We start from the raw sequence: 144179 nt of genomic DNA, 5'->3' as shown, positions 1-144179 counted from the left end.
ACCTTAACTACAAGTTATTTTCATCATCATCGCCCTTCGGGCACATTGCGAGCGGGGCCGGAAGAAGCAGGGCGGTGGTACGCGGGGAAGGGGACGTTAGCGATCGGGAGAGTCACAGCTGCCACGCTACACGAGTCCGCGAGAACGGGCGAGAATCGTCCGGGAGTGCGCTGGTCATGATCCTCGTGACCGGGGGCCCAACCACGAAGAAGTTATTCGCAATGTTCTTATTATTCTATACCCGTATAATTTATAATTATTCCTTTTAATTTTCTTATTTTTCCCCGCAAAATTTGTTAATACGGTTCTAAACGGGCAAAGCCTAAGAATTCAAAGTAAATTCGTTGGTTCTATAACTGTTGTTGTAAATTGAAATAGAATGTCGAGGATTACCGACCCATTCCGGAATAAATAAGATATTCATGTTTAGTCATTTCACACTGAGAACTTTCTCACCAATGTGAATTAATAAATGACAAATTAAATCCTCTTTTTTGGAAAACGTGTCTCCACAATCTGAGCATGACTATGGTTTCTTGCCGGTGTGAGTAAACATGTGAGATTTCAAATGATTCTTTTGTAAACATTTATATTCGCACTCTAAGCATGAAAATGGTTTCTCACCGGCATGAGTTAACATGTGTGATTTTAAAAGACTCTTTTGTGAACAATTAAATTGGCACGCCGAACACGAGAATGGTTTCATGCCGGTATGAGTTAAAATGTGCTTCTTCAAATTTTGTTTTTGTATACTTTTAAATGGGCACTCCGAGCACGAGAATGGTTTCTCGCCTGTATGAGTGAACATGTGTGTTTCCAAATTACGTTTTTGTGAACATTTAAATTGGCAAGCTGAGCGTGAGAATAATTTCTCGCCGGTATGAATTAACATGTGTGATTTCAAATGATATTTTTGAGAACATTTAAATTGGCAATCTGAGCATGAGAATGGTTTCTCGCCGGTATGGGTTAAAAAGTGCGTTCTCAAACTACGTTTTTGCGAACATTCGTATTGACACTCCGAGCATAAGTATGCTAAGAGACTCGTCCGGGAGCGCAGTGGTCATGATTTTCGTAACTGAGAGACCAACCACGAAGAAGTTATTCTCAATATTCTTACTTTTATTGATTTTGTTTGTAAATTAACTTACTTATATAACAAAATAAATATACCTTACTTAAATGAATCTTCAATTTCACATAATATAAATAACTCATCCCTTATATCCAAAATGCATTTCATTTATTTATTTATTTTTATTTGGGGAAAAAAACAACAGTTTTTAACATATATTGTATACAGAAAATAATAATATATATAAACAAAAATTGTAAAAACAGTCAATATAAATTTTCCACAGCGGTGTAAGCTATTGATTAAGTACATTATCGGTATCAAAATAAAAGCGATTTCACAATTAAAATGTAAGGTACTTAAAAATAAAAATACAAATATTTATATACAGTCATAAAAATAAAGTATATATAAATAAGATAAATTTAAATTTGAAGAATAAGAAAAGAAAAAAGTTATTTAAAAAATCATGTAAAAGGTACAAAATATAATAATGAACATACGAGTACATACATAATTACTGAGATCGTATAACTAAACGGGTGTACTGTCTATAAGGAATCTTCTATATTTCATATAGGAGAGATGAAAAATGTCTGCGTTAAGTATTAAAATAATGACATGCTCTGAAGAAAAAGTCGTTTTTCCTTGAGTTAGTCCTAGGTACTGGTAAATTAAATGTAGTATGGAGTCTTGTTCTGTTGGGTACAAGGTATTCTAAAGAACTTGTAAGTAAAGGGCAGTCTACGACGTTGTTTACTAGTTTAAACAGGAATATTTGATCTACAATCACTCTTCTATACTCCAGAGTTTGAATTGAATTTGGTGTACGGTGAAATTTATATTTTATTAAATTTATAAATTTCTTCTGTATCTTTTCTAGGTTGTTTATGTATATTTTATTTGCTCAAAAGGTGGAGACGCTTCTTTATATGTAATTATTCCTTTTAATTTTCCCGATGTTTATAATAACGGTTTAAAACGGACACAGCTAGAAAGTTCGTTAGATCTTGAACTGTTGATGAGCTCTGAGAAAATAAAATATATTATAAAGGATGACTGGCCCGTTTCAGGTTTAATGAGATGTTCACTTTTAGTATTTTCACGTTAAGAACATTCTCCTCACCCATGCGAATTAATTAATGACCAATTAAATCCTCTTATTTGGAAAATGTTTTTCCACAGTCTGAGCATGAGGATGGTTACTTACCGGTAAGTACCGGCATGAGTTGACATGTGAGATTTTAAAGAACGCTTTTGTGAACATTTATATTGACACTCCGCGCATGAGTATAGTTTCTCACCGGTATGACTAAAAATGTGTATTTTCAAATTATATTTTTGTGAACTTTTAAATTGGCACTCTGAGCAAGAGAATGGTTTCTCGCCGGTATGAGTTGTAAGGTGTCTGTTCAAATAATGTTTTTGTGAACATTTGAATTGGCACTCCGAGCATGAGAATAATTTCTCGCTGTTATGAGTTGACATGTGATGTTTTAAATAACTAATTTTTGAACATTTATATTGGCACTCTGAGCAGGAGAATGGTTTCTCGCCGGTGTGAGTTAACATGTGCGATTTCAAATAACTAATTTGTGCACATTTATATTGACACTCTGAACAGGAAAATGGTTTCTCACCAGTATGAGTTAACATATGATATTTTAAATAATTCTTTTGTGAACATTTGTATTGACAATCCGAGCATGAGTATGGTTTTTCGCCGGCGTGAGTTAAAATGTGTAGTTTTAAGTTATATTTTTGTGAAAATTTTAATTGGCACTCTGGGCATGAGAATGGTTTCTCACCGGTATGACTTAAGACATGTCTTCTAAAATTTCTTCCAATTGAACATTTAAATTGGCACTCTGAGCATGAAAATGGTTTCTCGCCGGTATGGGTTAACATGTGATATTTTAAATAACTCTTTTGTGAACATTTATATTGGCACTCCGGGCATGAGTAAGGTTTCTCACCGGTATGAGTTAACATGTGTGATTTCAAAGAATCCTTTCGTGAACATTTATATTGGCACTCCGAGCATGAGAATGGTTTCTCACCCGTATGAGTTAACATGTGGGTTGTGAATTTGCTCTTCGCTGCACATTTATACGGACACTCTGAGCAGGTGAAATAATTCCGTATCACTTGTAAATCTGAAATAAAAACAAAAATAATGTAATGTTTATCTAGAACGCTTAAAACTAACGAAAAAAAAAAGAAAAAATGTTTGATTATTGCAAAAATAAAATGAGCATTATTTTTAATAATATAACCGCGCATTTAAATAGGCGCAAAGGGTTACACCGTCACTGTTACCAATATGTTTCTTTAAACATTAACAAAGACGGCGGGCTTAACTTTAACTCGACATGGTTCCCAGCACTACGTACCACAAAAACCAAAACAAATGTGCCGTCTGCCAACTGCGACACGGTAAAAATTACTTAATACGTCAGAGTAATAACTACGTATTATCCCAAACTCTATGAGGCCAAGAGCCGTGTTGATCACTTAAATTCATCATTCATAAGATTAATTGATAATCAATAACTGAACGAGAAATACTTACTCCTAATTTTAAATTCGCTAGCGCTCGTTCACAAACTTAATTTCGAGTGCTATAATAGCAAATTTGTTGGTTTTCGCAGATAATGACAGCGTACTAATAAGAAAGAGAAAGGTATACTAATATATTACACACGTCTCGGCTGTCCGCTTTGGTAGGATTGTATGCGGGAAAATAAGATAAGTAATTTTTTGTTTTGTAGACCATTTTGTGAAAACGACCTGAATTGTATTTCTATGGTATTTGTTACAATCAATATAGTGTTAAGTTTCCGCAAACTAAGTTTTGTAAAATTTCCATTAAAAATCAACGTAAAATAGGCATTTTTCAATAAAGAATTATAAAAGCGCCATATATGAATGATTAGTTTCATATTTTCGTTTAAAATTACCTTAAACGGTACTGTCTATGTATTCCTACAGCAAAGGCAAGCATTCAAGAAGCAAGCGGTGTTGTCACTCCTGACTCGCGATGACACACCTGCCATGTCCGCCTAGATTATGCCATTAATAATAAATACCGTTTGTATATTTTAATAGAGTTTAAGATTGTTTTAAGTGTTATTATATTATATAACATACTCATTATTGCCAATCTGTTAGGGCTTCCATAAACCTGTTGATTGGCTTGAAAAAAATACACTGTACCACTCAAAAAATAAACGTATTGTTAACTAAGTATTTAGTTTGTGTAAATTTACTGACGTCGGGCTCGTTGTGTAGCAGTCAGTGCGTTTGCCCACCTTGCAAAAAGTCTCAGGTTTGACTCTCGCCGTGGTTGGCATACAACATTTGTTTTAAAAAAGGTATTTTTGCACTAAGATATTTTCCCTGTCCTGTTCCCAAGTCCCTGGAATGGCACCTGAAGCGTAAGACTGATCATCTAACCTTAATGTTATCAAAAAAATATCGAGATACGCTGCGACTGGTGTACCAATGCAGTGCCCTATGCACCATAAAAGGAAAGATGATGAGAATTACTTCAATAAATTTACTATACCAACCGGTTTCAGAACACGACTGTTCCTTTCTCAAGACTTGAATATAAACTAACAGAAAATATTACCAAATAACAGGTAGATACCTAAAACACATCTGCTAACAAGTTTAACGTCCTGAATCGGAATTCTAAAAAGGAATATAGGCCAGGTAGGAGGGGAGGTATCAGATTGGATGATAATTCTAAATATTAAACATTTCTGACAAACAACAGCTATGTTCTTAAACCGGTCGACACGAATCGAACAAATTTATTTTAGTGATTGTACACGAACTTAAAACGAAGTTAGATCGAAAATCATAAAAAAAGTGCTTCAAATATTGAATTTTTTTCATTATTCATTAAAATTAAAATCGTGTTTTTGACGTTTATTTATTAAACATATTACAACAGAGATGGACGACGTTTAAGAGAAGGAATATGGAAGTATAAGCATTTACAGGGCTTACGGCCTGCCAATGATTGGTTGAAGTAGCCTCATCGCACACTGTGTTTTTTCATAAACATCCCCCATCTCTGTTGTAATACGTAAACCTTAAGCAGTCTTCATGAGGTGAAATCTGGAACTTGTCAACAAAAATTAGGACAAACTCGAAATACAGTTGATTTATTGGATTATTTTTTGTTATTTTCCAAGTTTTGTTTTTGCGATTATTATATAATGTTCCCTCACTGGGGTGTCCCGCGCAGGGGGAAAAATTAAACAAACACTGAATAACAGAACTCCTAAAGCACCGAGCTGTAAGTTTTATATGAAGAATAAAAAAAGGTATTTGTTATTTGCATAGAAAATCTTGTTTTTATAAGTTGAGATCAGATCAATATTATTAAAACGTAGTTTCTTAGCAGGAAATAATTCGAGAAATTTTCAATACAGAATTTAAGTTACATTGAAAATTTCTCTGTTTGGACAATTTAAAATACTATTAAACAAAGTTTTAACATCAAATTTAGTGTTACAAATATACAGCGAATTTGAAACTCAAACAATAACAAAATCAACAACCATCAAATAATATACAACGTAAAGTAATCAATTCCATATTTGACGTGAAAACCAGACAAATCGATTGGATGTCCAAGCTTCGACTTATAATTGCAATGTACCTCCTCAAATAAAAATTACCTGCAAATGGGTTTTCCAATCAAACGTGCATTTTATATTTCCCGATTTAAAGGCTACTGCCTTAATTTTATCAACAATCCGCGAACCATCATCCACAGTCCAAAGACAAAATCTCCGAGTGGGTAAACAAGTATTACTTACTTGAAGCAATTTCATGCTTGCGAGAGGAATCCAAACATTCTTGTTTAATGTCGGGATAATCCACATCAATCTCTGTGAAGATCATCATTTCGCTGGTTATCCTAGGCCGGCCAGCACTGGTCCCCGGTTCAGCCTTCACGGCAGCGACACCCGGCTCCTCGCTGCTGCGGGGCCGTGGCGCCCCTTCCCCAGCCTGGAGAATATCTCCTTCTACATCGCCAGTCCCCGGTTCAGCCTTAACATTCACTGAAGGGAATTCCATACTTTTTTATAATTAAAGCTGAAAATAAAGATCCTGGAAATTATAATTATAATTTATATAAGCAATTAAGTCACAATTTCTAAAGCAAGAATCAAATATGCTTACGAAACTTTCAAAATAATAAAGTAACCCATATGATGTTATACGATTTTGGAATAAAAGAAGGTCATTTTAACGTCCTACAATGACACTACCCACAGTTTAATTTTCTCCGTAAGAAAACTAATGTAGGTAATTTACATATTTTTAACAAAGACGAAGCTTTTGTAAATATGCAAGTCTCGGCATGTATAGAGCTTATGATCTGTCATTAGCTGTGTCAAGTGTTCACCTTTGTGTGTTGAGTATTTACCAGTATGCCTTATATTTGACTCCGAATGAACATTTAATGAAATAAGTTTACCAATCTGTTTGGTTTATAAGTTTTTGTACATAGATTTAAGAATAGTCCAGAAGGAGCGAATAATCATATTTGAATACATCGGAATGAGTCCAATAACCCCCCTACTATGCCCCACTTTTGCTACGCGCATTCGTGATGTCACCGCGTAATGTTGCACGATGGGAAAAAATATAATTAAAACACAAACGTAAGGTAAAAAAAAGCAATCTGTTAATTTCTCTAAAATTTTATTGTGACACAACAGAGAAGATAAATAAAGGGCCATTTAATAAGAGTAATTGAATTAATGAACTTTAAACTTAAAATATAAAAAATAAAACATATTTTTCATAAAACGGATATTTTGATATCGTGTTAAATAATATTTGATGTTTTGAAGATAATGTCGGTCAAATGTCCACCACAGAGTTGTTCACTCCGAGGTCCAATTTTCATTAGTTCTCTTATTAGATAAGCAAAGTAGTAATAATTTACTACCCTAGCAACACTCACAAAATGTTTATTTTGTTTCTTCGACAATCTGACAGATGGAAAAATAATTCATTTGCTACTTACACATTCGTTTGCTAATTACGTATGAAATGTGATCCCATCTTGTTTCTTTAAGATCCTGCAGTACTTCTACACTTCAAAAGGACACAACACGGCATATATGAATTCAAAACAGGAGTTGCGTACTGAGCGACGTCTACAAAGAAACTAATGGGTCAAAACGTAAACCTAATCATTTATGAGTAGTTTAGTCGCCTTCTGTTTGATGGGCGTATGCGGTTTCTGGACTATTCTTAACTCTATGTTTTTGTATTAAACATTTTTTCTACGAATATGATATGTAAGCAAGTAAATATTTTTGCTAATAAATATTTCTGAAATAACGAACATCTTCATTGACGACAAGATATATTAAGTGTCAAATATTTCGATTGTTTTAAACTTTCAACAGTTTTGTGGGAAAATATATTACCTAATTGTATGTACACACCTAAGACCTGTTCATTAGTATTTTTGACTTATAATATTGAATAAACAATTGAGCCTTAGTTGCATCATCTTCTGGCTTTATTTGATCTGGTTCTAAAATTGGTAAAAAATAATAAATTTAATAAATGATGCATTTTGTGTGCTAAAACTAATAATCATCATCATCATCATCATACTTCGATCTGCGCCCGATGGTGCACAGGGAACTGCAATGGCAAACTAGATGCGGCGCATATCGATCATCCGTTACGTGAGATCACATATGACTATTCTCAAGCCTGACGGTAATTAACCACTGCAATTCGAACTTCCGACCTGCTGCGGTGCTTGCGACAAACCAAATATACATTTGATACTTACTTTTTACGGTGATTTGTATGTAAAACCTTCGTTTACTTGTGCAATAATAGTGTAATTTATGTATTTTTGTCCACCGGATAGAGACGCGCACCGCTAAGCGCTTGACAGAATAACCACAGACAAAATGTAATGAGATGAACATCCACAAACAAACATAGAAATTTTGGCTTTTTTTTTCAAAATTTTAAGTCCTTGACTAGGTAATTTGTTATATTCCGTTAAAATTTGTTTGCTTGTTATGCCATTTATTTATCGTAAATGGCTCGTTACAGATTAAGGTACATATAAATCAAGGATGGGTTTGAAAACTAGGAGTATAAAATGATGACGGGAACTATCTAATTATTGCTTTATTGCTTTTTACACAATAAAAGGCAAACGCGCTGACCACGACACCACGAGGCAGAAATGTTTCAATAGCATCCTATTAATGATATCTTACAATTGCGACTTTTCTCTACTTTAAAATAAGGTTATTTTTTCCCCATTAACTATTGAAAATGAAAACATGAAATATATAGTCGTGCGCAAATGAACAATATTAGGAATGCCTTCATACAATTTAACAATTAAAAACAGATATGATTGGACGTATATAAAAAGAAAACTATCGGGTATTTTTTTTTCTATTCAAAAATCCGATGTTTTCCAATAAAATAATACCATCAAACTTTTTTCTTTAATGAAGGAGTTGAAAATTGTTTGCCTTGCTTATTATGTACAAGGTTAATATTAACTGCAAAAGGTATGTTCCTTTTAATTTTTGACTATAGTGTGAGGATCTGGTGGTGGAAACTCATACAGGAGAAGCCGGACTATTGACAGGCATAAGCAGATCTTCCATTCCACTTTGAGAGCGTTCGGCATTTTGTGTCCTATTTATTTCAACAATCACCTGTACCATTTTCACATGTATGATATTACCTCACGCGATAAGTCCATATGACTTATTACTGTTACGATATTTTCTAGGTCCTCATCCAGACTTTTGCATCGCGCCTCCAGCTGCATTTGCTCTAAGCTGAAAATGGGACAATGCATCAACATTTTTTTTATTTTGCTTTTCAAAATCCGATTTTTTCCAATAAAATGATACCGTCAAACTGCCGTTCTATCAAAATAACGTTCAGTGTTAGATTACGATCCAGTCCAATAGAAAGATAAGCTTTTTCCTTATAATTATGAAGGTTTAAGAACGTGGAGTTACGTTTGATTGTTACATCCGACACCTGACACTTTTGACGCCACCTTCCACCAATCTCATCGGAGAAAATAAACCTTTTCCTCTATATTTTAGTCCAATGTTTTGCTTAGCACGCATTTTTTCCGTCAGAGGTGGTGTTTTTGCAGGCCTTTTGGCCAAAAGCCTAATTTATTTATTTGACACTTTATATACATATACAATATATAGACATATAAGGGCGGGCGTATTGCCTTAAGGCAATTTCTTCCTACCTACCGAAACCGTTCTGTTTGAGAAAATTATAAATACATGGACATATTGAATCTTACAATTTTATACAAAATTAAAAACAAAGATAAGCAAAATAAAAATATATAAAAAATTAACACTATACTATAAGAGAGGAGAGGGAATGGGAAGAAAAAAGAAGGATAAAGGAACAATTTAAATATTTAGATTGTGACATTTCAATCTTGACTTAATTGTAAATAAAGAAGGGGCGTCTCTAACATTAGTAGGTAGATTATTCCACAATCGAGCGGCTACTACTGTGAAAGAGGAGGCAAGAAAATTAGAGCAACGACAGGGTATTAAAAGGGTTCTCTCGTTACTAGAACGAAGAGAAAGTCCGTGTTGTGGAAGAGGGCCGATGAGCTCTCTCAGATAAACAAGCGAAATGGGATTATTCAAAATATTGTGAAGAAGTGATAGAATGTGAATGTTTCTTCTATGCCTCATTGTATAATGTATTAACTCGTCGACATGCACAATAAATTAAAACGTTTTAAAGAGATATCACCTCACACGGGTATTAAAAATAATGGTGGGTATTTAAAACCGGTATACAATTATTAGAAATTACATATTCCCACAGTTACTATACTAAATGACTGAAAATAATCATCGTTACGGTGTTTATAAATATAATTGTTATTTACATAACAACAATATTAAATTAAATCAAAATGAAAAAAAAAAACAAAATTAAATAAGACCAAATTATATGAAGCGGTGTTTAAGGGTTTGTTAGGCGTCAGCTATTCGTTTGTAAATAACAACATTTAATTTTACATTCGGTTTGATTAAAATAAAATCGTTTTCAATTATTCAATAGGCAAAACAATTTTAATCAACGTCGAGACGATTCGAGATTTTGGGATACTTTTTGATAACAAACTTGAATTCAACCATCACATTTCCAAGAAAGCGTCCAAAATTTGTGGACTTATTTTGCGAATATCTAAGCCATTCAAAAGCCCAAAAATTGCATTAACATTGTATAAATGAGTTTTTCGTAGCTTGCTTGAGTTTAATTCTATAATATGGTCTCCTAATTAAAGCATTCGTATGACGCGGATTGAATCGGTGCAACGTAAACTTTTAAAATCGTTCATATTTAGAATTGAATCAAATACTTTCATAATTAACTATTATGATCTTCAGAGTACTTTCATATCTTCAGTTTAGAATTCATAAGGATTTTGGCTGGTTTGATATTCTTGCCGAATTGATATCTAACTGTATAGATGCCCATGATATTCTTGCTCAGATTAACCTCAATGTACCTCACCGTAACTTGCGTATCAACGCTGTCTTTGCTGTGGAAAATTATAAAACCAACATCGGATTCTTTTCCCCTCTGCCGAGGATCCTCGGAACAGTGAACAAAATCTCATTAAACGGTACTGTCGATTTGTTCCAACAGCAAAGGTCAGCATTCAATAAGCAAGGGGTGTTGTCACTCCTGACTCGCGATGATACACTTGCCATGTCCGCCTAGATTATCCATAATTATACATGTGTAAATTTAAATAGACTTTGTGATTGTTTAGATTAAGTGTTATTTTATAATACATGGTCAATAATGCCAATCTGTTGGGGTTTTCATAAGCCTGTTGATTGGCTTAAAAAAGGTGGGGGAGTTTAATTAATAAGATAAATAAGTTGTGACTCGATAAGCTTTATTCAAAATATACTGATACATCCATAAAACAGTGGCTAACCTGTCAGAGGTCGGTAATGACCGTTCTATTTGTATTTTGCCTGCTTTTGAAAAAAGCCCGAAAAACATATTGCATTAAAACTAAAAATACATGATTTAAAATTTTGAATCTTACATTCAAATCAGTACGGATTCCAAAAGAAAAAAGTTCCGAACTACCATTACAGGATTTTGCTAATTGCATTAATAATGACCCTAATAATAAAAAACATATACTTGTACTGTTTATAGATAATTCTAATGTTTTTGACGCAATAAATCATTGCGAACTAATTGAAGCTAATATTTCTTTAAGTCATATCTCAGTGAAGAGAAACAGTTTGTAAGGGTAAATAATTCCATCTCAAACGGCATTAATGTACCACAGGGTGCTCACCTTGCTCCTTTGCTATTCAATCTGTTCATCAATGATATAAAAAATGCTTTTCTTACTTCATCAGTTTGGCTGTTTGCTGATGACACTAAAATTCTCGAACAGATTGACAGCCCTTCCGATTGTTCACTATTACATTATGATTTATTGTCTTTTAGCACCCGATGCTCATCCAACAATCTACATCTCACTTTGAGTAAATGCAAGGTTTTAAGTAAATGCTTTTTATTCCACAGTAATAAGAGCTTTTATATAATATAGAATTGAAGAGATAAGATTATGTAGATATATATATATATATGAACTTAACTATAAGCACCTGCTGACGAACTGCATTTTATGCAGTTCAGTAGGAATTGATAATTTGTATTCAAATTTCTATATGTTTTTTTATTAATAAAATAAAATAAACAAACAAAGAATTAGACTTAAACCACATACTTCAAATAAAGTCGCAGCCTTTGCAGTCAACCTCCCACCATTATCTATAGACCCTTATAATAATATTATTAGCTGATTATGGAAATAAAATTTAAATCTAGATTCATAATTAACTCTTCCATAAAAAAGTAATTTTACTATTGAGGTATTCGACGATACATTCAATAATTACATAATATACCTATGGTATATTGATTGATTTGGTGTTTATTTTGTAGAACTCCATATTTAAACTTGTAATTAGAAATCAAACAATGATTTGAGTCTACTGAACACTTTATTTTATTTTTACAAATATAAACATAAAAAAATAAAAACTTCGTGACAATTGTTTCGCCTTATTAGGGTATTTTCAAACGGATGACATTTCAAACGAATGACTCAAATCAGTGTTTGATTTCTAATTATAAGTTTTTATACCTATAGTCCTTAAAATGTAACATGATTAGAGTGATAGTTGTCAGAAAAAGTGACGGCATAACTTTGTAGCAACGTCAAAGGAGTTATTTATATTGACACACGAAAAATAATTTGTATCTGGCGTGTAAATTTATTTTTTCAATACAATTCTTGAAACATAAATCAACAATACATAAAATAAGCTTTAAAACTAAAAAAAAAAAAAAACCTGATTATTAACGACGTTTTTACAAGGTTACATTATTTTACAAAAACGTTAGAGATGGGACAAATTGATCAATGTAAATTGATCGTATAAAAAAATAATTCATTTGATGTTGTTGATGAAAAAAGTATAAATGTCTAATTTTTTATGAATAATATCACTATCACTAATGAAATTAGTTTGGTAGCAGTCATTCTAATCAAGCTATACTTTAAGGAATAAAATATTAATTATTTACTTATTAATTGGAAATACATTTCTTTATCTTACAAAGTTAAAAAAAGTTCATTAGTTATATAACTGTTGATAAACTCAGCGAAAAAAAATTAAGTTGAAATCATGAAATTATAAGCGAGATATTACTACGTTCATTTTTCATAAATGAGATAAGGTTTTGAAGCTCGCCACTGTGTGTCCTCCTTCACTATTCAATACAACGATCACATCGTCGAGCGTTCGCCGCGGTCAACAAAACAGCGCACGTCTGACCGCAGACACAACAACTAGTAAGGTAATTCAGCAGCAAAGTTTCTTAGGAACGTATGCGCTAGAATATGCAAAGAAGAATAATTTTAGCAGTTATTTCTGCCAAAGGTGGAAGGAAGCTCTAAATACATAGAATGAGAATAGTCCAGAAACCGCATACGTGCATCAAAGTACTCACAAATGAGTAGTTTTACGTTTCGGCTATAAGGTACTCTAATTGTACAGAAAAATCAAATAAATCTAGATTTAAATTAACTCTATCATAAAAAAAGGAATTTTTATATTGAGGTCTTCAGCGATACTTTTAATAATAACAGAAGTCCCTAATATAAATTATTTATGTATTAATGGTAAATACATTTCTATAAATAAAGTTCTATAACTGTTAATAAGCTCAGCAAAAATAGATTATTAAGTATTACCGACTGATTCCAAGTTTATCGAGGTATTCATTTTTAGTAATTTCACAGTAAGAACTTTCTCACCAATGTGAATTAATGAATGATAAATTAAATCCCTTTTTTTGGAAAACGTGTTTCTACAATCTGAGCATGAGAATGGTTTCTCGTAGGTATGAGTTAAGAGGTGAGATTTCAAAAACCGCTTTTGAGAACATTTATATTGACACTCCGCGCATGAGTATGGTTTCTTACCGGTATGAATTAAAATGTGCGTTTTCAAATTATGTTTTTGAGAACATTTAAATTGGCACTCTGAGCACGAGAATGGTTTCTCGCCAGTATGAGTTAACACGTGCCTTTGGAAATTATTTCTTATTGAACATTTAAATTGGCAATCCGAGCATGAGAATTGTTTCTTCCTGGTGTGAGTTAACATGTGATTTTTTAAAGAACTCTTTCGAGAACATTTATATCGACACTTTGAGCAAGAATAAGGTTTCTCTCCGGAATGAGTTAACATATGTCTTTTAAAATTATGTCCCAGTGAACATTTAAATTTGCACTCTGAGCATGAGAATGGTTTCTCACCAGTATGAGTTAACATGTGAGATTTTAAATAACTCTTATCTGAACATTTATACTGACAATCCGAGCATGAGTATGGTTTTTCGCCGGAGTGAGTTAAAATGTGTGATTTCAAATGACATTTTTGTGAAAATTTTAATCGGCACTCTGAGCATGAGAATGGTTTCTCACCGCCGTGAGTTAACATGTGCGTTGTCAATTTACTCTTCTGTGGACATTTATATTGACACTCTGAACAGGTGAAATATTTCCGTCTCACTTGTAAACCTAAAATAAAAACAAAATAATGTATTGTAAATTTTACGAAAACAAAGCGAAAAAAGGTTTGTGTATTGCTAGAGTAAAACGAATTTGATTGAAAAATGGACGGAAAGGAATTTCCTTAGTTAAAATTACTTAGTCGGCCTCATGGTGAAGAGATTAGCGAGTTTGCCTACCATGCAGGGGTTTGAGTTCCAACATGGATTGTTTAAAATATTCCTTTTTAAAATTGTGTTTTTACACTACAACATTTTACAGTCCCTGTACCAGTTGCCAGCAACTGAGACGTAAGACATTTTTGACAAACAACAGCTATGTTCTTAAATCGGTCAGCATATTAAATTTATTGTATTCATTTTACACGAACATAAAACAATCAGATCAAAACTATAAATATGTAGTTTCTTAGCAGGAAAGAGTTTTAGAAATTTTCTATACAAGATTTAAGTTACATTAACAATTTAACAGTTAGGACAAGCACTTCAAATACAATTAAACAAAATTATTTTGCTACGTTTTTTCACTACATTTTTACTATGTTTTTACTACATTTTTATTATGTTTTTACTACATATTTACTATGTTTTTACTACAATTTTACTATGTTTTTATTACATTTTACTATGTTTTTACTATGTTTTTACTGCATTTTTACTTTGTTTTTACTACTATGTTTTTACTACATTTTTTACCATGATTTACTTAATTTTTTACTTTGTTTTTCACTTTGTCCTGTATTTTTATAACTGCTTCTATAAATTGATTACTGTTTTTTTTTTTTTTTTTTACTGTCAGAACGGAGTAAATAACCCTTAGTCAAAGCAACTTTACATAAATTATAATTTTGTGTATGTAATATAATGATAATAAATAAATAATCAAATAAAATAAAATAAAAATATACATCGAATATGAAACTTTACTCAAAATACATTCCTAAATAATAAATTAATATTGTATAACTGTATAGTAAATTAACTAGTAGGCAGTAATGTTATTGTTCATTTTTGCATAAAAATGTCTGCCTTAAAACAGGTTGTACCTAGTTAGGCAGACTAGACATGATCCAGAAAAATCTATTACCTAAGTGCAGTAGATAAAGTAATTGTTATTTTTGTTAATAAATCATGATTATTATCATATAAATCTTGTCAAAAACAAACGAAAAAATATTATGTACAAGCATTATCGACAAAATGAAGGAAGAAGTTTGGCGTTGATATGAACATGTAGACTGAATGGACAGCGTAAAAACGGCTAAAAAGATTTACGGTGCTAATGTTGATGGATGCAGATATCCAGGAAGACCGAGAAAGACATGGAACGACTAAATTTAGCAAAAGCTTGAAGAAGGACATGACGAAAGTCGGAATAATCGGCGCGCGTGCATGCGAAGATGAATGAGTGTAGAGTATGCGAATCTGTATGCAAATACAGAGTTAAATCCTCCCTGCCGACCATTACGGGGAAACAGCGGCTTGCTTGTCATAGAACCTGTATAGGTTAGTCATAATTTATGACCGCGTGCCTATTACAAATCCACGGTTGTGACTTCCAAAAACTTCCATTCGAACAATTTATGCATAAAGAGTTAAATTCCTCTGCGAACCATCGTCCACAGTCAAAAGTATTACTTACTTGAAGCAATTTCCCGTTTGCGAGAGGAATCCAAACATTCTTGTTTAATGTCAGGATAATCCACATCAATCTCTGTGAAGATCATTATATCGCTGGTTATCCTAGGCCAGCCAGCACTGGTCCCCGGTTCAGCCTTCACGACAGTAACACCCGGCTCCTCGCTGCTGCGGGGCCGTGGCGCCCCTTCCCCGGCCTGGAGAATATCTCCTTCTACATCGCCAGTCCCCGGTTCAGCCTTAACATTCACCGAAGGGAATTCCATACTTTTTTATAACTAAACCTGAAATGAAGATCCTGGAAATTACGAAAATTATTTATAAAATCAATAAAATCATAATTTCTAGAGCGAGATTATATATACGTAACTTTTGAAATAATAAAGTTGCACATAAATAAGATGTTATATGATTCTATAATTAAAAAAGGTCGTTTCAACATCTTACGATGACACTTTACCCACAGTTTAACTTTTATCCACAAGGAAACTTATGAAGGTTATTTATGTTTTAAAAAGAGACAAAGCTTTTGTAAATACGGAAGTCTCAGCATGTATAGAGCTTATGATCTGTCATAAGCTGTATCCAGTGTTCACTTATGTTTGTTTAGTCGTTACCATTATGCCAAGATATTTTATCCAAATGAACATTCAATGGAATTCAAGTTTATCAATCTGCTAGATTTATAAGATTTTGTTCTATGAATTTAAAAGGTTAACACAGTAGAAATATAGGATTTCCTGTTGTTTTATTTAATTCTAAAGTTTATCTTTATTAGTAAAAGAATTTGGTTAAAATTAATCGGATTGCCTTGTAATATTATGTTGAGAGGAACGGGTGTATAATAATGAAAAAGTACTTGATTAAAATTTCCATGTATGTTTTATAGTTTTTAACAAATAAAGGATAACAATCCTTATAATTAAACAAATATTAAACCTATGTCTAAAATTCATTCTTAAGATTACGGACTTATAACTAAACTAAATACTACCCAAAACGATCTGGAGGCAGCAGCTTCCAGCTGCAAGGTGTAGCGTGGGTAGCTAAGGCGGCAGCATTCAGCTGCGGCGAGGGCGCACGGTTAGCGAGTAGGCGGACGTCTTGTCGACGACGCGCGAGGCTGCGTGTTGCAGGCGGAGTTGTTGTTTTGGGCGGCAGCGTCCAGCTGCGGCGAGGGCGCACGGTTAGTGCGTAGGCGGACATCTTGTCGACGACGCGTGAGGCTGCGTGTTGCAGGCGGAGTTGTTGTTTGCGGCGGCAGCGTCCAGTTGCGGCGAGGACGCCCGGTTAGCGCGTAGGCGGACATCTTGTCGACGACGCGTGAGGCTGCGTATTGAAGGCGGAGTTGTTGTTTGCGGCGGCAGCGTCCAGTTGCGGCGAGGACGAACGGTTAGCGCGTTGGCGGACGTCTTGTCGACAACGCGTGAGGCTTCGTGTTGCAGGTGGAGTTGTTGTTTGCGGCGGCAGCGTCCAGCAGCTGTGGCGAGGGCCCAGTTAACGTCGCAGTTAACGCGTGGGTGACATCGTGTTTGTCGGCACAACGTAGGCGGACGTCTGGGGACGACGCGTGGGGTACATCATCATGATGTGCGCTGATGAAGCGGCGTTCTTGAGGGGCGGCTAGGGGCGCGGAGATGGTTCTTTCGCTGGCGGTAGGCGGACGCCTTGGACATGGCTGCAGGCAGCCACGTGGTGAAAGGTGGCAGAATGGGCCAGGGAACTTCAAAGGTCCGGAGTTTGGAGATCAAACGAAGGGCTGGGACAAGTCCGAGTACTTGTCCCGCGACGAGTTTCGCGACTTTCTTCTCTGTGTGTTGACACCCGACTGATCACCGACTGATACTCAACAAAAAACTTCCCTCAACTAAAAAAACTTTGGAGGTCCGGAGACCTGCCACTCAACTAAAAAAACTTAAGGGCTGTGGTCCTTTTTATAGAACCACCCGATCGTGTCTGTCTCCTTTCCTCCTCACACATATAGCACAATAAGAATGTTGTATTTTTTCAACCCTTATTACTACACAAATCTTACATCTAAACTTACATATATCGAACAAAACTATGATAATAATTATAATTACCTTACACTAACTTAATTAAATCAACTTAAATACAAACATGGAGATTAAAATATAATTTATTTATAATTTCGCCTCGTGGTTGGTGGTTGATAGAGGTTCCTGGACCGGAACCTGAAGCGTAAAGCTGATCGCCTTACCTTCAATGTAACAAGGGAATCACTTAACGAACTGATTCAGTGCTATATGTATCACCAAGTGCGGATAGAGAAATAAGGAAGAAAAAAGACATACATGTCGAATAGAACGTCGGGTTCGATTCCCGGCAAGGAAGATGTGAAATACTGATTTGTAAATTTAATTCTACGCTGCAATGTTTTTATAGTTCCTTGATTGGAACCTGAAGCGTAAAACTGACCATCTTGCCTCCACACATATGAGTGACCGGAATATGTGTCGACCGCGTTAGTGCCCTATGCAGATAATCCGGGTAAAGTTTCTCACATTCCGGAGATGGGAAGTTTTACATTTTATGATGGGGTAGAATTAAGTCCGGGCCCTTGGAACAATTTCGGGGTTTACTTCATTGTACGGAGTCGTGTTTTATTATGACCTCCGTTATATGTGCAAAAACCCAATTATTTAACCGTGGCGAGTTGCAAGGAATTTGCTTAAGCTTTCAAAATTTACCAAAACGCACGTGTATGATTATTATCATTGTCGGCATCCTAAGTTTAAAACCCAATTTTATTAGTTACTTATTTTTGCCAATGGTTTTATTCGTAAACTCCGCTTTGGTGTTTTTCCATACCTCAAGAGAAGCAAGGCATTATTTTGGTTTTGGTATTACGAACATCTTCATCTTCATTGACGACACGAAATACCAAGTGTCATATATTTCGATTGCTTTAAATTTTCAATAGTTTAGAGAGCACAATAATTAAATATGTTAAATAAGGGAATATGGAAGTCAAGGCATTTACAGGGCTTAGGGCTTATTAAACCAGCCAATGACAGGTCATAGGCCTGTAAATGCCCTGACTTCCATATTCCCTTATTTAAGGTATTCTCCATCCCTGTTGTAATTTGTTAATCTTAATGACCCCCGAGGGGGTGAAATCCAGTCTTTTGTCTATGAACATTTGGACAAACTCAAATATTGTAATTAAATATTTTTTTTCTCAAGCCTGACTGCAATTAGAACTCCTGGCCTATTGCGGTGCTTGCTACAAACCAAATATACATTTGTTACTTACTTTTTGCGGTGATTTGTATTTTAAATCTTCGTTCGCTCGTCTAATAATATTGTAATTTGTGTATTTATTGTTCACTGGATAGAGACGCGTACCAGTTAGCGCTTGACGGAAGAACCACAGATAAAATGTAAAGTGATGGACAATCCACGAACTAACATAGAAATTTTGGCTACAGGTTAATTATTGGTATTTGACTAGGTAATCAGGTTTTTTCGTCCTATCGGAAACTAACCAGTTTCTGTTACTATTTTGTTTAGCAATTTATTTATGGCAAAATGGCTCATGATAGATTACTATACACATAAATCAGGGATGGGTTTAAAAACTAGAAGTATTTATTTTATTTTATTTGGGAAATCAACAGTTCTACATCCATATTTATAGTAAACAAACAGATATAGTGTATACACTCAGAACTAATAACAGATTTCCACAAAGTATACAAAGTTAGTAAAGAACATATATTACATTTCAAATAAATACATATAAGTTTATACATATAAAAAAAATATTTTCATGTACTCGTAAATATTTTTCAATAATCAAAGATTTTTTAAATATTTTTTTTAAGTACAATAAATTAAAATGAATATGGGACTAACCTAATTGTTTTGAAATTTTACAGCCACATTTTTGTTTTATTTATTTTTAAACTATTCAAATAGATAAACAAATCCACAAGTACGTAAAAGGTTTATTGTTTAAACGTTGGAAGGCATACAACGTAATCAGTGACAGAAAAAAAAAAATACAAATCAAGTTCATTAAAATTTTAATTACTTAATCCTAATTTTAACTAAGACTTTACATTTTTTTTATACGCCTCCACTCGTTTGCGAGTGATTTTGGCTCTTAGAAACAAGAATAAGATATTTAAAGAATATACGCTTCAGTGAACGACAAAAAAAAACCCATACCCACAAAAAAATATAATATAATGTGAGGTAGTTAAAATCAGTATGAAAGAGTTATGTGACAATAAAATATTATTACCGTCTAAATTAAACGAAAACATAACATGAAATTTTGGGCCAAAAGTAAAGAGGGACATTCAATTATACTTATTATTTAAATTTGGCAAATAATATTTAACAAATTCAAATATTTTTATTATTTGTCCTTAAGAATTTAATCAAAAGTAAATAAGTATCGAAATCATTCTGGGCGCGTAAAAAATTTACGTTAAGAGGGAGCGTATTATATTCTTCACAAATATTTTGAAGGCATTCGCTTTTTTCGTAGAGGGGACAGTCAAAAAACAGATGATCTAAATGGCAATTATATAAGTTACCCATAATAATAAGAATACTGCCCTTCTTTGAGTATTGCCACTTTCGTTTAAAAGTCATTTTCCTTCTTGTAGACATTTTAAAACGGCTTGACAAATGTTCAAACTTTTATCGCGCCACCCTCAGCGCAGACTGTAGACTCAGCTCTGATTGTGTCTTGATAGTCGTAAGTCGAGGAATACCTGTAATTTTGTAGGCTCATATTTTTATAATTTAAGTATGAATAAAATAAATACGCAGTAGTTGTTAAATATCGAGACAATCCGTTAGGTCACTTAATAATTTTATACTCTATGATATTTTGACTGAGTGAACCATTTTGCCTAGTCTGTGATTTTATCTGTGGTGTTCATGTAGAGCACTAAGTGGCACGCGTCCATTATCCAGTGGACAATAAATACATAAATTACAATATTGTCGGAAGAATAAACTAAGATTTTACATACAAATATTTGCATAAAGTAAGTACCAAATATACGTTTGCTTTGTAGCGAGCTCCACAACAGATCGGGAGTTCCAATTACAGAGGTTAATTACCGCCAGGCTTGAGAAAAGTCATATTTAGCCCATGTGATCTCACCGGGAATCGAACCCGGAACTCCCGTGCGTGAGGCCGTCGAGACGTGCCAGCTAGAGGTGGTAGTGGTTCATGAGCAGATGAGATGACAACCACCTTAGTCAGCGTTGCCAAACTTCGTCGGCTAAAACCGGTCGATTCGTTATCAGCCAGAAAGTTTCAAAAAAATCAATTTTGCCACTCTGTAGCTAAATCGCAAATAACTATTGACGCGATAATAATTTCTCACCATGGTTGTTTATCGTATTCGCGATCACAATGTACAACACCTAATATTAAATGTCAAAATATTTACGTTTCGCGACGTTTAATCCTGCTGCGCAATCACATATTTGAATTTCGCCGGTGTAAATATGGAAAATATTTCAAAACTGCTATTTTCATTTATTTATTTATTATTTTCTACGCTATTTATTGCATTCAACCGGTGGTTGGCCAGCCAAATGTCAAGAAAAGCAGTCGCCATAGTAATTGTAATTTAACTTTCACTTTCTTGTATTAGATACTCCTTACTACTTTGCAAATGCAATATATTGTATTCTTTTTTTGGATAAACGCCGATTTTTCGCCAGTGAACTGTATTTGTTTACGAGCAAAACAAAAAACAAACCGACACTAGCGTTGGCTTATGACTGCGATAACTTAGGCATGTTCATTATTGTTCATTGTGATCGTTCAAATGCTTAGCAATTTTTTCAAGCACGTCGATAGTTATCTGTGATTGAGCTACTGCTCTAAAAACTGTTTTTTTTTCGAAAGTTTTGCATGTCACAAACAGTTCAAAAGCCGTCATGCCCGAGCAATCGGGAAAGTGACATAAAAACAGCTAATTTTTCCGAATGTTTATAAACCTGTAGAATTACCATCAAATTCGGTAGATCGATAGATTACTCCCAAAATCGGTAGAGTCGGCAAGGCAATAAAAGTTACATCTTATTATTACTATTGTAGGGTCCATAGTCCATAGTCGATGACACACACGTGTTAAATTAGTTCACCTAAAAGAGACTAATGACCGACGATGCAATGTCATCATTTTCAATCGAATCCCATATATTCGTAAAATGCAACTCTGAGTATTTCACATGAAATCGGAGGGCACCGTTCTACAGTACATTCACACCGTCCCTACCATGAAGAAATATACTACAAAGGAACATCGTCTATAAAGAGACCACAGGACGCAGCCAAAATCAGTCAGTCAGCTCGTTCAGCCTGCCCAACAAAGTCAGTCAGTCAGTTCAGTTCACGTCAGACCAGCTCGACGACATCACACAGTTCAAGTGCAGTCTATTCAACTCATCATCTCCATTACTCACGCGTTCCTCAAAAAAAATTTGTCGTATCTTATTCGCCATGTAATAAATACGCATTAAGCACCAACCTCGTGTCTTCTCTGTCAATCTCTAACTGGGGTAGGAACTCCAACCAAACCCCCAGCGACATTTATCCTACACTATTTAGGAATAAAGCTTTCAAGTGATATTATTCGAGAAATAAATATAAGCTGCATAGGATTCCTTAATAAATTACCTTATGATATTCAGGCCTCGTTAACTACGGAATGGAAGAATATTGTCAAGCACAGACTGCGGTGCCAAAGGAGGTTATTATAGAGTGCCAGACAATACAGCTCGGCAGTAGATTCGCGGTTTCGTATTTCGTTTAATTTGACGATGAGTATTGTATTTTATTTATTAATTGTTGTTTGAATTTACTGATTGATGAATTGGATTAAAAAAAAACTAAGATATTGACGTTTCCGGAAGATTGAAGGAATCGTATGTAAATAAAAAAAAATACAGAAAATTATTTGAAATCGCTGTGGTGGTTGACATAATATTAAACAAACACAAACAAACCATCAAGCCGTTTAAATTACATAAATAATGTTGAAAGAGTCCAACGAAAATTTTTAAGATTCATTAATTTTAAACTGCATATTCATATAGATAAATAAACTACATGCTTTGTTAAAATTTTGAATTTACCTGCTCTGGAGGATTGCAGGAAAATAACTGACCTAATATTTTAAAATAAAATCATTAATTCTTAATTCGATTTTGTGAACTCCTGGATTAAATATTAATATACCAATACGTAGAACTAGACAAAACAGTGTATATTATTGTCACCCTTCTCAAACTAACCATCTTTGTCACTCACCTATACCGCGTATACACAGACATTTTTAACTCGAGTTTCTGTGAATTCAAATCATCTCTTTGTAAATATTTGCTGATGTTCTATAGTAACGATTAACGATTTATTTGCAAAAGCTACTTATTTCAATGATCTGGTGCTTATTAATTTTATATTTTCTATATCTTTTGTATGCTGACAAACATACATGTATATATATATACACATATTTCTTGTTATTTTTCTTTTTCTTTTTATACCTATGTTTTAATATTGTTTTTTATTTTTTATTTTTTTAATTTTTAATTTTTGTATATCTAGTTAACTCATTATATTATTATATTTTATATTGTAAAAGGCGCTTGTGCCGTATTATAAATAAATAAGTAAATAAAATAAATAAGTATTTAAATAAAATAAATAAGTGTTTATTTTTTTACAAAAGATGACGTCACATTATTTCTTTATTTTGTAATTTGTGATTTAATTTTTTATGTTCATAATTCGAATAATTTTCAGAATATCGAACTGCAGAATCAATGAACAAAATTATGAAAATCGCTTCAGTAAATATTAAGGCTGAACCGGGGACTAGCAACATAGAAGGAGATTTTCACTATATTGGGGAAGCGTTATTACCTTGCAAAATCGAAGAACCGGCTATTGCTACCGTGAAGGATGAACCGGAGACTAGCGATATAGGAGATATTCTCCATATTAAAGAGGAGGTGTCATGGCCTTGCAAAACTGAGGAGCCAGGTGTCGCTACCGTGAAAGCTGAACCGGGAACTAGCGATATTGGAGGAAATGGTCTCCATACTGAAGAAGAGGCGTCATTGCCTTGCAGAAGCGACAAACCAGGAGTCGCTATCGTAAAGGCTGAACCGGGGACCAGCACTGACCGGCCTAGGATAACCAGTGATATAATAATTTTCACAGAGATAGATGTCGACTACCCTGACATCAAACAAGAATGTTTGGATTCCGCTCGTCACGATGAAATCGCATCAAGTAAGTGATACTCCCTTCCACGTTTTCTGCTCTGAGATTCCGTCTGTGAACTTTGAAATTGTTTGATTGTTGACAATATAAAAATAAAATAAATAATTTAATAAAATATTGCATCGTTGGAAGTTTCCGGAAGTCACAGCCTTGGATTTTCATGAGCTATGACATATCTATAAGACTGACAATATGCGTTCTATTATTTATTTATTTAACATTTTATATACAATATACACGACATACTTTTTGAAAAACTTTGGAGTATTGGAATCCTTAATAAGGAATTGGAACTGTTTCAAAGTTACATGAAAAACAGAAAGCAAATAATAAAGATTAGTAACAAATCTAGCGACGAAACCAAAATTTCATTTGGCGTCCCTCAAGGAACATACTTGGACCAATCCCGTTTCTTATCTATATAAATTATACTAAATGTTATTAAATATTTGTATTTAACCACTAACCGACCTTTCTTTGTCTACCGATTTCGAGACGTACCCGTCTCTTCGTCAGGACACCAATTGAACCAACATGCAAACTAACATGCAAAACCACTATACACCTTCACCATAGTTTTTTCACAAAAATATAAAACCAACACGACATGCATTTTAATAAGCACATGCACTGATTAGGACAAACATGCACTAATTAAATTATAAAAATATTGTGTTGTTTGAGAATGAATGAAAATAGTAGAGGAGATGGAGGGAGGGGTAAGCTTAATAGGTATAATAGGGTGACCATTACAGTGGAACATCGTATAAATGACTACATTGGAAGTTTGTTTGATTATTGATCAAAGGAACATTCTTTTTTACAGCTTTCCTAATGTAAAATATTTCCATATTATTTACTTTTAATCCTTCATTATTTGTATGTAAGATTTTAACTCCTGTGTTTTTATTAAAGTCATGATTTAAATTGATTAGGTGATTTGCGAATTCAAATAAATTATCTTATAAAAAAATATATTACGCAATAAGTCAATCAGTTTTGGAATAATTGGATGAGGATGTGCAAATGATACATTGCTCAAACAAATAATCATTGCACAAAAAGCTTTAATAAAAATTATCTTAAGAGTACCAATTAGAACTAGCTCTCTCGGTATATTCGGAAGACTTAATGTTACATATGTAAAAAGACTTGATGTAAAAGCTCTGTTACTTTATTAACGAATGCGATTTTCAACAATGTATAAAATGTCAGTTAACATTATTTTAGCAATTCCGAAAATACTAAAAAAAAATGTGAAGAAAGTCTCCTAATTGTTTAGTATATGCATTTTCGTCGAATGCAATCCTGATGATGGATAAAACATTTACCCTCCTAACTTGTTTCCTGCATATTTAATTGAATTAGTTATAAACCTGCTCCTGGCAAAGATGTACATTTCGCTGAAAACCAAACGTAAATCGGTCCAGTAGTTATTCAGTCCTTCGAGGACACAAATGCGAACATTGCCTTTTATATTTATAGACAGACGATATTGAAATACTGTGTCTCTGGCGGTATTCATATTTATGTAGTCTCAATTTGATCATTGAATTTTGCAAAGTGTAAAAAAAAATCAATATTAGTTTCACTTCATAACCCCCAGGAAGTTGTAGCGTATCGTATAATTGATTTCATGAGAAATAGGGATTGCCCTGAACTATTATCTGTCATCAACTTCAGGGTGCCTGGAAGAATGACTAGACAGGTGCCACCGTTTTGTAGCAACAATTCACGGACAGTGTATACTTGTAATGCCGTATTAAACAGACTTCACGAACTCGGCAATAGTTATTCCCACGTATCGGATATATTTAGTGCAGGGTATTGTTCCCGTAGAACAAACCTTTTGAACTTTTTCAAAGATGGTGAGTGGTAATTATATTTATTTATTTATACATTACATAATATATACATTTTTTTGTTAACTTTGCCCAGCTGTATGAAACAGTACTCATGATTTTCTTGTTATATTACTTTAAAATATTTTATTATTTAATTTGTTTTTTACATTTATTCTTGAATTGTTTATACCTTCTACTATGTTGTATAATTTTTAAGTTATTTTTTTTTAATAAATCTTGTATAATTTTTAGGTTTAATTGTTTTTATAAATCTTGGGTAAAATGAAATTTATAATTTAAAAAAAATATATATCTAACTAAATATGTTAGTGTTATAATTTTTTGTAAAAGGCAGATTTGCTGTTTATATTAATAAAATAAAATAGATAAATAGTTTGTAAAGCATAAATTTATAATAGAAATATTGATATTATTAGCTTATTATAATACTCAAATAACATTAAACTTAATTTTGTTTCAGGTATACAAGCAAGACAGAAATATAGAGAGTGTCAATATAAATATCCAAATAATAGCACAGCAACAACGCGTGTGTTAACTTATACTGGTGAGAAACGATTCTCATGCTCAGAGTGTCATTTTAGATTTTCATATAAATGTTATTTGAAAAAACACATGCGTACTCATACAAGAGAGAAACCAGTCCAATGCTCAGAGTGCCTATTCAAATGTTCGCGAAAGAGTCGTTTGAAATTACACATGTTAACTCATACCGGCGAAAAACTATTCTCATGCTCAGTGTGCCAATTTAAATGTTCTCACAAATATACTTTTGAATCGCACTTGTTAACTCATACCGGTGAGAAACCATTTTCATGCCCCGAGTGCCAATATAAATGTATTAGAAAAAGTCAGTTGAGGACACACATTAGAACTCATACCGGTGAGAAACCGTACGCATGCTCAGAGTGCCAATTTAAAAGTTCATACAAGAATGCTTTAAAATACCATGTGTCAACTCATTCCGGGGAGAAATTATTATCATGCTCGGTGTGCCAATTTAAATGTTCTCATAAAAATTCTTTAAAATCGCACTTCTTAACTCATGCCGATGAGAAACCATTTTCATGCTCAGAGTGCCAGTATAAATCTTCAAGAAAAAGTCAGTTGAGGGCACACATAAGAACTCATACCGGTGAGAAACCATTCCCATGCTCAGAGTGCCAATTTAAAAGTGCGCATAAACAAACTTTAAAATATCACATGCTTACTCATTCCGGCGAGCAACCATTCTCATGCTCGGTGTGCCAGTTAAAGTGTTCTCATAAGGCTATTTTAAAATCACATATGTTAATTCATACCGGTGAGAAACCATTTTCATGCTCAGAGTGCCAATATAAATGTTTAAGAAAAAGCCATTTGCAGTCACACTTGTTAACTCATACCGGTGAGAAACTATTTTCATGCTCAGAGTGCCAATATAAATGTTTACGAAAGAGTCAGTTGAAGTCACACATGCTAACTCATACCGTTTAGAAACCGTTCTCATGCTTATTTTGCATTTCATTATTTACAAATAATGAAATACCGGAATTGCTGAGCACAGATTTTCTAATTGATACACAAAATATATATTTTTAAAACATGTTATTCTACAAGCGTTTAGTTTAAGTTTCAGATAAGAATAAGTATTAGTGTAGCATAAGAATAAGTGAAGTGTCAGTGTAGCATAAATATTAATGTAGTGTAAGTGTAGCATTAGTACTAGTGCACCAAAAGTATTAGTGTTGTGTAAGTGGTAATATTGCATATATTAATGATGAAAAAAATGTGAGAAAGTGGGAACATGTGAATGCATATCCCCATCCTCAAATATAGATATGGTCGTCCTATATAAGAAAATACTAGTCATTCATACTTTTAATTGCATTAGCACTATTATGACAAACAAGCATATCCCATCCGTGCATCGTCAGCTTCTCTAGAAATGGATATGGTCTTCATACTTAAATACTAATCTATTTTATGTACTAGGCGGGCAAAATTACCTCCATGTTCGTACATGTTTGCCCGCAACCATTATTTGTTGAACTGTAGCTCATATGGCGTTTTTGTTTTAAAACTACTGTGTTGAATTATTGATTCTAGGGCAAAATTGTCGTTTTCAGTGGCTAACTAATAAAATATTCCTCCAAAAACAATTTGGCAAATTTATCCGCCAACTCTATTTGTTTTCATACAAGCAATTTATCGGCCTTAGAGTTGTCAAAATCTGGTTGATAACTTAAAAAAAATTGATAAATCCTGTTTATTTAAAGAAATGTTTTTTTTAAGTACACATACCATTAATCCTAGTCTTAATTACCTAAATGACAATTTTTAATATTAGGTAGGTACACACCTTTTTCGAAATGGCAAATACTTATACCTTTGTTGTGAGAAATAATAACTGTTTCAGGCATATATTAAATGAACAACTGAGAAGGTTAAAACCAGACATCAATTTTTTTTTAAATTATATAAATTATTTCGGAATCTAAGTCCATAGCTACGAAATTGAAAAGATATCGTTTGAGGGTGGATAATAATGAAGGCTGGCTAACTCCCGATGTAATGGAAATGATCAAAGATAGAAACAAATTGTATACCAATATAAGGAATATAAAAACACATTATCAAATGAATTAAGGCAAAGAAGAATTAAATTTAATTATCCACAATTATGATGATACCTCTAAAAATCTAAAATACCTAATGCGTACAAAACCTTCACACTAGTTTTAATTTAATTTAAACTAATTATGAAAATAAGAAAGTCCTAACACATTTTTTCGTTTAAGCATAAATGACAACCCAGAGGCTCGACTTATGCGGGTTTATTTGCCCATCGTTGTAATTCTTGATTTGAGCTACTGACAGCATATAATATAAAAAGGAAATGATCTAAAAATCTTTGTCTATATCATCAAAACCTCCTTTAGTGGGGGTTTTGATATCATCAACAAGAAAAACTTGCCCTTGTCTTTGCCATCGAGCAGTATATCAAAAAACACCGAGTCGTAATTGGCCCGCAACAAATTACACGCGCTTTTTGACAGGTTCTGACAAGCCACTGAGTAAAAGTTAGTGACAAAAGCTTCTGAGTGGAGTTAGTGACATAAATCTACTTTCCTCCTTAATGTAACAAATTTACCGAATTCAAATGGAAATATACTTTTTTAAAGGTTGAGCATAGATTAGACTCTTTGGGCAAAATATCCATTAAGGGCAAAATTGGATGGTTTCGCGGTAGTTAGCATGCATTGGTTTAAAATCAGTATTGCATAATCTCCTGACTGTCAAACCAAATCATCGAAAGGATCGAGAGTTTCAAATACCAGAGATTATAGGTGATAGAAAATAGCAGCTTTCAAAGAGAACCGGCTTGGGGTTGTAGGTGCCACATTCAACAGTATGAAGGCTGTCTGAAGATCGGATATATACTCAGTGAAAACCAAATACCACCTTTATCCTAACCTATATATAACACCTATTCTCCTCTACGGATGCTAACCGTGGCACCTCACCAGGGCCCGAAACGGCATAATTTGAGTTTTGAGAATAGATGTCTCAGAAGAATATCAAGTGTGCGGTACTTTGACTTTGTGAGGAATGAAATAATAAGAGAACGGATGCAGACAACTCCGGTGACAGCTGCCATCAAGCAGAGGTAATGCGGTTGGCTGGGCCATATACTTCGGATGCCTCCTGAGAGCCTTAACCACGCTCGCCTACTTTATGAGGCATCAGGTTCTCAACGTCCTGGACGTCCACTGCTGGCTGTTCGTCGGCAGTTTCTGTCAGAACTTCGGGACGAGAACCTGACTTTGGGAGGACGTAGAGGAGGTGGCAGCTGATAGAGATGCATAGAGGCTCTTTGTAGACACCATATTTTCCAACTAGGGAGTGGAATAACTGATCTATAAATATACATATTATATATTCTAATAAAAAATTGAGTGTATGAGGTTACTTTAAAATATGCTTTTTATTGTATCTAAAATTTATAAATAAAAGAAAAAATGTTAACGCCGAAATCATTCATTCAGTTGAAATCATCCTTAAATAAAATATTATTGTAGGAAGGTATTGTAAATAATATTGTCTAGCACCGAAAAACCTCAATAAATAATATTATGTATGCTATTAGGCTAATTAGTTCAATAAGTAGCTTTATATTAATTCATATGAAGAAATGATGGAATTGTTTTATATTGTATGAAGTGTATAAATAGTCATGCCTAAGGGAAAAGTGGAAGGTACGCACATCACGACGAGTAGCAAGGACTGAAGAAAAGTTAGAGAAAGGAGAAACCACTAGAAAACCTAACTAGAAAAGGTGTTGGTCCAACATGATTTAACCGACGATGATTGGAAGATCCCATCAGTAAGGGAGGCCCAGAGTCCAGCAGAGAGAGTGTGGAAGAATTTCGGATAAAATACGCTACATCAGTGTTTACAGATATTCACGATGTAAGATTCAAAGGGGTCGCGACGTTAGATATATTCGAAATGTAATCTCTCAATTCGCCAGTTTGAGTCGTAGGTCACGAGTAAAACTCGCTAAATTCGCCAACCGCGATCAATCACACTAAGTCCGCTAGCTCAGAGCGGCACACTGCCGTACGCCACGGTACACCACCGTAATTCCAACCCACTCAAGCCGCGAGTAAACACCTGCCCGATTAACCATAATAATAACTAAAATTCACGCCGCGTTCGAAAACGTTTAAGAAGATCTTCCAGGACCACGTCGAGTCCTTCAGCCGCCGCTCTTTGTTCCCGAAGTCTCGGATCAGCTGCAGCTTCGGGGTCCAGTCGACAGAGCCTGTCGAAGACGCATCGAGCTGCTACACGTCGCAGCGCCGCGACGCTCACCTCCGTCACACACTCTTCGTCAAGTTATTTTAAAGTTTATCTTTAAGATTATTTCTACCTTTCTTTTCATTACTATTTGTATAAGTTCCAAATTTCTAGCCCACGTTCAAATTCAAATTACGAGCAACTTGTAACTCTTTTTTATTTTAATTCTCTGATAAAACGCCGCATTGTTTTCAATATAAAATTTCTGTATAAAATATTAAACTACAAAGTAAATACCAACCTCCTAAATAAAATACAAATAAATGCGGGATTGAGAATACTCAGACATCGGGAAATATTTAAACTGCCTTTGTTTTCAAATAATGCTACATACCACACACCTATGGCCCGCATGTGTCGGGAATATAATATATACTGCCGAAACAATAAAATTGTAATTTTTCATAATACTCTCTCAGCTTTTGCGAATAATCTCTTGGGAATAAATTTTATTTAATAAGTACACACGTACAACATATTTTTTATTTCATTGTATCCTGTATAAAAAAAATATTCAAAAATATGTATTAAATCTTAATATATAAATCTATTTTGTGTAATTCTATAATTGAATATATATATGCATGTAAAATTGTATCGACGAATGCTTTTAAATTGTATGTTTTCTGGTATGTATCTTTGTTGAATTACCTAATAAAATAAAATGAAATAAATAAAATAAGTTAATTAAGTTTTATGTATTCTAATATATTTTATTCTTTCACGAAGCCAGAAGTTAATTCTTTACCCCTCCCCCCCTTGTAGTAAATTGACTGACAAAAGACAAAAAGCAAAGTAACATGTTAATTTTTGTATTTTATTTTTAAAAAAATATTTATTTATTGTACAAAGTGAGTACAAAGTAATCTTTTGTCAAGTTTTATCACCGTTTTCGTTTTGTGCCGTTGCATTATGTGCACTTGCTAAACTTACTACTGCAATGCTTACGAACTTACTAATTAAACTTACAAACTATAATATAAACAAATGTTTCAAATACTTAAAAATGGACATTTCAAGAGTAGGAATAATCGACGTGCGACCATGAGAAGATGTATAAATGTAAAGAAGGCGATGTCTGTTTAAAAAAAATTAGTATTGTGGCATTTTATCCTCTCTGCCAACCCCTACGGGGTGACGGTTTTTGTGCTTAATTATATTATGTAAATTAAATTAACATATAATCATTTCTCACTTAAACTTTAACTGTAAATAGGGTCTAGATTTTGGATCGTTAATGCGCTCTGTAGCTGCAGGACATGTTATCTAGATTATATTTGTGAAGAATTATTTGATAATTAAAAACGATTCCAAGTCATTAGTCATATTTTTTGTACAGTGTAAATGGGGATAAATGTTTAGACATCCGTGCTTTCTGTAGCTGCAAGACGTGCTGTAATCTAGATCCTTTAACATGTAAAAAAATTAACATAATTAGAAATGAGAAACTACGATCACTAGGAGCTTGGTAGCTGCAAGACGTGTTGGTATGCTTATTAACAGCGCTCTTGAGGTAGTTTTTTTTTTGCAAATATGGCGCTAAACAAATTATCCCAAATAAATTAACAATCCGGAATCTAAAATTAGCCATTTTACTTAAAATGAATTGCAAAACAAGCAATTAAATTTGAACTGAAACTGTAAAAGTCAAAATAAAACTAATTACCTAGTCAAGTACTAATAATTAACCTGTAGCCGTAATTTCTATATTTGTTCGTGGATTGTCTATCACGTAAGATTTTATCTGTGGATTTACTGTCAACCGTCGATCACGAAGTGGGACGCGTAAAAAAAGTAAACGAAGATTTAACATACAAATCGCCGCAAAACGTGAGTAACACATATATATTTAGTTCGTAGCAAGCCCCACAATAGGCCAGGAGTTCAAATTACAGTGGTTAATTACCGCGAGGCTTCTTTTTTAGTTTTATTTTGCCTTTTCACCTCCCAACTGGGGTGTTCTAGCCAGTGTCGAGTTCCCGATTAATATTTACATATGTGTTAGTGCTATACACAAGTTATTACACTAACATATCTAACTTAATTACAACTTAATACCGCACTGTACAGTGCACTTAAATCAACCTTGGCAAAAAAATGTTTGTCGCAAGAGGTGAAATTAGCAGTTCACAATGGAGTCCTGGTCCCGGCCCTGATGTACGGGAGCGAAGTATGGACTTGAAAAAAAAGGGATGAAAGTAGGCTGAATGCTGTCGAAATGCGATCTCTCAGGCTAATGTGGAACTATTGAGATTCGTGCATTATGTAAGGCTGAGATAAGCTATCGGAAAAATCAAGAAAGGTGCTTTGCGTTATAGAATTGCGTTTTGCAAGTTATGTAACTACATTATATTTTCACAGACAAGTTAGCAAAGAAACTACTCATAATAGGGATACGAATGAGTTGATTCGAGGATATTACAATTGCTCTTTAGCAATGCTAGCGTAGAATTAAGAATAGTCCAGAAGGAGTGTAGAATCATATTTAAATACATCGGACTGTGTCCAATAATTCCCCCACTCAGACACACTTTCGCCGCGCGCATACTTGAAGTTACCGGGTAATATTGCCGGATTTTTATTTTGTTTTTTCAACAATCCGACAGATAGAAAATAATTTATTTTTTAAGTAATGTATTTGTTATATACACATTCATTAGCTAATTACACATGAAATGTGATTGCATCCTGTTTATTTAAGATCCTAGCAGTATTTCTTTACTTTGAAAGGACACAACACGGCATAGTTGAATTCAAATCAGGAGTTGCGTACTGAGCGACGTCTACAAAGAAACTAATGGGTCAAAACGTAAACCTACTCATTTATGAGTAGTTGAGTCGCTTTCTGTTTGATGTGCGTATGCGGTTTCTGGACTAATCTTAATTCTATGAATGCAAGTTTGTACTTGTAATTCGTTTCGTGTTAAATAACGTTCTTATGTCATACCATAATAATGCTCTAGCAATTGAAGAAAGTCAACAATATTTTGAGTTTGTCCAAATTTTTGTTGACAAGGACTGGATTCAACTCCCTTAAAAGCTGTTTATATTAACATATTACAACAGAGATGAAGGACATTTAAGAGAAGGTAATATAGAAGTCGAAGCATCAGTCTTTGTCTACAAAAATTTAGACAAACTCAAAATATTGTTGATAAATCCACCTGGTCCATGAAAAAGTATAGAAATTGAAAGAATAAGATTTTCAGGCGTTGCCTAGTATGAAGGTGAAATAATTCAATTAAATGAATCTCACCCGCATAAATAAAAGTTTCTGCTCTTGAACTTCACAAACATACAGATTAAATAATTGAAGAAATACAGATGTTCAAATATGGGCAGAATGGTGAATGTTACACAGTGTGCAAAGTAACCACTTAAACCAGCCATTGATAGGTCATAAATGATGCCTGTAGATGCCTAGACTTCTATATTACCTTCTCTTAAATGTTCTTCATCTCTGTTGTAATATGTTAATTGAAGAAATTGTTTTAAAAACCTCAAATATCATAAAATAACTATTTTTCAGGCGACTGTTTAGCGTGGCTTTACTTAATTTAATGAAATAAAATCATATATATTATGAATTAAGCTGTCGTAGAGTGGGGTGCGAACCTTGGATCTACTCTTGATCACACTTTAATATTATGACACAAAATACTTTTTTGAAGAAGATACTTAGAGGTCTGGAGCATAACGGCTAAAAATATTTACAATGCAAATGTTGATGGATGCAGAAATAGAGGAAGACCGAGAAAGACATGGCATAACCAAATCCAACAAATACTCGTAGATGGACATGTTTAAAGGCGGAGTAATCGGCACGCGTGCATGAAAATATGTGTGAATGTAGAGGACGCGAGATCTGTATGCAAATATATTTATTTATTTAACTTTTTGTACATAATGTTATTTGTACATTGGCGGGCTTATTGCCAAATGGCAATTTCTTCCAACTAACCAATAAAATAAAAGTTTTATTTTTATAATTCAAGTTACAGAACATATTCAATAGAAAAAAATATTAAAAAGTTAAAAATACATAAAAATAGAAATAAACGTATTTGTTTATAAATTACCTTAAATCAAAACTATTACTCAATGGGAAAAAGGAAAAAAGAGGAAAGAGGAAAAGGGAAAGGAGGAGAGATTAAGGAAGAGAAAGGAGATGTTTCTTCAGACGTGATTTAAACAGAGATAATGTAGTAACATCTTTGATGGTGGATGGGAGATGATTCCACAGTCGAGCCGCATGGACACTATATGAGTTAGAGAAGAAAGAGGAATTGTGGATGGGTATTAAGAGAGTGCCTTGAGAATGAGAACGAAGAGGTAAACCATGAACTGATAAGCGTTGAAATTTTTTACACAGGTATATAGGAGCGTTAGGACTATGAAGTACTAGAGTAGTATTATAGAGTAGAGTAGAAATATAGAGTGATTTAGCGTTCTATCCTCTGTGCCTGCCCTTACGCGGAAACAGCGTGATGGTTTGTTGCTGTTGTTAAACTTTTATTTTTTTAAGTACTTATGTTGTATTAATTTTTTTATTATTATTATCTAGTTATTCTCAACTTTACTGTGTTATATTTATATTTAGTACATAAGATTTTCTCATTGTTATTGCTTTCTTTTATTAAGAAATGTTATGTTTCTTTTTAACTTTTTGTATTATATGTTTACTAAATTGTTTAGTTTTAATTATTCTATTATGTTATACTATGTACTACATGATTATTGTGCACTGCTGTGATTATTTCTGTAAATTATTATTTTTTGTAAAAGGTTCTTTGAACCGTTGATGTATAAATAAATAAATAACTAGATATTTACATAGTATTTTGAATTACCTATTATGATTAGTCATAGCACACAAAAAGCGTAATTTTTTCAACTGACATGTTATTATTTTTTACCACCAGATCCACAGAACACAGAACCACAGAACCATAGAGTCAAATACCTTGGCATAATGGTAATGACTAAACACACATAGGTGAACACTTGATACAGTTTATGACCGATCATAAGCTCTGTACATGCCGAGACTTTCATATTTTCTTATGGAGAAAATTAAACTGTTGGTAATGTGTCACTTTACGTCTTACGACGGTGAAACGACCTTTTTTAACTCTAGAATCAAAAAACATCATATGTGTAACTTTTATTACTAGATTCGTATATTTGATTCTCGCTTTAGAAATTCTGATTTTATTGTTTGTATTAATTATTTTTGTAATTTCCTAGATCGTTAATTTCAGGTTTAATTATTAAACATGGAATTCCCTCCATTGAATATTAAGGCTGAACCGGGGACTGGCGATGTAGAAGGAGATATTCTCCAGGCTGGGGAAGGGGTGCCACGGCTCCGCAGCAGCGAGGAGCCGGCTGTTGCTGCCGTGAAGGCTGAACCGGGGATAAGCAAAGTAGAAGTAGACATTCTCCAGGCTGGGAAAGTTGCGCCACGGCCCTGCAGCAGCAAGGAGCCGGGTGTTGCTGCCGTGAAGGCTGAACCGGGGACTGGCGATGTAGAAGGAGATATTCTCCGGGCTGGGGAAGGGGCGCCACGGCTCCGCAGCAGCGAGGAGCCGGCTGTTGCTGCCGTGAAGGCTGAACCGGGGATAAGCAAAGTAGAAGGAGACATTCTCCAGGCTGGGAAAGTTGCGCCACGGCCCTGCAGCAGCAAGGAGCCGGGTGTTGCTGCCGTAAAGGCTGAACCGGGGACCAGTACTGACCGGCCTAGGATAACCAGTGATATAACGATGTTCACAGAGATTAATGTAAATTATCCTGACATTGAACAAAAAAATTTGGATTCCACTCACAAACATGAAATTGCTTCAAGTAAGTAATACTTTTTTACCCACTCGGAGATTTTGTCTTTGGACGGTGGACGATGATCCGCAAAGGAATTAAACTCTTTTTGGATCAATTGTTCACAAAATTACGGCGGCAGCAGAGTTGTATTATTCTAGCCATTTATCGAATGGAAGTTTTTGAAAGTCACACTTCCGCCGACAAGCCGCTGTTGCCCGTAACAATGGGCAGGGAGGATAGAACGTCATATAACTCTGTATTTGCATTCAGATTTCGCATCCTCTGCATCCATACAACTTCGCATGCACGCGCGCTGATTATTCCGACTTTCGTCATGTCCGTCTTCAAGAATTTATTGAATTTGGTCATTATTGTACCGATGTAATACTATATTCTCCTGCGGTCCACCATCGAACAACTACACGGCGAATTCACCAGTAGTATGGATACATGTACTTGCCAATCAATTTGCTAAAAACATCGATGTCTTTAAAGTGAGTCTTGTAAATTTAAAAAATCAATATACCTGTATGTTCCATATCGAAAATGTACTTATGTACCTAGCTGCTTTATACCTTTAAATTTTATTTGTTTATCTATAGTCCTTAAAACAAAGCATGATTAGAATGACAGTTGTCAGAAAAACTGACGACATAACTTTGTAGTAACGTCTAAGAAGTGATTGACACACGAAAAATCATTCGTATTTGGTATGTTAATTTATTTTTTTAATACAATGGTTGACATATAAATCAACATAAATATATAAAGTCAGCTTTAATACTATTTTTTTTTAATAAACCTAATTATTAACGACGTTCTTACAAGGTTACATCATTTTGCAAAAACGTCAGATATGGGACAAATTGATCAATGTAATTTGATCGAATAAAAAAATAATTCGTTTAATAATGTTCACGAAAAAAGTATAAATTTCTTATGTTTTGGTGAATAATTGTATCCTCAACACACTATAATAGGCTTGTTTTTGCGTTTTTATATCAATTTTTGGAAACAAACTTTCATATTTGCATAAAAAAACTGATAAAATCTATTTTCTTCGGTACATGATCAATGATCAGTAATTTCTCATCACTATTGACATGAGTTTGACAGCTGTCATTTTAATCAATGTAAATTAAAAAAACGGTAATTTTTATTTTTTATACAATTTTTTCTCTCTTCAACGGCTTCTTTTTATTTTTCCTATTTTAACTATATTTCTAAAAACTGTTCTATGTTTTGTTTATTTTCATGTTTTTAATTTTTTATCTTGTTTATGTACTTGTGTTTTATGTAACTTTTTTTTTTTATTTTTTAAAGGAAACATTTGAGTTCTTAATATTAACCCAAATATTTCGAATATTGGGGCCATTTTCAACGAGTTGTAAATAACTCACTTTTCATAAATGGGAAATAAGTTGGGGTAGAGGGGGGTTCGAACCTCGGACCAACACTAGCCACGGGACCACAACCCGGTTTTATGTATGTTAAAGCCTTATAGGCGTGAACAATGATTGAAAATAAAAAATAATCCACTAACGTTTTAAGTTCGTGTAAAATCACTAAAATAAATTTGATATACCAACTGGTTTAAAAGCATAGCTAGCGTAGTTCACTTAGCGTCTATTTTTCAATGAAGCTCGTTTTATTCTTGCACAACTCAAACTTTTTATCGCTTATTTTAGTTGGATTTAAGCATTCAAGATTTACATTATATTGTTCTTGTTTTTATTTCAGGTTTACAAGTGAGACGGAAATATTTTACCTGCTCAGAGTGTCCGTATAAATGTCCAGAGAAGAGTAAATTTAATTCGCACATTTTAAAACATAGCCGCGAGAAATCATTTTCATGCCCACAGTGCCAGTATAAATGTTCACGAAAAGGTGATTTGAAAAGACACGTTTCAACTCATACTAGCGAGAAACCATACTCATGCTCGGAGTGTCAATATAAATGTACACAAAAACGCAATTTGAGGACACACATTTTGACTCATACTAGCGAGAAACCATACTCATGCTCGGAGTGCCAATTTAAATGTTCACAAAAACGTAATTTGAAGACACATATTTTAACTCATACCGGCGAGAAACCATTTGCATGCTTAGAGTGCCAATATAAAAGTGCACAAAAAAGCCATTTGAAGTCACACATGTTTACTCATACCGGTGAGAAACCATTCTCATGCTCAAAGTGCCAATTTAAATGTTCACAAAAACATCATTTGAAAAGACACATTTTGATGCATACCGGTGAGAAACCATATTCATGCTCTGAGTGCCAATATAAATGTTGCCAACTGAGTAATTTGAAATCTCACATGTTAACTCATACCGGCATGAAACTATACTCGTGCTCGGAGTGTCAATTTAAATGTTCACAAAAACATAATTTGAAGTCACACATGTTTATTCATACCGGCAAGAAAAAATTCTCATGCTCAGAGTGCGTATATCAATGTTCACGAAAACATCGGTTGATATCACACATGTTAGCTCATGCCGACGAGAAACCTTCTCTTGCTCAGATTGTGGATACAAATTTTCCAAAAAAGATGATTTAATTCGTCATTCATTAATTCCTACACTAATATTTAAAGAAGTCGACAATATATTTTGTAATGCTGTTTGTTTACCAAATTAAATAAAAAACTGAATATTTTTTTCTTGTTTTTTAGCGCTAGCACTGTGTTTTAAAGTTGCCTCGTGTGTATTTTTCTATATTTGACACTGCAAAAATAATAAATATCAAATTTTAACTGCCATTTGATCAAATTTGATGAATCCACTTTGTTTTTCTAAAGTGAGAACTTTATAATTATTATTATGGATAACTTATATAGCGCCATTTTCGTAATAAAATACCTCAAGGGCGCTTTACATAGTGATTCTATTGTTAAATCATTTAATTGAAGCTTTTAAATTTGTAATTTAATTAAAACAATTTATTTTGCTGTCACATGCTACGGATTTATTCAAATGATTTAGAGAACAAGTGGGTTTTAAGTTTTTTTCCGAAACATCACTTCACTTTCACAGCCTCGCATCTCTGCTGGGAGAGCATTCCATGCCATAGGGCCTGCGACCGCAAATGCGCGTTCACTAAATTTAGTGCGCTGTTTGCGTAGAGGTATAATAACCTTTCCTCTCGCCGTAGACGTAGCTGATCTAAGCGTGAGGCGCCTGTCAGCTAGTTCAAGTAGGTACCATAGACACGATAATATATTATGTCCATACAGCTAAGCATGGCCCGGACACATAGTTAAGGTTTACATTTTTAATAATGTAAAAATGAACAAAACAATAACGTTGCTGTTAAATTCTGGAAATATCAGGTAGATCAAGTCTTCATTCAGTCCTCAATGGTTTTTGGACTCATCTTTTTGAAATGTAAACCTTTTATTTTATAAGCTAGGTAAAAAATAATGCAACTCCCACATCAAAAAATATTTTTTTTAAAACAGATAAGCAATACTATCCATTTTAATATTGTAATCCGCTACGAGACATCGCACCCTCCTGTTGAAACGGTCAGCCTAAATTAGGTTATGTATGTGTCCGCGTAGACGTTTGAAAACCCGTGCAAGCCTTACCCTTTTTATTATATTATGGTGGTAAATTGTCTCAAGTATGGTGAACAGGATATAAGGTGTCGTGTCATTGTCTCGTTGTTACCATTTAAATACTTGTACATGTCTCATCCTATGTACTAATTTATTGCAATAAACTGTCTATGGTCTAGTAAATATGCCTCTTTGATAAGTAGATAGTCCCCCTACGCCACGAGGAACACAAGAGAGGAAACCGTCCATCATCAGGGTAAAGGAATCCGCCCCTTTGATCTCATGCCCTATTATTCCGTTACATTACAAGTTTTAATGACTCAATAATGAATTTCCATTTTAAAAATATAACAATAAAACACAAATTAAAACCACACTTAATTCATTTAATTATTTCTTTGTAGACATTAAATATTCTTGTTTTATCTAAGTATCTTCAATTTCTGGTGAAGAATTCCATATTAAAGGCTTGTATGAATAACATCATAATTATCAAACAAAATTTTACGCCTCGCCAAAGATTGTCCGCATTCAGAATAATTGTAGCGACGAATTTTACATAACAAGCATTATTGTCGCCACTCGCGGGCATCGAGTTAAAGTTGCTTAAAGTTTTATAGATATCAAATTGACGTAAATTGTCAAGATTTAGACAGATGTAAGTAATAATTGATTGTCAAGATGGTTTTAATACCATAAGATTTGAATAATAATAATAATAATAGGATTTTTGGAAGCCTGTTTTTTTTAACAAAAAAATACACCATTAGATTCCGTTTTCGGCCATTTCGAAACGATAACCCCTTAAAATAAATTCAAATTCATTGTACTTACGTCCAAAATCGACGCTTCCAGTAATTAAGAATTCATCTCTTTCCAATTCGTGAAAACCAGTCTCTCTTTTAAGGAATTTCAACCGACCCATTCGACACTTTTCAACAAGTGCCGCGGACTCCAGCGTTATTGCCAAATTCGGTGTCGGGCGTACAAAAATATAAATTCTGGATTGTAAGTATCTACGTGGTGCTTAACAATAGGGCTAGACGAAATATATTCGTTACAATGTCAAGAATAGGAATAATCGGCGTACGTGCATGAGAAAATGTATGAACGTGGAAAAAGCAATATTTGTTTTTATAAACAGAGTGATGTGGCATTCTATCTGCCAACTGCTACGGACAAACGGGGTAATGGTTTTTTCGGTGCCTAATAATGTTATGTAAATTAATTTACCATAAAATCATTTCAAACTTAAACTTCAACCTTAATTGGATCATGATTTTCAATCGCCCATGCGCTCTGCAGCTACTGGACAAGTTATGTAGATTGTATTTTTAAAGAATTATTTAAAAATTAAAAACTCTTCTTGGTCATTTTTTTGTACAGTGTAAAGGGGGGATAGATTTTCAAACGTCCGTGTGCTCTGTAGCTGCAAGACGTGTTGTAATCTAGCTCCTATAATTTGTTAAAAAAATAATAAAATTATAAATGAGAAACTAGGATCTCTAGGAGCTCTGTAGCTGCAAGACGTGTTGGTATGTTTATTAACGCGCCCTTGAGGTGGATTTATTAAAAAATGGCGCTATTTAAGTTATCCTGAAAAAATTAACAATCTGAAGTCTAAAATTAGCCATTTCACTTTAAATAAATTGCAAAACAAGCAGTCAAATTTAAACTAAAACTATAAATGTCAAAATAAAACTAATTACCTAGTCAGGCACTAATATCAACCTGTAGCCATAATTTCTATATTTGTTCGCGGATTGTCTTACACGTAATATTTTATCTGTGGATTTACTGTCAACCGTCAAACCGCGCGTCCGTATACAGTGGATAATAAATACACGAATTAAAATATTGTTGGACGAGTAAACGAAGATTTTACATACAAATCGCCGCTAAAAGTGAGTAACAAAAATATATACTTAGTGGGATGGCGATTATAATTTTGTGTGGGTATTATTTGACTGAATCGTTGATCTGTGTTAATTTTTGCGGGGAAAGAAAAGATGTGTTTGCGCGAAGATGGCAGATTCGGAAAAGAACAGTATGCGGCCAAACAAACTACAGCAAACAAAAATCCTACCTTAAGGAAGATAGGAAACGGAATCAAGAACAGGAATCCGAATGCTATCTCCAAGTCCTGGGTAGTTTTTTCCTTTTTTGGTGAACACGGCACCTTCACCATAGTTATTAGCGAAATATAAAGATGAATGTGGCGGAGCGGCGGTCAGAAAATTTAACGGTGTTTAAATGCGGGCAGATGATTATTGGGCGAGCAGATGCGGGCAGGTAAAATTATGAACATGCGGTAGTTGAATAAAATTATCAAGAAGAAAAAATATGCCATTGTTGATAAAGGTTGCTATATGGATATGGAAAATTAGCAGCATTCAAAAGCTTCATCTCTGTTTAAAATATATAAATAACCTTTACAATTTTTTTTATGGAGAAACTTAAACTGTAATGTGTCACTTTGTAAGATCTTTGTAGGATCGTTGTTTCAGGTTTCATTATTAGAAATGGAATTCCCTCCATTGAATATTAAGGCTGAACCGGGGACTGGCGATGTAGAAGGGGATATTCTCCAGGCCGGGGATGGGGCGCCGCGGCCCCGCAGCAGCGAGGAGCCGGCTGTTGCTGCCGTGAAGGCTGAACCGGGGACCAGCACTGACCTGTCTAGGATAACCAGCGATATAATGATCTTCACAGAGATTGATGTTGACTATCCTGACATTAAACAAGAATGTTTGGATTCCTCTCGCAAACATGAAATTGCTTCAAGTAAGTAATACTTTTTTGCACACTCGGAGATTTCGTCTTTGGACTGTGGATGATGGTTAGCAGAGGAATTCAACGATTTTTGTATCAATTGTTGATAAAATTAATGCGGCAGCAGAGTTGTATTATTCTAGCCATTTATCGAATGGAAGTTTTTGGAAGTCAAAACCGTGGATTTGTACTAGGCACGCGGTCGTGAATTATGACTTCCCTATACAGGCTCTACGACAAGCAAGCCGCTGTTTCCCCGAAATGGCAGGCAGGAAGGATAGAACGTGATATAACTCTGTATTTTCATACAGATTTCGCATCCTCTACATCCATACATCTTCGCATGCACGCGCGCCGATTATTCCGACTTTCGTCATGTCCGTCTTCGAGGATTTGTTGAATTGGGTCATTCCATGTCTTTCTTGGTCTTTTTCGATATCTGCTTCCATCAACATTAGCATCGTTAATATTTTTACTCGGTCTTACGCTGCCCATTCGTTCTACTTGTTCAAACCAATGCCAAAGTCTTAACTTGATTTTGTCGATAATGCTTATCTCAGTCTAACACAATGTAGGCTTTTGTAAACGTCGCAAAATGCACGTGCCAAAAGCGCTGGCAAATGCTCATGGCTCTTTGAACTGCCGTAGAGAGTACATGGAGAATCCGTGTTAATAAAATTTACCCTTTGCGATTTAAATATATTTTATGATAGCGGACAATTAAATTATTTTCTTAAAAACCGCCGATGTGAGGTAGTGGATTATGCCAACAATCTATTAAGATGAACTCGAACCAGATAAAATCAATATGTAATAACACTGACTAACCTGGTGTTGAGTCTTCTTCCTTGTCGGCGATCAGCTCGCGCTATCGGGGAAACTGGTGGTCAGGAAAACTGCATGCACACAATTGTCCGGAGTCTGAAGGCGGCGCGGCGGATGATAAAATGTTTCCGGCGTTGTGTGAGTTATAGCGTTAAGTTATATTAACTTTCACGGCGAAATAGCGAAAAATACTTTTCAACAAATCGAAAAGCGCGCGAATTTAACTCGTTGAAAAAGCGAAAAGAACGCGGGGGACGAGCAGAATTCCCAACCAACAAAATGTCCTGTCAGGCGTGGCAACCTCACAAAACTAAAATTAGCCACTATCTACTTACATGCGATTCTTCTGGCTAAAATACATTGAAACAAATTATCGGCTAAACCAGTACACGATGTTAGTACACGCGATTCGTCGTTATTTTGCGGCAATTTTTCGTTAAGATTTATGTACCGCGTAGGTTAAATAGAGTCGCGTAGGTTGATTTCCACGTTGAATAATATAAATTAACTATAATAATGATGAAAACATTGTACATTGGCCTAGTGCGAAGTCAACTCGAATATAACTCAGTTATATGGTCACCGTATTACAGGGTTCATGTTAGGGATATCGAAAAAGTTCAGCATTTTATGCATTTTAAACTAAATACAAGTACCAATTTTAAATTACAATTACTTTAATGATTTTTTGAATATACAAACGTAAGAAAACAGACAAAAATTCAATGACTCGCTTTTTTTATTTTAAATAATGACATCGATGTTCGATTGTTGTGAACTTATACATTTTATTGGTGTGCGAGAGCTTGGTCGAGTTATCCGATGTAATACTCTATTCTACTGCGGTCTATTATCGATCAATTACAGCGCGAATTCACCAGTAGTACGAATGCATGTACTTGCGAACCAATATGCCAACAATATCGATGTCTTTAACGTGAGTCTTGTAAATTTTAAAAATCAATATACCCATATGTTCCATAAAAATAATAATCTGTTTATATTCTTTAATAATGAATATTGTGTACCTAGCTACTTTCAACCTTTAAATTGTATTTCTTTCATATGTTTGCATTTTATAAGTTTATCGAATTTTTATTTTTAATATCCTATACGATTTTTTCTCTCTTTTGAGGCTTCTTCATATTTTTTCAAGACCAACTATATTTCTAAACACTGTTCTATCTTTTATTTATTTTTAAATTTTATTTTTATAAATGTTATCTTGTTTACTTGTGTTTCATATAACTTTTAAAAAAATTTTTTTAAAGGAAACATTATTCACCCACATATTTCGATTTTTGGCGCTATTTTCAACAAATTGTAAATAATTCGTTATTAGAAAATGGGAAACAAGTTGGGGTAGAGTGGGGTTCGAACCTCGGACCTCTGATCCGTTAGTACGAAACACTAGCCACGGGACTACAACCCGATTTTATGTATGTTAAAGTCTTATGGGCGTGAAAAATTATTAAAAATGAAAAACAACTCACTGACGTTTTAAGTTCGTGTAAATTCACTTATATAATTTTTTATACCGACTGGTTTAAAAACATAGCCAGCGTAGCTAACATAGCGTCTATTTTCCAATAGCGCTCGTTTCATTCTTGCAAAACTCAATATTTTTATCGCTTATTTTTTCTTTTTTAGCACTCAAGACTTAATAAATAATAATGTTATTTTTGTTTTTATTTTAGGTTTACAAGTGAGACGGAAATATTACACCTGTTTAAAGTGTCAATATAAATGTCCAGAGAAGAGTCAATTTACATCGCACATTTTAAAACATACCGACGAAAAATCATTTTGTTTCAATCGGTGCCAATATGAATGTTCACAAAATAGTGATTTGAAAAGACACGTTTTAACTCAAACCACCGCAAAATCATTTACATGCTCAGAGTGCCAATTTAAATGTTCACAAAATAGTTATTTAAAATCGCACATGTTAATTCATACCGGCGAGAAATCATTCTCACGCTCAGCTTGCCAATTTAAATGTTCACAAAAATGTAATTTAGAAGCACACATTTTCACTCATATAGAAAAGAAACCATTCTCGTGCTCGGAGTGCCAGTATAAAAGTGTACGAAAAGATAATTTGAAGTCGCACATGTTAACTCACACCGGTGAGAAACCATTCTCATGCTCAAAGTGCCAATTTAAATGTTCACAAAAACATCATTTGAACAGACACATTTCAACACATACCGGTGAGAAACCATTTTCATGCTCAGAGTGCCAATATAAATGTCTACAAAAGAATCATTTAAAATCTCACACGTTAACTCATACCGGCGAGAAGCCATTCTCATGCTCAGAGTGCCAATTTAAATGTTCGCAAAAGGCTAATTTAAAATCTCACATGTTAATTCATACCGGCGAAAAATCATTCTCATGCACAGTTTGCCAATTCAAATGTTCACAAAAACGTATTTTGAAAACACACATTTTCACTCATACAGGCGAGAAACCATTCTCGTGCTCTGAGTGCCAATTTAAATGTTCACAAAAGGTTAATTTAAAATTTCACATGTTTATTCATACCGGCGAAAAATCATTCTCATGCTCAGTTTGCCAATTCAAATGTTCACAAAAACGTATTTTGAAAACACACATTTTAACTCATACCGGCGAGAAACCGTTCTCATGCTTAGAGTGCCAATATAAAAGTGTACGAAGAGATAATTTGAAAAGACACATGTTAACTCACACCGGTGAGAATTCATTCTCATGCTCAGAGTGTCAATATAAATGTTCACGGAAACGTTTTTTAAAATCCCACATTTTAGCTCATACCGGCGAGAAACCATTCTGATGCTCAGATTGTGGAGACACGTTTTCCAAAAAAGAGGATTTAATTCGTCATTCATTAATTCACATTGATGAAAAAGTTCTCTATAGAACTAACGAACTTGCTATGAGTTTCTAGGCTGCCCGTTTTGAACCGTAATGACAAACCTTAGGGGGAAATGAAAAGGAATACATAAATATTATAGGTACGGGTATAGAATTAAGAACAGTCCAGAAACCGCAAACGCGCATCAAACAGAAGACGACTAAACTACTCTTAAGTTAGTTTCTTTGTAGACGTCGCTACTGAGCGACTGACGCAACTTCCGATTTGAATTCAACTATGCCGCGTTGTGTCTTTTTAAAGTGTAGAGATACTGCTGGGATCTTAAAAAGCCAGGGTAGTATTTTTTTTTTACCCTAATTTGCTCATCTAATGAGAGAACTAATGAAAATTGGACCTCGGATTAAAAAACGGCGTGGTGGACATTTGACCGACATTATCTTTAAAATATCAAATATTATTTTACATGATATAAAAATATCCGTTTAATGTAAAATAAAATTTGTTTTATTTTTTAAGTTCTAAGTTCATTAATTCAATTGCTGTTATTAAATAACACTTTGTTATCTACTCTGTTGTGTCAATTAATGTTTCCGCGTGCGCAATACAATTTTAGAGAAATTAACAGATTGCTTTTTTTTACCTTACATTTGTGTTATGATTATATTTTCTCCCATCGTGCATAACAAAGTGGCGCATAGTGGGGAAATTTTTGGACACAGTTCGATGTATCCAAATATGATTATACGCTCCTTCTGGACTATTCTTAATTCTATGGGTACGGGTATAGAATAATAAGAACATTGATAATTACTTCTTCCTAGTCGGTCATGACCACTGTGCTCCCGGACGAGTGTCCCCTGTTCTTCTCGACCCTCCGCCAGTCTCGTGGACACGTGTAGCGTCACAGCTGTGACTCTCTCGATCGCATCCGTCCGCCTCATCTGCAAACGTCCTCTTCCTCGTGTACCGCCGACCCTTCCAGCTCCGGGCTGCCCGGCCCCGCTCCCGCATTGTGTGGATAGACAGTAATGACTCGTCGCTTCTGCGCTCTGACCGATGTACTCGCTACAGTCGTCTCGGATGCCACACTTCGAATGCGTCGATCCTCCCGCGTTCCCGGCCCTCTGGGTCCATGTCTGTGAGGCATAATGGAAGACACTAAACACCAGAATTTCACCAGTCTCACCTCGGTAGCCCTTGTGATGTCGCCACTTTTCCACATTTAGATGAGACGATGCATTGCGCTTTTGGGCAGCTGAATGCGGAGATTTACTTCTCGGCCGCTGGTGCCCCCGACATTAATATGAGAGCCCAAATGCACAAAATGTTGTAATTTTTGTGGTTTTCTCAGGCATCTTTACTACTACACCACGAAGGCCGCTCGCTTTTTTTTATCTCCATATTTCAAGTAGAATCACGTGTTAAACATATTCTTGTCACGATTTGTTGTCCTGTCAGAAATAGTATTACATATTGTGTTGTGTACGTAATTGGTGCTGTGTTAGGTTTAAGTTTTTTGCAATAACACTGTAATTATACCGATATAGCACTGTGTGCACAACAATAAACTTAAATAAAATTTGAAAAAATTACAATTTACACAATTTGTTGTTTTACAAATAAAATAATAAAGTCTTCGATGCATTGTTTTGTATATTTATTCTGGAACTCAAATAACAAAGAACACATGAGACATTGGTTTGATAATAATACTTTACGTACATCAATTGAGGGCATTGGAAGCAAAGATAGCAAACTCCCGTTTCGGTGTTTTCGAGAAAATTAACAAAAACTGCTACACTAATGCCAAAGAGTCTTCTAATTTTTCACGCCTAAAAAGCTTTTACAAACATGAAAGTTATATAAAACATGAGTATATAAACAGCACAAAATTTTCAAAATACAATATTTTTTATTTTATTTTTTCACGCCCATAAGGCTTTTACACACATGAAATTTTTACAAAATATAAGTATATAAACAACATTAAATTGAAAAAATACAATATAAATCAACAAAAGCTAGAACAGTGTAAATAAAATATAGGAACAGTGTTAAGAAGTATAGTTGGTATAAAAATAGAAATAAAAAGATGAGTGTATTAACAACATAAATTTTTAAAAAATACAATATAAAGTAATAAAATATAGAACTGTGTTTAAAAGTTAAGTTGGTTTTAAAAAAATAAATTATAACAATATATATATGTTTTTTTTTATTGTTTTTTTTAGTAAGCTAAAGAAATGCAGTTAAAGGTTTAAAGCAGCTACGTACATAATGTTATAAAATACAATGTGAACAGAATATTAAGTTCTATTTGATAAGGAACATATACATTGATATTTAAAATTTACAAGACTCACGCTAAAGACATCGATGTTGTTAGCATATTGGTTCGCGAGTACATGCATCCGCATTACTGGCGAATTCGCGCTGTAATTGGTCGATGATGGACCGCAGTAGAACAAAGTATTACATCGGGTAACTCGACCAGGCACTCGCACATTATTCAAATTGATAAGTTCACAACAATCGAACATCGACATTATTATTTTAAACAAAAAAAGCAAGTCATTTAATTTTCGTCTGTTTTCTAATGTTTGGATGTTTAAATAATCATTTAAGTATGAGTAATTTATGTATTCAATCGGTATACTTAATTTAAAATTGATAAAACGCAAAAATTTATGCTGAACTCTTTCGATGTCCTTAACATGAACCCTGTAATGCGGTGACCATATAACCGAGTTATACTCGAGTTGACTTCGCACTAGGGCAATATACAATGTTTTCATTATGTTTATAGACTCAAAATCCCGTATCGTTCGCAGCAAAAATCCCAAGGTTCTCATGCTCTTATTTGTAATGTTTTGTATATGTTTAATAAAACTCAGTTTTCCGTCAAAAAGAATACCTAAGTCTGTCATCTCTGTAACTTTTTCTAATGGTGAAGAATTTATTTTTAGCATTTAATAGAATTTAATTCATACTAAGCAATAAAAAATAGAACAGTGTTTAGAAGTAAAGTTGGTGTAAAAAAGAAAATAAATAAATAAAAGACATAATTTATTATATAAATAAAAGACGAGTGATACTTTAATGCACAGATTTGGAATATCCAGTGACCGGTTTCATCGCTTTCGCGACATCTTCGCGACTGGTGGATATTCCAAATTTGTGGATTTATCACTCGTCTTTTATTTATATAATAAATTACAATGAACTTCCATCAAGAATATTCACTTACAAACTTAAATGTTTTTAACAACATAAATTTTTTTAAATACAATATAAAGAAATTCGATAGGAAATCTGGAATTGTTTAAGTCTGACAGGCCTTAAATACACTTCAGCGCCGCCCCATTACGCCAACATATACCAACTTGAGGGTCTGTATACCTATCTATTTTTATAGTGTAAAAAGAAATAAAACAATATTAGGAAGTTCCCGTCATCATTTTACACTCCTAGTTTTCAGGCCCGCCCCTGATTTATATGTAGCGTAATCTGTAACGAGCCATTTCACGATAATTAAATTGCAAAACAAGCGACAAAATTTTAACGGAATCTATAAAATATGAAATAAAACGATTTACCCAGTGAAGTACCTACTAATAATAATTAATCTGTAGCCAAAATATCTATGTTTGTTTGTGGATTGTTCATCACATTACATTTTATCTGTGGTTCTTCTGTCAAGCGCTTAGCGGTACGCGTCTCTATCCAGTGGACAAAAACACATAAATTACACTATTATTGGACAAGTAAACGAAGGTTTTACATACAAATCACCGTAAAACGTAAGTAACAAATATATATTTAACATATTACAACCGAGATGAAGAACATTTAAGATAAGGTTATTTAGAAGTCTAGGCATCTACAGGGCTTATGACCTGTCAATGGCTGGTTTAAGTGGCCACCTTACACACTGTGTATTCACCATTCTGCCTATATTTGAACATCTATATTCCTTCAATTCTTTCATCTGTTGATGTTTGTGAAGTAATTATAGAAATATATATTTGGTTGGTAGCGAGCTCCACAACAGACCGGGAGTCCCAATTGCAGAGGTTAATTACCGTCAGGCTTGAGAAAAGTCATATTTAGTTATTGTGATCTCACGTAACGGAAGATTGATATTCGCCGCATCTAGTGTACCAATGCAGTTCCCTATGCACCATCGGGTGCAGACGGGAATATGATGATGATTAGTTTTAGCGCACAAAATGCGTAATTTATTAAACTGACATCTTGTTATTTGTTATCACTTTTACCACCGGATAAAATGAAGCTTATTAACAGAATATAATCTAAGGGGCTAAAAAAAAAAAAAAAAACTAATGTAATGAGTGATGAAAACCAATCATGTAACATCTTAGTAAATAGATAAATCATTGAAAAGGTTGACAGTTATATATACCTAGGACACGAAATAAAGCTCGGGGAAGATAATCAGAAATAGAAAGAAGGCGAGGTTGAGCATGGGCCGCCTTTGGTAAGCTCTCATATATCCTGAAATCTCCGAAGTATTTACATTATTTAAAGAAGAAACTTTTTGATGCTTGTGTTCTCCCTGTACTGACATATGGCTGTGAAACGTTTGTGTTCACGAAAAAAAAATTACACAAATTATCAGTGACACAGAGAGCCATGGAAAGGAGAATGCTGGGTATTTCGTTGAGAGACAGAAAAACCAATACATGGATTAGAGCGAGAACAAAGATCACCGATGTGGTCCATAGGGCTGCTAACCAGAAATGGAGCTGGGCTGGTCATATAGCCAGAATCACAGACTCTAGATGGACCAAATAAGTCCTGGAAGGGCGACCCAGAACGGGTAGAAGATGTGTCGGCAGGCCTCAGACAAGGTGGTCTGATGACATAAGACGAGTTGCAGGAAGTGGTTGGATGCGGTTGGCTCAGGATAGGGAAATATGGAGACTAAAGGGGAGGCCTATGTTCAACATTGGACAAGAGACGGCTGATGATGATGATGAAGGGGCTATTGTTTATTAAATATTATTAGTTGAGAATCGCTATTGAAAGCATAAATGCTAATGAACGGGCCTTAGATGTGTACATACGATTAGTTAATATTTTTTTCCGACAAAACTACTAAAAATACTCTAAAATACTCTACACACATAAGTGAACACTTGACACAGCTTATGACAGATCATAAGCTTTATACGTGCTTTATACAGCTTCCATCTCTGTTTAAAATATATAAATTACCTACATTTGTTTTCTTATGGAGAAAATCAAACTGTGGGTAGTGTCATTGTAGGACATTAAAATGACCTTCTTTAATTCCAGAATCGATAAAGATCACACGTGTCATTTTATTATTGTCAAAGTTGCGTATATTTCATTCCACGCTTTAGGAATTGTGATTTTATTGTTTATATTAGTCATTTTTGTAATTTACAGGATCTTCATTTTCAGGTTATGTATTTTTTTTATTATGGAATTCCCTTCAGTGAATGTGAAGGCTGAACCGGGGGCTGGCGATGTAGAAGATATTCTCCAGGCTCGGGAAGGGGCGCCACGGCCCCGCAGCAGCGAGGAGCCGGCTGTTGCTGCCGTGAAGGCTGAACCGGGGACCAGTACTGGCCGGCCCAGGATAACCAGCGATGTAATGATCTTCACAAAGATTGATGTTGATTACCCTGACATTAAACAAGAATGTTCGGATTCCTCTCGCAAACATGAAATTGCTTCAAGTAAGTAATACTTTTTTGCACACTCGGAGATTTCGTCTTTGGACTGTGGATGATGGTTAGCAGAGGAATTCAACGATTTTTGTATCAATTGTTGATAAAATTAATGCGGCAGCGGAGTTGTATTATTCTAGCCATTTATCGAATGGAAGCTTTTGGAAGTCACAACCGTGGATTTGTACTAGGCACGCGGTCGTGAATTATGACTTCCCTATACAGGCTCTACGACAAGCAAGCCGCTGTTTCCCCGAAATGGCAGGCAGGAAGGATAGAACGTGATATAACTCTGTATTTGCATACAGATTTCGCATCCTCTACATCCATACATCTTCACATGCACGCGCGCCGATTATTCCGACTTTCGTCATGTCCGTCTTTGAGGATTTGTTGAATTGGGTCATTCCATGTCTTTCTTGGTCTTTTTATCATACTTTCTCATCAATTGTTGTGTAAATATTCAAAAGAAATATGAAAAAAGATGCTAAAACCTACCTACATCAATAAAACGAGAAAGGACTTTCAAGAAACTAGAATTATATTCTGATATATGAAACATATTCCTCAGCTTCCTGTCTAGTCCTTTTAGCAATCCATTTATGGACTCGAGCTTTGAAAATATTATTTTTAATTCTGTTCACCAATATGCCCTTGCTTAAAAAGTTGTATAGCTTAGGGGCCAGAAATGTATAATGCCTTTGTCCTTAATTAGTTTTTTTCTTTGGGAGCAGAAGTATTGTTTTTTGTCTTTGCCTAGTGTCGTAAATTTGTTGTCCGTCATTGTGTCTGTCAGGATTTTGATGGAAATGTCTTAAAATTGTTTTTATGTATAATTGTCTTATTTCTAGTACTGGAAATTCTGTAAAAAGCATTCTATCTCAACATTTAAGCCTATAAAAGCACGTGGAACTAACGAAATCCCATAGAGATTATCAAATTAATCAATTGAAATAATATTGATTGTTCGCTTGGACGGTTTAATAACATGTACGACACAAGAATTATCCCCAAGATTTATTAAAATCAATATTATTTACATTACCTAAAAGACAACACCCAAAAAATGTAATTATTATCGCCTCATAAGTCTTATTTCCTGTTGGTTTTTAGCATTCAAGATTTACATTTCATTATTTATGTTTTTATTTTAGGTTTACAAGTGAGACGGAAATATTTCACCTGTTCAAAGTGTCAATATAAATCTCCAGAGAAGAGCAAATTTACATCGCACATGTCAACGCATACCGGCGAAAAACCTTACTCGTGCCCGGAGTGTCAATATAAATGTTTGCGAAAGAATAATTTGAAAATTCACATGTTAACTCATACCGGCGAGAAACCATTCTCATGCTCAGTGTGCCAATTTAAATGTTCAATGAAAAATAGTTTGAAAAGACACACGTTGACTCATACCGGCGAGAAACCATTCTCATGCTCAGTGTGCCAATTTAAATGTTCATTGCAAAATAGTTTTAGAAGACACATGTTAACTCATACCGGCGAGAAACCATTCTCATGCTCAGCGTGCCAATTTAAATGTTCAATGAAACATAGTTTCACGAGACACGTATTAACTCATACCGACGAGAAACCATTCTCATGCTCAGAGTGTCAATATAAATGTTCACGTAAACGTTTTTTAAAATCACACATTTTAGCTCATACCGGCGAGAAACCATTCTCATGCTCAGATTGTGGAAACACTTTTTCCAAAAAAGAGGATTTAATTAGTCATTCATTGATTCACATTGGTGAGAAAGTTCTTGCTGTGAAATTACTAAAAATGAATATCTTATTTATTCCGGAATGGGTCGGTAATCCTTAATATTTTATTTTGTTTTCAGCCCTTATATTTTTTTCCCTAAGCTCATCAACAGTTATAGAACTAACGAACTAACTATGACATTTTAGACTGTGCCCGTTTAGAACCGTAATAATAAACATAGGGGAAAAAACAAGGAATATTTACATATTGTACGGGTATAGAAGCGTCTCCACTTTTTGAGCAAATTGCATCATGTTTTTTAGGGATAAGTTAAATGTATATTATGTGAAATTGTAGATTTATTTATGTAACTAATAGTTACTTGAACTATTTTATAATACTTGTTCGTAAATTTACAAAAAAATAAAATAATGATTAGAATATTTGTTTATTTGACGGCTTACGCCTTTACATAGTATAAAATAATTTTAAAAAAACAATTCATATTAAACAAAATACAAAACACCGGTACGCAAGTAAAGAAAATATACGAGGGCGGATTGATAATGAAGCTACCTAGCGCTAGATGGCAGCACAAACACAAAAAAAAATGTTTTTTCTAAATTGCAATCTGTCAAACGTCAGCTGTTAAAATGTCACCCAAATTCTTCAATTAGTTTATTTGTTGTAGTCGTTTGAAGTAATCAACTTTTGTGTTTCTAGAAAATTTACTCGTTTTCAGAATAGATTTAAGTTTTCTTTATTTTCTTTTGGGCTATAAATTCATTTAGTTTTAATTAGGATTATATTATCATGACGGGGAATAAAAATGGGAACACATGGCGAAGTAACTCACTACACCACATATTCGATAAGGCACCAGGAAGACGTGATCTTCCAAATTCATCTCAAGTTTCCGTTCGGTGGATGTTCCCGCTTCCATCTATTCATACGTGCGAACGCATAGTTCCCTTAAATATTCCGGAGCAGAGTTGTGCAGTGACTTATACATAAGCCAACAGAGTTTGTATTCGACCCTCTGTGGAAAACGTAGCCAGCGTAGTTTATTTTATTTTATTTATTTCGAATACAAACAGATGTACAGGTTAAATGAATATTTAAAAAAAATATATATTATATAAAATGTAAACATAGTAGGGCCTGCCATCCAATTATATGTATTCACTAAATAATACTGTAATAAAGCGACGACGGCTTGAAGTTTAAACTATATAAATAATAAATATACTATATATTAAAATAAGATAAATATGGACAAAATAAGGAGATAGTGGAAAGGAAAAGAAGGAAATTGATAAGGAGTGGTAAAGGATGATTGAAGGAAAGTGAGAGTGGAAAATTGCATTTGATTTATTGATTAAACGAATTATGAATGAAGAGCATGAATCAAGCCCATTAATTCTCTTCTGTACATATTGTATGGAGTGTTAAATATATCAAGACTATTAAATTTTTTGTTAAATGTTTCACATATACGAGGGATTGTAGAATGTTTCCGATGATTAGTTTTAAATTTACGAATATAGAAAATATCAGAGAGTCTAGTTGGCCTGGAGGGGACACGGTAAGCAAGTAGATTAATGAGTTCCGGGGAATCGAATTTATTATTGACAATTTTATAAAGCAGGATCTGATCAAACATATCTCTTCTGTGTGCTAATGAAACAAGGTTATAAAATTTTAATGAAGCTAAATAATTCCCGAAGTAGTGGAGTGATATGACTGAACTAGAGATTCCGAAAATAAGTCTCGCTGCGGCATTCAATACAGATTGTAGGCGAGTCATTTTGTTCATTGGTAGACCTGCATAGATACCATTACAATAATCGACTCTAGACACTACAAACGCATTTATTAATTGACGGGCGGCATCAACCGGCAATTTTTTGCGTATGCATTTAATTTGTCTCAGCTGGTAAAAGCATGAACTTATCGTTCTACTAATTTGAGCGTCAAGAGAAAGGTCAGAATTGAGTAAAACTCCCAGTAGTTTAACGGTGGGTAAAGCGGTACTACCTACATTGGGTAGGGCCGTATCCTGGATCAAATTCTGTCGTCTGGCTGAAGCGACCCATAGTTGTTCAGTTTTTGATGGGTTTAATGTTAGTCTGTTTTCAGCCATCCAGTTTCCCTTTTTCTCGATGCATCCATTAATAAAATTGACGAGCATACTTCTCTCGCCTGGTTTGCAATAAAAATAAATCTGAGTATCATCTGCATAGCAGTGAGACCACAATCCACATTCTTTGATAATGTTCTCTATATCTTTAGTGTAAAGGAGGTAGAGGAGTGGTCCGAGTACTGACCCTTGAGGCACTCCTGTAGACACCCGAAAGTTGGTTGAGTTTTTACCCTGGAACACAACTGCGTATTCTCTCTCATTAAGATATGAACTGAACCACATATGTGCCTGATCACGGATACCATAAGTTTTTTCCAGACGTTCAAGCAAAATATTATGGTCTACAGTATCGAATGCAGCACTCATGTCCAGAAGAGCCATCAACATCAGATTATCAGAGTCTACCGCCGTTATAATGTCAGATAGTACTCTTATCACTCTCGTCTCCGTGGAATGAAAATGTCAGTATGCCGATTGCCTTACCGAAAATAAAGAATTCTGCTCGATATAGTTAACGAGCCTATGAGATACTATTTTTTCTAATATTTTTGATACGATGGGAAGATTTGAAATAGGGCGAAAACTGGAAAGATCTTCTACATCAAGTTGTGAGTTTTTTAAAAGTGGAGTTACATTTGCTTTCTTTATGGCTCTCGGAACAATGCTGCGCTTCAATGTATGTATGAAAGTTTATACATACATTGTCACATAAATGGCACAAAAAACACTCTGGCAAATTCTGCTTGTACTAGGAGTAGGCTCTGCATATGAAGGCTCGGCAAGCCAGAAATATTAGTATGCCTAATGTTGCAATCGGTTCCTATATGGGCAAATGTCTGTTCTAAGAAACCGATTTGTTGCGGCAAATATGGTTTTCGAATATGTTTCCTATAAAAAAAATAATATTGGAGAAATAGAAAAACAGTTATAGCCCAAAAGAGAAGAAAAGAAAAAAGTACAGTTTTCATTAAATTAGAAAATAAAATATATACACATACACGCATACATACATACATACATATACATTGATGTAATTGTAGATACGGCCATTACTGTCTTTCACCTTTTTTATTAGTTTAATTGATTATATGAATATTGTTATTTTATTATGTGTTAAATAAATTGAATAACCCTGTATTCGTTGTTTTATTTATGAATTCAAATTAAATGAATATTGTTTTTTTTACATGGGTACTCCAGTAAAATGTCTAATTTTATAAATGAAACCATTCGAATGATCGAATTTTTAATATGTTGTAATGAATAATGTATATATATATATATATATATATATATGTATATATGTATTCATATACAGGGTGTTCTTTAAACCCTGTCACATCCGAAACCACGATGATCAGTATGACCAAGAAGACATATTGGCACATTAAAATAAATTTTTAGAACTAATAAAATTTACAAAAATAAATTATTTTAAAAAACAAATGGTTTCTTACTTCTGCAAGAGTGAAGCGAGGACAGGGGAGGGAGGAGTCTGATACACCATCAACCACATGGCCACGCCCCTCTCGCTTCTCCCCTGCAGAAGTAAGCAATCTTTTGTATTTTTAAAAACTTTTGCGTTCTAAATATTGTTTTAAATATGCTAATATGTCTTCTTGCCCATACTGATCATCGTGGTTTCGGATGTGACAGGGTTTAAAGAACACTCTGTATAAATATACTTACGTATTGTTTTTATTAAACTATTTATTATTAATTTCGTCAAAAATGTAAAGTTTACATTTTAATACTGTTAACTCAACTCATTGCAACTCGTCTCTAGGTACTTTACAGCAGTAACATTTGACAGTTGTACTCTTACACAGATTTACTAAAGCCCTATGCGACGGCCATTTTGTTTCAGTGTGCAGGCCTCTATGTAGATCGGTGTTGCATCACAGCCCCACAAGAGCTAATTATAGTCCTTAAAATACAGTGATCTTATATTTTCAAAGAGGTTATTAATTTTAAAAATACTTGGTACACTTCCACTTAGTGAAGATGCCCATTCTGTCCAGTCCATGACCAGTCTGAAGATGCCCATTAGAGGGTGAAAGCGCTAATTGGTCAAAATAAATTAGTGGAAGTGTAACAAGTATTTTTAAAATTAATAACTTATATGTAAATATAAGTTATAACATCATTACAATGGAATTCCATCAAGAATTGTCAATAAGTAATTGAAATGAAACTTAAAATATAGCTTGATTAGAATGACAGCTGTCAAACTAATTTCATTAGTGATGGAAATAACTGATCACTGAGCAAATCGATTTTATCAGTTATTTCATGCAATCGTTAAACTCTGTTTCCGAAAATTGACATAAAAAACGCAAAAACAAGCCTATTATAGTGTGTTTAACACAATTATTCACCAAAAAATGAGACATTTTTACTTTTGCATGAACAGCATCAAATTAATTATTTTTTATTCGATCAATTTACATTGATCAATTTGTCCCATCTCAAAATGATGTAACCTTGTAAGAACGTCGTTAATAATTAGGTTTATTTCAGTTTTTTTTTTAGTTTTAAAGCTGATTTTATATATTAATGTTGATTTATGTTACAAGCATTGTATTAAAAAAATAAATTAACACGCCAGATACAAATAATTTTTCGTGTGTCAATATAAATCACTCCTTTGGCGTTACTACAAAGTTATGTCGTCACTTTTTCTGACAACTGTCATTAAAATAATGTTACATTTTAAGGACTATAATTAATGATACATGATACTCTCATTGTCTATGGCAAATATTTATCTGTCAAAGTCTAACAGGTGGTTTCATAATAAAACTTGTTACCATTCCGGTCGAGTTGGTTCGTTAGTTCACAAAACAAACTTGTAGACGTAACTTCGGTTGATTAATTATACATTAATTTGGTTGTTTGATATTTATTCACAATTAATACGAATCAGGTATGTAGAGTACGCGTCACACACGACAAATGTCGCGCTGTTTCCACATATTAACAAACATATAGGTATTTTTTCCATAACTTAATATATCTCACTTTCACTTTCGACAAGGCCTCGGCGAACTTTTCACAAGTTCTAATCTAATCTATAATCCCCAAATCTTCCTATCGCTACAGCAAAATACGCATTTGGTTACAGACAGCTGCTATAATTGTTTTTCTTGTCATTTCTTATTTTAATTTGTGAATTTAACCTGCAAATCACTGTTCAAGAATCTGTCAAAATATATTTAGAAATTGCGTCAAGTTCGTTGCGCAACTTTGGACGTGCGTTCGAAATGTTCTATGGGAAGTCTGCGAATTATCGCGTACGCCGCCGAATCCAACTCCATTTTAATGTTTTATGGGCGTTTTGCTATGAGGAAAATTATTTACGAATGTTTTGAGTGCGTACAAATCTCGGCAATGTTTTGAGTATGTCAAAATGTTTACAGACAGGCTGGATTTCTTCCCTAAGAGTTATTTACATCTAAATTTGTCACAACAGAGAGGGAAAACATTTTTGAGAAGGGAATATGGAAGTCTAGGCATTTACAGGGCGGATGACCTGTCGTTGGTTTGTTTAAGTAGCCATTTTACACGCCATGTAACATTCACCGTAGGGATTCAGATCTAAATTTGTTGCAACCGAGGGAAAACATTTTTGAGAAGGGAATGTGGATGTTAAAGCGTAGGCAGAATGGTGAATGTTACACAGTGTGTAAAGTGGCCACTCAAACCTGCCAACGACAGGTCATAAGCCCTGTAAACGGCTGTAAACGGATTTCATCCCCGAGGGGGTGAAATCCAGTCTTTTGTCTACAAACATTTGGACAAACTCAAGTATTGTAATGAAACCAACTGGTTCAAGAAGAAGTTTAAAAATTGAAAAATTGTTTTCAGGCGTTGCCTAGTATGGGAAATAATTCAGTCAGATGAATCTCTTCGCAACAATAAAGGTTTCGGCTCTTTAACTTCACTAAAATCGACAAATGGAAGAATTGAAGAAATTTGGATGTTCAAACATAGGCAAAATGGTTAATGTTGCACAGTGTGTAAAGTGGGCACTTAAACCAGCCAATGACAGGTCATACGCCCTGTAAACGCCTAGACTTCCATATTCCCTTATTTAAGGTATTCTCCATCCCTGTTGTAATTTGAATGTAAACACCTTTTCTGGTAGTGACTATCAAATCGATATCTAGTAACAAATTTGAGCCATAGAATAACATTTACAGACAGGCTTTTTAAAAAGTTCGGGTACCTCTTCCTTATTTAATTTTTTTATTTTTTATTTTATTTTATTCAGGAAACATTAAGTACTGTTACATACTTTTATGTTTTACACAGTTAGACTAACTCTAATGGACCAGTGAAGTGTCCATATTATAAAATAATTATATATAAAATATTAATATCAGCAAAACTCTTTATTGCTCACTAGTTCCACCCCATCTAGAATACGCTTCTCCTATTTGGTCTCCATTCTACAGGACTCATATTGACCACATCGAGTCTGTCCAACACCGTTTTCTAAGAAAAGTGGCATGGTTGCTCGGATTACAAAGGGGTAATTATTCCTATTTTGAAATAGAGCAATCTCTTAATCTATCTTCATTGGAGAGACGTAGAACTGAGATGGACCTTATATGCATTTTCAAAATACTTAATGCTTTAAGTGATGTCCCATCTCTGTTGCAATCAATTTCTTTTCACGTTCCCGACCGTGTCACCAGAAGGCAAAATCTGCTATTTATAAAATCTTCTAAGAGCAACTTTGGTTTTTATGCCCCAATGTCCAGAATGTGTAGATTAGTCAATTCATCACACGACTTGGAATTTTTTGGGATAGATCTTCCGGCTTTTCGTAGATCTCTTCGCGACTAAACAGCGTGGGATAAATTTGGATTGGCATGGTTTAGCTCAAAGTGCTAAACCATGCCAATCCATTTGATCTTTCGTTTTTTTTTAATATATTGTATACTATTATTGTTTTGCCCTTGTTTGTCTTTGCTAAATAGTTTTATGTTCTTTTTGTTCAGTTGCATTTATGTTTCTTCATATAACTGCTGTAATTGACTTAGGCCGTATATATATAATAAATATGTAAGGTTATCAATGAAAGTACAAAGAAAAGAAGGAAAAAAAAAATGGAAGTTATTCAAAAATTAAAATTAAAGTAAAAAAAGTATTTTTAAAATTTTGTAGTTTGTATTTACAAATGGAAATAATATTAAAAATGAACGGGAAAATTTTGTAAAAGTAATTAAAAGGTACGAATTAAAATAATGAATGAAAAACAGGCTCAGATGTAAAAAAAAACCATTTTCAAAAAAAAAAACATAAATATACGCATACATATTTTAAGGGATTCAAAGAAACGACGAGAAGAATCTTTAAATGAAATATAAGACAGTCAATTTAAAAACATCTTCAAAATTAATGACACTTAGTAAGAGCAGCAATATATTGATTTTATATACATAGACAATATAAGTAATTAAAAGTAGTTTAAATGTATAATAACATATCAATGCAGCAGAGAGAAAAGAAAGAATAGAATTAATGGTATAGCAAGTAAACTTTAAAATTAGAAAATTATCAATGCTAGCTGATCTGTTAATTAATTTAAGAGCCGAGCTTTGTGAAGATTTAATTTTTTAAATGTTAGTTTTACAAGAAAGGCCCCAACTGGTAATACCGTACCTAATAATTGATTCTGCTAATGATTGATAAATAAGTCCTAATGTTTTTATTGTTACAAAATATTTATAACATCAACATAAATTTGACGCAAAAAGTTGCCTTGCAGCCTAAACCAGCCAATGACAGGTCGTAAGCCCTATAGATGCCTAGACTTCTATATTACCTTCTTTAAATGTTTCCATCTCTGCTGTGATATGTTAAAATAAAATATATCAAAAAGTCTGTAAAAACCTACGAATTATGTAAAATATGGTGTTTAAATAAAATATAATAAATTTTATAGGAAAATGAACAACTCACACAATCATCCCTACCCACCTTCTTACGATCAATCCATTAATAACTCTGCCTATCCCCCCCTCCCTCCGAATAACCCTCATTACCACCCGAACAACCCGGGTTATACACCGAACAACCCGGGTTATCCACCCAACAACCCGGGTTATCCACCCAACAACCCGGGTTATCCACCCAACAACCCGGGTTATCCTACGCACAACCCGGGTTATCCACCCAACAACCCGGGCTATCCGCCGACCGACCTCGGCTACCCCTCCCCCGACCCCAGCCTGCCGCCCGCGAATTCGAGTCTCCCGAGCAAGATGGGCTTCACCACGGACAACAACCCGGGCTACCCCGCGGGGGGCGCCGCCCCCCCGGCCCAGGTCCCCCTGACGACGGTACAGAACTCGTCCATACACTTCGTGCCCCAGCAGAACTTCAGTAAGTTGGCTTCTTTACCGGCAATAGTTTGAGCGTGTCGGACTTTTGATGCATATTTACGTTAGTTCTGAAATTTAGGCTCCGGGGATTTTCGCTTTGTTTAAAATATATTAATTTATAAATTCTCCCAAAGGTAGCACTGCATTTTTTGTGCTTTTAATGATACTAAAATCAGCATTATAATTTCCAAAATTAGCACTGTAAATTTATTTATTTCGACGGCTTGTGCCTCTGACAAAGTATAAAGTAATATTGAAAAACAATTACGATGAAACAAAACACCTGAACAAAGTATGAAAAATATAGATACATCAAATAAAATCAACAGAAAATATGGAAATAATAAAGAAAAATTGAGTAAGAAATTATAACATAGGTATGCAGCAAATTAACATGGTGCATGTTACGCAGTGTGTAAAGTGGCCACTTAAACCAGCCAATGACAGGTCATAGGCCCTGTAAATGCCTTGACTTCCTTACCCCTTATCTAAGGTATTCTCTATCCCTGTTGTAATTTGTTAATAAATAAAGGGTTTCAATATAAAAGTATTGAAGTAACAGAGGCGATGTATCGTAGCATAAACAGTCAAACAAGATAACACTTGGTACATTTTTATAATTTAGAAAAGAAGTGATTAAAAAGTAATGATTTTAATTTGTATAAAGATAAATGAAATAAATCTAAGTTTCCATGTTTGTTCGCTAACATGTGGAGCCGTGGAATAGGCGAGTATTTAGCGTAGTTTACACTATGCAAATCAACAGAAAAAGAAGTATGTTGTCTCGTCCCACGCTCTCACTTAAATGTTCGCACAATTTAAAAGTTGGGGAATGTCAATTGGCTGTGTTATTCCCAAAATCAGCGCTGCATAATTTTCAAATTCAGCACTGTGATTTCTAAAATCGGCACTGTCATTTCTGATGTTATTGCAGCCCCGTCCGCACAGACCACGCCGCTGGGGCCGCAGCCCTCCACCGTGGTGTGTCCGCGCTGCGGGGACACGGTGACGACGGCCGTGCGCGCGCACCCGAGCCTCGTGGCCTGGATGGCCTGCGGCATCATGGCCATACTGGGGTGAGTCCGCAGTCGGGGAGCCGGTTAGACTGCCACAATAAACTCACTCCAAAAGATTGCAGAATCTCCCCAATTAATGTTAAGCAAACATTAGTCCGGAGCTTACTTCTTCCACTCGTCGGTTGTCAGACATGTTATCCAGATGCTAATTCCGAACTGCTCTAAAAGTTGAAACGATTGCAGAATGTTTGGTAAAACGATAGGTGGACAAATATTGAGATCCGTGAACCATGTAAGGCTGAGACGTGCATTATCGACAGAATCAAGAAAGGGGCGCTGCGTCAGTTCGGACATGTGGAGCGAATGGACAGCAAGAAAAGGGCTAAAGGATCTACGATGCTAATGTTGATGGATGACAAGGCAAAGGCACGATCGAGTCCATCAAATACTCAAAGATGGACACGTCAAGAGTAGGAATAATCGGTGCACGTACATGAAATGTATGAATGTAGTGTGAATGTCGGCGGCCTCCGTGGTGTAGTGGTCAAGACGCTTGACTCACGCACGGAAGGTTCCGGGTTCGATTCCCGGTGAGAACACAAAAATAAAATGTGATTTTTCTCAAGCCGGGGTGCTCTGTGATGTAATTCACCACTGTAATTAGGCCTCCTGGCCTATTGTGGTGCAAAAAAAAAAGTTAAAAAAATAGAAAAATGTAGAGTAAGCGAGGTCTGTATGCAAAGACAGAGTGATATGGCGTTTTATCCTCTCTGCGTACCAGGGTCGTGCATTGGGGTTTTTGATTAGGAAAGCAATTAATATTTTCGTAATCGGTACATAATAATATACACTGCCCTTAAGAAATTAATGACAAACTGAATACTCTACATATTTATTTATTTATGACAAAATACAAGGTTTATAAACTTAACATATTTTATTTGTAAATGATTATGATAAAATTATAAATAAACTTATCAATGAAAGTTCTTGGTTTAGTTTTACTTTTTATTATTTTGACCAACGAGCGCTTTCGCCTAAGTAGGCATCTTCAACATTGGTGAATTGTACATGTTAAGAATAGTATAAAAATTGTAAATGTTGTAAACAATTCACCGGTCTTGAAGATGCCTACTTAGGCGAAAGCGCTTGTTGGTCAAAATAATAAAAAGTTAAACCAAACCAAGAACTTTCATTGATAAGTTTATTTATAATGTTATCATAATCATTTAACTATGGAGTTTTATCAAGAAATATCAACAAAAAATATCAATATTATTTTATTTGTACGAAATATTCCCAATCAGCAAAAGTGCTGGTGTGAGGGGATATTATATATTTATTTATTAAGGAAATCATTTATTTATTTATTTAACTTTTTGTACATAATGTTATTTGTACATTGGCGGGCTTATTGCCAAATGGCAATTTCTTCCAACCAACCAATAAAATAAAAGTTTTATTTTTATAATTCAAGTTACAGAACATATTCAATAGAAAAAAATTAAAAAGTTAAAAATGTATAAAAATAGAAATAAACGTATTTGTTTATAAATTACCTTAAATCAAAACTATTACTCAATGGGAAAAAGGAAAAAAGAGGAAAGAGGAAAAAGGAAAGGAGGAGAGATTAAGGAAGAGAAAGATGTTTCTTCAGACGTGATTTAAACAGAGATAATGTAGTAACATCTTTGATGGTGGGTGGGAGATGATTCCACAGTGGAGCCGCATGGACACTATATGAGTTAGAGAAGAAAGAGGAATTGTGTATGGGTATTAAGAGAGTGCCTTGAGAATGAGAACGAAGAGGTAAACCATGAACTGATAGGCGTTGAAATTTTTCACGCAATTTTTCATACAGTCTTTGTATAAAACAAGGTACAAAAGAACAATTAAAAAAAGTATGACCAATTACAGATTTCACACTAATGAATGCCGGAGGAGAGGGGGAAAATAATTCAATTCTAAAAAAGGAAAAATATGAAGACATTGTTTGGCTCCGACTCTACTTTCCTCCCCTCTCTCTCTCTGCTTCCATGAACATTTATATTTCTTGGTAAAAATTCACAACCAACAATTATTAATTAGGTGTACATATGAATTAGTATAAATTAAGAGTTGAAATTACTACTAACTACCATCACGCCATTTCCCCGTAGGGGTAGGCAGAGAGAAGGACCGCCACACACGTCTATCCTGGCATACATCTTGTCATACACGCCCTTCGGTTCTGTCTGCCTTTGACATGACCAGACTTAAGATTTTGGTTTATCCGATCGTGCCGCGTCTTCCTCGGTCGTCCTCGTCTCACGTTGCCGTTCATTTTCGCCATGTATACTTCGCCATGCATTCAATGAACAGCGATTCAACTATTTTCACTTTTGTGTTTCCAGATGCTTCTGCGGGTGCTGTTTGATTCCCTTCTGCGTCCAGCAGCTCCGAGTAGTGCACCACTCCTGCCCCAAGTGCAAGACTTACCTGGGAAAGTACTCGCGCCTAAACTAGCGGGATCGACCTGGTCGGACCGTTTGTGTACATTGGAATCATATTATTTTAAAATAATCAAATCATCGATCAATTATTTTTTAGCATGTCTAAATTTTTGTAGACAATCGTAATGATTTTATGGAGATTTTTTAAAAATATTTTATAATCCTGAAAACAATTGTTGAAATTGACTGGTACAGATGAATCTCAACCGCATCGATAAAGTTTTCAGCTATTTTACTTTACAAAAAAAAATCAACAGATGGTTCAAATGTTTGAATGGTGAATGTTACACCAGCCAATGACAGGCCATAAGCCCCGTAATGCCTAGACTTCTACACTACCTTCTTATAAATGTTTTTCTTCTCTGCTGGAACGAATTTTGACCTTCTTGAGAGGAAATTCAGCCTGTCTACAATCATTCGAACATACTCGAAACATTGCTCGTAACTTTTATTTTCGCCGTTTTAAAAATTTCTTCATCTCTGTAGCGATAAAATCCCCCGATGATCGAATCCAACAATTGTCCACAAAAATTAAGATGCAATGTCTCAAAATATTTTTGATAAATCAAAAATATAATTTATACCGAAAGGTGCTTTTCTAAGCGTGATCCAACTCAACATTAAAATACGTAATTTCTCATTTTTTGCATGCGTAGTGACTACACAGCACCGTCACGCGCGGATGTTTTTAGGACAGTAAAGGAAAGGTTAAGTGTAATAGTTGTGAGTTTATTTTTGTTATTTTCTATGATATCTTTATATATATTTAATTCCTCTGTACGTGTGATGTCACCGTACTCCTAAACTAAATTTACGTGCGGTTTTCAGAGAAATGTAGATCTTTGCGATGTGCGTGTTCGTAGATATTAAAATCTTCAATCGAATATGTAAAAAAGAAGTTAGGAGCATAAATGTTTTATTCATCGATCTACCAGGGTTGCAAAAAAATGTAAAGATGTTTGTTTGTGTGTAAAACAAGTTTGTTTTTGAACATTTGAAGAACATTTGTTTTTTGTGGATCTCAATCAGATTCTTTCCTTAAATTCTTTATAATTTCTACCCATTTATTAATTTTTATTGGATTTTTGGTAATACTAAAATAATATTTAATTCTTCTTAGTTTTTTTTGGCTTTTTTCACCCCTAACTGAGGTGTTCTAGCCAGTGTCAAGTTTAAGATCTTATTTAAATATTTACACATGTGTTAGTACTATACATACAAGTTAGTGTTAGTATTTAATATTACATACACTTTACATAATATATAACTTATTTACAACTTAATTCCATTTAAAACTACATATTTACATAAAATTTTAAATATCTGTTTATTGGGTGGGGACAAGAAAGTTAAAATATTAGTGGGGAATGGGACGCTGATTTTGGAGAGGTCAGGTAGGAACTCAGGATAACAATCATTTATGGGGCGTCCAGAGAAAACATGCTTCAGATCTTCCTCCTCAAGCTGACATTCGCACATGGCTGAGTCCCGGACATGGATTCTAAACAAATGAGAACTATTGCAACAATGTCCAATGCGCATTCTGCATATAGAAGATGTTTCAAATTTGTTCAGAATCACTTGGAAAACCAAGGCTTTTTTGTTACAATAATATTTCATTCAAAACATTCATTTAAATCGTATTCCTATATAAGTACACCCCTATGTTGGTGAGAAGACCGGAGTTTGACGTTTGCAAAAAGAATGCCAGATTTGAAAAAATATTTATTTTATGTTTTGGAATTCATCCGTAAACAAGTACCTCGGTACCTACTCAAATTCAATATTATTTGAATATTAACAATTTTTAGTTTTGGAATTTAATCACAAACAAGTACCTACTTTTATTAATAAAATGTCTTTTTCCGAGGTAATAAATAGCAGGCGAGCCAACGTTCGGGCAGGACAGCGTCTGTCGGGTCTGCTTGTTTTACATATACTTTTACCTGTATATTGTTTTGTATAAGTCACTGCACAACTCTGCTAACATTAAACCCATCAAAAACTGAACAACTGTGGGTGGCTTCAGCCAGACGACAGAATTTGATCCAGGATACGGCCCTACCCAATGTAGGGAGTACCGCTTTACCCACCGTTAAACTACTGGGAGTTTTACTCAATTCTGACCTATCTCTTGATGCTCAAATTAGTAGAACGATAAGTTCATGCTTCTACCAGCTGAGACGAATTAAATGCATACGCAAAAATTTGCCGGTTGATGCCGCCCGTCAATTAATAAATGCGTTTGTAGTGTCTAGAGTCGATTATTGTAATGGTATCTACGCAGGTCTACCAATGAACAAAATGACTCGCCTACAGTCTGTATTGAATGCCGCAGCGAGACTTATTTTCGGAATCTCTAAGTTCAGTCATATCACTTCACTACTTCGGGAACTACACTGGCTACGTTTTCCACAGAGGGTCGAATACAAACTCTGTCGGCTTATGTATAAGTCACTGCACAACTCTGCTCCGGAATATCTAAGGGAACTCTGCATTCTAGATGAACTAGCTGACAGGCGTCTCACGCTTAGATCAGCTACGTCTACGGCGAGAGGAAAAGTTATTATACCTCTACGCAAACAGCGCACTAAATTTAGTGAATGCGCATTTGCGGTCGCAGGCCCTACGGCATGGAATGCTCTCCCAGCAGAGGAGCGAGGCTGTGAGAGTGACGTAATGTTTCGGAAGAAACTTAAAACCCACTTGTTCTCTAAATCATTTGAATAAATCCGTAGCATGTGACAACAAAATAAATTGTTTTAATTAAATTACAAATTTAAAAGCTTCAATTAAATTTATTTAACAATCACTATGTAATGCGCCCTCGAGGTATTATATTACGAAAATGGCGCTATATAAGTTATCCATAATAATAATTGTAAGAGCCCTCTGGGCGTTTATTAAATAAATAAACACAGAACTTTCACAAATGTCTTTCGGAATCCGGGCAAATAAATAAACGCCACTGAGACCATATCTCGATTGGAAAGCGGGCAAACGAATTATGAAGAGGCGATGACAGACATTCGGGGATAGAAGGTCGGCCTTCATCAACCGACGGTCCATTCAGCCACAAACCACTCAATCCCGTCGACTGCTCGCGCCACCAGTGAGTTTTGTTACGAAGCACAAACGTAAAATAACTGTCATCATGATAAAAGGCATTATTGCCGAGGTTCCATCATGGCTAAAATAGCGCCCGTTGTATACTATATATATGTAAATATTTTAAGACTATTTTTGTACCTGGTTTTACAATTATAATAAAGTTATATCATTTTTATTACAAAGGTCTCGCTTATTTTTCCCCCGATATTGACACCCTCAACTTGCAGATTTACATTTAGACGGCTTTCTTGGCCATAATTAAATTAAACAATGTTTTGAGTATGTCCAAATGCTTTTTTTTAATATGGAAGTTGCTTTATTATTTACCTTGCTTATAATATACAAGGTTTATATATAAAAAGGTGGATTATTCTGCAATTAAATTTCTTTAAATTTATCTAAACTGTTAGGATCAGGAGGGATATACTTATGTGGACCAATCGGGAACTTCTCAGCATTTGCTCATGTGGAGAGGAAACCACTTAAAACTCTTCAGGTGAAGCCGACCTGTTGGCAGCAGTCAACAGGCCTGCCGTTCTACACTAGGAGTGTTCGGCATTTTCCAAATGTCTAAATGCTTGCAGACTGGCTGGATTTCCTCCCTAGGGAGTTATTCATATTTAAATTTATTTCAACAGAGGGGAAACATTTTTGAGAAGGGGATATGGAAGTCTAGGCATTACATCATCATCATCATCATAGTGGCGCTACAGCCCGTTGTGGGCCCTGGCCTCCTCGTGAATTTGTCTCCATTCCTCCCTGCACCCCGCGGCTCTTCTCCAGTTCGTCGGGCCAATCGCTCTAATGTCACTTTCCACATTACCCAGCCATCTTAATTTTGGTCTGCCTCTGCTTTGTCCGCCTTCCGGAGTGGTATAAAGAATCTTTTTTGGGGTGCGGTTATCATTCATTCTGTGCACATGGCCCGACCATTGTAATCTTCTAGTCTAAGCATTACAGAAGTATAAAAATTGGAAAATTGTTTTCAAGCATTCGTTTTCGTGATTTGGTTCAGCCGGATGAATCTCACCCGCGTGACAAAGGTTTCAGCTCTTTTACTTCACAAAAGTCAACAGATGGAAGAGTTGAGGATATGTGGATGTTCAAACATGGGGAGAATGGTGAATGTTACACCGTGTGTAAAGTGGCCACTTAAACCAGCCAATGAGCCCTGTAAACGCCTAGTCTTCCATATTCCCTTCTCAAAAATGTTTTCCCTCTCTGTTGAAACAAATTACATTAGTGGTGGGAAAACGAATTCCCTCGCGGATGCGTGGTGATAAATTGCGGAGGGCGAAGCCCTGGGGCTTCTACGATATTATTTAGCAGAGTGAACTGTATTTTAATTTTATTGAAATAAGTGAATATCCTCGATATGCAGTGTCAATCGGTCATAACCCCAACGAATGAGATGGATTAGGAATGGATGCCACTAACCTGGCTCGTTCTTGGTGGAATTGCGGTGGTCCGACTGGTCAATTGCGAGCGGCACCAACACTGTGACAGGCTCCCGAGCTGGAGCTGAACACTGACGGGTGGTGGAAACAAAGTCTATGACGCGACACACGTTCAACAAAATAAACGCGTGATTCACTGCACGAGGTCTTATTGTGGCGGATGATCAAAGGATACTAAGGTTGGGAGTGAACGTGGTTGTTGGTACAAAGGATGTTTAACTTGTGACAATATGTCTTATGACCCTAGTAAGAAGCCAGTCAGAAGCCATATGGGTCCTCATTATGTCACCCATATAAACAGTGTGGAGAAGGTCCAACACAAGTTTTAAGATTTATGAATTTCAAATTAAACATTCTCATTGAAGAGCTTAACTATAAATGTTTAACGAAGCAGTTAAAATTAATATGTATTAGTGATAGAAGGGAAATTTCAGATTTAGTGCTGCTTTTTAAGTTATTAAATAATGTTCTCGACAGTCCCAAACTTTTAAATCGTGTGAACTCTTATGTGACAGAAATCATCCTTCTTAGGATGGATTGCCTTATTATAAAAAATAAAAAAAACTCTTATGTGAGACAGCGTGCGACGAGACAAAATACTTCTTTTGCTGTTGATTTGCATAGTGCAAACTACGCTAAATACTCGCCTATTCCACGGCTCCACATGTTAGCGAACAAACATGGAAACTTAGATTTATTAATTTATCTTTATGCCAATTAAAATCATTACTTTTTAATCGCTTCTTTTCTAAATTATAAAAATGTACTAAGTGTTATACTTGTTTGACTGTTTATGCTACGATACATCGCCTCTGTTACTTCAATACTTTGTATATTTAAACCCTTTATTTATTGTTAATTTGCTGCATACCTATGTTATAATTTCTTATTTAATTTTTCTTTATCATTTCCTTATTTTCTGCTGATTTTATTTCATGTATCTACATTTTTTATACTGTGTTTGGGTGTTTTGTTTCATTACAATTGTTTTTCAATATTATTTTATACTTTGTCAAAGGCGTAAGCCGTCGAAATAAATAAATAAATATTTTAAATATGCATACCCACATAATTCGCAATCAATTAGTTTTGTCTTGTTTGGCAATATTACTGCAATGAAAGAAAAACACGCGACGATTGAAAGTACATATTTATTTATAAAAAATATTTACAAAAAACCATTAGCGAATAAAATATGGATTTGTACTCGGTGGGTAGAAGCAGTTTGTTCGAGGACTGGACTCTGCGATACCGTACGATATACCCTGAGGCTGTGGGGCGATGTCAACAGGTCGTCGACAAACACACACCTTTAATTATTTCACCAGAAATCTGGCGTTTTCTGTAACTGCTCCGCATTCAACAGTAAGAAGGCCGTCTGAAGATCGGATATTTACTCGTTGAGGATATTTTCATACAAATTAAATTGATTAATTAAGAGAAATTTGCCTTCACTGTTGAAATGTCCATCCTGCTATCATCTATTCTCTCAGCGGTTTGGTGTTTTCTTCGAGCCATTTCAGCGCCAAACTGCTCTCGGGCGACAGCAGTAAGGGCGAAATTTCCTTCCACACTTTACGGTGATATTCGTCCAGATAATCAATCTGAAAAAAAAATACCATTAAACCGGATCTGTGCTTCCGCAAAGGGGAAGAGGAAGACGGGTGCGGTCCACCTCGTGGTGTAGCGGTCGGCGTGCTCGCCTTCGGAGCTCGAGGCCTTGGGTTAATTAAAGCTAGGGCGAGATTGATCGCCTTGCCTTCGTGCAATAGATAATCAAGATACGCCGCATTCTGTGTTGGAATGCAGTTCCTTATGGACCATCTGGTACGGAAGACGGTACGATGACTGCTTTGAAAGTGGTTTTCATCATTGTCTTATTTCCCTGTCCATGATGCATAGGGCACTGGAAGTAATTAAGCTGAACGGCCTTAGGCTAGGTCAGTCCACGAACAATAAAACATTGCGATGCAAGGGGTTTCTTACGAAACAATTATTTTATTGGAGGCAAACGTGCCAACCACTACCTGAGAGCAGCTATCGATCGGAATACACTTGTCCAGGATTCTAATTACATTACACACGCAGAGCTGTATTCTTCGTCTGCGATATATGGAAATATCTTAATTTATTGCAACAGAGAGAGAAAACATTCCTAAAAAAAGAGAATATGAAAGTCTAGGCATTTACAGGGCTTATGATCTGTCATTGGCTGGTTTAAATGGCCACTTTTTTTTTTTTAAGTAAGAAATATTTGCATTCTTATAATTTACGCAAATATTTAATTTTGAAAGCCATTTTCAACGAGTTGTAAATAACTCACTATTAGAAAATGGGAATCAAGTTGGGGTTCGAAGAGTGGGATTCGAACCACGGACCTTTGATCCGTGAGTCCGAGACACTAGCGATGGTACCACAACCCGACTCAAACAAACTTTACACACTATTACATTCACATCACAAAGGTCATAAGCCCTATAGATGCCTAGACATCCATACTCTCTTCTCAAAGATGTTTTTCCTCTCTGTTGCAACAAATTTAGATCTGAATAACTCCCCGGGGAGGAAATCCAGCCTGTCTGCAAACATTTGTACATACTCGAAACATTGTTGAGGATGACACTAACTTGCTCTGAAACAAATAAGCATTAAGCTAAAAGCAAACTTTTCTCTGTGTAGGCGACTACTAACAGGCGCAGAAAAAAAAAGTATTCTTCACAAAGACAAGGACACGGATAAAATAATGTGACTGACATATTACGATGATGGAGAATATTTTATGGGAGAGAATATGGAAGTCTAGGCATTTACAGGGCTTATGACCTGTTATTGGCCGATTTAGGAGGTATTTTTACGCACTGTGTAATTTCACCATTTTGACGATGTTTAAACACTCATTAAATTGGTCAAAGAAAAATAATCGAAAATGTTTTAAGGTGTTGTCGAAATGATTCAATCTCACCTACATCAATAAAGGTTTCAGCTCTTTTACTCCACAGAATCAACAGATGGAAGAATTGAAGAAACGGTGAATGTTACACAGCGTAAAGTGGTTACATAAACAGGCGATAACAGATCATAAGCCTTGTAAGTGCCTTGACTTCCACATTCCTTCTCAAAGATGTTCTTCTTTGTTTTATAAATCTTTTTGAGCCTCTAGTGGCTTTGTCGCCCGTCGATTCTAGCCGTCGAGTAGAAAGGAGCGGAGCGTCAAACCTCTTGGTCCGTGAGCATCTTGACGTTGATCATCTTTTTCTGTATGGGGCACATGGTGACCGTCTGGAAGCCGAGCGCGCCGCGCCCTTCGAAGTTCCCCATGAGGCCTCGCGGAAACGAAGCCATGTCTGCAATGAGAACAACAGACAGCAGAATGATTTTGCGAATTCTCCAATCGTCGGACCACACTGGCTCAGAAATGAGTGTGCAAAATTGTATGTTTCGTTTTCCCTTGTCAGTTGCAACAACAACAAACCATCACGCCGTTTCTCCGTACATTCATACTAATTGAAAATTAATGTTTGTATTTTTTCAAACAAAACTGCAATGTGTTATTTTTTATTGAATTTAAAAAAATACATGCATAAATAATTAATTTTAATTTAATAACCTTAAAAACACGAAAATAAAAATTCGAATTTGCGTAAAATGCATGTAACGATTTTTTCCCTAAATATTGGGAAATTATATTTTTATGGTATCAGTTTTTTTAGTATGGCACTACAAAATTTCAACTGTCATTTACATCGCGGACTGTTTCATGCTTTTATGATAACTGTTTAAACTATCTCCTTTTCACATTATGTGTGTATAAAATCAAATAATATTTATATTGACATTTTTTTAAATTTTCTGCATCGTAATTTATTGATTAACATATTACAACAGAGATGAAGAACATTTTAAAGAAGGCAATATAGATGTCTAGGCATCTACAGGGCTTACGATCTGTCATTGGCTGGTTTAAGTGGCTTTTTTAAGTCACTTTACACACTGTGTAACATTCACCATTCTGCCCATATTTGAATATCTATATTACTTCAGAGATCTATAAAATTAAGGCAATTATCTTTATTATTTTATTATTTTCCAATGTAAATTTGATATTTTTGTGAAGTGTATTGATATGGGTAAGGAAGGAATCCAGCTGCCTATCAGTTCCCAAGAAAACGTAAAATATGTCATCAACATATCTGTACCATTTAAGAAAATGCAAAATATGTCATCAACATATCTGTACCATTTAAGAAAACGCAAAATATGTCATCAACATATCTGTACCATTTAAGAAAACGTAAAATATGTCATCAACATATCTGTACTATTTAAATAAGTTAGGGATAAGTTATTATTTTTTGTAATATATATCTTCATATGGATAAATAAAATAAATACCTTCGGTGATGTTTCCGGGCGGAATAAGAGTGATGACTCTAATAATGTCCTCTATTCTGATTCCATACTGTCCGTCTTCGTAGAATCCCGGCTCTGAAAATGTTAACACCCGTTAGAACATCGGCGACTCTACAGAAGAGGCGATCGAAGCCGCATCTCTGTCGTGCGAATAGTCGCATCGGAGACAACCGTACCGTTGCTCAGGAACATCCCCTCCTGCAGACCGGGGTCGTCGGGCATCGGCCGCCAGGAGATGCCCGCCGGGCCCTCGTGCACGTTGAGGAAGGCGCCCACGCCGTGCCCCGTGCCGTGCGCGTAGTCCAGCCCGCGCTGCCACAGCGCGCGCCGCGCTAGCGCGTCCAGCGCGTTGCCCTGCCGGACAGACGCAAACGTGATTTTGAGCCGAGACCGGAACTTGTTTAAATAAGTTTTAAAAACACATCGAAACGCCCATAATTAGGCGTTTGCATTGTGACGTTTTGGCCAATTTTTGGGCAAAAAATACTCGACGCGTTATGCATTAGGGATGCTTCTGCATCACTCAGAAATACATCTCTTGTTGGGGATTAATTACAGGAATTGTTTTCACAAAAGGGGTGCTATTCTGAATCTTCTCACGGGGGAACCCTTTATGAAGTAATATTTTATGTTGATCCCCTCGAGAATAGAACTCGGGACCTCAAGCATGGAAGTCGAACACGTCAACCACTACACTTGGGGCCGGACCACTTTCTTGTTTTAAACAAACCAAACATGATGATTTTCATTTTATTGCAACAGAGAGGGAAAACATTATTGAGAAGGGACTATGGAAGTCTAGGCATTTACAGGGCTTATGACATGTCATTGGCTGGTTTGAGTGGCCATTTTACACACTGTGTAACATTTACCATTCTGCCCATGTCAAAACATCCACATTTCCTCAACTCTTCCATCTGTTGACTTTTGTGAAGTAAAGGAGCTGAAACCTTTATCATGCGGGTGAGATTCATCCGGCTGAACCGATTCACCTACTAAGCAACGCCTGAAAACAATTTTCTAATTTTTATACTTCTTCTTTTACCAGGTAGTTAATTCAACAATGTTTGAGTTTGTCCAAATTTGCTTCATCAGCCGTTGAATTGACCAAACTGTATTTCCTTCCGTTTTTTAAACAGTATTATACATAATTGAACCACTCTCTACCTCCGCGAGAAGAGTCAGAATAGGACCCCGGTCCAAGAGGCTCAGTTATAATGGTGAATTTTAGCGCAGAACACCGAGTATTAAAAAAAAAAAACAGATTTCATTTTTGTGTTCTCAAGGGGAATCGATTTAAAGTCTTAACTACTATACCGCGGAGACCGTCAGTGTCATTTTAGAATCACTAGGGCTCTCGTTAAAATCAACCCTGAGTAGTGCCTGTCGACGGCGCTCACCTGGATCTTGTTGGGGAACACGGCGGTCCCGAGCGCGACCTGTCCGCGCAGCACGAGCGTGAAGGCGGCGACCTGCGCTGGGCTGGGCTGCCCCAGGTGCACCGTGCGCGTCACGTCCGTGGTCCCGTCCCGGTACTGTGCCCCCGAGTCGCACAGGTAGGGCTCCGTGCGGGACAGCGCCCGGTCCGCCCCCGCCTGCGGCTTGTAGTGGATCACGGCCCCGTTGGGCCCCGACGCGCTGATGGTCGCGAACGACAGGCCCATGTAGTCGCTCATTTGGCTGCAACAAGAAACATATAAATTACTACAATAACAGTGGGCCCAAGATGGATCCTTGTGGTACACCAAAATCCACTTTTTTTATTTGACTTTTTTCTTCTTAAACATTTCATTTTTATACGAGAACTAATTGTCGCCGCTCATCAGAAAGAACATCATTTTGAGAAACCACAAAATCACAATTGAAAAAACGGCCAAGTGAGATCTGTATGTAAAGGCAGAGTGATATCGAGCCTACAATCATCATCATCACAAGCGCGACAACCCCGGGTGAGCCTCGGCTGTATCCGGGAGTCTTCTCCACTCCCGAAGGTCTGCTGCCCTTCCTCTCCAGTTCCTCACTTCCAAAGTTGTCGCATTTGCACTGATGCAGTCCATCCATCGCATTTCGGGCCTTCCTAGTCTTCCTAGTCTAGTTTGGATGCTTTTTTGAAGGACGAAGAACTTGGACTAAAAGCAGTACACGAGATATAGGCGCATCAGCAAAGGCTGCCTGCCTACAACCAATAATAATAAATACGTTATGTAAAATTCAGTCATATCACTCCACTACTTCGGGAATTGCACTGGCTACGTTTTCCACAGAGGTTGGAATACAAACTCTGTTGGCTTATGTATAAGTCACTGCACAACTCTGCTCCGGAATATCTAAGGGAACTCTGCATTCCAGATGAACTAGCTGACAGACGTCTTACGCTTAGATCAGCTACATCTACGTCGAAAGGAAAAGTTATTATACCTCTACGCAAACAGCGCACTAAATTCGGCGAACGTGCATTTGCGGTCGCAGGCCCTACGGCATGGGATGCTCTCCCAGCAGAAATTCAAAACTGTGAGAGTGAAGTGATGTTTCGGAAGAAACTTAAAACCACTTGTTTTCTAAATCATTTGAATAAATTCTTAGCATGTGGTTGAAAAGTAATATGAAAAAGTACATTATTTTTCTTAAATTAAAAAGTTAAAATTAAATTAGTATCTTTATATAATCACTTTGTAAAGCGCCCTTGAGGTATTATATTACGAAAATGGCGCTATATAAGTTATCCATAATTATTATTATTATAAGAGCGATGCAGGATAAATACCTGCGTAAATGTTCCAGATGATCGGCCGCCGATATCTCCGTAATGTCAGTCCTTTCCTTGGTGATCATCTCCTCTTCCAGCCAAGCGAAGAACATCGCCAGAGCGGCTCCGTCCCTCCGGTGACAGTTGATGAGGCCCTGCGGATAGTCGGTAATCCTATTAACAACGGAGAAGAACTTCCTCCACTTACGGAATCTCCTGCGGTAATAACTTCAACTAGATAACTTCAAAATTGGAACAATTGAGCTGCAAATAGACAAGTGGCGCATTCAAATCATCGTATTATCATGATCAGACGCTAAGTGATGGATTATCTTTTATCAGAGGATAATGGATAATCTGTCACTTAAGAAGGACACACAGGGACAATGCAATATTCGATCTATCCTTACCTTTGTGTGAACAGGGATTTGGAGGAGAATATGTATTTGAGAATAATGGCAAATCTACTACTTAGTATCTGAGAATAATGGCAAATCTATCACTTAGTATCTGCGAATAATGGCTAATCTGTCACTTAATATCTGAAAATAATGGCTAATCCGTCACTTAGTATCTGAAAATAATGGCTAATCTATCACATAGTATCTGAGAATAATGGATTATCTGTCAATTAGTATCTGAGAATAATGGCCATCACTTAGTATCTGAGAATAATGGCTAATACGTCACTTAGTATCTGTAAATAATGGCTAATCTATCACATAGTATCTGAGAATAATGGCTTATCTGTCAATTAGTATCTGAGAATAATGGCTAATCCGTCACTTAGTATCTGTAAATAATGGCTAATCTATCACATAGTATCTGAGAATAATGGCTTATCTGTCAATGAGTATCTGAGAATAATGGCCATCACTTAGTATCTGAGAATAATGGCCATCACTTAGTATCTGAGAATAATGGCTTATCCGTCACTTAGTATCTGTAAATAATGGCTAATCTATCACATAGTATCTGAGAATAATGGCTTATCTGTCAATTAGTATCTGAGAATAATGGCTAATCTATCTTAGTATCAGAGAATAATGGCCATCACTTAGTATCTGAGAATAACGGATAATCTCCGGATCTCCCGTCACCTGTGTCTCAACGGAGTTCTTGACGGCCTTCATGAGACAGACGGGTGTAATGTCGGACAGGACGTCCACCTCCGGACAGCAGTCGGCCGCACCGTGCACCGCGCGGCTGGAGTGCCCGGATATCCACACCGTGACCGGACCGGGCCGCGCGTCCGCCAGTGCCCGCACCTGCCGCGCAAATCAATTGTAAAAACGACACAAAACATTTTTATTTATTTATTCACAGCACTGTGTTTCAATTTCAATTCTAACAGGGACACAAGTCCCAACTCCGCGGGACCCAAGCCACGTGCTGAGTTGGGACATATTAACAACAATATAGACCCCAAAATTCACGCAAGATTTCATTTTCGGTTTGCGGTTTTCGTTTGTGCCGTAAAATGTCGCCAACGAAAAAAAAAACACAGCGTAATAGCTGACAGTTAGGGTAATTAAAAATGGAGTGCTACATGGGAAAAAAATGCATTTTCACTGTTAAGCAATATTTTAAAAAACATTAGATTTTTCAAACAGATCAGTAATCAGCAGCTCTGCCAACCTTCATTGATCAGTAAATTTAGAGAAAAAAATCGGTGGATTTTGTTCAATTCGTTATCAGCTGGATCAGTTTTACAAAAGATTACTTGCTATACTTGTTATTCTTTCTTTTTTCTCTGCTGCATTGGCATGTTTTTATACTTTTAAACTACTTAATTACTTGTATTATATATGTATACAAAATCAATATGTTGCTGCTCTTACTATAATGTGTCATTAATTTTGAAGATGTTTTTTAAATTGACTTAAATTTATTGTCTTATATTTCACTTAAAGATTCTTCTCATCATTTCTTTGAATCCCTTAAAATATGTATATACATTTTTTTAATGTTTTTCCTTTTTTTTTAAATGTAATTACTATTTTATTTTATTTTTACATCTGAGCATGTTTTTCATTTTTTATTTCAATTCTTAATTTTTAATTACTCTTACAAATTTTCTTCATTTTTAATATTATTTCCATTTGTAAATACTCACTACAAACTACAAACTTTAAAATATCTTTTTTTCACTTAAATTTTAATTTTTAAACTTTCATTTATGTTTTTCTTTTTCCTTCTCTTTTTTATACTTTCATAATTAACCTTACATATAATTGCTTTATAATATGGAAACTTCACTGGTCCATTAGAGTTAAGTCTAATTGTGTAAAATATTAAACTTTGTAACTGTACTGTATGTTTCCTGGTCCATTAGAGTTAAGTCTAATTGTGTAAAATATTAAACTTTGTAACTGTACTGTATGTTTCCTGAATAAAAGAAAATAAATAAATAAAATAAAAAATGGAATTAACGAATTTCAACGAAATTTGACGAGCCACTCTGCCAAAAACTGTCATCTGTGAAATACTTTTACATCACAGGTGGCGAAACATGGGTTCGCGGATATGGCGTCGAAACTAAGGCTCAATCGTCCCAGTGGAGGCATTCTGGATCGCCAAGATCGAAAAGGGCCCGACAAGTGCGGTCGAACGTGAAGCTGATGCTCACTGTATTCTTCGGTTTTAATGGCATAGTGAATGAGGAATTCCAGCCCAGCCCGGAATCAAATTTTAAAAATGTTTTCGTGTACACGTGAATATTTAAACATTTTAGAGTAGGATGAAATATCTCAAAAACGCACGCAAAAATAAATAAAAAATTTTAAAAATAGTACTCATTTTAAAATCGTAAATAATGACGTCACTCCTTATATCTGCGTGTAGTATTTCCGGTTTCCGCTTTAAAGCCCCCGCACCTTGTAAGGAACGTTTTGACCATAGAAAAAAAAAGAGTATAATTTGTATAATTTGACATTTCAACCAGAGATTATGTCAACTTTCTAGGTTTTTCTTAATCGAAACGTTCGTAAAAACAACCATAACATAGAAATGAGCAAATTACGATCAACTAAATGAAGTAATCAAAGCAATATTCCGTGGATTCTTGTCAGGTCAGTGAAAGTAAGAACGCCAACCGTTTCATGACGTCACTACTGAAAAGTGACACAATGATTACGGTCATTTGGCGCGGTATTTGATAAATGTAACTTTAAAAAATCATATCTTTGTAAATAACGCACAAAAAAAAATATATATATATATTTATGCTTAGTTAAATAGTACGCTAATAGAAAAAAATAAATTATAAAACAGTGGAATTCCTCATTTTGAAAAGAATCGTGGGTAGCGTATCGTTTTTTTGATGGACTGCAGAATGTCCCCGTAGAGCTGGAAGTTCGCGCAGCTGCCGCCGGCCTCCTGCCGCAGCCGCGCCGGTCCAGGAACACGCTCACGCGGCAGTGCGCGCAGAACACCGACCTACCGTTCGGTTGATGGACTGCAGAACGTCCCCGTAGGGCTGGAATTCCGCCTCCTCCAGCCCGAGTTCCACGCGCAACTGCTGGGCGGCCTCCTCTTGCAGCCGGGCCTGGTCCAGGAACACGCTCACGCGCGTCGCCGTGACGCAGCAGTAGGCGTAGAACACCGGGTTGTACGGGATGTCCCCGCCGCGCAAGTTCAGAAGGTCTGCGGGCAGGTTTTATCGTACGTCAATACATAATATGGTCTAAGTCGGTAAAATGAACACAATATGACAATAGACAAATCTTCATACTCGAGACGGAGGACTGAACGCACGAAAGTTACATGATTGGTTCATTTTTAAATCGAAAAGCCAATATAGCCCATTTTTTAATTTAGCCCACTTTTCAAAAACTTTAATATAGCCCACTCTTCAAAAATTTTAATGTAGCCCTTTTTTCAAAAATTTCAATATCATTATCATCGTTCCCTATCCGCACCTAATGGTGCATAGGGCACTGCATTAGTACACAAATCGCAGCGTATCTTGATCATTTTTGTTACGTGAAGTTAAGATGATCAGTCTTACGCTTCAGGTACCAGTCCAGAATGGACTATGAAATATTCTGGTGTGAAAACGCCCCTTTAAATAAATATTTCATATCAACCATGTCGGAAATCGAACCCGAGACCTCTTGCTTTGTAGGCAAACGCGCTGACCTTTACACCACGAGGCCGACATAAACATTTCAGAAAAGGGAATATAGAAGTCTAGGGATCCACAGGGCTTATGACCTGTCATTGGCTGGTATAAGTGGCCACTTTACACACTGTGTAACATTCACCATTCTGCCTGTATTTGAATATCTATATTCCTTGGATTATTTCATCGGTCGATGCTGAAACCTGCGGATGCAACCGACTTCCCAATGGCAACGCTGGTTCGGGCCTGTCTCCGAGCCACGCCATGCGCTCCTTCGCACACGAGCAGCCGTAGTATGATAATAAATAAATGCTACTCACAAGCGACCTCGTCTAGAGCCGTGATGACGAGCAGCTCCGCTCCCTTCTCCTTCATACTCGCTCTCACTTCCTCCAGCTTCTTCCCCACAGACTTGCCTACAAAGACCAAATACATTTATTGGTTTAATAAACGCCCAGAGGGCTTTTACAATATACAGTCTAAAGTACTGAAAATATTACAGAAAATAACAAAAATTAAATCGTAACTATTACACATGTAATGTATTTCTTTCTAAAACAAAAAAAGAAAAGGGAAATAAAGTGAAGATGAATGGAGAAACACATTAAATGGGGGAGAATTGAGGGGATGGCCATTTGATGGATACGATAGCTTTTTTATATGGGAGTTGCTTTATTATTTACCTTGCTTATAATATACAAGGTTTATATGTAAAAAGGAGGATTTTTCTGTTAATTAAATTTCTTTAAATTTATCTTAACTGTTAGGATCAGGAGGGATATACTTATGTGGACCAATCGGGAACTTCTCAGCATTTGCTCATGTGGAGAGGAAGCCACTTAAAACTCTTCAGGAGAAGCCGGCCTGTTGGCAGTAGTATTGTTGTTATTGTTGTTGTTATTGTTGTTGTTATTGTTATTATTGTTATTGTTGTTATTGTTGTTGTTGTTATTGTTGTTGTTATTGTTGTTGTTATTGTTGTTGTTATTGTTGATGTTGTTGTTGTTATTGTTGTTATTATTGTTATTGTTGTTGTTATTGTTGATGTTGTTGTTGTTGTTTTAGTATAAAAACTTCCACTGAACGCCAACTTCCAAGTTAAGAGTCGCAGTTGTACAACGGGCTCCAGACTGACGATGCATATTCCAGTTGTGATCGGACCAGAGCACAATACGGAGATTTTGTAGAAACAATGCTACTAAAATTTGTCGGATTCCGGATAATGGAGCCCAGCATCTGCATAGCTTTATTAGCAATTTTCATTCTATGGTGCGTAAAGATTAGCTTTTCATCAAAAGTTACCCCGAGATCTCTGATTTGTGGGCCAGTGGTTATTAAAGTGTCGTTAATAGAGTATGATGATGGAGTGAGGACAAACAGACATGTGAAAGCATTTGTTTACATTTAAAAACAAATGGCTGGATTTGCACCACTTAATATATCAATATTCCCTTGAAGGTGAAGTATTTGTGCAATTTATTTCTTTAAATAGCTTTAAATCATCAGCATATAGCAAGAACTCTACAGCAGAAAATTTTGTGGGTAAGATTGTTAATAAATAGTATGAAGAGAAATGGACCAAGATAAGAACCTCGTGGTACCCCCGATCTAACTGTAAATTTATAGGAACGATAGCCATTTAGATTTATTCCAATTCTCCTATTGCTAAGATAACTCTTGATGGCTGGCGTTTAAGATCCCGCAAATTCCTAGTGCTTCTAATTTGGCTGCAAGTATATTATGGTTTACCTTATCAAAGGCTTTAGAGAATACTAAAAATAAATTGAACGAAGAACTGTACGAACCCGTGTATCGGATGGGGAGGGGGAAGATCGGATCGGCCGGTTCTTCGGGCCGCGAGTCGCCGTCCAGCTCGTCCCAAACTATGTCCACCAGATCCTTCTCCACGGGAACCAGAGAGTGGCCGGCCTTCGTTAGAGCCGTCTGAAACACGCCGAGAGACATTCAAATACCTCATGCCGACGAGATGGTACATCGCAATACCTCCATTAAACGTTTGAGTGCCTCGTAGAAACTCATTCTAAAACCGTGTCCTCCGCGACACCACTGTACACGTTCCGTGTGAATGTAACGCTTTACATCGCCAAAGAAGCCGCATCCTCGGGGGATGGAACCGGAGGATGTCAGAGCGCTCGCTGCCTACCCGATGGCCCGATCCTTCGAGGATCCGGGCCCGGAGGGGGAGACGTAGTATTACGAGGACCCTCGCCCTCCGCACAGTAGCCGGGCTCTTTAAGGACTGGGCCCGAAAGGCGAGAACTGATTTACAGGGACCCGTCACAATGATAGATATTTTTCTTTGCATTTTACAATAGGTATACATTAGTTACAAATACAAAAAAACCTATTAAATAAACACAAAATAAATCATGGACTGTGTGTGATTATACTTTTCATTTTAAATTTCAATAGAGGCTACTGGAAGAATACGATAGAACACATTCGAACACTGTTTTCCTTCACTGTCATACGGGGAAATTAGAAAAAGGTGATTATACTGACCGTGTGTATTTGATTCACAAATCGACAATACTGCAGAGTGCAGTGAGGGGTACAATGAAAGCTTTTAAATTTTCTATATTTTGTTATTTCCGCGGTTCGATTGTAAAGAAATATTAAATGCGTCGCACTCCGAGTATAAACACAAGTCGGTACGTGATTACACCAGGTTTACTAGTATGGCTGTACTCGAGCTGGCTGTTTCTAGATATTGCAATAAATGTGGCAAAACGACACTGCAATACAGTATACCTAAAATATTTACCATGTTACCAAACCATATTAAAAATACAGGAGTGAGACGTTTGCTCAAATTTTGGTTATTAGAAAAAAGTTTTTTGTATTAGTGATAGTTTTTAATTTTTCATAATGTAATATTTTTCAAGTAAAATTATTAATTATTGTAAATATTTTTGAAAAATAAATTTTTAAAAAATAAATTTTTAAAAATAAAAAATATTTGATTGGTTTTAAAAAAATTGAAAGTGAATACGCGAAACTGAAGAAAGACACAAGTCGTTAGCTAAGAGTAGTTCATCTGGAACGCACGATTCCCTGGGATACTCCGGAGCGGATTTGCGGAGTGACCTTTTCATGAGCCAGCAGAGTTTGAGTTGCAACGCAACTCAGCTCCAGAGTATCAAATGTCATTCAAATATTATTTTTTCTTTTATCATTATTTCCTTCAGCCAGATTTTGATTTCCCTTTAACCATTTTAAAGGGAAATCAAAATATATAACTGTTAACTGTCTTCTGTATGCGGATGATGCCGCGCTTCTTGCTAGCAGCAAAGGAGACCTTCAATTCTTGGTAACAAAAGTCTACGATGTATGCGAGAAAAGCCATTTGCTCATGAATGCTGATAAATCCAAAGTGATGGTTTTTGAAAGGGATGAAAATATAACTAAATGTGAGATCAGCGTGAACGGAGATATTCTCAATCAGGTAGGAGAATTTGTGTACCTGGGAAGTATGTTTACTAGGGACGGAAAGGCCGATAAAGATATTGAAAGGAGGGTGAGTGCCGGGAACAGGGTGAACGGTGCACTAAAATCTACTTTGGCAAACAAATGTTTATCACAGGAGGCTAAACTAGCAGTTCACGACGGAGTTCTAGTTCCAACTCTAATGTATGGGAGCGAAGTATGGAATTGGAAAAATAATGATGAAAGTGGGTTGAATGCTGTCAAAATGCGATCCCTCGGGCAAATGTGTGGTAAAACGATGTATGATAGGGTGCGCAAATGTCGAGATCCGTGAAGTGTGTAAGGCTGAGACATGCATTATTGACAGAATCAAGAAAGGGGTGCTGCGTTGGTTTGGACATGTAGAGCGAATGGACAGCGAAAGAACGGCTAAAAGAATCTACGATGCAAATGTTGATGGATGCAGAAAACGAGGAAGACCGAGAAAGACATGGCACGATCGAGTCCATCAAATACTTGAAGATGGACATGTCAAAAGTAGGAATAATCGGCGTGCGTGCATAAGAAGATGTATGAATGTAGAGGAAGCGAGGTATGTATGCCAAGATAGAGTGTTATGGCGTTCTATCCTCTCTGCCTACCCCTACGGGGAAACGGCGTGATGGTTTGTTGTTGTTGTTGTTGTTCTTTAGAATTATTTATTAATTATTTGTTATCAATAAACGTAATATATAAAAATAATCCTAATTAATGGCCCGACGCTGCCACGAGGCTTCTCGCTTGTGTCGGTAAGGAGAGATCGTACTCACTTCTAAAGTTTTCCACTCGGCGTTGGCCATGACCATCGGGTTGGCTCCCACGGTGGACTTCGGGGGGAGGTTCTTCACCAGCCACTTCTCTCTCGTCGGCGTCGTGGGCAGAGCTAGATCGGGAAAACTCTTTAAGGAACCGTCACGCCTGTTCATACACCGATATAGTCAATGTTAAATATTGCCAGTCTACAAAAACGTACAACTAATATTGACTCTATCTATTTATTTATAAATACGCCCATTGGGCATTTTTAAGGACATATTTATGCTCACAAAATTATTATAAAGAAAAGTAGAAAGACACAATGGTATACAGTAGACTTTGCGGGAGTGGAAGCGGGAGAGAGGTGTTTATAATTGAATTTGATTCAGTGATCGTTTGAAAGAAGACAACTCGTTATCGAAGAAATCAAGACTGGTATGTTTGTTGGCAGACCTGAGAATTCTGGGCATAGGGGAATGAAAACCATAGTTAGTTCTATGGTTATCGGTATGAAAGAGTAAGTTTTGTCTGCGGTTTCTAGTTGGAATATTACATTTTATCGAGCTCAGCAGTTCAGGCGCATCAAAGAGTGAGTTGAGAATTTTAAATAGGACTAATTTATTTCGACGGTCTTGAAGAGAAGATATATTTAAGGTAGCTTCTAACTCATTATACGTATATTTGTCTCCGGATAAGCCCAATCTCCAGCCTATCTTTGTCAAAAATCGATATTGAACTGATTCAATATTCTTGATGTGAACATTATAATACGGAGACCAGAGAACAGAGGAATACTCTAGGTGCGGGCGAACTATGGAACAGAAGAGAGCTTTAAGGGTATTGATATTTTGAAGTCAGTTGTGCTTCTGTTAATAAATCCAAGGAGTTTTAAGGATTTATTGATAACATGTTCAATATGAATTGTTAAAAAAAGTTTAGTGTCAAGAATAATACTTAAATCTCGTATACTAGACGCAGATGATAATATTTCATCTTACTTCGAAATACTCTCCATTTGTCGCTAGGCACTTGTCCCATCTTCTTTTCGCTGTTCAAAGCACCCCTGAAGGTCCTCGGCAGTTGGGCTTTTTAATACCCTCATACATTGTGATAGATTTTTGACCTCCATTGCTTTCGACACTTTCAATAGTCTATTACCGAATAAAGAAATACCACGAGACTTCCTCGTCGCGTTCCTTCTTTTACTCTGAGCGTGCGGAACTACAGAACTGTCTTACACTCCTTCATCAGCTCCCAGTCGGAGGTGAGCTGCGCCTCGGCCTGCAGGTAGTAGCGGCCGTCGGTCCAGAGGAGAGCCCGCTCGGCCAGCACCAGCGCCGTGCCGGCCGAGCCTGTGAAGCCGCTGATGTAGGCGCGACGCGCGTCGTGATCGGATATGTACTCGCTCTAAAACAAATGGTCTTATTGAATAACTTTTAGGCATAGTGAGAATGTCAAGTGGTCCAGGAAATTGGATATAAAAAAGTAAAAAAATTAAAGCATTTAATTTCAATATTAGGGTGTTTTTTTTTTTTTTTTTAATTTATTAAAATTTTTGTACGTAATGTTATTTGTACATTGGCGGGCTTATTGCCAAATGGCAATTTCTTCCAACCAACTTATAAAATAAAAGTTTTATTTTTATAATTCGAGTTACGATTAAATTGAAAATAAAGATTTAAAAAAGCTAAAGATATATTAAAGTAGAAATAAATGTCTTTGTATATTAATTACCTTAAATCAATACTGGGAAACTTAAATCAATTACTTAAATCAATACTCAATGGGAAAAAGGAAAAAAGAGGAAAGAGGAAAGGAGGAGAGATTATGGAAGAGAAAGGAGATGTTTCTGCAGACGTGATTTAAACAGAGATATTGTAGTAACATCTTTGATGGTGGATGGGAGATGATTCCAGGCTCAACCACAGCAAAGTTGTAGTTGAGCGTGGTGCAATGCTCGGGCCTCCGATCCATGGGTCCGCGACACTAGCCACGGGACCACACCCAGGTACATTATTATATTTAGATTGCTTCTTACAGCAAAAAAACTGTGAGGCTCAAAAGGGTGAAATTTCACAGTGCCTGAGATTTGAATAATTCAAATGAGGGCCGAGGGGCCGATCAACTGAGGCAGAACCGATAAAGTGAGGCCTGATCTTTTCTAAAATGATCTTCTTTAAAACGTCGCGAGTTCTAGTGAACGAAAACCAATCGACTACAGCATCATTCTGGTATCTTAGATTTTTTTCTTCCTCGCAGACACGAAGGTGTCCGAACACGGGCGCACGCACCTGATGCGAGTCCGCGGTGGGGACGATGTACGCCCGGTAGACGGCCGGGGCCTGCTGCATGAGCGCGCGCAGCCGCACGAGCCTCCGTGTGATCGCCATGCTGTCGCCCGAATCTCCTTTACAAGACCTGGAAACAATATATCATATAAACATTTAAATCTATTTCAACAGAGAGGGAAAACATTTTTGAGATGGGACTAGGGAGGAAATTCAGCCAGTCTGCAAGCATTTGGACATAATCAAACATTGTTGAATTACTACCTGGTAAAAGAAGAAGTATAAAAATTGGAAAATTGTTTTTAGGCGTTGCCTAGTAGGTGATTTGGTTCAGCCGGATGAATCTCACCCACGTGATAAAGGTTTCAAATCATTTACTTCACAAAAGTCAACAGATGGAAGAGTTGAAGAAATGTGGAGGTTCAAACATGGGCAGAATGGTGAATGTTACACAGTGTGTAAAGTGGCCACTCAAACCAGCCAATGACAGGTCGTAAGTCCTGTAAATGCCTAGACTTCCATATACCCTTCTCAAAAATATTTTCCCTCTGTTGCAATAAATTTAAATATGAATAACTCCCTAGGGAGGAAATCCAGCCAGTCTGCAAGCATTTAGACATACGTAAACATTGTTAAATTATATTATATCAAATTTATATTTAAAGCGCTCACATTATTATTATGGTTGAATAACTTATGTAGCGCCATTTTTGTGAAAATCGCCTCAAGGGCGCTGTATAATAAATGAATATCCCAGCACGTCTAGCAGCTACAGAGCTCATGGAGGGTCGGGATTCTAGATCCTAGTCTCTAATTATGATATATTACAATTGATGCTCCTGAGAGCCTTAACCTCGCTTGCCTACTTTACAAGGCATCAGGTTCTCGATGTCCTGGACGACTACTGCTGACTGTTCGTCGGCAGTTCGTGTCAGAACTAGACTTGGTAAAGAGGACAGAGATGCTTGGAGGATCTTTGTGTACACCATATGCTCCAACTGGGGAGCGGACATGGAATAATGAACAATTATGATATATAGGAGCTAGATTACAGCACGTCTTGCAGCTACAGAGCGCATGGACAGTAAAAAATCTAGCCAATAAAGTTAAGAGTTTTAGTGATATTAAAAAAAAATTAAATAAAAACCAAATTTATGAAAATAGAAGTTAGATAACAACAAGTCTTGCAGCTACTGAGCGCATGGACGGTTGAAATTCTACACCCCATTTACAAAATTTAGATATTTGATAGTTGATAACATTTATCTATTGAAGCTAGATTACTAATCGTCTTGCAGCTACAAAGTGCATGGACGAGTGAAATTCGAGCAACTTAAAATTATCAATAAATTTACAAAATAAACATTGAGCATAATAGTAAATTTTTAAATGTTTTGAGTATGTCCAAATGCTTGCAGACTGGCTAGATTTTCTCCCTAGGGAGTTGTTCACATTTAAATTGCAACATTTACAGGGCTTATGACCTGTCATTGGCTGATTTACGACAGGTCATAAACCCTGCAAATGCCTAGACTCCCATATTCCCTTCTCAAAAATGTTTTCCCTCTCTGTTGCAACAATTTTTTTTTTTTTAAGTATTCAGGCTAAAAAGTGATTATGATATACAGGAGCAAGATTACAGCACGTCTTGCAGCTACAAAGCGCATGGACAGTAAGAAATCTAGCCAGTATTTACATTTTGTGTACCTGTATGTATTGTTTGCCATTGTTGAATGGACTAAATAAGTCCATAAATAAATAAATAAATAAATAATAACAACAAATGGATGGCTCGTCCACAAAAACTTACATAATGTTTTGGAGAGAATTTTATCAGCATAATTAACGGACGCAGCGACAAAACACAATAACAATATGATTATATTCTGACAATGTGTTCAATTATTCGATTTACGTCCTAATCTTCTCACTGGTTGTATAAAATCAAATGTAGCAACGTCTACTGGAAACACATATATTTATTTTCATGCCATGTCCGCTGCCTAGTTGGAGCATATGGCGTCCACAAAGAGACTTAAAAATTTTAAATAATTGATTTTTTTCCAAAAAAGGGGCTTTTTTAACCAGCTAATGTATGTAGAAAATAAAAATGAGCTTTAAATTAAATTTTTAAAAAGGCAACTCTTTTACATGTTGCATTAGTACAGTATGCACCTACGTACCACATTAGTACAGTAAGCGCCCTTGAGGTATTATATTACGAAAATGGCGCTTTATAAGTTATCCATAATTATTATTATTATACTGTAAATGAGTCATTGCTTTTTTTTTTGCACCACATCAGCCCAGGAGTCCCAATAACAGTGGCGGATTACATCACAGAACACCCAGGCTTGAGAAAAATCAGATTTAATTTATGTTTTCTCACCGGGAATCGAACCCGGAACCTTCCGTGTGTGAGTCAAGCGTCTTGACCACTACACCACGGAGGCCGCCATTTATTTAAATAATATAATTATACATTTTAACAGTTTTCAAAATTTCAATTGTTATATTTTTACTAAAACTAAAATCCCGCCAAGTCACTTTCTGTAGCTCGTTGGTGGAGTTTATATTTATACTAACTTATATAATATTATCTACATTTATAAAAACAATGAATAACAGATATAAATCAACAGCCGGAAAGATCAGAATCACCAATCATCAAAACATCCATCCACATTTCCTCAACTCTTCCATCTGTTGACTTTTGTGAAGGAGGAAATGTGGATGTCGAAACATGGACAGAATGGTGAATGTTACACGGTGTGTAAAGTGGCCACGTAAACCAGCCAATGACAGGTCATAAGCCATGTAAATGTCTAGACTTCCATATCCCCTTCTCAAAAATGTTTTCCCTCTCTGTTGGAATAAATTTAAATATGAATAACTCCCTAGGGAGGAAATCCAGCCAGTCTGCAAGCATTTGGACATACTCAAACATTGTTATTTTTTTAAATTTTATTTTATATTTACAATGGTAAATATGATAATAAATATGAGTTATCTTCAATTCTTTCATCTGTGGATGTTTGTGAAGTTAAAGAGCTGAAACCTTTATTTATGAGGGTGAGATTCATCTAATTGAATTATTTCACCTACATACTAGGCAACGCCTGAAAAAATTTTTTTTTTTCAATTTCTATACTTCTTCGTGTACCAGGTGGATTTATCAACAATATTTTGAGTTTTGCAAATTTTTGTAGCAGGTCATAAGCCCTGTAGATGCCTAGACTTCTATATTACCTTCTCTAAAATGTTCTTCATCTCTGTTGTAATATGTTAATAATAATAAATAATAATACACATCAAAAACATTAATAATTAGTTTCAAACGGTGTATTTAAGAACGTTTTAAAATGGATAATTGTCGTATTAAAAATGTCTGCATCGCAAGTAAATTTGTTGGCTAAGGAATGTAAACGCGGAATAGGAGAGTGTCGCGCATGGTTAGTACCTACGTATGTACTCGTAGTTGCAAACAACTCCATACTTCTAGTGACTCGATTCGGTATTTTGAAGTTAGTGCGAGTGACACAGTTTTAAATAGTGTATTTGTTGCACAAAAATCCATCATTAAAATAATACTCAGAGTCCCGGTACAGACATCTACTGAAGAAATATTCCATAAATCACAACTTATGACACCAAAACAATTATACGCTAAAACAATACTCACTTATAGATTCAAAAACTACTCTTACTCAAATGAAAGACGTAACCCCCACAATACATCACATACAAATAATATAATCACTAGATCCTAAACATATAGACAACTTAAACAAATACAAACTAATACCACTTTCGGACAAAGGGATTTTGAGTATTATTCAATCAAAATCTATAACCTACTTCCACTATCTATTAAACCAATTAGTAATGAGAAAATGTTTAAAAAGGCTATAAAAAAATGGATAGTGGAGCTAGGTAGAAGTAAAATGGATTGTCTCATTCGCCCATACCAATACTGAATCAACTGCTCCACAACTGTATAGCTTATGTTAGGTTTTTGTTATTTTCATTGTGTGTTTTGTAATATAAATAATATAGATGTACATAAATACCTTGTTTTTAAAACTGTCTGAATATTTGTTAATTATGTTTGTTTTTTAAGTTAGTCTTCTTTGTTTATTCTCAAATGTAATTTCATAAAACTAAATCGTTAAGTGTCCTCGGCACGGGAAACCCCAGTGAGGTCACATTATTTTTATTATTAATTATAGTTTGTAAGCGAAAAATATGAATAAATAAAAAATGAGATTCGGGAGTTTTAATGTTAACTAGATGCACACAGCAATGTATAATATTTAATAACCGTGTACACTTGATATACGTGCATCAGCTTAATGGCTGCTAGTGTATTATTAATCAAAACAGAGTTTGTCCATTTCAATTCTACATACAAATGTATTTTGATATAAAAATACGTGCATCATTTTGTATCTAATCTTTTTGACATCTTTGAGATAAGAAGGAATGTATAAAACATATTTAGATTTGAGATTATTCAATTACCCCTTCAGGCCCAAATTGATTGTGGGGGTTTAAAAAATATTTTGGGGTTTAAAAGGAATATTCATAGGCAATTGCTTTAATTATTTATGGTAGAAGTCAAAAGAGATGATAATTTTAATCGAATTGCTAAAAACACGAAAAAACCATTAGCTCAAGCTCGCAGCGCGGGCGAAAGAACCGCCCCTTGCGAAACTCAGAGAGCTACTGACGCCTGGCGAAAGTACTGGCAACTTTGCTGTTCACGTGTGTGACACTTAAAGTTGTCTCTCGCTCCCGAATGTACCTGTAGTATCGAGAGTGAGACGCAAAGAGTGTGCGAGACAAATCGGTACTATTTTACTTCAACATGCGCCACTGCTGGGAGAGCATTCCATGCCGTAGGGCCTGCGACCGCAAATGCGCGTTCATCGAACTCAGTGCGCTGTTTGCGTAGAGGTATAATAACTTTTTCTCTCGCCGTAGACGTAGCTGATCTGAGTTTGGTTTGCTGGTATTGAAGCAATGGATACCGAATCGATTTCACAATTTTTAAGACAAACTACCTCTGACGCAGCAGATTAAGTCTCGTCACAATCAACCATACTTCACCATTATATCATTTGGTTTGCCATTTATTTCATTATTTTACTTTGTTTTTCTTCACATACTGTTGTTTGCTATTAATATAGTGTCATTAAATTTATATTTACCCGTTATTTTCATGAATAATTAATGTTTTAATGAATTACACGTAATTTAATGTTTTTGCCTAAAGAAAGCATTTTTTATTTTTTACATATTTATTACAGCAATATACAAGTAATTATTTATGCAGCAAATTAATTCAGTAGTGAAAGTAAACAAACATATTTTTAACAAATTACAACAGGGATGGAGAATACCTTAAATAAGGGAATATGGAAGTCAAGGCATTTACAGGGCTTACGACCTGTCATTGGCTGGTTTAAGTGGCCACTTTACACACTGTGCAACATTCACCATTCTGCCTATATTTGAACATCCATAATTCTTCAATTCTTTCATCTGTTGATGTTTGTGAAGTTAAAGAGCTGAAACCTTTATTTATGCGGGTGAGATTCATCTAATTGAATTATTTCACCTACATACTAGACTAGGCAACGCCTGAAAATATTATTTTTTCAATTTCTATACTTCTTCATGGACCAGGTAATTTATCAACAATATTTTGAGTTTGTCCAAATTTTTGTAGACAAGGACTGGATTCAACTCCCTGGGGAGCTGTTTATATTAAAATATTACAACAGAGATGAAGAACATTTGAGAGAAGGTAATATGGAAGTCTAGGCATCTACAGGGCTTATGACCTGTCAATGGCTGGTTTAAGTGGCCACTTTACACACTGTGTAACATTCACCATTTTGCCTATGTTTGAACATCCATATTTCTTCGATTCTTCCATCTGTTGATTTTAGTGAAGTTAAAGAGCCGAAACCTTTATTGTTGTGAAGAGATTCATCTGACTGAATTATTTCCCATACTAGGCAACGCATGAAAACAATTTTTCAATTTTTAAACTTCTTGGACCAGTTGGTTTCATTACAATATTTGAGTTTGTATATTGTAAACATATTTTTTATTTTTGCTGTTGGTTCATCTAAACTGCCTAACTAGGGATGGCTTCCCCGTTCTAAGGCAGTCAATTATGTATTTTATAATGATATTTAAAAGTATTTACAGTTTTATCATATTGTGTGCTTTTTCAGTCTTAAAGGTAAACAATGAATATCCAGAGACAACATAAATAATACCAAAATCTCTATATCCCAAGTCTCAAGTCATTACTAGTAAAACAAGCAACCAGCTTACGTCCTTCTACGTCGGCCAACAAATTCTCCGACTCCCTCCGACCAATATGGATTAAGAATGCAGTCAACACCTTCCTCAGCCTGGCAATCCCACCACATTTACCCTCGGGCCTATATAATATTGCTGCCTTTGAGCCTTTTATTAATAAATTTCGTAAAAGGTACATAAAAAAAAAAAAATTCTACACATATCTACTTTTACACGTCTAATAAATGTTATCACTGTAACTCTCCAAAAAAGATACTAACTCTTGTGCTTGGAGAGCGACTTACACTGTTAATGTATGGATAATTTATACAGCGCCATTTTTGTGAAAATCACCTCAAGGGCGCTGTACAATAAATAAATATCCCAACACGTCTTGCAGCTACAGAGCGCATGGACGGTTGGGATTCTAGTTCCTCTTCTCCAATTATGATTTAAAAACAATTATGATACAGAGCGCATGGACAGTAAGAAACCTAGCCCCTATTTCATTTTTTTATTTTATTTTATTTTAATAATAATAATAATAATGTTCGGATATAGCGCCATTTTTGTGAAAATCACCTCAAGGGCGCTGTACAATAAATAAATATCCCAACACGTCTTGCAGCTACAGAGGGCATGGACAGTTGGGATTCTAGTTCCTCGTCTCCAATTATGATATACTACAATTATGATATATATGATAACAGAACGTCTTGCAGCTACAGAGCGCATGGACAATAAGAAATCTAGCCCCTATTTACATTTTTATTTTTAAATTTTTTATTTGACAATGAAGTTTAGAGTTTAAGTGATATTTTAAAAACGAAATAAAAATCAAATATATAAAGTTGGAATTAGATAACAACAAGTCTTGCAGCTACTGAGCGCATGGACGGTTGCAATTCTAGACAGTTGTAGTTGTTTATAGTTTGTCATAAGGGTTTATATCATTTTTAATACCAGTACATGAGAAAAAACATCGGATATATAAAGAAAAAACATAAAACAATAATGCATTCGTACTAATTAAAATTTAATATAGTTTTTACACGTGTTCAAAAAATTTCTTTAGATTTACTTTAAATTTATTTATTGATAAATAATTTTAATAGTTTCTAGTTGATTGGGAAGATTATTATTATTTTTTACACCTTTGAAGACAAAGCTATTTTGACCATGACTTGTGTGGAATTTAGAAATTTTAATATTATGTTGGTGTCTGAGTGACTTATTCATCTCAAATTCTTTTATTTTTTCTTTTTTATATATTTGTATAAAAGAATTTATTTTATAAAGACTGTCTACTGCATAATAAATACATTTTTTTCATTAAATATTCTACATGACTTTTTATACGGAAGTCCGAGGAGGAATTAGGGGCGCGGGCCGGGCCAAAACATCAAAGTCCCATAATTATTTGATAGTCCATATTATAAATGTTATTTTCTTGAATATTCTTATCAAAAGCCTATAAACCCAAAAAAACGGGAATAAAGTGTGTCTTTACTTGGAGAGATACATTTGAAACAGTTTTACAACTTCAAACCGCTCTCCTGAACAATTTACCCAATGCACAGATATGTTGCCAGTCGTGAGCCATCTCCTGTCTCTGTCCTACTCAGTTAACCGGGCGTAAAGTAAAACGATAAACAAAGGTGACGCGTATGCGGAAGGGAGCGACATCCTGAATAGAACTGACAGTAGACCGATGTAAACAGTCAGTGCTTTTTACTGTACTACGTGTTTTGCTTGCCAGAATCGACATGATATGATGAGTGACACTTGCTCAGTCCCTTTTCATCGAGAACGACTTTTTGGCTTGGATATGTATGGAGTGTCATCTCTGTATATTATATCTCAATACATGTAACAGTTGATCAATACCCCGACTTTGGTAAACAAATACAGAGGTCTATACACCACAAGATGTGGAATTAGGATTAAAAACAAAAATATACTCACGTCAATAGTAAAGACATCGTTCCTATGTGAAGTAGGAAGAAATACACATGGAAGAACATTATTTTAACACTAATTTATTCACACAGTCAAATATAATATGCGACTTTTTATCGTGGAATTTTCGACAGTAGTAAAATTTATTTTCATAAAAATGTCAGTGTAGTTTACTATTACAAGAAATAATAATTTAACGTCCTTCTGACTCTCTCTCTGAGTTCTTTATGCTTTTCTGGAACCTCTCAAATCAACAACCGCCTGAAACTTTTTCTCAGATCAACAATACACACCTGGAGCTCCCTCAAAAGCCTTTCTCAAATCAATAATACGCCTAAAATAATATACCTTGAACTCAATCTTAAATGACACATTGTAGAGTTTTTCTCCAATCAATAACATACCTTGAATTCTTTCTCAAATCAACAGTACACCTCGAGTCTCTCTCAAATCAACCGCCAGAAACTCTTTCTCAAATCAACAATACACACCTGGAACTCTCTATAATCAAGAAGCCTTTCTCATACCAATAATATGCCTTAGATAATATACCTTGAACTCATTTATAAACGACACAATGTAGAGTTTCTCTCTAATCAATAACATACATAGAATTCTTTCTCAAATCAACAGTATACCTCGAGTCTCTTTAAAATCAACAACCACCTGAAACTCTTTCTCAAATCAACCCTAAACGTCTGGAACTCCTTCAAATCAAGAAGGCTTTCTCAAATCAATAATACGCCTTAGATAATATACCTTGAACTCGTTTATAAACGACACAATGTAGAGTTTCTCTCTAATCAATAACATACCTTGAATTCTTTCTCAAATTAACAGTACATCCAGATGTAGACTCCAGAGTCTCTCTCAAATCAACAACCACCTGAAACTCTTTCTCAAATCAACAATACACACCTGGAACTCTCTAAAGTTAAGAAGCCTTTCTCAAACCAATAATACGCCTAAGATAATATACCTTTATAAATGACACAATGTAGAGTTTCCCTCTAATTAATAACTCTAATAATAATAATACTTTTTTAGCTTGTATACGTAATTTTAATACGTTTTTGATAAAAAAAATTAACCTGTATTGGGTGTGCGCATATTTTGTTAATTAAAAAAAAAAAAAAAATTTGTACTAGTTCAGTTTGTATATATACATACATGTAATTTTTAAACTTTTTATACTTTTTAAATTTTCTTTCCCAGATTGCATAATGTATACATCATTTTGAATTTATTTCTTTGCCTGGTATTATGTTTATTTTGTTATTTTTAAGTATTTTTCATACCCTTTTTAATTTGTAGTATATTATAATTGGCGGCCTCCGTGGTGTAGCGGTCAAGACGCTTGACTCACGCACGGAAGGTTCCGGGTTCAATTCCCGGTGAGAACACAAAAAATAAAAATGTGATTTTTCTCAACCCTGGGTGTTCTGTGATGTAATTTGCTACTGTAATTGGGCCTCCTGGCCTGTTGTGGTGCAAAAATAAATGTAAAAAAAAAAAAAAAAAAATCTGCTTTTGTAAATAATATTATAGTTAAAAATATAAAAACGTCTTTAAATAAATTTGTTATCTATTTGTCCCTAAATGAGTTTTTTTTTTAAAACTCTTTGGGAATATTGTATATAATTATGTATAATATGTTTTCAATTTAATAAATAAAAAAATAAAAATATCCTGAATTCTTTCTTAAGTCAACAACATGCCGTAGATTTTCTGCCTTATCAATAGCATACCTTGAATTCTTTCTCAAATCAATAACATGAGTAGGAGTTTCATTCGAATAAAAAACAACACTTAAATTCTCTCGCAAGTCAACAACAAACCTGGATCTATTTCTCAAACCAACAATGTAACAAAACACCTTCTCTCAAATCAACAACTGTTGTCGACACATTGTTATAAAGTGCAGAATCACATAAAAAGAACTAAATATTATATTGTCCATACAAAACGGTCTGTACAGTTTAAATTCGATTGTGACACTGACCGGCCATAAATACTCCTCCAAATTTCGATAAGAGAAATCTACTATTGTGTAATCAATTGCCCTCGCTTCGTACAGGGCTACTCCGAATGATAGTCAACTCGGTAGGAATAAATTTCCCTACAAGTGTCACATGATCTAAATTTATTGCAACAGAGAGGGAAAACACTTTTGAGAAGGGTATGTGGAAGTCTAGGCATTTACAGGGCTTATGACCTGTCATCGGCCGGTTTAAGTGGCCACTTGACACACTGCGTAACATTGAATATAATTTTGAAATAACATTCGAAATAAATAAAATAAAATAAAATTCACCATTCTGCCTATGTTTAAACATCCACATTTCCTCAACTCTTCCATCTGTTGACATTTGTGAAGTAAAACAGCTGAAACTTTTATCATGCGGGTGAGATTCATCCGGCTGAACCAAATCACCTACCAGGCAACGCCTGAAAACAATTTACACCGGGTGATGCCAATGACAGGTCATAAGGCCTGTAGATGCCTAGACTTCTATATTGCCTTCTTTAAAATGTTCTTCATCTCTGTTGTAATATGTTAATATCAACAGCTCCCCAGGGAGTTAAATCCAGTCCTTGTCTATAAAAATTTAGACAAACTCAAAATATCGTTGATAAATCCACCTGGTCCATGAAGAAGTATAGAAATAGAAAAAATAAATTTTTCAGGCGTTGCCTAGTCTAGTATGTAGGTGAAATAATTAAATTATTTTTTATTTAAATCTTAAAGTAGGGCACACATATCATACATATTGTTATGTGTGTTCTAATAATAACATTGCAAATATATTTAATTTATAAATTGTTTATCACATATGTCTTGACCATTATTTTAAATTTTGATATGTTTTTTACTTCATAAATATTTTGTTCCGTTTCGTAATACTTTTTAATTGCTTGAAATAAAATTGAATTTTGTGACTTTGCCTTTTTCCTAAATGGAAGTCTAATTTTGTTCTTTTCTCTAGTATTGTGATCGTGTTCACGCTGGTTCCGATCAATTTTTTTCCAAAATTCTGTTTTTTTATTAGAGTTTATAATTTTATAAACAAATATCATTGTATTGTAAAATATTCTTTGTTTACATGTTAATAATTTCATTTCATTTACCATCGACTTTACCCTCGTGTATCTGTTTTTTTTCAAAGTGATTCTAAAGGCTTTATTTTGTAATACAGTTAGTTTATCTATGTTTTCTTTGTTAGATAAAAATAAAATGCTACTACAGTAGTTAACGTGTGGTTCAATAATTGCTTTGTAAATAGTTTTGCAAGAGTCCTTATCAATAAATCTTCTGATCCTTCCCAAAATTGATATTGTTTTTGCGAACTTATTTATTACCATCTTAGCGTTTTTGTGAAATGTAAGTTTTGAATCCAACATTACACCTAAATATTTAATTTCAGTGACTTCATTAAGTTTTTCATTTTCTATTACAATTGATAGTGTAATTTCTATTCTTTTGTTTCCTATATTTAGTTTTGTTAACATTTAATTTTAATTTATTAATTTTTAGCCATAGTGATACACTATTAAGATCATGATTTAGTCTGTCCATAATTGTTTTATAATTTTCTCCCGATATATATATTAAGGCATCGTCTGCAAAGAGTCTTATTTTTGAATATTTTTTATTTGGTACCTAGAATTTTTAATTTATTACCAAAAGAACTTGAATTTAACTCACATTGTAACAAGAGCAAAATAAGAGAGTGGCTACTCGATCAAGAGTTTATATATGAATAGTAGCTTAGGTGTAAATATTTTAATTTTTCATGTTTTCTTGTATTTAAAAAATAAATTTATATATTATTATTTGTATAAACATGTTTATTCTGATCTTTCCGGCTGTTAATTTTTATCTGTTATTCATTGTTTTTATAAATGTAAATAATATTATTAAGTCAGTATAAATATAATCTTCACCAACAAGCTACAAAAAGTGGCTTGGTGGGATTTTAGTTTTAGTAAAAATATAGTGAATTTTTTTTAAATTGTAAAAATGTATAATTATGCTATTAAATAAAAAATAAATAAAAAAAAAAAATATAAGTTATAGACCCAATAAATTCATAATTGTTTCTTGTGTAGTGCGGATTAAAAACACCGTATATTTTTTTGTAATTTATATTTTATTCTGAAAATATTGACTAATATAAATTAAATTAAACACATTATCGTAAGGCAGCACTCCCTATTATATACACAATAATTGTTTTTTTATTTTACTTAATATATGTATTAAATTTATATAAAATTTGCATTTAGGAGAGTGAACGCGGGCAGCAGAACGAACGGCGCTCTGAACACAGAAATTGCTTATAAAAATATGTCCATCGAAGGCAAACTGGCAGTGCACAGCGGAGTTTTAGTCCCAACGTGGAACCGGCAGAGGGATGAGAGCCGAGTGAATGCGGTCGTAATGCGATCTCTCGAAGTACGACGGGGTTTTGAATGCTGAAATCAGGCGAGTGTAAATCTGAGTCAGGTATAATTGATAAGATTAGGAAAGGGTCTCTGAGATGGTTCGGTCGTGTAGAACGAATGGATGAAGAAAGAATGGTTAAATCAGGTATATACGGCGAGAATGGACGGTAACGTGGGACGGGGACGACCGAGGAAGACGTGGCATGATCAGATAAATTAAAATCTTAAGTCTGGTAGTGTCAAGAGCAGGCAGAACCGAAGGTCATGTATGACGAGACGTATGGATGTGTTAGAAGCTAGAAATGTACGCCAGGATGGACGTGTGTGACGGTCCATTCTCTCTGCCTACCCTTACGGAGAAATGGTGCGATGGTAGAAGTAGTAGATTTTTTCTAAATAAAATAATTTAAAAATAACACTTTATTTTTTAAAAGAAATTAAAGTATGACTAAATGTGAAATCAATGTGAATGGGGTTATACTAAAACAGGTAGAGGAATTTGTGTATCTGGGAAGTATGTTTACTGGGGATGAAATGACTGAGAAAGATATTGAAAGGGGGCGAGTGCTGGGAACAGTGTCAATCTTGGCAAATAAATGTTTGTCGCAAGAGGCAAAATTAGCAGTTCTCAACGGAGGCCCGGTCCCGACGCTGATGTATGGGAGCGAAGTATGGACTCGGAGAATCATGGCTGAATGCTGTTGAAATGCGATCTCTGTACGGTCATACTATGTACGGTCAGTGCACACTAACAAGATTGTCGACAGAATCAAGAAAGGAGCTCTGCGTCGGTTTGGACAAGTGGAGCGAATGGACAGCGAAACAACGGGTAAAAATATTTACAATGCGAATGCCGAAATAGAGGACACCGAGAAAGACACGGCATGATCGAATCCAACAAATACTCAAATATGGGCATGTCAAAGGTCAAAGAGAAGAAGTATATATGTAGAGAAAGCGAGATCAGTATGCGAAGATAGAGTGATGTGGCGTCGTATCCTCTCTGCCTACCCTTACGGGAAACTTAAATTTCATTCATCATTCAGAGGGTTTTATCACTAGCCCGCCGGTACCTCAAAATACGGCTTTCGCAAACAGCCGCCTTCCGCTCGCGGGGGCAGCTCGCGCCTCATATAACATAACCTTCAAATTGTTTCAACACTAAGCTCCGCACCCCTAGCACTCCATCGCGGCGATCGAGTTGGAGTTGTCGCCGAACGCGCCGCCCACGGACGACTGGCTCCGGCTCCGGCTGTCGGCCGCGAAGCCGCCGCCGGGCAGCGCGGCGGCGCCGGCGTCCGCGTCGTCGGCCGGCGGCGCGCCCGCGTCGTCCCAGTTGATCTTGAAGCGCGTGACGCGCGGCTGGCTGCCGAGGATGTTGCGCACCACGCGGTCGAACTGCGGCTTGGGCGGCGGGCTCTCGCGCAGCTCGGGCTCCAGCTCCGGGTACTCGTTGTTGATGAAGTAGCCCACGCGCACGAACTCCTGGCCGCGGTAGGCGCACGTCAGCAGCACGACGGTCACGCCGAGCGCGTCGTTCTCCGGGATGCGCTGCACGTCCGGCGGCGGCGCCTGGAACACGAACATGTGCCGGCCCTCCGGGATCGGGCCCACGTAGATCGTGTCCAGCGTCTGGTCGTGCTCCTCGGTCTCCGCGGAGCCCACGTAGATCATCTTCCACTCCAGATCCTCCTTCAGCTCCTCGATGCACTCGAACGTGAGCTCGAACTGGAACGGGTTCAAGAACGGGCTGGGGTTGTCCAGGACCACGACGTTCGTGATGTGCACTTTAGCCATGTCCGCGGACGATACGATTATTCGCTATAATCTCGCCGAACTGCGCGTACTTTGCGACGAATCGTCGTTATTTTCCAGTTTATTGTTGTAAAAACGGCGGCGCGTTGACGTACGTTTTCGCGGCACGAAAGTTGATCACGTGACCAAAATATTGCGTTACGCTCCGCGTAGCGGTAGAAAAATTAACTAAACGCACATACGCGTACGCCGCTAATTACAAGCTGAAAACAAAATAGCTACAACGGTGTAAAAAGGAAACGAATGAAATACGATTCGTTTAAAACACACGCTGTCGATTGACAAACTTTTTTTACACGTTCACGTGTCGCGGTCTAATCAAAAGGTTGCGATCATTTACAAGCATTTGCGGTAGGAAAACAATGTAAAGGTGATCATTTTCCTTCGTTCGTATCTGTCAAACTTTGGCGCAGGGCGACCAACACACGGAACCGAAGTGATGATTTGACGTTTCACTCGACGTCAATTTTCGCTGTTTAAATTTGATTCCAGTATTACATGCACGCGGAAAATGGCACGAGAAGATGAATGTATGTCGTTAGAATGTTTCGCGGGTAGTTTAAATAAATCAAATACAACTTGTACTTACGAATTTGAAGATAAAACTCACAAGGTGAGAACCACAGAATATAATAGTCACAGGCAGTTTTTCTTTGTTACGTTGGCGTTTTGAATATCATACATATTGCCTATACAATGGAACCTACCTACCTGCTTCCAATGCAACATAATATTATTACTTTTATTATGTTACAAGCACGTAAACGGGGCATTTTTTTGTTGTTTGAATGTATCATCATGATACAAGAAAATAACAACAGAATCTAGTATTTTTTTCAGTGGCGCTTTTTCTTTTTATATCTCCCCCTTTCTCCTTTCAGTACCCAGTAATGAACAGGGTACTGAATTTGTAAACTAAACGCAGTGTATTTATATCGTCTGTATCAGGAAGTATTATCTTAACTCTTGTGTGGCTATGATGTTACACTAGTCGTCATACGATACAAGACTTAATGTATTTCTTTTGTTTTTTATACGATGCAGTTGTATTTTTTGTAATCTTCAAATAAACATTTTCACACCGGATTTGGAAAATAAAATTTATATAACCAACCTGGATTTTAATTAAAAAAATATTCAACCTTTCAACCCAAAGAATTATGTCCGTAAATACAGCAACACATCTTTATTAGAGAGAGCACGAGAATAGAACACATAACAAGGAAGATTGAGACGCTGTTCTGCAGCCGGTGTTGTGTGAAACAAATTTAGTCGATTGTTGACATCACAGGTTTTAAATACTGTTGACAATGCCGGGGACGCACGCGTGAATTATAAACGAGGAATTCATGTTTTTATTATGGCTAAAACAGGGTTAAATTGTTTTTTCATTTTATACATTTAAAAAAAATTACATTATGAATTTAAGATGTTTATATTCACTCATATCAAACACACACTCACCCTGTTCATAAACCTACCCTCACACCCATGTACACTCACACACATACCTATTAAAAACACACTCCACTCACTTACCCACGCATACTCACACACAAAAACTCGCATTCATGCACTTACTTACATGTGTTAATAACTAACTGAACTAAATTTTTATAATTGTATTTATGTGGAAAACTGATTTGGCTTTATTTTATGTTTTTTTATGGTGTTGTGTATATTTTTTTGTATTGCTGTTATTTTTCTGAATAAATAAAAAAAAATATGGTAGAAGAATTATTAAACTGTATGACTCCATGCTTTTTTTTCAAATGTCTGAGAGTTGGAATATTCCGCCTTTCATTTGTGGTAACACGATGTTACACACCGCACGCAAATTTACCACAGTCTTTTAAGAGTAAACGGTGTTTACTTACTTATCAGGTCCGGACTTTAGACCTTGCCATTCCAGTGTGCAGCGACAGATATCGCCTTATCAGTGGCCATCCTCAAATCATTATCATCCCAGGTTAACTGCATTTGTGGGCGTGTACCAATGCCATTCCCTAACGGTGCCAATTGCAGCGTATCTTGATCATTTTTATTACCAACATGTAAAAGTAAAATGGCCAGTCTTTATCTCTAGATGCCAATCCAGGGGAAATAAAATATTCTGGTATAAAAACAGCGTTTCAATAAATATTTTACGCCAAGCATCTCGGGAATCAAACCCGACACCTCTTGCATGGTAAAAAAAACACGCTGATCATTATATTACGAGGCCGACTAACCTCTATTCAGTTTTTTTTTTTACATTTTTACTTGAGAGTAGCCATCTAGTAGAAAATGCTCATGGAGGATTCTGGTTCTATTTCACCCTAAACACTGTATTTTTCATGCGCCTGGAATATGGTAATTCTCTAACCTTTTTCAAGTCGACGTAAAAATAGGTACTTTAAAAGTGAAAGGCAGATTGTTATCAATTTTCAACACTGGCAATAAAATGGTCAAATAATTGTAAACATGGCGTCCGTATTGTGTTCTAGTGTCAATTCTGTGTGATAATTAATGAATTTAGCGTAAATAAAGCTTCCGCCGCCCGAGTGGACGGTCCGTGTAGTTTTTAATATATAGAGGTATGTAAAATATACACTTTCACCGCATTTTCTGACCTTCCGTCGCCAGAAACTCGAAGCAGATGTCCGAAGTTTGACAGGTGTAGAAATGTCATACACCCCCGCCAATTTTTTACGCTAGCATTCAATTGTTTCGCCCATCGCGACATTCATTTGTTTTTTTCTTTATCCCGGTATAAAATATATGCTTTGAGGTAATTAGCCATTGATTTTGTTTCCGGTTTTATTCCTGTATTAATTGTATTATTATTGAAATGAATTTGATTACTTAGGCATTGAGGCTTCATTTGCATAATTATTTACTTACCAATGTTCTTGAGCTAAATTCTCCGCGCGTCACGCCATAACTTCAATCGAGTAATTACCGAGGATATGTTTTCATTTTCCATATGCCATTGCATTAGTACATCAATTGAGGTTATTATTATAGTTTGAAATTACTGAGAAAAATTATGGAACATATTATCGGAGTAAGGAGTGAGCGGAAATCTGACTCGGGCTATTGCTTCTCTGTATAAGGACAGCACAGCATGTGCGATTAGAAAAGGTGATTGACAAACGAACAAATCATCCCGCTGTTTCGCCGTAAGGGTAGGCGGAGAGGTCATGTCCATCTTCAAGTATTGGATTCGGTCATGCCATGTCTTTCTCGGTCTTCTTCTATTTCTGCATCCATGAACATTCGCATTGTAAATATTTTTAGCCGTTCTTTCGCTGTCCATTCGCTCTACACGTCCAAACCGATGCAGCACCCCTTTCTTGATTCTGTCGATAATGCATGTCTCAGCCTTACACAGTTCACGGATCTCGATATTTGTGCACCTATCATACATCATTTAACACACATTCGCCTGAGGGATCGCATTTTGACAGCATTCAACCGACTTTCATAATTATTTTTCCAATTCCTTACTACGTTCCCATAGATTAGAGTTGGCACTAGAACGCAATTGCGAACTCCTAGTTTTGCCTCCTGCGACAAACAACTGCTTGCCAAAGTAGATTTCAGTGCACCGTTCACCCTGTTCCCGGCACTCACCCTCCTTTCCATCCCCAGTAAACATACTTGCCAGATACACAAATTCTTCTACCTGATTCAGAATATCTCCGTTCACGCTGATCTCACATTTAGTTATATTTTCATCCCTTTCAAAAACTATCACTTTGGATTTATCAACGTTCATTAACAAATGACTTTCTTGCATACACCGCAGACTTTTGTTACCAAAAATTGCAGGTCTTCTTTGCTGCTAGCAATCGCACCGTATAAAATGTGTAAAAAAACACCGTTCGAGTGCCATAATCCAGAGGGAAAAAACGGGCATATGTTTCTTTAATTTAATTCATTTATTTAAATATAACATATACATCACAAACATATATTCAATACGTAAATATTATAAAAAAGAAAAAATACATAATAGAGACTCATGTCAAAGTAGTAGGAGAATCCTGCTCCGGAAAACCCCTTCGGATACATGGAACAGATCAACATCCAGAGCGATGTTGTTCAGCGTAGTGATAGCCCTTCCAATGGGAGGGTGCTCCTGTATATCCGAATATGAAACAATCTATGCTGACGCTGTCGTAGGTAATTTTCAGGAACATACAAACCAATTCTCATTATAATCTCAGAATTATCGATCATACCGAGCAACAATGGATAAAAATGTGTAGTCAAATACACATCCTTCTAGTCTCTAAACTGTTGTAGCCGAGCATACCCTGGAGAAACTCGGTCGGGTAGAGCCGAGGATAATACCTGCACTCTCTCATGTAGGGATATCTCCTTTTGGATTTTTTCTTTCATAAGAGAGTACTTCAGTTCGTGTGACCCCCAAATCATCGAGCCATTCTTGAGCCTACTTCGCACCGCGGAGTTGTAAAGAGTTCTCAGTACGTGGGTATTTAGGAAAACCCTGGCAGTACGCAGAACAAATCCTAACATCTTCAATGCTTTAGCACTGATTGTCTCTACGTGTTCATGAAATGTCAGGGTGCTCGCAAATCTAATTATAATTCTTCGTTCTTCTTTCCCAGTAATGCATCGGGCGAAGCATGCAGGCATCCCCTGCTCTGTTTCGTGAGGTCCACAAGCACGCCTGGCTGCACCATGTCTCCGGGCCCGGCCCCGGGAAGGTAAGGTAAGAAATACTCCGAGCGACGGATCCCTCTCGGCTGTTTGCTAAAGCGGTGTGTTCTGCGTTCCAGCTGTGGTGGGTCGTGTTCTGCGTGCACTGCGACCGCTCGCCGTACCTGGAGTTCTACGCGGACGCGGCGGCGGCGGCCGCGCACGCGCCGGCGTGGCGCCAGCCGCTGGCCGCCGCCGTCAGCGTCACGGCCGGCCTGGCGCCGCGCCCGCCCGGCCACCGCCTGCTCGTGCTCACCCCCACCAGCAGCACGACCCTCGCCGCCGCCACGAGGTAAATCCCACTCCGTGATAAGGTCTCCTCGTCTGTTACTCGTATAAATAGCATCGAACGGATCGCTTTTCATGTACAGGGTGTTCTTTAAACCCTGTCACATCCGAAACCACGATGATCAGTATGAGCAAGAAGACATATTAGACTATATTCCCTTATATTCCCTTCTCAAAAATGTCTTCCTTCTGTGTTGCTGTAGGATTTAATGCTTGTAGGTAAAGTATGGGAGCTCCTACCCAGATAGAGATTGACAGAAAAAACAATATTAATACTTCAATGAGGAAGTTCAGTGTTTTTTTTTAAATTTTTTATTTGTTAATAGACTGTTAAACTAAGTCAAAAATTTTTTTTTAAATTTTTATATATCGTATTATCAGCGCTACGATTTTTCAAAGTTTTGTATTTCTGAAATAACTCCGCGTGTAACGTCAGAGGTTCATTTCCGCTTATTCTCATTCAGTTCTTCCTATTGGTCCAGAAGCGATAAACAGACCGGAAATCTTCCATAGCTCTCAGATCATAGGTTGATTCACATGAACCAGTGACGTCATTTAAAGTAGTGCGTTTTTATCAAAGTATTTTTTATTATTTTTTCTGTACATTTTCAAGAAACTTTGTAGTACAATTTAATGCTCTGATTTTTACCCCGCGTAAGAAAACATTTTTTGTATCCAATTTCCAGTAGGGCTGAAGTTCCTCATTGTCAATGTAGGTTAAGTTGTTATTGTAGGTTAGGTGTAAATAATTAATCAATGTAATTTATTAGAACCTGCCGACGAGTTGTAAGTATGCAACTCATCAGGACTTTAATTTAAGACTATTTTGTAAATATTTTTGAAAAATAAATTTATAAAAAAAAAAAAAAAGATATTTATTTCAAGTTGTAGTAAGGCTGACTGACTAACTAAAGTTGTTACGACTTGTTATTGTCCAGTGTTCACTTTACTTCCCAGTGGGGTGTCGAGGTCGCGTACTAATTTCCTCGGCTCTCAGCGATTTGATATCGGCTCGTATCAGCACTTTTGTCATTAGTTGTTTGAATGTTTTGATAATCGATTGTTTTCACACAGGAAATGGATGTTTCGATTTCTTCACTATGAGATGACCATGGGCGTTTATTTTTCAAGTCCTGCGGTGCAATAAATTTGAATACAGTAATGTGTGTCGCAGGGAAGAGATGCGCGACTGGGTGGATACTCTGGCCAACAAGCTGCGTGAGATGAAGATCCTCGGGCCGCGTGAGAACCTGTACACGCGCGCACCCGAGCTGCTGCCGCCTCGCGTGCGCGCTCCCACGCGCGATCCCACCTCGCCGCTGCCCCCGCCACCCACAGGTCTACCAATTTTCATTCTTTCCCTTTGCGTGATCACTTCGCATGCTGTGTAAAGTTTTCCATTCTGCCCACATTTGAACATCCATGTTTCTTCAAAGCACGATTAGTTTCATAATTTTAATATCCTTACTATTTATTTCCCACAGCTGCGCCGAATCAAAGCGTTCAAGAGAACTCGGTGAGGATTCCAAACCCTTCAGAGAGGACGCACAATCCTCCCAGCACCAATCAGAACATATCAGGCAGCAGTCGAGTTAGCTCGAGACGAGATCAAAGCACGCCCACAGGCAGTCCAAACATAGCCTCCGGCAGTCCAATCGTAGTTTCCGGCAGTCCAAACATAGCTTCCAGCACTCCAATTGTAGTTACTGGCAGTCAAAACATAGCTTCTGGCAGTCAAAACATAGCTACCGGTAGTCAAAATGTGGTTACTGGCAATCAAAACGTGGCTATCGTCAGTCAATGTAGTCAAGATGTCTTTGTAAGGAGTCAAAACACACCAGGAAGCAGTCAAGATAACTCAATATGCAGTCAAATTATTCCGAGTCTTCCGCCGAAGACTCGAAATGTAAATCGGGAAAATCCGAACTCATCTGATTGCGGTCGAGTCATCCCGGTCGCAGAGCAAACGCCCACGATTGGACTCGGTCAAAACAACTCGAACGTTAAACAGATTGTCGTCAGTGGCGATCCTAGTCACTCGGATGTTGCGAGCAGGAATGAAAGCGAGCAGAATATCCCAGTGTTTGATGATATTGTTACAGTGGCGAACAACAGTCTGCTCGCAGTCGAAGGAACTCGGAGTCCGACGGTTTCAAAAGACGCGAGCGGCGACCTGATGCAGTTCGAGTACGAGATGTTGAAAACGAGCGAGCGCTACGTCGACGAGAACTTCGACGATCCGTCCAAGACGCGTCAGAACAAGATGGAGGAGGCGTGGAACTGCCAGCTGGACAATTTGGCGGTCGCTTCGCCGGACGCGGAGTTCAACACGTCGTCCAAAACGGCCAAAATATCCGGGATGAGCGTGTGTCTCGTGGATTCGGTCATCAATCGCGACGAAGCGATGAATTTCGCCGAATTCGACGACGAAGTCCCGAAGAATGACGCCGCGTCATCGGCCGGGGGAATCGACGAAGTGGCAACGATCGTCGTCAAGAGAGACTCCAGGGGATACACCCGGGTAATAATTATTTCTTTATTTAACAAATTACGACAGAGATGGGCCACTTTACACACTGTGTAGTTCTCCCTCTGTTGTGGAAAAATCAAGTTCTTAATAACTCCCTAGGGAAGTAATCCAGCCTGTCTGCAAACATTTGGACCCACTCAAAATAATGTTGATACAAAATCTAAGCCACTATAAAATTATCAAAAGTTAACATACAGTAAAACCCCTGTCATTAAAATATAATTATTGTACAAGACCGTACTAAATACACTGCTGAAAAATTGTAAGAACTGTCATAATTGAGGATTATTCATATTTACCAATGATTTAATCAAAATATTTTGTGTTTTTACAAGCAATACTACAATGTCTTATTTTTTATTGAATTAAAAATATTAAATGTTGAAATAATCGTATCTAGGCACTTCACCTTAAAAGCACAAAATAAAATTTTTCATTTACGATTGTTTTTCTGAATATTGAGACATTTTATTTATATGGTATCACTTTTTTTAGTATGGCACCACAAAATTTCTGCTGTCATTTACATCGCTGCAAAACTGTTTCACACTTTTATGATAACTGTCAAAACTATCTCCTTTTCCTCCTCCGTGATTTTGGAGCTGTCCATTAATGGAATTATTGACTAATCTCTCTATAATCTATTTACTATGCACTGGGTATCGCAAATCCGTCTAACTTCTTGACTCTGGATTCTGCCTCTTTTGGGTTTCCCTGCGATTGCCTTTAGTACTTTCATCTCTGACGTTCCGAGCAGTTATTTGGTTTTTCTATTTAGTTTTTCTACTTAGTTTTTCGTATTTTTTATTTTCTCTCCATCTATCCTCGCCTCTGTTGTACACACCGTGATTTGGTCTGACACACGTTTTGTATATCCGAATTATGTTTCCAATAATCGTGTGTTCATTGTACTATACGACATTTCTTAGGCATCCAGATGTTTATGGCTACTTCTTCGGAATTACACTGGCTACGTTTACCACAGAGGGTGGAATACAAACTCTGTCGGCTCATGTATAAGTCACCGCACAACTCTGCTCCGGAATATCCTAGGGAACTCTGCATTTCAGATGAACTAGCTGACAGACATCACATCAACTTCGAAAGGAAAAGTTATTATATCTCTACGCAAACAGCGCACTAAATTTGGCAAACGCGCATTTGCGGTCGCAGGCCCTACGGCATGGAATGCTCTCCCAGCAGAGGTCCAGCACTGTGAGAGTGAAGTGATGTTTCGGAAGAAACTTAAAACCCACTTGTTCTCTAAATCCTTTGAATAAATTCTTAGCATGTGGTTACAAAGTACATTATATTTCTTAAATTAAAAAGTTAAAATTAAATTTGTATCTTTATATAATCACTTTGTAAAGCGCCCTTGAGGTATTATATTACGTAAATGGCACTATATAAGTTATCCATAATAATAATAATTATTATTCTTATCATCTGCATGGCGCGTGATGTTAATGACCTTATCTCCCTTAGTAGCTTCACTCCTTTTTTTTATTCTCAAAAGCTTTTTTTTTAAATATACTTATTCCGCTTGTGTAAGAAAAGGTTTTTGGCGTATATATTGTTGCGCTATATTTAGTTATAAAGGTGCTAAGCTTGCTTTGTTTCTTTGTTGTTCTCAATATGTGTTATTTCCTAAATGTTAATATCATTTATGTCCCGAATTGAGTTGTTCTAACTCCTGAAAAATAAAATAAATAAATAATTGATTTATTTATTTATTAACGGACATTGTCTATGTATACAATTTATAAGGTTTAAATATTACAATAAAAGAATAGTTTAAAACATTAAAAAAAAAAAGAAAGAAGCATTGACAAACATAAGGGACATCGAGACAAGATCTGGACTTATTTATTTAGTGCTCGTTTAAGCCGCTATAAACTTAAACCAAAAAAGTCCAGATCTTGTCTCGAGTTAACAATACGACAAAGACGGGTCATTGGAGAATTTAGGCCATAGTTTATTCTATGCTGATCGATGAACAGTACTTCATTGCTTCTCAATCTACGAGTCGTAGTCGTACATATTTTACACATTTTTTTATTTACCTCGATTTTATTCTCCGTTCACGCGGCGGCGCGCGGCTCGTCTTTTGACGGATCAAACGAGTTATGAAAAAATTTCGACGTAAAACCGGGAATATGAAAAATGTAAAAAACGTGAAAACGTGAAATCGAGGAAAGTAAAAACGAGGTTTTACTGTAATTGAAAATGAGGAACTGGGATCCCGACCGCCTATGCGCTCTGTAGCTGCAAGACGTGTCGCAATATGTTTTATTGCACAGCGCCGTTCAGGTGGATTTTCAGAAAAATGGCTTCATATAAATTATCCTAAATATTTTATAGGTGCTGCGTCCGTTCCGGCAGACGCCGGCTGCCCAGCCCGGCGGCGCGTCCGACGCGAATCGCTACAACCCGCTCAGCGGTCCGGACTGTCCGGATACCGACGACGGAACTCCGAAGAACGCGAACGAGAACGGAGAGGCGGAGCCGTTCGGCGTTTACATTAGCCTGGCCCGGGCGCGGGACGACCATCGCAACCGCGACAGTGACGACAACTCCAACTTGCTGCCGACCGGCCCGTCGAGGTAACGTACCGCCACCGCTGTCCACCTCTCCGCTTCCACTCCCACCGAGTCCACTATATACCATTGTGTCTTTCTACTTTCGTTTATAATAATTTTCTATGTATAAGTATTTCTCCCAAACTCCGGGTATGAACTAAAATTACATCATTGCATAAATAATGTAAATTGTAAATGTACACTATTGGAAGATGTCACTAGTGTAAAATATTTGGGTTTAAAAATAGATAAATTTATGAGATGGAACCTACAAACTGAAGGAATTTCGAATAAAATACAACGTTTGATTCATTTTTTCATACCTTTAAGAAATATACTAAGGATTAAAGAACTAAAACAATTGTATTATGGATTGGTAAATTCAATACTGACGTATGGTCTGATTGGCTGGGGAAGCTGCACTAAAACGACTATGGCTTCAGCAGCTATAGCTCAAAAATCAGTGTTAAGAGTTATATTAAAAAAACCATACCGATACCCGAGTGATTCGCTCTTCAAAGAATTTCAAGTGCTGGATATTCGTCAACAGTATATATTGAGGTCAGTAGCGGTCACACATTGAGATGTGTGACCGCTACTGACCTCAATAGCTGTTGAGACAGGGAAAAATACGCAAGGGTTTGTCATGTTCATAATACCAGACACTCCAATAAGGATCTGATTCTACGGAGAGGCGTCAATACTTTTTTGGCTCAAAGGCAGCAATATTATATAGGCCCGAGGGTATATAACCTTATCCCAGATTCGTGGAAATGTGGTGGGATTGCCAGGCTGAGGAAGGTGTTGACTGCATTCTTGATCCATATTGGTCGGAGGGAGTCGGAGAATTTGTTGTCCGACGTAGAAGGACGTAAGCTGGTTGCTTGTTTTACTAGTAATGACTTAGGATATAGAGATTTTGGTATTATTTATGTGTTCTCTGGATATTCATTGTTTACCTTTAAGACTGAAAAGGCACACAATATGATAAAACTGTAAATACTTTTAAATATCATTATAAAATACATAATTGACTGCCTTAGAACGGGGAAGCCATCCCTAGTTAGGCAGTTTAGATGATCCAACAGCAAAAATAAAAAATATGTATGTTTACTTTTATTACTGAATCAATTTGTTGTATAAATAATTACTTGTATATTGCCGTAATAAATATGTAAAATAATAAAAATAAAAAATAAATAAATAAAGTATGACCTTAAAAATGCCCATTGGGCGTATATATACAGTAAAACCCCTGTTTAAGGTTGTTCAAGGGAGCAACGAAAAAAAGTGTAAAACTGAGGAAAACTTGAAAGTGAGGAAATGAAAAATGTAAAATATAATTATTGTACAAGACTAAACTAAATATACTACAGAAAAATTGTAAGAACTGTCATGATTGGGGATTATTCATGTTTACCAATGATTTAATAAAACATATTTTGTATTCTAGTCGGAGTTCTAGTGCCGACTCTAATGTATGGGAGCGAAGTATGGAATTGGAAAAATGACGATGAAAGTTGGTTGAATGCTGTCGAAATGCGATCCCTCAGGCGAATGTGTGGTAGAACTATGCATGATAGGTGCACAAATGTCGAGATCCGTGAAGTGTGTAAGGCTGAGACATGCATTATTGCCAGAATCAAGAAAGGGGTGCTGCGTCGGTTCGGACATGTAGAGTGAATGGACGGCGAAAGAACGGCTAAAAGGATCTACGATGCGAATGTTGATGGATGCAGAAAACGAGGAAGACCGAGAAAGACGTGGCACGATCGAGTCCATCAAATACTCGAAGATGGACATGTCAAAAGTAGGAATAATCGGCATGCGTGCATGAGAAGATGTATGAATGTAGAGGAAGCGACGTCTGAAATGGCGTGATGGTTTGTTTGTTTGTTGTTGTTTGTTTGTTTGCAATTCATAACTCCCCATCGGGTTGAATCCCCAGTCCTCGTCTACAAAAATATGGACAAACTCAAAATATTGTTGAAATGTGTTTTGTATTTTTTAGACGGAGTGTTCTGAATAGAACGTTGTCAGTGCCGGATTCCGTCGGCTCCGAAGAGATCTTGGACAACTACAGGGGAACCATGGTGCGGAACATTCCGGAGTCTTCCAACGTCACCATCATAACGCTAGTGGACTCGGAACGAACCAATCGCGATCGCAACTCGCTCGAGGAACGCGTTTCAAACGTGCTAAAGGACAATAACAACGATAGCGTCTTTCAAGATGAGAAGCAGACCGCTGTCGATCTGGCTTTCGGCCATGTTCATAACAGCCGAGATGACCCTTCTAACTCTTCGGCGTGCAAAAATAACCTCTGCAAGATCCAAGTCAAGGACACGTTACGGAGGCCTGGTGGTGACAAATCACTCGATTCATCAAACTTGGCATCCGGTGTCTATGAAAGCATCTTCACGCCGTATATTGTATCCAACGCTGCGTCCGATTCACCGCAAAATAGTCGAAAATCAAAGGCGTTCGCGAAACGATCTAACGTTGAAGTATCTGTCAACTCGCGTCATATTGTCAATGTTAATTTTGACGCGAGTTCTCGCGAAATTAACACCATAAGCCGCCTTGAGAACGCTAATAGCAGAAATGCTACCGCTGCAGCGGGAACAGAAACAACCGCAACCGTTCAGGACACAAACGTGATTATTACAGAGCCAAACGCAACTGTTCGAGACACAAACGTGAATGTTGTAGAGCCAAACGCAACCGTTCGAGACACAAACGTGACATTTAGAGAGCCAAATGCAACTGTTCGAGACACAAATGTGAATATTAGAGAGCCAAACGCAACTGTTCGAGACGTAAATGTGAATGTTAGAGAGCCAAATGCACCTGTTCGAGACACAAATGTGATTATTAGAGAGCCAAACGCAACTGTTCGAGACATAAATGTGAATGTTAGAGAGCCAAACTCGATCGATCTCAGAGAGCCAGTCACCATTTCCGATTATGAATTCTTGTCATGGACGAGAAACGGCGGCGAATCGTCGTCGAACATTCGAAGCGCCGAAGACGCGCAAAACGTTTCAGACGATGCCGCCAACGCTTCAAAGAAAAAGAGCGAAACTGATGCGAAACTGCGTCTGTTCACACGCGGACTGACTGATTTGAATATCGTGTCGAAGTTCAAGAAAAAGGCGGTCAAGTCGAGTCAGTTCTACGCGAACGAGGACGCTCCGGCGACGAAGAGAAGCGGCGCTCTGTCCGCAAAGATCAACAACATGTTTGGCAAAAATAAGAACGCGGAGGCAGCAGCCAGGGGGGAGTCTTCGCTGCGCAGGAACTGGTCGGAGCACAATGACAGGACGCAGCCGAGCGTGTCTGTCGTACGAAACACCCCCAACAAGGTACTGCGAAACGTTTCACACTGGTTTATACAGGATGTTTGGTAGATAATTGTCCATGGCTTAAACGGATTGTTTCGTTCTGAATGACATCTCGCTTATATAGAATGTTTAGTTTTTAACGACCTATTGTTTATACAGAATGTTTCTTTTTTTTTCCTTCCTTTTTTCACACTATAACACTCCAGCAGGCCCAATTACAGTGGTGTTTACAGCACAGAACACCCAGGCTAAAGAAAAATCATTTTAATTTTTTGTGCTCTCACCAGGAATCGAACCTGGAACCGTTCTTTTGCAGTGGTTCTAAATGACCTTGTTAAGATTTTTTGGTTCTGAACGACCTATAGTTTATACAGCATGTTTGGTTGTGAGTTACCTTTTTTTTATACAAGTTGTTTGATTTTGAAAATCTTATTTATCAATTTATTAATAACATTGTACATACATTTATCAGGGACACAGTTTATAGTGATACAATCAGGAACAACCCATGCTTTATTGTGTATACAGTATGTTTGGTTTTGAACGACCCATTGCTTATACAGAATGTTTGGTTCTAAATGACCTGCCGTTTATACAGGTTGTTTGGATGAATGACCTATTGGTTATACAGGATGTTTGGTTTTCAACGGCCTATTGCTTATACAGAATGTTTGGTTCTAAATGACCCGGTAACAGCGAACATGTGCTGAAGCCGCTACGAGTGGGGAACAAAAAAAAAATTTTATCACAGAAAAAGAGATATGTGAATCTGATGGTATTCTTTCTCTTGAATTTAAAATATGATATCGATACGTACCCATCATGCAAGGTTTCCAAGAAACCGGCATTTCGAACGTTTTAATACTTTTTGCATTCTTAACTGCACGATATTCAAACATTCCAACTTACCTAGTAACATTTTTGAATGCTCGTCGAGCTGCATTCTCCGCTGGATTTACATTAGTGATCTTATTTGTGGACCCTCAAATACCCCCTCTTTAATTTTCTGATAGTATTTTTTCTGTTGAATTTGAATATGATATCGATATGTCCCCATCACGCAAGGTTTCCAAGAAACAGGCATTCCCAACGTTTTAATAATTTCTGCATTCTTAACTGCACGATATTCAAACATTCCGACTTATCTAGTAACATTTTTGAATGCTTGTTGAGCTGCATTAGTGATCTTATTTGTGGACCCTCAAAAACCCCCTCTTTAATTTTCTGATAGTATTTTTTCTAATGAATTTAAATATGATATCGATAAGTCCCCATCACGCAAGGTTTCCAAGAAACCGGCATTTCAAACATTTTAATACTTTCTGCATTCTTAACTGCACGATATTCAAACATTCCGACTTACCTGGTAACATTTTTGAATGCTTGTCAAAGCTGGTGGATTAATATTAGTGATCTTATTTATGCTGGCCAGTGTTATTTGTAGATATAGTATGTGTAATTTCTGATCTGGCAGGCGGCGAGGCCGCGCCCCCTCGGGGCCGACGGCCCCTCCCCCCGCCGGGCGCCGGCCAATCAGAGCGAAGCGAAGTCCGACAGGAGGCGGAGCAACTCGCTCAGCAGCGCCAACATCGGCTCAGGTAATGGATTCAACAATATTTAGAGTGTGTCCTGATTTTCGATTCAATTCATTTATTTAAATATAACATAAAAAAGAAAAAAAAACATGAAAATGACAAGGGATGTTGTTCAGCGTAGCGATAGCCCTTCCAACGGCAGGGTGCTCCTGGCTATCGGAATATGAAACAATCTATGCTGACGCTGTCAGTTAATTATCAGGTAATTATCAGAAACTTGCAAACCAATGCTCCTCATAATCTCAGGATTATCGACCATACCGCGTAGCAATCGATGAAACTGTCTAGGCAAATACACATTCCTTCTAGTCTCTAAACTGTTGTAGCCGAGCATACCCTGGAGAAACTCGGTTAGGTATAGATAATACAGTAAATTACTTGGCTTCATTAACAGAATATCCTCTGATTTTACTCATGTCCGTACAATCAAAACTCTTTATTGCTCGACTGTTCGCCCTCTTCTAGAATATGCCTCCTAGAATAGTGGGCTGGTCTCCATTCTATGTCAATCGCATAAATCACATGAATCAGTCCAACATCGCTTGCTTCGAAAAATAGCGTGGATGCTCGGACTAGAGAGAGATAATTATTCTTATGCTGAAATAGAGTCAATGTTAAATATTTCTAGTCTACAAAAACGTAGAACTAATATTGACTCCATATATATGTTCGGCATACTAAATGGTATAATCGATGTTCCATCATTACTGGGAAAAGTCAAATTCAATATTCCGACTCGTAGATTGAGAAGCAATGAAGTACTGCATCGATCAGCATAGAACAAACCATGGCCTTAATTCTCCAATGACCCGTCTTTGTCGTATTGTTAACTCGAGACAAGATCTGGACTTTTTTGGTTTAAGTTTACAGCGGCTTAAACGAGCACTAAATAAATAGTCCAGATCTTGTCTCGATGTCCCTTATGTTTGTCGATGCTTCTTTTCTTTTTTGAAATTTTTTAAACTACCTATTCTTTTATTGTAATATTTAAACCTTATAAATTGTATACACGGACAATGTCCGTTAATAAATAAATAAATAATACCCGCACTCTCTCATGTAGAGATATCTCAAAAACTTCCATTGGATTTTGTCTATCATAAGAGAGTACTTCAGTTCATGTGGCCCCCGAATCATCGAGCCACTCTCAAGCCTACTTCGCACCGAGGAGTCGTAAAGAGTTCTCAGTACGCGGGTATTTACGAAAACCCTGGCAGTACGCTGAACAAATCCTAACATCTTCAATGCATCACCACTGATTGTCTCCATGTGTTCGTGAAATGTCAGGGTGCTCGTAAATCTGCTGTTTGTAGACAGGCCGGATTTCACTCCCTGTGAGCAATCAAGATCGAAGTATACCAACAATGTTTCGAGAACAATGTCCAAATTTTTGTAGACAAGGACTGGATTCAACCCCCTAGGGAGCTGTTAATATTAACATATTACAACAACAATGTTTGAGTATGTCCAAATGCTTGCGGACTGGCTGGATTTTCTCCCTAGGGAGTTGTTCATATTTAAATTTATTAGTCAACAGATAGCTGGTGCTATCTTCGGCCCTACGGAATGGAACGCTCTCCCAGCAGAGGTGCGAGGCTGTGAAAGTGAAGTGATGTTTCGGAAAAAACTTAAAACCCACTTGTTCTCTAAATCATTTGAATAAATCCGTAGCATGTGACAGCAAAATAAATTGTTTTAGTTAAATTACAAATTTAAAAGCTTCAATTAAATTAATTTAACAATAGAATCACTTTGTAAAGCGCCCTTGAGGTATTTTATTACGAAAATGGCGCTGTATAAGTTATCCATAATAATAATAATATGTATAATATACCCTTTGTATATTTTATAAAAAATAAAGTAGAATTATAATCCAATAAACTTGTTTTATTTTGGATACATTACCAAATTAAATGCAGATTTGCCGTTTGTGTTAGTAAAATAAAAATATCAAAAACAACTACGGGACGAGAACATGCAGGAGCCGGCAGCCGATGGAGACGCTCGGAGGCTGTCGTGGACACCACACGCTCCAACTAGGGAGCGGACGTGGGCGATGACGATGCGATTTCGTAGGCCCCGGAGCGTGGCCTGATCGCCTCATTTGCTTCGCTGCGATCGGTGTTCGGACGCAGGGCCCTGTGCGCGATAGGCGTCATAGATGGCACGAGCCAAGATAGAGTTCTGCGTCGCCGAGCGCTCCTCTGCCGGCCCCGTCCAAGAAGCAATGTAAGTTCATGCAGCCTCGATTATTTATTTGATCGGTGAAGAATAAAAGTACAAAAGTGATGGTATTGATTTATTTATTTGTATATTTACAGACATTGTCCATTTATACAATTCATAGGCGGCCTCCGTGGCGTAGTGGTCAAGACGCTTAACTCACGCACGGAAGGTTCCGGGTTCGATTCCCGGTGAGAACACAAAAATTTCAATTAGATTTTTCTCAAGCCTGGGTGTTTTGTGATGTAATTCAATACTTCAAATCAACCATGTCAGGAATTGAATCTCAGACCTCTTGCGGGAATTGAAGGAATACAGATGTTCAAATATGGACAGAATGGTGAATGTTACACAGTTTGTAAAGTGGCCACTTAAACCAGCCAATGACAGGTCATACGTCCTGTAGATGCCTAGACTTCTATATCACCTTCTCTAAAATGTTCGTCATCTCTGTTGTAATATGTTAATGTTAACAGCTCTCCGGGGAGTTGAATCCAGTCCTTGTCTACAAAAATTTGGACAAACTCAATATATTGTTGTATTATTAGTAGTATTTATTATAAGAAATTGTATTTACCGTTGTTAAAAAGGACTGCTTAAGTCCGTTGATAAATAAATGAGCCCTGTAAATGCCTCGACTACCACATTTCCTTATCGAAATGTTTTCTCTCCGTAGTGACGAGTTTTTTTTGTTTTTTTTGTTTTTTTAATTTTAAAACTAATATTTGCGTTCTTATGATTTACCCAAATATTTAATTTTGAGGGTCATTTTCAACGAGTAAATAACTCACTATTAGAAAATGGGAATCAAGTTGGGGTTGAGTAGGATTCGAACCACGGACCTTTATCACGGTCCGTGAGTCCGAGACACTAGCCACAGGACCACAACCCGATTCAAATTTGAATGATTTATTTGTTTACGTTCTGTTCCAGTCCTCTCGCTGCGGGAGCAGCAGGTGCGGCGGATGCGCACGGAGCAGGCGCACGACGCGGGCGTGCGGCTGCTGCTGCGCGCCGCGGACAAGCCCGACCACGCGGTGGCGCTCGTGGACGCCTACGGAGCGGTGTGGTGAGACCTTAGTATCGTCGGCATGCTCTCTATCTAGATCTGATCTGATGTAACGGGATGAAAGTATGACTAAATGCGAGGTCAGCGTGAACGGAGATATTCTGAATCAGGTAGAGGGATTTGTGTATCTGGGAAGCATGTTTATGAGGGATGGAAATACAGATACGACAGATAAATGACCGAATCTTTATAGTAGTTCAATTAAACAAACGCATATTTTGCTCATTTGGCTCATTTAGGTCATCATATCCCCGCATCTTTTGCATCTTCGGATCATTTGTGTCTTCATATCTTTCCTATCATTTGTGTCTTCACATCTTTCCTATCATTTGTGTCTTCACATCTTTCCTATCATTTGTGTCTTCACATCTTTCCTATCATTTGTGTCTTCACATCTTTCCTATCATTTGTGTCTTCACATCTTTCCTATCATTTGTGTCTTCACATCTTTCCTATCATTTGTGTCTTCATATCTTTCCTACAATTTGTGTCTTCACATCTTTCCTATCATTCGTTTCTTAATTTCTTTCGGATCTCTAGCTCGTTAGTTCTTTGTTCACTCGAGCTCTGTGCGAGTGCGAGATAAAAGCTAGATTTCTGCATGTCTTGCAGCTACAAAACGAATGAATGTTTGAAATTCTAGCACTCTTATACTGCTTGAAATAATTTTACAGTAAAACCCCCTTTTTACGTTTTTCAAGGGAGCAAGCAAAAAATGTGTAAAACTGAGGAAAGCGCTAAAGTTAGGAAATGAAAACTGTTTTTAAAATATAGGAACTACATCAAAATAAAATTGATTTGCTACACTATAGTGTACGTGTACTTCCAGAAAAATTGTAATAACGGTGATAAGTGGAAATTGACAATTTAAAAAAAATAAAAAAATCAATTATAGTATCCTTGATATGTGGTATGCAGTGTCAATCGGTCACAACCCCAACAAATGAGATGGATTAGGAAGGGATGCCACTAACCTTATCTTCATTCTTGATGGAATTGCTGTGGTTCGTCACTTGCGAGCGGCACCAACCCTAGGGCAGGCCCCCGATCTGAAGCTCAACACTGGTCCGGTGGAAACAAAGTTTATGATGCAGCACACGTTCAACAAAATAAACGGGCGATATACGACACGAGGTCTTAATGTGGCGGGTGATCAAAGGATACTGAGGTGGGAAGTGAACAGTGGTTGTGGGTAAAGGATGTAGAAGTTGTGACAATACTTGACCAATGCATACCCACATAATTCGCAACCAGCGGGGAAACAAGTAAAATATTTTTTTTTATGTAATAACTTTGAAAATTAGCTACAGTATGTATGTATAGGCGGCCTCCGTGGTGTAGTGGTCAAGACGCTTGACTCACGCACGGAAGGTTCCGGGTTCGATTCCCGGTGAGAACTCAAAAATTAAAATGAGATTTTTCTCAAGCCTGGGCTCTGTGATGTAATTCACCACTGTAATTAGGCCTCCTGGCCTGTTGTGGTGCAAAAAAAAAAAAATGTAAAATGTAAAATCAGCGTCGATATCCCTTCCAGGGTCGCCGGTTGGAAGCAGCGATCGCACCCGCTGCTGTACAACGCTCTGCACATCGGCGACCGGCTGGTGTCCGTCAACGGCTCCGTCGTGACCTGCGCTCGAGCGGCCAGGAAGGCCCTGTCGCAGGGGCAAGGGCAGGTAATTCCGGCTCGTGGACCAAAAAAACTTTTTATTTCAAGTTATCGGAAAGCCGACAGACAATTATAAAATTACTTGCGGACCTGACAGACGTTGTCCTGCCCAAAAGTTGGCTTGCCCGCTATTAGCTGGTTCGCTAAACGTTTTTTTCAATATTCGAATTCTCGATAAAGTGACATTTGACATTGAGTCGAAATTTCAATCTTTTCGTTTTGTCATTGTGTGATTTACTGTTGCCCGAAGAAAAATATAAAAAAGGGAAATATCACTATTAATATTCAAATATTGAATTTCAGTAGGTACCTAGGTACTTTTGTATGGTTAAAATACAAAACATAAAATACATATTTTTTAAATACAGAATTGGTTTTGCCAGACAAAATGTCTAACTCTGCTCTTCTAACAATAGGGGTGCACTAAAGTGCAAAGTAAATAAATTAAGGATTGCGGTTTTTAAAAATGAATCAGATGTCGGTTAATATTATTTTAGTATAACCAAAAATCCAGTAAAAACAAACAAATTGGTAGAAATTATAAGGAATTTAAGGAAAGAATCTGATCTGAGACCCACAAAAAAGTAATGAAAATAACATCTTCCCAATATTTGAGTATATGCATTCTCGACTAATGCAACCCTGGTAGGTCAATGAATTAAACATTACGCTCCTAACCCTTTTTTCTACTTAATGAATTGAAGATTTTAAGATCTGCAAACATTACGCAGCACAAAGCTCATTATACTGCAAAAAAGTGCACATAAATCGGTTAAGCCGTTTAGTGACAGTTTAGTGACATCACACGTACAGAAGAATTATCTAAGACACTGTCTATTTGTCAACTGTCTTTTGTATCAACAATGTTTCGCGTATGTCCAAATGTTTGCAGACAGGCTAGATTTCCTCCCTAGGGAGTTATTTAGGTCCAAGTTTGTTGCACTAGTGCAATAATTCCCTCTCTATAGAGGGAAAACTTTTTTGAGAAGGGAATATATGGGAGGAGTCAAGGCATTTACAGGGCTTATGACCTGTCATTGGCTGGTTTAAGTGACCGCTTTACACACTTTCAGGCGCTGCCTGGTATCTCCATCTTTGTTGTAATATATTAAGAAATGCTCGGTTCGCAGGTGGAGCTGATTATAAAAAGGGTCCCCCACGGAAGGATTTTCGCATTGAAAAGGGACGCAGACAAGCAGGATTTGGGTAAGAAACCTTTTCTACCGAGTGCCGTGCGGACTGAGGAGGAATACATTTCTGCATGTGGAACAGAACCCTAACGCTGGACGAGTCGCGCCCCCCCGTTTAGAGCGCCCCAAGGCTGAATGCGTCAAACTGATTAAAACGGCTTTAAAGATTTTAACATTTGCAATTTTTGACCACAGATCAATATAAAATATTAGATCACAGATTACAAAAATGTCGAATCGTGAGATTATGCGTGAGCAAGAAACCGTTATTTTTTAATTACTCAATTAACAAAGCACCTAAGGTGCATAGGGCACTGCATTGGTACACCAATCGCAGTGTATATTGATCATTTTTGTTACACGAAGGTAAGACGATCAGTCTTACGCTTCAGATACCTGCCCAGGACCATGAAATATTTGTGAAACCACGCTTTTAAATAAATATTTCATTCTTAACTCATGCCCCAACGCTCAGCCGTGGCCAATGCGTATTTAGTCGTTGTTTAACCGTCAGCCGGTTTTGACATGAGCTTGATATTTGATTTGAAACCCAAATACCATTATTTTTTTATTACTCAATTAACAAAGCACCTAAGGTGCATAGGGCACTGCATTGGTACACCAGTGTATATTGATCATTTTTGTTACACGAAGGTAAGACGATCAGTCTTACGCTTCATATACCTGCCCAGGACCATGAAATATTTGTGAAAACACGCTTTTAAATAAATATTTCATTCTTAACTCATGCCCAAACGCTCAGCCGTGGCCAACGCGTATTTAGTCGTTGTTTAACCGTCAGCCGGTTTTGACATGAGCTTGATATTTGATTTGAAACCCAAATGCCCGATTGTGGCATTTGGTGTGGCGTGTGTAAAAACTGTTCGGATAAAAGGAACAAAGATGGTGTAACCTTTCGTTGATAAGTAGGAAGTAGGTAGGTACTTGTTAACGATTAAATTCCAAATTTAAAAATAATTCGTATTCAAATATTTATTTCAAATAGGTACCTAGGTGTTTGTTTATGGTTGAATTCTAAAAGTTTAAATAATTAATGTTCAAATATAGAATTCTTTTTGCAAATGTCAAACTCTGCTCTTCTCACCAATAGGGGTGCATTTTATTTAGGAATGAGTTTTCAAACATGTATCGAATGTCAGTTAATATTATTTCAGTATTACCAAAACTACAGTAAAAAGAAATAAATGGGTACAAATTATAAGGACGTAATCTTATTGGGATTGATAAAAAAAAAATTGTTTGTAAACATTAAAAAATATTTTTTTTATACACAAAAATAATAACGTCCTTCCAATTTTGTTATACATGCATTCTCGGCGAATGCATCCCTGGTGAACGATGAAAAAAACATTTACGCTCCTAACTTTTTTTCCTCTCAATAAATTTTTTTTTTTTGAGCTATAAACATGCTCATGGCAAAGATTTACATTTCGCTGAAAACCGCACGAAAATCGGTCCAGTAGTTTTTCAGTCTCTCGAGGACTCGCATACGAACGTCGCCTTTTATATATGTGGATTTGAAATGTCGTTTCTGTCGCCAGGTCTGCTCCTCGAAGGGCCCACGTTCAGCGGGCTGGTCGCAGACAGCGTCGCCCACAGGGCGGGCGTCCCCGGCTCGGGGACGCTCACCGAGGTCAACGGGCGGCCGCTCAACTTGCTGATGAAGAAGGTAACGGCCGAGGAGGGACCTCCCCACTGTCGCTTCCTCGCAATACTGATTGGGCGGATTTGTATACAGTAAAACCTCGTGTCTACATTCCTCAATTTTACGTCTTGCCGCTTTTTACGCCGAAATGTTAAGGTCCCATTTTTTTCCACACATTCTCATTCAAATTTCCCCCCAATGTTTTTCATAACCCGGCTTTACTTTGAAAAATTTTCGAAACTCATTCAATCCGTCGAAAGACGTCGAGCCGCGCGCCGCCGCGTGAATGGAGAATAAAATCGAGGCAAATAACAAAACGTGTCAATTATTGTCTCGAACTAAATTCCAAGTAGGTGCAGTGTAATTGACCATTTTGTTTAAGTGTCCAATTTGACATTTTACTCAGTTGTGACATGCAGTTGACGCATGTTTAGGAGGAATAAAATCTTTACATCATTAAATTACGACGCAGAAAGTTTGGCAATAGAAATATTATTTGAAGTTATAAACACAATGTGAAAAGAAGATATTTAAACATCTATCATAAAAGTGTGAAACATTTTGGCCGCGATGTAAATGGCAGTTGAAATTCTGTGTTACCATACTTAAAAAAGAAATACCATATAAATAAAATTTCCCAATATTTAGGGGAAAAACCTTTGCATAAAAAAAAAATACAAACAATGTAAAAGTATAAATAAATATACAGTTAAACCCCTGTTTTACGTTTTTCTAGAGAGCAACAAAAAAAGTGTAGAACCGAGGAAAACACTCTTTAGAAAACACTTTTGAGGAAATGATAAATGTATGGAAAAAATGAAATTACATAAAAATATATTTATTGTACTAGACTAAACTAAATATACTGCAGAAAAATTGTAAAAAGTACCATATTTGGGGATTATCAATATCTACCTAAGATTTCATTAAATATATTTTGTATTTTTTTAATCAAAGCTGTGTTTTTTTTATTGAATTAAAAAAAAAAAACTTTAAAACACAGATACAAAAATTTGAATTTGCATAAAATAACATACAATATTTTTTCCCCTAAATGTTGGGAAATTTTATTTATATGTTATCACTTTTTTTCTATGGCATCACTAAAAACAACTGTCATATAGATCGCGGAAAAATTGTTTCCACTTTTATGACAACTTTTTAAACCATCTTTTTTATAACATTAACTAAATAACCTCACCTAACCTAACCCTAAAGAAAGACACTTAAACTAAAAATTAAATTACACTGCACCTGCTTTGAATTTAGGTTAAGACAATTATTAGTTGTCTCCTTTTTTATTCTTCATTCGCGCGGCACACGCGGTGGCGCGCGGACCGCGGCATCATTGTTACATTTTTTTTTTTTTTTTTACACATCAAATGAATTCCGAAAAATTTTAAACGTAAAACCGGGGTGATGAAAAACGTTGATTGGGGGGAATATTTGTATGAGAATGTATGACGAAAAATAGGTCCTGGACATTTCGGTGTAAAAAGCGGTAAAACGAGGTTTTACTGTATATCGAGGGAGCTAGTTCTGATTGGGAATCTTAAGATAATTTTTATTGAAGCTTTTTGTGCTATGAGGAATTCCACTGTTTTCTACTTTTTTTTTCTATTAGCGTACTATTTAACTAAGTAAAAAAAAAAAATATATATATTTATATTTTGTGCGTTATTTACAAAGATATGATTTTTTAAAGTTACATTTATCAAATACCGCGCCAAATGACTGTACTCAGTGTGTGTGAGAAACGGTTGGCGTTCTTACTTTCACTGACCTGACAAGAATCTATGGAATATTGCTTCGATTACTTCATTTAGTTGATCTTAATTTGCTCATTTCTACGTTATGGTTGTTTTTACGAACGTTTCGATTTAGAAAAACCTAGAAAGTTGACATAATCTCTGGTTGAAATGTCAAATTATACAAATTATACTCTTTTTTTTCTATGGTCAAAACGTTCCTTAAAAGGTGCGGGGGCTTTAGAGCGGAAACCGGAAATACTACACGTAGATATAAGGAGTGACGTCATTATTTACGATTTTAAAATGAATACTATTTTTATCATTTTTTATTTATTTTTGCGTGCGTTTTTGAGATATTTCATCCTACTTCAAAATTTTTAAATATTCACGTGTACACGAAAACATTTTTAAAATTTAATTCCGGGTTGGGCTGGAATTCCTCATTATTATTTGCTTGATCAGTGTGTCCTATGGATTTGAAACTCTAGATATTTCAATAATACGAACAAAAGCATGAAAACATTAGGTTTCCTGCTTCGCACTGTAAAAGATTTAATTTTATTAGAAGATCGTAGAAAAATAAATGACCTCCTTTTTTTATTTTAAATTTTAAATTCGGAGCTCGAATGTTGTGAACTCCTGAATCTCATTAACTTCAAAATACCTAATCGAGTCACTAGAAGTACGGAGTTGTTTGCAACTACGAGTACATACGCAGCCACTAACTACGCACGACACTCTCCCATTCCGCGTTTACATTCCTTAGCCAACAAATTTACTTGCGATGTAGACATTTTAAATACGACAATTATCCATTTTAAAACGTTCTTAAATGCACTGTTTGAAACTAATTATTAATGTCGTAATAAAACTTTCTTTTTCATACAATTCTTTCTCTGTTTTTGATGTGTATTATTATTATCTTATCTCTTTCTGATATTAATTTATCAAGTATTTTTGTGTACCGTATATTATATTATTTTCACATATATACTCACTGTTAACTAATTTTCATTATTTGTTTTTAACAATAATTTGTTGATACCATTTTTTATACTTAAGTATTTGAAAATGTATTTATTTTTTTGTTTGAATTCTTTACAAGTTATTTACAATTTGCTTTTTAATTCAATTACTTTTATTATATCCATTTAAATTTTTTTTTCTTTTTTACTATGTAAAGTTTCACTTTTTATTTTGCATGGCAGTATGCTTCTTATTGTTTCTAAATGTATACAAAAAAGCGTTGTTTATCTTTTAAATTTTTACGCACTATGTCTGTACTAACCTGTATATTTTTTGTAAATGCCCCTGGGGCGTATTGTAAAATTAAATAAATAAAATAAAATAAATAAATACTACTGTAACATTCACAATGTATAAAGTCAGAATACTGTTCCATCATTCGGGGGACCGGGTTCAAAAGCGATTTTTGTGATACTTCGTCTGTATCTTCCCATCGTAATCTTCAGGGTCTTCTTTGCCGCTTTCACATTCCGAATTGCCCAAACTGCCGCCTTTAACGCTGTCACTGTTCGCAGGGGGACAGCCAGGTCCGCGACCGCCTCAACTCCGTGGGCCGGGACGTCTCCGTCCTCATCCAGCCGGCGGAGTTCGTGAGCCTCCTCAGGAGCGCGCTCAAGGCCGTGCGCGGGCACAAGGACTACATCGTGCAGTGAAAATAACATTACAAACAAATACAAACATATTACAACAGGGATGAAGAACATTTAAAATAAGGTAATATATACGTCTAGGCATCTACAGGGCTTATGACCTGTCAATGGCTGGTTTAAGTGGCCACTTTACACACTGTGTAACATTCACCATTATGCCTATATTTGAACATCAACATTCCTTCAATTCTTTCATCTGTTGATATTTGTGAAGTTAAAGAGCTGAAATCTTTGTTGATAAATTACCTGGTCCATGAAGAAGTATAGAAATTGAAAAAATAATATTTTCAGGCGTTGCCTAGTCTAGTATGTAGGTGAAATAATTCAATTAGATGAATCTCACCCGCATAAATAAAGGTTTCAGCTCTTTAACTTCACAAACATCAACAGATGAAAGAATTGAAGGAATATAGATGTTCAAATATAGGCAGAATGGTGAATGTTACACAGTGTGTAAAGTGGCCGCTTAAACCAGCCATTGACAGGTCATAAGCCCTGTAGATGCCTAGATGTATATATTACCTTCTTTTAAATGTTATTCATCTCTGTTGTAATATGTTAATATAAACAGCTCCCCAGAGAGTTGAATCCAGTCCTTGTCTACAAAAATTTGGACAAACTCAAAATATTGGTGGTGTAAATACAAATATATCGGAGGCGTTCTGGACGTATCGGGCCAGGGTCGTTCGAGCGATGAGAAGTTCAGCGCTACTGGAAATTAGATATAAAAAGGTTAAATTATTTGTGGTAAAAATTCAATATAAAACCGCCTCGTGTTGAGGTTGGCGTATTTGTCTACAGCCCCCGAGGTACCGTGTTCCGATTCCCGGCAGGGCGGGAGTAAAAAATCGATCTAAATTTGTCGCAACATTATCATCATTCCCTTTCCGCACCTAATGGTGCATAGGGCACTGCATTGGCACACCAATCGCGGCGTATCTCGATCATTTTTGTCACATGAAGGTAAGATGATCAGTCTTACGCTTCAGGTACCAGTCCAGGGGGGACTATGAAATATTTTTAGGTAGGCAAACGCGCTGACCATTGCACCATGAGGCCGACTGTGGCAACAGAGAAGGAATTCAGTTTTGAGAAGGGAATATGGAAGTCTAGGCATTCGCAGGGCTTATGATCTGTCATTGGCTGGTTCAAGCGGCCACTTTACACACTGAATATTCACCATTCTGCATTTGTTTAAACATCCACATTTCCTCGATTCTTCCATCTGTTGACTTTTGTGAAGTAAAACAGCCAATCACAGATCATAAGCCCTGTAAATGCCTAGACTTCCATATTCCCTTTGCAAAATTTAGATTTTAAACAGTGGAAAATTTAGATCTTAATAACTTCCTAGCGAGGAAATCCAGCCAGTCTGCAAGCATTTGGACATACTCAAAACATTGTTGTAAAATATTTACTTTTAAGGTCGTCCAAACTGCAAAATTTCATTGTTTATGGACTGATCTTCTTGTCTTGTAACACATTTGGTTTGCACCACCGTGTGCGGAAAAGGGCCGATGACGATGGGCACCCCCCCCCGTGTTCATGTAACGATTACCGTCCAACTATCGGTTGATTTTTTGGCAGGGCCACCCAAAAAGCGTTCCGGGAGGACGCTCGGGAGCAGACATGGAACGGTGTAATATAGACGATGTCGCAAAAGCGACGAAACCGGTCTCATAGTATCACCCGTCTTCAATAGCGTATGTAAAAATACCGATTGAAATTAATTTAAGTTTTACGTGTTTTCCCCTCATCGATCTAGGGCAGTGCCCTATACACCGGTCAATGAGGAAAATCAGTACGATCAATCGTACTCACCGGTCAAGTTTTATTTTTTTTTAATCTGTGATAAATATATATATTTTTTGTAACAACTTTGATTTTAATTTTCCATTACCTAATTCCAGCATGTCTTGAACAAAATTAGAGCATTAACATATCACAACAGAGATGAAGAACATTTTATAGAAGGGAACAGAGAAGTCTAGGCATCCACAGGGTTTATGACCTGTCAATGGTTGGTTTAAGTGGCCACTTTACACGCTACGGAACATTCACCATTCTGCCTATAAAATGTTCTTCATCTCTGTTGTAATATGTTAATATAAACGGCTCCTAAAGGGGTTCAATCCAGTCCTTGTCTTCAAAAATTTGGTCAAACTCAAAACATTGTTGAAAATAAGAATGTCAAAATGTTTGTAAAACAAAGACGTAGAACAGGAAATAAGGAGATACAGGCATTTGCAGGGCTTATGACCTGTCGACCACTTTACACACCATATTTAGCATCTACTTAAGTTATTAAATTTCTAAAATTACTATTATAACGACAACAAAGTTAAATAAATAAAAATAAAAAAAGCATCACGCTATTTCCCGTAAGGGTAGGCAGAGAGGATAGAACGCCACAACACTAGAGTGTTATTTATATAGATATTTGCATACAGATCTCGCTTCCTCCACATTCATACATCTTCTCATGCACGCGTGCCGATTATTCCGACTTTTGACATGTCCATCTTCAAGTATTTGTTGGATTTGGTCATGCCATGTCTTTCTCGGTCTTCCTCTATTTCTGCGTCCATCAACATTCGCATTGTAAATATTCTTAGCCGTTCTCTCGCTGTCCATTCGTTCTGCATGTCCAAACCAGCGCAGAGCTCCTTTCTTGATTTTGTCGATAATGCTCGTCGGAGCCTTACATAATGTACGGATCTCAACATTTGCGCATCTATCGTACATAGTTTTACCACACATTTGCCTGAGAGATCGCATTTCGACAGCATTCAGCCTACTTTCATCCCTGTTTTTCCAAGTCCATACTTCGCTCCCATACATCAGGGACGGGACCGGGACTCCGTTGTGAGCTGCCAATTTTGCCTCTTGGGACAAGCATTTATTTGCACCGTTCACTCTGTTCCCGGCACTCACCCTCCTTTCAATATCTTTCTCAGTCATTCCATCCCTAGTGAACATACTTCCCAGGTACACAAATTCCTAATCAGCTTTAAAACTAAAAGAAAACTAAAATAAACCTAATTATTAACGACGTCCTTACAAGGTTACATCATTTTGCAAATTCTTGCAATATTCATTAGAGACGGGACAAATTGATCAATGTAAATTGATCGAATAAAAAATAATTAATTTGATGTTGTTCATGAAAAAAGTATAAATGTCTCATTTTTTGGTGAATAATTATGTTAAACACACTATAATAGGCTTGTTTTTCATTTTTTATACCAATTTTCGGAAACAGAGTTTAATGATTGCTTGAAGTAACTGATAAAATCGATTTGATCAGTGATCAGTAATTTCCCATCACCAATGAAATTAGTTGGACAGCTGTCATTCTAATCAAGCTATATGTTGAGGACTATAGTTTGTAATCAAAATTAAGAATTTTTCTTTTCCTTGTGAATGCAACACAGACACATTTATTAATATTCAAAAACAGTTAATTTTCAACACAACAGTCAGTTAGACGATTAAGATATGAATTGAAACAGCGATTCTAGGAGAGGTGTTTATTATGACGACATTTACAGCGGTGCAGAGTGGCCGTAGCGATGAGGGTGAAGGGACTGCCGGCCTAGGCGCGCTTGGCGCTGCCGTTGTAGTACTTCAGGTTGACGAGGATGTAGCAGGGGGTGGCCACCCAGCAGGCCACCATGACGGCCGCGAGGCCGAACATCTCCTGAAAAGACATTGAATAATTATATCGATGTTTTTGTGCATGTTCTTGATTAAACTCCATAATTACAAAATTCACATAAGCAATGTTGAAAGAGTCGAAACAAAGAAAATTTTTGAGATTCATTAATGTCAAACTGCACAAGAATAATTATGGATAACTTATATAGCGCCATTTTCGTAATATAATACCTCAAGGGCGCTTTACAGAGTGATAAAGATATAAATTTAATTTCAACTTTTTAGTTTAATAAAAATAATGTACTTTTCCGCCACATGCCAAGAATTTATTCAAATGATTTAGAGAAAAAGTGGGTTTTAAGTTTCTTCCGAAACATCACTTCACTCTCACAGTGCTGGACCTCTGCTGGGAGAGCGTTCCATGCCGTAGGGCCTGCGACCGCAAATGCACGTTCGCCGAATTTAGTGCGCTGTTTGCGTAGAGGTATAATAACTTTTCCTTTCGACGTAGATGTAGCTGATCTAAGCGTAAGACGTCTGTCAGCCAGTTCATCTGGAATGCAGAGTTCCCTTAGATATTCCGGAGCAGAGTTGTGCAGTGACTTACACATAAGCCAACAGAGCTTGTATTCCACCCTCTGTGGAAAACGTAGCCAGTGCAATTCCCGAAGCAGTGGAGTGATATGACTGAATTTAGAGATTCCAAAAATAAGTCTCGCTGCAGAATTCAATACAGACTGTAGGCGAGTCATTTTGTTCATCGGTAGACCTGCGTAGATACCATTACAATAATCGACTCTAGACACTACAAACGCATTTATTGATTGACGGGCGGCATCAACTGGCAAATTTTTGCGTATGCATTTAATCTGTCTCAGCTGGTAGAAGCGTGAACTTATCATTCTACTAATTTGAGCGTCAAGAGAAAGGTCAGAATGAAGGAAGACTGCTCATTGTACAGTACCCTCGAGGCGATTTTCACAAAAACGGCGCTATTTAAATTATCCTAAATAAATCAATTTGATTAATTTGTAAAACCCCCAAAAAGTTTTATTTCTGCAGGATACGTTCCGCCCTGATAAGAAAATTAATGGTCACGTTAGGGATACCCGACAGGGCATTGAGAGAAGAAGTTGTATTTTCTTTCAATTGTACCTGTTTATATTATAAAGAAATGTATTTAACGTTGTTAAATGGACTCGCCAAGTCCGTTAAATATATAACCTCAAATTGATAAGCTGTCAAACTGGGGAGCAAAGACATTACGTAACGAAATTTCAAATTAGGAATTTTTGACGAATTTAACGCGAACATCCATTGTAAAGTTGAGGATGGATTAAAGTAGGTACTTTAAAAATTGCTGACGAGTTGCAAGTTATCGAGTGGAATGGATATTTGCGACGAACGAGTCGGTACTCACGGGTCCGGAGACTTTATTCCTGGCTGGTATGCATTGCACCACGGCGCGGTGGTTCAGTCTCTTCGAAAGGAGTCCATTGCTGACCATCGGCTGGAACTTCGACAGTTTGTGAAGAGCTGACATCTCGGCTTTATTTGACAATTTCCAATTCTCGCGACGGACAAGGCGATTCTAGTCAATTCTCGTTCTAATGCGCTCAGAGCTCAGACGTAACAGCTAGCGCCGCGCGCAATCGGCTGACCGAATAATCGAATAAACTATAACGCGTTCGTACATAATACATTCGAATGAAGATCGGACGTATAGGTCAACAAATCATCACGTCGTTTCCGTGAGGGTAGGCAGAAAGGATAGACATTTCCTCTGCATTCGTACACCTTCTCATGCACGCGCGCCGATTATTCCGACCTTTGACATGTCCATCTTCAAGTATTTGTTGGATTTGGTCATGCCATGTCTTTCTCGGTCTTATTATTATTATTACGGATAACTTATTTAGCGCCATTTTCGTAATATAATACCTCAAGGGCGCTTTACAAAGTGATTATATAAAATATAAATTTCATTTTAACTTTTTAATTTAAGAAAAATAATGTACTTTGTCACCACGTGCCAAGAATTCATTCAAATGATTTAGAGAACAAGTGGGTTTTAAGTTTCTTCCGAAACATCACTTCACTCTCACAGTTTCGGACCTCTGCTGGGAGAGCATTCCATGCCGTAGGGCCTGCGACCGCAAATGTGCTTTCGCCGAATTTAGTGCGCTGTTTGCGTAGAGGTATAATAACTTTTCCTTTCGACGTAGATGTAGCTGATCTAAGCGTAAGACGTCTTTTATTTCTGCATCCATCAAATTCGCATTGTTAATATTCTTAGCCGTTCTTTCGCTGTCCATTCGCTCTACATGTCCGAACCAGCGCAGAGCTTCTTTCTTGATTTTGTCGATAATGCTTGTCTCAGCCTGACATAAAGTACAGATCTCAACATCTGTGCATCTATCGTACATAGTTTTACCACACATTCGCCTGAGAGATTGCATTTAAGCTAATTTCATCCCTGTTTTTCCAAGTCCATACTTCGCTTCCATGCATCAGGGTCGGGACTAGGACTCCGTTGTGAACTGCTAAGTATATGAGCGGTGTGGATATCTCGGACCAGTTCTTGTCCTATTACAATATCCACAGGAAGACCATTAAGTGGTCGAAAAAAGTATTTGTTCACCTTGTCATGTGTGCTCTGTTTAATTCTTTTATATTCTATAAGAAAAATAATGTTAGTAATAAGAAAAATTTGAGAGTTTATTTGTTAGATTATGTAGGTTCTTTAGTTTTAAGTAATCATTTTTCGCCTTCTGGAGACCACATTTTGCAGTCACCGGATCCGCTCCGAGTGCGAAACTTGCAAGATCCACCGAACGGGTTGTCAAGGGATATGTCCTAGCATGTTTTAATAGCTATACCTGCCACAGAAAAAAAGAAAAACCCTGTCGAATCTGCAAGTGTTTTGACATATCCCCTTGCTCTGTGCTTTGCATACAAAAAGGAGTGAGACCCGGCATATGTGCAAACATTGCAATGTGGCTTTCCATAAAGGCCAATGTTGGCAAAACTATCATATAAAAATGACTTATTAAATAGTTTTAAATAAATATGAGAAGTTTCAATTGATTTAACCCATTATTTTCATAATTATGACACTTTTAAGAAACCCTTCACAAAACATAAATTTTAACCAAATAAATTAATTTATGTGTGTATGCCTAAAAGAGCAGGTGTCTCTTGGTTAAAGGATCATATCTTTAAGCTCTAAGAAGTTTGCTAAATGCAATAACACAATAGCTTAAATTCCGATTGTTAGATATTGGTTATCTTGCGATTTCTCCTAATTCTTTCTCAATTGAAGCTTTTATTATCCCCTCCATTTAATGTAAAGATACACTTTATAACCCAACACATTGGTTATTGGTTCCAGGAGGACACGTTGAAATTAGATTCCTAACTAAGTACGTCGTGACTTTGACAATTTATTATTAAATGTAAACTTGAACATTGTTAATTATAAGTACAGTGAACCCAACGAGTGTAGTTAAAGACATATTGCTATCTTCAAAAGTGAACCAAATAAAACAATACCATCTTCGAAGCTGCCTTTTATTGACGACTGGAGGGCGATTCAATTATTTATTACGAAGTGCCCATCAACACCCCACGGCAAATAACGTGGGCTTATTTCCAAATGGAAATTTCTTCCAACCAACAAATAAAATAATAGTTTTATTTTTATAATTTAAGTTACAGAACATATTCAATAGAAAATATAGATTAAAAAGCTAAAGATTTACAAAAATAGAAATTAACATATTTGTTTATAAATTACCTTAAATCAAAACTATTACTCAACGTGTTATGGAGTTTCATGTGGCAAAATATTTATGTATCATTTTTAGAGTCTGTTGTAATATCTTGTTGGTTAAAATAACTGCTGTTAGATATTTAGCAGATCTAATGCTAGTTTTTTTTTTAAATAGGTCGAATACCCAAAAACTCACTTAAAGTTGGTTGTTTTGCGGGTGATTTTTTACCTGAATATTGTTATTTTGTTAGTACTCAGTTTTATGGATAAAATATTGATATGCCACCGAGGAAAAAACAATAAAAATTAGTTTTCGTAGCATTGTGACCCGACAAAACCGTCTCGCAAAGAGTTTTAAAGTAAGTTTGAAAATATTTTACCATCATTAATGCATCGCATATTCCATAAAATAGTAGGCTTTAAACATATTACCACATGTATTATGAAATCGTTTTTAGACCAGAGATAAGAATTAGCTGTACCTATACAACCATTTGTTGTGACGACTGTTGATTTCATTGAATAAATTATTTGAAAAAAAATAAAGAATGCATAAATTAGTATAACTTGCATCAAAATAATATGAAGATCTCATCCATTGCATAATGCTTACAATAGTTTAGACTGATTACTTATTAATCATCGCAAACATAAGAGATATTTCGGAAAAATCTAAAAACCCACTTGTTCTTTGTTCATTTGAATAATTTCGTAGCATGTGATAACAAAGTCTATTGCTTCGCTTAAATTACAAATTAGAAAAGTTATTTCTTTATAAAATCACTTTGTAAAGCGCCCTTGAAGTATTAAATTACTTGCTGTAAGAATGAAAGAAGGAAGACTTACTGGTCTGCAGGACTGGGGCTGTGACGTGTCTCTACCCCCCCAGCGGTAGTTTAGGAAATGAGAGAGCGGATGAACGAGCAAGAGCCGCAACTTGTAAAAGAACGGCACCTTTCTTCTCAGAATTTCCCCTTAGCTTTGTTAAACGCTGTATAAAACAAAATACGCAGCAGCGTTGGGAGGATCATTACCGCGCTTCTTCTACAGGTAAAATCACTAAACCCAACGCTGGCTGATGCGGCAAACTTCAGTCATCATCACCAAAGTACTTTCGAAACGACCCAAATTTTTACCGGACACGGAGCTATGAGAAGTTATCTATATAGGTTTAAATTAAGGAATGATGACTATTGTCCATGCGATGATATTTTTTCACAGAGTATCGAACATCTGTTATTTCAGTGCCCATTTTTCAGTTTGCAACGCCATAATCTTGAAGCAGAAGGCAGGAAAGATGGAATATCATCAACATATATCCACACTGTAGTAAAAGTAGTTATCACGCGCCATTGTTCTTGAACTTTGCAACAATGGTGATTGGACTCATAAAGGTAATAAACCGAAATCAGTGATCGAACATCCCATTTCCAAGACAAACAACAACGTTTTTTTTCCGAGCACCTTAGCCTTGTACATGACACGTAAGGCTACTAGGGGTCCAAATATATATTTAAAAAAATATATTAAAAAAACCCCAGCCTCGGGAATAAAGGCTATTCGGACTTTGGTCCGAAATAAAATAAGGTGGGGAGGATTAATTAATAAGAAAAGCTGTGACTCAATATGCTATATTTCAAAATACTTATACACACATAAAACAGTGACTTATCTAACTAAGAACTAGACAAACTACATACTTAGGAAGTAAACGTCAAATGAACGCGAGTGGGAGACTCGGCACAAGTTGCGGCCTTTGCAGTTAAACTCCCCGCGTAGGAACCATCCCTTCTTGTCCCCTTATCGACATATCCTTGTAATGATAATCAACTAATTAGGTGTAAAGGAAATACAATATTACATTTATTCAACGTTCTGTAGGCTTTCACATGTTTTACATACACAAATATGGAGGTCCATGTATACTCGTGAATGTTCTTGTGAGGAAAGATAGTACCGCCAATGGTGAGCTCATTTTGAGTAGCCAATTTGATTAGCTTCACACCGTTTTCATTTTTAGCACTAAGACTATGATCCCCCATGATTGCGGGTCCTACTACGGAGGCATCCCCTACCCTAGCATCAGGGTCACCGATGACAACTACACCATCTCGCCTGGGTAACCTAGATAATGCAGAGTGAAGCAAAAAAGACTCGACTTCCTTATATTTATTTTTAAACTTTTATTTTGTTGATAATTTTTTTAGTTTTTTTTTTATTAATAAACTTTATAAAGAGTACATGTTTTTAAAAATTCTATACATATCTACTTTTACACATCTAGTAAATGTTATCACTGGAACTCTCCAAAAAAGAGACTAACTCTTGTGCTTGGAGAGTGACTTACACCGTTGTAGTTTATTTATAAGAGTTTTAATACTAGTACACGAGAAAAAAATAAAAACATAGGATATATAAAGAAAAAACATAAAACAATAATACATTCATACTAATTAAAATTTGATGTAGTTTTTACGTGTTCAAAAAATTTCTTTAGATTTACTTTAAATTTATTTATTGATATATTGTTTTTAATAGTTTTTAGTTCATTGGGAAGATTATTATAATTTTTTACACCTTCGAAGGCAAATTTATTTTGACCATGACTTTTGTGGAATTTAGGAATTTCAATATATTTGTTGATTTAATATTTTTATTTTATACGACAATATTTGAATTCGTCCAAATGTTTGTAGACAAAAGACTGGATTTCACCCCCTCGGGAGTCATTAAGATTCACAAATTACAACAGGGGTGGAGAATACTTTAGAAAAGGGAATTTGGAAGTCTAGGCATATACAGGGCTCATGACCTGTCATTGGCTGGTTTAAGTGGCCACTTTACACACTGTGCAACATTCACCATTTCGCCTATGTTACACAGTGTGTAAAGTGGCCACTTAAACCAGCCAATGACAGGTCATGAGCCTTGTATATGCCTAGACTTCCAAATTCCCTTTTCTAAAGTATTCTCCATCCCTGTTGTAATTTGATTATTTATTTTATATGTTTATGTATACATCAAATTGTGTTAGCAAAATATTTGAAGAGAGAATTCCCTGCAAAAAATAATAATTTTACAGTAAGAACTTTCTTACCAATGCGATTGAATGAATGACGAATTAAATCCTCTTTTTTGGAAAACGTGTTTGCACAATCTGAGCATGATAATGGTTTCTCATAGGCAATAGGTAAGAAATGCGTTTTTAAACCGTGAACATTTATATTGGCTGTCTGAACATGAGAATGCTATCTCACCGGTATGAGTTAACATGAGTGATTTTAAAACATATTTTTTAAAACATCTAAAATGGCACTCAGAACATGAAAATGGTTTGTTGCCAGTATGAGTTAACATTTTATAAGACCTTTTGAATTGGCAGTCCGAACGTGAGAATGGTTTCTCACCATTTGTGATTTTAAATGACCTCATTGTGTAAATTCAAATTGGCGATCTAAAGCAGAAAACTGTTTCTTGCCTGCATGAGTTGACATGTGTGATTTTAATACATGTTTATAAGAACATTTAAATAGGCACTCTTAACACGATAATTGCTTCTCGCTAGCATGAGTTAACATGTGAGATTTTAAATGACCTTTGTGGGTACATTTAAATTGGCACTCTGAACATGAAAATGGTTTCTCACCAGTATGAGTTAACATGTGAGATTTTAAATTACCTTTTATTGTACACTTAAATTGGCACTCTGAACATGAGAATGGTTTCTCGCCAGTATGAGTCAAGGTGTGTGACTTCAACACTTGTTTATAAGCACATCTAAATTGGCACTTTGAACATGAGAATGCTTTCTCACCAGTATGAGTTAACATGTGAGATTTCAAATTACGACTAAGTGCACATTTAAATTGGCACTCTGAACATGAGAACGGTTTCTCACCAGTATGAGTAAACATGTGTGATTTTAAATCATTTTTTCGTGTACATCTAAATTGGCACTCCGAACATGAGAATGGTTTCTCGCCAGTATGAGTTAAAATGTGTGATTTTAAACCATTCTTCCGTAGACATCTAAATTGGCACTCTGAACATGAGAATGGTTTCTCGCCAGTATGAGTCATTATGTGTGATTTTAACTTATATTTATTAGCACATCTAAACTGGCACTCTGAACACGAGAATGGTTTCTCGCCAGTATGAGTCAAGGTGTGTGATTTTAACACATGTTTATAAGCACATCTAAATTGGCACTCTGAACATGAAAATGGTTTCTCACCAGTATGAGTTAACATGTGAGATTTTAAATTATCTTTTAGTGTACACTTAAATTGGCACTTGGAACATGAGAACGGTTTCTTGCCAGTATGAGTCAAGGTGTGTGATTTTAGCACGTGTTTATAAGAACATCGAAATTTGCACTCTGAACATGAGAATGGTTTCTCACCAGTATGAGTAAACATGTGGGATTTTAAATCATTTTTTTTTATACATCTAAATTGGCACTCTGAGCATGAGAATGGTTTCCCGTTAATATGAGTTAAAATGTGTGTTTTTAAATCATATTTCCGTATGCATCTAAATTGGCACTCTGAACATGATAATGGTTTCTCGCCAGTATGAGTCATTGTGTGTAATTTCAACACATGTTTATTAGCACATTTAAACTGGCACTCTGAACATGAGAATGGTTTCTCACCAGTATGAGTCAAGGTGTGTGATTTTAACACTTGTTTATAAGTACATCTAAATTGGCACTCTGAACATGAGAATGGTTTCTCACCAGTATGAGTTAAGATGTGAGATTTTAAATCATTTTTCCGTATGCATCTAAATTGGCACTCGGAACATGAGAATGGCCTCTCGTCAGTATGAGTCATGGTATGAAATTTTAACACATGTTTATACGCACATTTAAATTGGCACTCTGAACATGAGAATGGTTTCTCAATCTCAACAGTATGAGTTAACATGTGAGATTTTAAATCATTTTTTCGTAAACATCTAAATTGGCACTCCGAACATGCAAATGGTTTTTTACCGGTGTGGGTTGAGGCAAATGGCCTTTTTAATGTGCTCTTGTGCTCTGCATGTAAACCTGAAACGAAAACAATAATAATTCAATGGAAATCAATAAATAAATAACAAAAAGAAAACGATAAAAAGACCTGTACATAACATGATTGACGTCAAAGCGGCATCATCCGCAGTCTGAAGACGATATCTCTGGGTAGAAAATGTGAAAAGAAGTATCACTTACTCGAGGAAATTTCACGTTTACAAGAAGAATCCAAACATTCTTGTTTAATGTCTGGATAGTCAACATCAATCTCAGTGAAGATCATTGTTTCGCTGGATATCCCGGACCGGCCAGTGCTGGTCCCCGGTTCAGCCTTCACGGCAGCAACACCCGGCTCCTCGCTGCTGCGGGGTCGTGGCGCCCCTTCCCCAGCCTGGAGAATATCTCCTTCTACATCGCCAGTCCCCGGTTCAGCCTTAATATTCACTGGAGCGAATTCCATAATTTTATGACAAATTTTGAAGAGAAATATCCTGGAAAATTATTGAATAATTTATATTAAAAATATAATCGCGATTTACAAAAGCTAAAATGCAAATAATATAACATATACGACACTGTATAAGGACAGCACAGCATGAGTAAAGGTGAATGGATCATTGGCATCGTGGTTTAACATTCCTAAAGGAGTAAAAAAAGGATGTGTAATGTCGCCATGGTTGTTCAACATTTACATCAATAAATGTATAAAGAACTGAAAGATTTAAGAATGGAAGCAAAAATTAGTGGTATAATTGTTAACTGTCTCCTGTATGCGGATGATGCCGTGCTTCTTGTTAGCAGCAAAGGAGACCCGCAATTCTTAGTAACAAAAGTCTACGATGTACACAAGAAAAGCAATTTGCTTATGAATGTTGATAAATCGAAAGTGATGGTTTTTGAATTGGGATGAAAATATAACTAAATGTGAGATCAGTGTGAACGGAGATATTCTGAATCAGGTAGAAGAATTTGTGTATCTGGGAAGTTTGTTTACTAGGGATGGGAAGACCGAGAAAGATATTGAAAGGAGGGTGAGTGCCGGGAACAGGGTGAACGGTGCACTGAAATCTACTTTGGCAATCTAATTTTTATCGCATGAGGCTAAACTAGCAGTTCACAATGAAGTTCTAGTGCCAACTCTAATGTAAGGGAGCGAAGTACGGAATTGGAAAAATGATGATGAAAGTAGGTTAAATTCTATTGAAATGCAATCCTTCAGGCGAATGTGTGGTAAAACGATGTATGGTGGGTGCACAAATGACGAGATCCGTGAACGGTGTAAGGCTGAGACATGCATTATCGACAGAATCAAGAAAGGTGTGCTGCGTTGGTTTGGACATGTAGAGCAAATGGACAGCGAATGAACGGCTAAAACGATCTACGATGCGAATGTTGATGGATGCAGAAAACGAGGAAGACCGAGAAAGGCGTGGCACGATCAAGTCCATCAAATACTTGAACATGGACATGTCAAAATTAGGAATAAACGGCGTGCGTGTATTAGAAGATGTATGAATGTAGAGGAAGCGAGGTTTGTATCAAATATAGAGTGAAATGGCGTTCTATTCTCTTTGTCTACCCTAACTGGGAAACGGTTTGTTGTTGTTGCATAAAAATATTTTCAGGCGTTGCCTGGTATGTGAAATAATTCAATTAGATGAATCTCTTCAGAACAATAAACGTTTCAGTTCTTTAACTTCATTAAAATCAACAGATGGAAGAATTGAAGAGATATGGATGATCAAACGAAGGCAAAATGGTGAATGGTACTCAGTGTGTAAAGTGGCTACTTAAACAAGCCAATGGCAGGTCAAAGGCCCTGAAGTTGCCTAGTCTTTCACATTCCCTTCTTTAAAATGTTTTTCATCTCTGTAGTAATTTTTTAATGTTAATGTCTCCCTAGGGGGTGAAATCCAGGTTTTTTATCTACAAACATTTGGATAAATTCAAAAAATTTTAATAGAATCAGTAATATTAAATTATAATTATTATTTGCAATTAAGGCGATAGCATTTTCTTCATAGTTGTTTAGAGAGGAAATATACATGGATTTCAGAAAAAAATACTTTTATTATAATTTGGGATTCTGGGAAAAGATGCATTTTTATTAACATTACAATTATTTTTAATTTAAGTAAAAAATATATGCACTTTGGCGGACTTATCGCTAAAGACAAAGAACGCGTGCACTCTCACCGGAGGTTCGCGGCTTACTGAAAAACTCACTCGGCGTGGGGACGCTTTGAAAATATATTCGCCCCGCACCTTTCGATCTGAGTTGAAAAACCGAGGCGCGAGCGCACGTACCAGCGCGTGGACCAGCTCTGC

At 36.3% G+C, this 144179-nt stretch overlaps 6 protein-coding genes and 6 long non-coding RNA genes across 18 annotated transcripts; 6 read left to right on the top strand and 6 right to left on the bottom strand.

Annotated features, from left to right (window-relative positions):
• Positions 1–1846: 1846 nt before the first annotated feature.
• On the bottom strand, positions 1847–8033 carry LOC148277152 (uncharacterized). Of its 3 annotated transcripts, XM_088233262.1 has the most exons (4): positions 7917–8033; positions 7540–7649; positions 5911–6190; positions 1847–3231 (listed from the first exon to the last, which is right to left on the bottom strand). In XM_088233262.1, exons 3-4 carry the CDS (start codon positions 6170–6172, stop codon positions 2282–2284), a joined length of 1212 nt encoding a protein of 403 aa, XP_088089388.1. In that variant the 5' UTR covers positions 6173–6190; positions 7540–7649; positions 7917–8033; the 3' UTR covers positions 1847–2281. The 3 variants fall into 3 exon arrangements, with proteins under 3 accessions (XP_088089388.1, XP_088089386.1, XP_088089387.1); XM_088233260.1 differs by lacking the exon at positions 7540–7649; XM_088233261.1 differs by lacking the exon at positions 7540–7649 and having other exon boundaries at positions 5911–6205; positions 7917–8027.
• A 4528-nt stretch (positions 8034–12561) lies between these two features.
• On the bottom strand, positions 12562–19291 carry LOC148277151 (uncharacterized). The gene is made up of 3 exons (XR_015823573.1): positions 19185–19291; positions 15912–16205; positions 12562–14279 (listed from the first exon to the last, which is right to left on the bottom strand). It is a non-coding gene; the product is annotated as an uncharacterized LOC148277151 (long non-coding RNA).
• Positions 19292–20815: 1524 nt separating this feature from the next.
• Positions 20816–28320, top strand: LOC148277150 (uncharacterized). Its single transcript, XR_015823572.1, has 3 exons — positions 20816–20934; positions 23712–24203; positions 26520–28320. It is a non-coding gene; the product is annotated as an uncharacterized LOC148277150 (long non-coding RNA).
• A 4337-nt stretch (positions 28321–32657) lies between these two features.
• On the top strand, positions 32658–39108 carry LOC148277149 (uncharacterized). Its single transcript, XR_015823575.1, has 2 exons — positions 32658–32731; positions 38459–39108. It is a non-coding gene; the product is annotated as an uncharacterized LOC148277149 (long non-coding RNA).
• A 2988-nt stretch (positions 39109–42096) lies between these two features.
• Positions 42097–46116, top strand: LOC148277148 (uncharacterized). Its single transcript, XR_015823574.1, has 3 exons — positions 42097–42188; positions 42778–43068; positions 45579–46116. It is a non-coding gene; the product is annotated as an uncharacterized LOC148277148 (long non-coding RNA).
• Positions 46117–50381: 4265 nt separating this feature from the next.
• On the top strand, positions 50382–57290 carry LOC148277147 (uncharacterized). 2 transcript variants are annotated; one of them, XR_015823571.1, is made up of 3 exons: positions 50382–50541; positions 52190–52467; positions 53613–57290. It is a non-coding gene; the product is annotated as an uncharacterized LOC148277147 (long non-coding RNA). The 2 variants fall into 2 exon arrangements; XR_015823570.1 differs by having other exon boundaries at positions 52175–52467.
• A 1735-nt stretch (positions 57291–59025) lies between these two features.
• Positions 59026–69502, top strand: LOC148277146 (uncharacterized). The gene is made up of 4 exons (XM_088233304.1): positions 59026–59235; positions 62263–62702; positions 63636–63777; positions 66111–69502. The coding sequence occupies exons 2-4, from the start codon at positions 62267–62269 to the stop codon at positions 66220–66222; spliced, it is 690 nt and encodes a 229-aa protein (XP_088089430.1). The 5' UTR covers positions 59026–59235; positions 62263–62266; the 3' UTR covers positions 66223–69502.
• Positions 69503–69836: 334 nt separating this feature from the next.
• On the bottom strand, positions 69837–71856 carry LOC148277145 (uncharacterized). Its single transcript, XR_015823581.1, has 2 exons — positions 70657–71856; positions 69837–70067 (listed from the first exon to the last, which is right to left on the bottom strand). It is a non-coding gene; the product is annotated as an uncharacterized LOC148277145 (long non-coding RNA).
• A 56-nt stretch (positions 71857–71912) lies between these two features.
• ApepP (Aminopeptidase P) lies at positions 71913–103779 on the bottom strand. Of its 4 annotated transcripts, XM_088233300.1 has the most exons (15): positions 98699–98816; positions 96867–97033; positions 88590–88716; positions 87537–87705; positions 86313–86425; positions 83862–84000; positions 82377–82472; positions 81376–81578; positions 79034–79201; positions 77952–78088; positions 76588–76867; positions 75364–75541; positions 75170–75262; positions 73994–74121; positions 71913–72381 (listed from the first exon to the last, which is right to left on the bottom strand). In XM_088233300.1, exons 2-15 carry the CDS (start codon positions 96923–96925, stop codon positions 72259–72261), a joined length of 2013 nt encoding a protein of 670 aa, XP_088089426.1. In that variant the 5' UTR covers positions 96926–97033; positions 98699–98816; the 3' UTR covers positions 71913–72258. The 4 variants fall into 4 exon arrangements, with proteins under 4 accessions (XP_088089426.1, XP_088089429.1, XP_088089427.1 ...); XM_088233303.1 differs by lacking the exons at positions 96867–97033; positions 98699–98816 and adding an exon at positions 103711–103779; XM_088233301.1 differs by lacking the exon at positions 98699–98816 and having other exon boundaries at positions 96867–97049.
• On the bottom strand, positions 102340–103234 carry asf1 (histone chaperone asf1). The gene has a single exon (XM_088233305.1). It carries the CDS (start codon positions 103101–103103, stop codon positions 102483–102485), a length of 621 nt encoding a protein of 206 aa, XP_088089431.1. The 5' UTR covers positions 103104–103234; the 3' UTR covers positions 102340–102482.
• A 1791-nt stretch (positions 103780–105570) lies between the features above and the next one.
• On the top strand, positions 105571–129427 carry LOC148277142 (uncharacterized). Its single transcript, XM_088233273.1, has 14 exons — positions 105571–105697; positions 107738–107836; positions 107909–108120; positions 109291–109454; positions 109601–110637; positions 113008–113249; positions 115237–116590; positions 118044–118167; positions 120343–120393; positions 121321–121456; positions 122991–123129; positions 124253–124328; positions 125875–126002; positions 129271–129427. Exons 2-14 carry the CDS (start codon positions 107756–107758, stop codon positions 129406–129408), a joined length of 3882 nt encoding a protein of 1293 aa, XP_088089399.1. The 5' UTR covers positions 105571–105697; positions 107738–107755; the 3' UTR covers positions 129409–129427.
• Positions 129428–132920: 3493 nt separating this feature from the next.
• Positions 132921–134687, bottom strand: LOC148277141 (uncharacterized). Its single transcript, XM_088233306.1, has 2 exons — positions 134483–134687; positions 132921–133105 (listed from the first exon to the last, which is right to left on the bottom strand). The coding sequence occupies exons 1-2, from the start codon at positions 134603–134605 to the stop codon at positions 133001–133003; spliced, it is 228 nt and encodes a 75-aa protein (XP_088089432.1). The 5' UTR covers positions 134606–134687; the 3' UTR covers positions 132921–133000.
• Between the last annotated feature and the right edge of the window lie 9492 nt (positions 134688–144179).

Source organism: Micrasema longulum, unplaced genomic scaffold (genome assembly GCF_059751315.1).
Source record: "Micrasema longulum isolate JH-2025_06_02 unplaced genomic scaffold, ASM5975131v1 h1tg001080l, whole genome shotgun sequence".
In the NCBI taxonomy this organism is placed as follows: domain Eukaryota; kingdom Metazoa; phylum Arthropoda; class Insecta; order Trichoptera; family Brachycentridae; genus Micrasema; species Micrasema longulum.
Note: the sequence above shows the minus strand (reverse complement) of the source record. Positions and strands in the feature narration are given on the sequence as shown.

Bases quoted from the DNA above. Each gene is read 5' to 3' on its own strand.
- LOC148277141 (XM_088233306.1), bottom strand. From the start codon at position 134,605: ATGTCAGCTCTTCACAAACTGTCGAAGTTCCAGCCGATGGTCAGCAAT. The intron at 133,106-134,482 runs GTGAGTACCGAC...ATGTCTTTTCAG, and splicing joins GGAATAAAGTCTCCGGACCC to GAGATGTTCGGCCTCGCGGC.
- LOC148277152 (XM_088233262.1), bottom strand. From the start codon at position 6,172: ATGGAATTCCCTTCAGTGAATGTTAAGGCTGAACCGGGGACTGGCGAT. The intron at 3,232-5,910 runs GTAAGTAATACT...TTTTTATTTCAG, and splicing joins CAAGCATGAAATTGCTTCAA to ATTTACAAGTGATACGGAAT.
- asf1 (XM_088233305.1), bottom strand. From the start codon at position 103,103: ATGGCTAAAGTGCACATCACGAACGTCGTGGTCCTGGACAACCCCAGC.
- LOC148277146 (XM_088233304.1), top strand. From the start codon at position 62,267: ATGAACAACTCACACAATCATCCCTACCCACCTTCTTACGATCAATCC. The intron at 62,703-63,635 runs GTAAGTTGGCTT...ATGTTATTGCAG, and splicing joins CGTGCCCCAGCAGAACTTCA to CCCCGTCCGCACAGACCACG. The intron at 63,778-66,110 runs GTGAGTCCGCAG...TTGTGTTTCCAG, and splicing joins GGCATCATGGCCATACTGGG to ATGCTTCTGCGGGTGCTGTT.
- LOC148277142 (XM_088233273.1), top strand. From the start codon at position 107,756: ATGCAGGCATCCCCTGCTCTGTTTCGTGAGGTCCACAAGCACGCCTGG. The intron at 108,121-109,290 runs GTAAATCCCACT...TGTGTGTCGCAG, and splicing joins ACCCTCGCCGCCGCCACGAG to GGAAGAGATGCGCGACTGGG. The intron at 120,394-121,320 runs GTAAGTTCATGC...GTTCTGTTCCAG, and splicing joins GGCCCCGTCCAAGAAGCAAT to TCCTCTCGCTGCGGGAGCAG.
- ApepP (XM_088233300.1), bottom strand. From the start codon at position 96,925: ATGTTCTTCCATGTGTATTTCTTCCTACTTCACATAGGAACGATGTCT. The intron at 76,868-77,951 runs GTATTTATCCTG...TTCTTGTTGCAG, and splicing joins CATCTGGAACATTTACGCAG to CCAAATGAGCGACTACATGG. The intron at 75,263-75,363 runs GTACGGTTGTCT...TAACATTTTCAG, and splicing joins GGGGATGTTCCTGAGCAACG to AGCCGGGATTCTACGAAGAC.